The 144,179-nt window shown below is 36.9% G+C and overlaps 2 pseudogenes; both read left to right on the plus strand.

Moving 5' to 3' along the window:
- Nucleotides 1-34,491: 34,491 nt before the first annotated feature.
- On the plus strand, nt 34,492-35,002 carry LOC131825961 (large ribosomal subunit protein uL23-like; annotated as a pseudogene).
- A 7,362-nt stretch (nt 35,003-42,364) lies between these two features.
- LOC131825671 (ribose-phosphate pyrophosphokinase 2-like) lies at nt 42,365-102,071 on the plus strand (annotated as a pseudogene).
- The last annotated feature ends 42,108 nt before the right edge of the window (nt 102,072-144,179 follow it).

Raw genomic sequence — 144,179 nt, forward strand, 5'->3', positions numbered from 1 at the left:
GGGTGCCGTGGGAATCAAAATGGCTGGAGTGCTCTGACTGGGGTTTCAGCTAACAACGCTCTGTCCTTTAATTGTAGTTTACTGGTGAGATCATTGCAAAAAGCAAGCTCATAACTACCAACTAGGATTAGATGAACTGGGAATGATAGATAATTTTCCCTTAATCCACAAGAAAAATCCCTCCACTCACCACCCTGTTATAAAAATCCTCATCCACATGCACCCTAAACCAAGAAAATAAAGCAGGTTTGTGCAGTAGATAAATTAAATGAATATAAAGTTTGCTCTTAAACTCACCCCCCAAAAAGTGTTGACAAATTGTGAATAGACAGAATTCTGGTAAATCATTTATTTCCAGTTTACTTTCATTAACAGATCAGTGATTTTCTTTTCATTTCATATTATTTTTCAATTGGCCTCCTGGAGAGGATTCATTAGAGCAATCCTTCCATAACGCTAAGACTCACTTATATACACATCAAAGAGTGAGCTTTCTAGGAGTTAAACATATCTTTGTTTTTCTTGCCCTTATTTTATTATTAATTTTTTATCTTCTTTATGGTTGGGCTTCTATAGTATTGGTTCATACTTATTAAAAGCAGATGCTTACATATTTTTCAAATTCTTCAGTTTACTGACACATGAAGCAGCAAAGTTGATAAGCATGTTTATGGAGGAGAAAATACAAGCAAGGCCAAAATAAGCTTGGAAAATCGAATTGACTTTTTTACAGCCTAATAATTTTTGAGAATTGATGAAATTTCTATATCCAAGAAAAAATACTAACCCCATATTTTATGGTAATATGTATTCTTATAAAAAAAAAAAAGGAGACGATTATTTCAGAAAATTTATCTAGTGAAGTTAGAGCAAATCAGGAGAAGAGAGTCATTACTCAAGAAATTTTTTGACAGTGGATCTTGCTTAAAAAATGACCGCAAAGTAACAGTCCTAAGAAGTAAAATAGGATAGGAGATAGAAGGGAAACATGGAAGAGTAGAATAGTCAAGAAGAAGGCGTGAAGGAGAAGCACCTGGATGGCTCAGTCGGCTAAAAAGGCTCTGACTCTTGGTTTCAGCTTGGGTCATGATCTCAAGGTCTTGCAAGAGATCCCTGCTCTCAGGCTCCAGTGCTAATGGAGTCTGCTTCTCTCTTCCTCCCTCTCCCTTGGCCCTTCCCCTCATTTGGGCACACACGCTCTCTTTCTCTCCCCCAAATAAATAAATCTTAAAAAAAAAAAAAAAAAGCAATGAAATAACGAGAAGGTAACAATAAAAGTGTCAGATTAAGGTTCTGCTTTATAGGGCAGTTTTCTGGCCAGATGCTTATCACCTCCACCCCCAGACTAGTCTTCCTGCAAGTACCTTTGTCCCCAACTTTCCAGCATGTCAGTGCTACCATAGATTTCATGCCTCCTGCTCTAAAGATGCCACTCTCTTGCTCTGTGGTTTAGAGAGATCTTCAGTTATCGTTTACTGGGCAGAATTCATACTCCTCAGTGGATAATCCCCTGATCCCGTATGTTCTACATGCCCTTGTTTTTCATTCAGCGCTATATACAATTCTCTGTTCCGGTCAAGTCAGCCTTTCTGTATCCCTTCTTTTCTTTTCTCCTCCCTTTTCCCTTAATTTTTATACTCAATCCAAGCTCTACAACTCTCATTCCACCATTTCTCTTGTGAAGAACGATTCTGTTCTCCCCTAACTGAAATCTTACACTGGTTTCAAAGAAATATGGAATGTAACAGTCAAATTTTCTCTCTGCTTTTTGAATCAAATTCCTGAAAGAAAATGATCACCCCAGCTTGATGTGTACACATGCTCATATAAGAGGACTCTGGCTGGCTTAGGTCCATGTGTCTGCTTCAGATCCTGTCCACACTGGCTTGAGGAGAAGGGAAGGTAGTGTGCATGAACAAGTGTATGAGTAAGGAGTGTCCTGTCTCCACACGGGGTAGCTATCTAGCGGAAACTCTAACTGTGGGGCCCTCATTTAGATGCAACTGTGGGCTGCTAGTGCACTAGCTCATAAATCAAAATATTTGCTTTTTTAAGTTCCTATGATTTTGCACAGGGGGTCACCTGCCTCCTGGTGCCTCTTTTTGGTTAACGGAGAAGCTCTTTACTTCTTAATCAGTTTGCCACATCAAGGTAAATGATTAACAAATGAACTTGGCTCTTTCGATGAAATACCATATCCAGGATCTTGGTGAATTTCCATAATTGAAGAAGACATACATATTGTTTCTAGAGATAATGAATTTTGGCTGAATATAAAACAACCATCAACCTTAATCTTGAAAAATTCAGGTTTAGAGCCAAAGGCCTTATAATATTGTGCCTGGTTTAATCTAGCCAGGCAGTGAGACAGATAAACACAACCTCTCACTTGACTTTTTCCTTATTTTTCAGTGAAGGCCAAAGGCCTGCCAGTGAAAGTTGAGCATTACAAAATGATCAATATATATTATTATTTCCCCCCCAAAAATGTATTTATAAGTATCTTGTACATCTTTCCTTACAGAAGATATTCTCAACTTCATTTATGATTCTTCTATAGGCTGGAGTACTTGTCTGCTTTAGAAATAAATAGATGTTTGTTTAAACTTAAATGTCAAAGTAAGTCGTCCCAACAAATACTTTGAAAAACCCAATACCAAGAAACTCTTTCATGCTTTGCAACATCTTCATTTTCCTACCACAAGCAAGTACTATCTCTTGAGAATAACAGAAATTCTACTTAAACTTTCTGTTTTTACATTGCTTTAAATGTTTGAATCAATAATACGTTCCTTATAGCCACCCATCAAAGACTATTTTCCTTCATAGCTATTAAATTTATATCAAAGCCAATTTTTAAGATTTCAAAGTTAGCTTTTCATTTAAAATTGATACACCACACCCTATTTTTTTGTATTTTTTTTTAATTTTTTATTTTTTATAAACATATATTTTTATCCCCAGGGGTACAGGTCTGTGAATCACCAGGTTTACACACTTCACAGCACTCACCAAAGCACATACCCTCCCCAATGTCCATAACCCCACCCCCCTTTTCCCAACCCCCCTCCCTCGAGCAACCCTCAGTTTGTTTTGTGAGATTAAGAGTCACTTATGGTTTGTCTCCCTCCCAATCCCATCTTGTTTCATTTATTCTTCTCCTACCCACTTCACCACACCCTGTTTTTAAAGAAATATCTTTCTCCCTACAAGAGTGGCGGGCTATTTCTACAAACTCAGAGGGTCCTAGGGAATCTGAAGAGTCAAGATTTTCAAATGCAGCAAGCATTTGGATCGCAATCTTTGCCAATCACAGCTGGAGCATTGACATGGCAGACTTAACTGCCTGGGGAATTTAACTTTCTCTAGAGATTGCTATCCTTAAGTCCTGAGCCTGTACCTCAGCCTTTTCTGCCCTCATGCTGCAGGAGATGACTGTCTCTTCCTGTGTGTCCAAGGAGGCCCTCTGGCTTTCCCATTTAGCCTTTATCACTGGTTAATTTTCAGTCATTCATTCTCTCTTCCCAAAACATCAATCAATTGCCCCCAGGAAGCACTATTCAACACCAATGCCCTTGTAATCACTATTTCTCACACATATCTCAAAAGCTTACTAGAGTGTACCCACTGTTGAATCATCCTTCCCCAGTATAGCACCTCATTTTACCAATGGTGAATGCTTTGTAATTGGCGCCTTGTACCCAGGGCTTTTTGTGCTCCATCTTGCAAGCAAGCAATGGGTGATCTAGCTTCAAAATCCCATTTTATTTTTTTTTAAAGATTTTTTATGTATTTATTTTGACAGAGAGAAATCACAAGTAGATGGAGAGGCAGGCAGAGAGAGAGAGGGAAGCAGGCTCCCTGCTGAGCAGAGAGCCTGATGCGGGACTCGATCCCAGGACCCTGAGATCATGACCTGAGCTGAAGGCAGCGGCTTAACCCACTGAGCCACCCAGGCGCCCCCCAAAATCCCATTTTAAAATGTATTTGTTTTCTCAGGCCATTGTCAGATGAACTGTAATAGGTTGGTTGTACAGGTAACAGACTCTGAGAGGAAAATTAGCAAATTGGAAGTTCATTAAGGAATGCTCTTGAATCAGTAAATGTGGAAGAAAAGAACAAAAGCAAATTTGGGTAGAGAGAGAATCTGGTCTGTGTTGGATTCACATGAGCCCCAACCCAAATTCAAAGAGAGCTCTGAAGTTAATATGGCTCATCAGAATTGTCCTGAATTGAAGAGAAAGGGCAAAGGTTTTTTATACCTCCATTGACTTAGTTACTGGATACAGATTCCCAGCTTATACACACACACCCTTCTCCAGAAAAGGAGTGTGATCTTAAATAAGGCAGCTACAGTCAGTCAAGAACAATTCCCAGAGAGAGTGGACAGCTGAGTCAGCCCTCAATCTTTGGGATAAATGCTGATAAATCCATTAGTCCTAAACTGGGGATCTAAGTGATAGAGGCTAGCATCCATTATTGAAGAATTAAGTTCTGCTGGAGACATGTCAAAGGACACTGGGATCAGGTGATGAGATATTCCATTGGCTGATTTAGGGCTAAATTAAATTATCAGAAAGAATAATATTGATAATGTTTTAAGGTATTGAACAAAAAAGAATCCAAAACTCCATAGCCATACTAAAAAGGTAAGTAAGCAGAAGCTCTTCTTTGTAGAACAATGGCAGTTAATTAATGTAGAATGACAGAATTAAAAGATCATTTTCAAACATCAGTATAATGATTTAGTTATCAACAGTTGCTAAAACTATTGGCTAATAACTTGTTGACAATCAGGATATTCACACATTTTCAAAGTACCAATGTGTAGTATGTACATTAATTACCAAGGGGAAAAAAAAACCTTTACAACAGGGATATCCTGAAGATATGAACTTAACCAAGTGATCAACTTAATACCATCAATAAGAAGAAAAAACAGACATCAATAGCCTTTTAATTTTATGCAATGGAAAGTACAAAACATCATCTATATATTATTCTTGACAAAATGTGTAACTTGATCTAATTCTAAGGAAGAAACTGGACAAATCCAGACTGTGAGATAGTTTATGAGACCGCTAGCCTGAATTCTTCAAAACTATCACAGTCATGAAAAACAAAACTGTACAGGGTCTGCCCTCAATCAAAGGACTCTAAGGACACGTGGCAAACAAATACTCTGTAATATTGTTAATCAGGTCCTGAATTGAAAATTAAAAGGCTAAAAAGGACATTCTAGGTTAATTTGGGTAAATACAAATATGGTAAATATGAGTATATAATATGATGTATTATTATTATTATAATATCAAATTTCCTGAGTGTGATAATGCCATCAGGATTATGCTGGAGTTACCTGCTGAAATAGTTAAAGGTCACATGACATGTTGTGACATTACCAATGTACTTCCAAAAGTTCTTTTTTAGAAAGCACATGGAGAGGGAAGCCTGGCTGGCTCAGTCGGGTAAGCGTCTGCCTTCCACTCAGATCATGATCCCAGGGTCCTGGGATCAAGTCCAACATTGGGCTCCTTACTCAGCAGGAAGCCTGCTTCTTTGTCTGCCATGGCCCCTGCTTGTGTTCCTCTCTCACTGTCTTGCTCTGTCAAATAAATAGATAAAATCTTAAAAAAAAAAAAAAAAAAGGCATATAGAAAGAGATTTGGCAAAAAGTCAACAATTAGTGAATAAAGGAAGGGTTATATGGGTATTTGTAACATACTTTCAATTTCTCTATTCATTTCTTTTTTTTTTTTTTTCAAAATAATATAGAAAGAATCTAAAGTGTAACTCAAGTCCTGGTTCGATTTCTCCAAATCCCCTACTAATAAGGTCTATGTTCCTAAAATTTAACTGTTTTGAATTCTAATTACAACCTTCTTCACACTAACCTTTTCCTTCTAGTATTAAAAGCAAAATGATTTTTTAAAGAAAATACATACAATACCTAACTTACTTTAACTAATCTCCATGAATCCATTCCAGGTCTTTTTTTTTTTTAATAGTCATTTTCACTCTGATAAATTCCTATACTTTCAAAATAAAACCTCAATCCTAGTAATTTTCTTTAAATGTTTTCTTTTGACATATTTTGAGTTTAAAGAGACTACTTCCACTAGCCGAGGAGAAGGGGTGGTCTTTAACTACTTTGGCATTAAAAAAACAACTAAAGAAAATAAAACTGTTTTAACTTCCCTTTTCTGAGCCATATTTTCTCCTTATTCATTATCTCATTCCATCAGGATCACTTATCAACCCTGTTTCGAAAGAACAAGAAGTAAAATTAAAGTTCTGTATTAACCATCTTCAGAAGGATTAAAGGAACATGAAAAGTTGAGAATACAGACACGTCTCAAGTGTATCCAGTAGGACACAAAGAAATGTTTTAATGCCTGATTTACAAAGAAGTAGTAACCCTCTCTGCTCTCACTTTCTAAAGAGTTCCAGTACAGTGATTTAAGGAATACATCTCTCATTTTCTATATTTATAGGCTTAACTACAATTCTTACTAGCAAAATACATCAAAATAATATATATGTATTGATAAGGCTTCCACTGCCTGGATATGCATACTATCTTCAAAATACTGTCTCCCAATTTCAAGTTTTCAATTATTTCAAAAGTAAAGATCTGCATTATCTAGTGCATTTTCTGACACAATAAGAATTCAGTAGAACTCAATTAAATTTTAACAAGTATATATATCCTCCAAGATTTTTCTTTCTTTGCTATTTAAGGCTGTCTCTCATCTCACAAATGCCCTAGTAGCTACAGGCTTGCATGTATTAAAATATATGCACATATATACTTATAAACCCTTTTAATGTACTTATATAAAGGCACTCTAACACAATGCATAAAACAGGTGAGCTCTTTTTAATTTTATCATGGGAAATATGAAAAAGAAGATAAAACAGAATCCCAACTCACAGTTTTTTAGTGAAAAAATACTCTGGATGTTTTGTGAGAAGGGAAAAATCTCTATAGAATTGAATTGCAACAGAACTTTTATGTAAAGCAGTTTTATTTGAAATATGTTGTCCCAGACAGTGGTGAAAAAAACAGTTTTAATCCAAAATGCTCCCAGGCTAAGTCCCTTCTGGCCAATTAATTTGATTTCAGTAATGCTCTGGTTGTCTCTGCCTAGTAGTAGCTATTAAATACAGTGCTGTGCCTTTTAGAAAACTTTCACTTTATGTGAGAGCCAAAAGGTAAATATGTACAAAATTAGACTAGGAGTTCAGATACAATTTTGAAATGGAAAAATATATATGCTCAAATTCTGACAAATGGGAATCTTTTAGAAAAAATTAGGTGACAAAAAGTGTCAGTCAGTGTCTGTCAACCATCTGTCACCTATAGACAAAGACTGAGAAAAGACCATCCTTATCCTTGGGGCAATCTTGTGGATAAAATTAAGCAAGTCTTATAATACTATAGGAAATAAGATGATGGCATCAGTTATCTATCGAAACACAGTTCTTCAAACAACAACCAGTTAGTGAGTTCACATTTCTTTTTTCTTTTTTTTTTTTTTTTTTGTAAATGAAAAATAGAAATTTACTTCTCACAGTTGTGGAGGCTGAAGTCCAGGATCAGACTGCCAGCATGGTAGGGTTCTGGTCAGAACCTCTTCCAAGCTGTAGACTGGAACTTCTTGTTGTGTCCTTGAAGGAGCTCTGTGGGGTCTCTTTTCAAAGAGCACTATTCACACTCATGAGTACTCCACCTTTATGACCTAAGCATGCCCAAGGACCCCATCTCCTAATACCATCACACTGTGCTTTAGGATTTTAACAAATGAATAGTGGGGGGACGGGGGTTGTGGAGGAAAGCACAAACTCAGACCATGGGACTTTTTATTGCTGAATAGTATTCCATTGCACAGATCAGACTGGCTTTTGCACTTCCTTATAAAATTAGGACCAACTTGTCAAATTCTACCAAAAAAAAAAAAAAAAGTCTACTAGGATTTTGATAAGGACCATGTTTATGTCATAGATCAACCTGAGTTAGCCCAGATTTTTTTTCTTTTTTTTTTTTAAGATTTTATTTATTTATTTGACAGACAAAGATCACAGGTAGGCAGAGAGGCAGGCAGAGTGAGAGAGGAAGGGAAGCAGGCTCCCTGTTGAGCAGAGAGTCCGATGCAGGGCTCAATCCCAGGACGTTGGGATCATGACCTGAGCGGAAGGCAGAGGCTTTAACCCACTGAGCCACCCAGGTGCCCCAAGTTAGCCCAGATTTCTAGTGGGCCCTTGTTGGTCTGGGCCAGATCATCAGACTGAGCTTGACCATGTTTCTGTGGCATCTGCAAGGTCAGCTATGGGCCACATGTCCCAGAGGTCCTCATCCACAAGTTTTGCCATTTAGCAGAAAATAATAATCATTCCTGCCAAAACAAGGATGGTTGGGGAGGAAATGTTAGACATCTTAGAAACATCTTAGATGCTCTAAACATCTTAGAAAATGCCTTATTGATTTAAAACTTACACTATTATAGGGGCGCCTGAGTGACTCAGTCAGTTAAGTGTCTGCTTTCAGCTCGGGTCATGATCTCGGGGCCCTGGCATCAAGCCTGGCATTGGGCTCCCTGCTCAGAGTGGAGCTTGCTTCTCCCTATCACTCTACCTACTTGTCCTCTCTCTCTCTCTCTCTCTCTCTCTCTCTCTCTCTCTCTGTCATATAAATAAAATCTTTTAAATGTTTTTTTTTTAAAGCTTACACTGTTAAAGACTAGTTATTTTTAAATGAAATATTTCAACACATTTCTTCTCACTGTTGCTCAATAGCTTTCTTTTTTTTTATTATGCAAGATACATAAGGTCAGATGAATAGACACATTTACCCTCACAACACGTCCCGATTTTTCTCTATTTCTTCAAATAACATGGCTCCAAAACTTCCAAATATGATTTCCCTCTTTCTTTTTCTTCTTCATTCTCCACATCACACTAGTTGCCAATTTCTCCTGCCTTCAGCATCCTTGGCCCATTTCTCTTCCCACTAATTTTACTATATCTCAGACCAATCTGACTCTTGCCTGACCTGCTTTACTATGTCCTGCCTTAATCTCTTCACACCCATATTTGTTCTCCACATCCCACCACTGCCTCCAAATTAATCTTCTTATCTCACAGCTCTAATCAGATCATCTCTTTCTGCCCAAAGATTTCTATAGGTCACCATTCTCACCTGAATTCTCAGCCTAGCCTTAAAACTTTCCACACTTGGCCCCATTTATATTTCTAGACTGTTGTATCTCACTGTTCCATAGCACCAACACTTTTCAAAAGAAGACTCAACATTCTTTCAGACTCCAAGACGCATTTGGTCTTTTCTACCAACATGGAATATCTTCCCTGATCTCAAAAATCCTGAATATTCTTCTACATCCAGTTCATAAACCAACTTCTACATGGAAAGCTTTACACAATCATCTTAGCCAGAAATTCTCTCTCTAAATTATATGGCTTGTTCCACCAATGTGATACTCGTTTGTGTTATAGCTATTTAAATACATATTTTATCTTCCTTAAAAAATAATATTCCCCTGAACAAAGAGACATGTCTTATTCAACCTTATCTTCTTCATAATGTTTTAATACTGCACATGCACATGAGTCCATCAATTAAAAAGTGACTGGTCCAGGATGAAAGATAGCTGTATAAACAAATATCAAATGAACAAAATAATTGTTGTAATAGAAATATGTTCAATATAATCACACAGAGAGTAATCAATTCTAGTTGGGTAGACAGCAAGAGTGTCTAAGAGGAGAGGTCAGTGGGGCTGGGTCTTGAGGTATAATACTTCTCCAAGTAATCCAGGACAAAACCATGCCAGGTAGAAGAACTAAAGCATTCAAAGGCATGAAGGCATGAAATAGCTCTTTATGTTTAGAGGCTAGAATTTTTTATGTGTTCTACTCCATAGCAATCATTTGTGGGAGTAGTGAAAGATCAGTTACAAAATTCAATCTCGTTGGACATTATGAACCAAAATTTGTTTTCTTAAATTGTAGCTATCTTTCATATTGCTATGTAAGGCCACTGAAAACAGCAACAATAAAAACAATGACCAACTATTCTTCTATTCCTTAGAATACTAAAAATATATTCTGAAATTATATCTTTTTAATCAGCATGATCATTCATGCTGAATTTAGATTTTAGAATAAATCTCACCATAGTATCTCAAATCTTCTTGTTCCATTTGTTCCCAATATTTGGGAACTCTTATTACAAGTATTGAAAATGGGGGCAGTTATTAAAGAATTTTAAGGAGGGAAACAGCAAATCTACTTTACATCTTAGCTAAAAATCTTCAGAGTCCAAACTATTTTGGTAAGGAGTAAGATCAACAGGAAAGAGACCAACGCTGAAAAGGTCTACATGACACCTAGCAGGGGACAAGGGCCTGTAATACGGTATTAAGTGGTAGCAGCCATAATATGGATGTTAAATTGGCAAGATTTACTGGCTGCCCGTGGAAAGTGAGAAAATGGATGTTCCTGGATTTGGGACGTTAAAAAATCAAGAAAGACAGGTGTGCGATGTAGAAACAAGGAGTTCAGTTTCAGATACCTTACAGTTATCTACTGTTTCAATACAAATAAGTTCAAAATACAGTGACTTGGGGCAGTACATTTTTATCATCTCACGGTTTCTGGGAGGTCAGGAATTCAGGGGTGCTTGGCACAGTGATTCTGGCTCAGAAGCTGTCGTGAGACTGCATTCAGGATGTTGGCCAGGGCTGCAGGAATCTGAAGAACTGACTGGGACTGAAGGATTACTTCCGAACTCACTCATGTGGCTACGAGAAGGAGGCTCCAGCTCCTCATCTCTGGGCCCTCCCCATGGGTTTAAGTGTCCTGACAGTATGGTGGCTGGCTGACCCCAAAGCAAGTGATATGAGAGAGCAAAAAGGAAGTGGCTACACCTGTTATGACCTAATCTCAGAAGTCATCATGATCCTTTCTGCCACACTCTATTCATTAGAAGTGAATTACTAAGTCCAAACCACCTCATTGGGCATGGAATGAAGCTCCAGCTCCAAAAAGGAAGAATACCCGCGAAAGTATGGACACATTTTAAAACCATCCCAGACATGCTGAATGGACAAGGATGAAATTGTTCTGTGTGAAGGTGAAGAAGAAAAGAGGGGCAAATGTAGATGTTTGGAGGATATCTATATTAAAGGTAAAAACAGTGAAAGAGCCAGACAGTAGGGCTGAGAAGACAAAAAACAGAATATTTTTCATTTCCTGTCATAAAATCAAAGAAAAAATTTTTTATTTATTCAGGAAAGATCATATGTCTTTACACTGAACAACAATAAAAAATGCCAATAAAATACCAAATAAAGTAAGGATTTAGGGTTATACCTGATTTTTTTTTTTTCAAGCAAGAGCCTTTGCTGAACACATCTCATAAGGAAGCAGCACAGGAGAAGTCACATTGTACAACACATGCAGAACCTTCCTAAAATTCCTCTTATTTCATTCTCTCTAAAGTCCCACATCTCATGGCAACTGCTTACTATCACTCCTTTTCTTTCTCTCCCTCAAAATAAAAATGAAAAGCTCCTCCAAACTCTTCTTATAAGCTATTTTATCTTTAGTAAATCTCCATGCAGTTTCTCTTTTTTCTTTCCCCTTTACTGAGGTACACTTGTTACACACACACAAAAAAAAACTGCACATAATTAATGTACACAATTTGGTAAATTTGGACATATGTACACATTCATGCTATTATCACCATAACCTAGGTAATAAAAATATCCATCACCTCCAAAAGTTTCCTTGTGCCCTTCTGTTGCTCTTTGAAGTTGTTGTTTGCAGGAAGAACACCTAACACGAGATCTATCCTTGTCACAAATTTTCAAGTGCATGATACCTATTATTAATTGTAAAGCACTAGGTTGTACAGCAGATCTCTGGAACTTAACTCCCCTTGTATTCCTGTTACAATGGAGTTGATTAGTGATCCTTTTTGCAGTCTCCAAGATCTAGGGGCATTAGGAGACAGGCTGTAGATGTGTACACAGAAAGTGGAAAATTAGGAAGTCATACAGTTGTGCTCTCAAAAATTTAGCTGAGAAGTAAAGGATAGTGATAAATCCGTGACATGGACAAAGGTTCTGTTACCTTCGTATGTATTTTTTTCTTAACTCTCTAATATGACGTTCTCTATCATGCAGAAAGTAGAGACCAGTATAATGAACCTCATGTACCCACCACCCAGCTTCTTGTCTCTCTTACAACTTCATTTCCTATAAATTACAGGCACATCACGAGGCTTAAGTACACATTTGTTTTTAGGCATGATTAGATGAGGTGAAAGCCAAGAGAAACTGAGGCTAAAAACTCAGAAAAGAAAATAATGATTATGGGGTCATTTTTCATATAATTCTTTTTTTTTTTTCTGCTTGATGTTATTTTCACATTCTGTAGGTGATGAGATGAGGAAGAAGAAGAAGCAGGGGATTTTGAGTCTGAAAACCTATATTAAGATCCTGGCTATAATATTTATCAGCCCTCTAACTTTAGCAACATTCTGCTTGATATCACCCATCTTAACTTCCTTATCTATAAAACGCTGGTGACAGTGAAAGAAGATAGGGGGTGATATTTACATCAAATGAGCAGTTCTTTTTAAGAAATGAAATAATAGTCAAGCAGAGAAAGACAACTATCATATGATCTCCCTGATATGAGGAAGTGGTGATGCAACATGGGGGCTTAAGTGGGTAGGAGAAGAATAAATGAAACAAGATGGGATTGGGAGGGAGACAAACCATAAGTGACTCTTAATCTCACAAAACAGACTGAGGGTTGCTGGGGGGAGGGGGTTTGGGAGAAGGGGGTGGGATTATGGACATTGGGGAGGGTATGTGCTTTGGTGAGTGCTGTGAAGTGTGTAAACCTGGTGATTCACAGACCTGCACCCCTGGGGATAAAAATATATGTTTATAAAAAATTAAAAATTTAAAAAAAAATACCACCATAAAAAAAAAAAAAGAAAAAGAAATGAAATAATATGGGGTGCCTGGGTGGCTCAGTGGGTTAAGCCCCTGCCTTTGACTCAGGTCATGATCTCGGGGTCCTGGGATCGAGCCCCACATAGGGCTCTCTGCTCAGCGGGGAGTCAGCTTCCCCCCTCCTCTCTCTCTCTCTCTCTCTCTCTGCCTGCCTCTCTGCCTACTTGTGATCTCTGTCAAATAAATAAATAAAATCTTTTTAAAAAATGAAGTGAAATAATATGGACAAATAATTGAAAAAAAAAATAAAGAACTGCATTGAGTCTACCTACTATTCATAATGTACCAAGAGAATCTGGGGTTCAGAGTAAATATACTATCTAGTACCATTCATCTAGCAGTAAGTGAAAGGCTCTGAATGATGCTCATCCTACCCCTAATTCAGGGCTCTTTCTACTTTGCTATGTTGCCTGTCTTACTTAGAGTTGATACTTAACATATAATTGTTAAGTTAAAGCAAAGGATAAAGCATGCCTGAAGGAGTAAGGGCCAAGATCCAGAGGGCAGGGTTGTTTAATGATCTGGAAACTTCACAATCGACACTAACCCCTAGGAAATTTTAAGTATCTCTGTTTTAATATGTCTGATGGTTAAGGCAACTGTAGATACTGTAATAAATAAATGCAAAAGGTTAATGGCTTAACAAGTCAAAATTTAATGCAAGCTCTTTGGTGATAAGAGCGTATCTTCCACATGGTAATTTAGAGACTCAGGCTTCTCCTATCTTGTGGCTGCATTCGCTATAGCCTCACATTCTCTTGGCAAAACCCAGTTATTAGCTCTATGAGAAGGGAAGTGGGTGAACTGTAATGTAAACCTTGGCTTGGCAATTGCTTTGCATCAATAACTCAATACATAATTGGGAAGAAAAAAGGATCAGACCAAAAATTACACATTAGGAATTAATAGCTCTGGTTTTCCAAAAACCTTGTCACCAGCGCCCTTGTCATCAGAGCATTGACCCATGGTAGGGACGGCCAAGTAAACCATATCTTCACCGCTCACTCCCCCATGGTCTGGCCACCCTGAGTGTCATTCAGTTTCACCCACACACCAGTGCTGTCTTCCACCACAGGCTCATTCATATACTAATTTTTTTTTTCTTTTGAACAAATTCTTCTATAAAAGCTTCAAAAAGAGTTCAGTTCCATATATTCCTCACTTAGCTCCTCCTAATGTTAACATTCATAGACATTTTTCAAAGTGCAGAAGAAGGCTATAAGTTTTAGGAGGGCAGGGAATAGATATGCCTTATTCCCCGTTGTTTCCCTAAGGCTTCGCATAGTGCTTCATCCACAGCAGACACTAAGCAAATTGTTGTCGATGAATGAATGCATGCTGAATTCACCCCAGCTCTTCGTCATTACTTCTGTATTTGTTTATATCTGAAGAGGATTCTGGACTACTTACACAGAACGGGATTTAGTTCTAGTTATTTTTAGTTCCTGAAAGTGAAAAATAATGAATTATGTGACTCAAGTTGCAGACACCATGCAATTTGAGTGCAACTACTGTGTTCCTCAAAGGCCAACTATTTTGCCTTTTGGCTACGTGTATACTGCCCTTGAAATGACAACTTAGCACATTATTAGGGAAAGCTTCTTTACCCTCGGACTTACACACTATCATCACTTTTGAGCAGCACGCTCTTCTTTATTTCTTCATCTCATAATCCATTTCAACCTGGTATACTCCTTCACGTTCATTTTTCTCTCTTGGATGTCTAAAATTTTTGTAAAAGCTGGTCTTATTCAACTAGTCTCATTATCTTTGGGATTCCTGCGCTATCAATCTTTAGAAGCAATAAGTTGGAAAGGAATGGAGAGTACAAGAAGGTACACTACAACAGTAAGAATAACATCTAATGGTGATAACCAACAGTAAGGGGAAGGAGACCAAAAGAATGACAAAAGGCAGACTTGGGACAATAAGCTTAGGGTCCTGGCCATTTATATAAGTAAGATCAAGAAATCTTCCAGAAGCCTCAGAGCATCTCTGCATTAGAGCATGAATATAACTTGGGCTCATAGCAATAACTATAAGTCATCAAGAAGAAATTAAGTAATGCTCAATGTACTTCAACAGAGAATTTAGGGACTGCTATTCATTTCAAAAAATATTTTGTTCAAAGTACCATCCATCTTTTTCAAAGAAATGGAACAAATAATGCTAAAATTTATATGGAACCAGAAAAGACCTCGAATAGCCAAAGGGATATTGAAAAAGAAAGCCAACGTTGGTGGCATCACAATCCAGGACTTCAAGCTCTATTACAAAGCTGTCATCATCAAGACAGCATGGTACTGGCACAAAAACAGACACATAGATCAATGGAACAGAATAGAGAGCCCAGAAATAGACCCTCAAATCTATGGTCAACTAATCTTTGACAAAGCAGGAAAGAATGTCCAATGGAAAAAAGACAGCCTCTTCAATAAATGGTGCTGGGAAAATTGGACAGCCACATGCAGAAAAATGAAATTGGACCATTTCCTTACACCACAGACAAAAATAGACTCAAAATGGATGAAGGACCTCAATGTACGAAAGGAATCCATCAAAATCCTTGAGGAGAACACGGGCAGCAACCTCTTCGACCTCTGCCGCAGCAACATCTTCCTAGGAACAACGCCAAAGGCAAGGGAAGCAAGGGAAAAAATGAACTATTGGGATTTCATCAAGATCAAAAGCTTTTGCACAGCAAAGGAAACAGTTAACAAAATCAAAAGACAACTGACAGAATGGGAGAAGATATTTGCAAACGACATATCAGATAAAGGACTAGTGTCCAGAATCTATAAAGAACTTAGCAAACTCAACACCCAAAGAACAAATAATCCAATCAAGAAATGGGCAGAGGACATGAACAGACATTTCTGCAAAGAAGACATCCAGATGGCCAACAGACACATGAAAAAGTGCTCCATATCACTCGGCATCAGGGAAATACAAATCAAAACCACAATGAGATATCACCTCACACCAGTCAGAATGGCTAAAATCAACAAGTCAGGAAATGACAGATGCTGGCGAGGATGCGGAGAAAGGGGAACCCTCCTACACTGTTGGTGGGAATGCAAGCTGGTGCAGCCACTCTGGAAAACAGCATGGAGGTTCCTCAAAATGTTGAAGATAGAACTGCCCTATGACCCAGCAATTGCACTATTGGGTATTTACCCTAAAGATACAAATGTAGTGATCCAAAGGGGCACATGCACCCGAATGTTTATAGCAGCAATGTCCACAATAGCCAAACTATGGAAAGAACCTAGATGTCCATCAACAGATGAATGGATCAAGAAGATGTGGTATATATACACAATGGAATACTATGCACCCATCAAAAGAAATGAAATCTTGCCATTTGCAACAACATGGATGGAACTAGAGCGTATCATGCTTAGCGAAATAAGTCAAGCAGAGAAAGACAACTATCATATGATCTCCCTGATATGAGGAAGTGGTGATGCAACATGGAGGCTTAAGTGGGTAGAAGAAGAATAAATGAAACAAGATGGGATTGGGAGGGAGACAAACCATAAGTGACTCTTAATCTCACAAAACAAACTGAGGGTTGCCGGGGGGAGGGGGTTTGGGAGAAGGGGGTGGGATTATGGACATTGGGGAGGGTATGTGATTTGGTGAGTGCTGTGAAGTGTGTAAACCTGGTGATTCACAGACCTGTACCCCTGGGGATAAAAATATATGTTTATAAAAAATTAAAAATTAAAAAAATAAATAATAATAATTTTTAAAAAATAAAATAAAATAATTTAAGTGAGATGTACTTAAAAATTTAAAGACAATAGCTTCAATTATCTTAAAAAATAATATTGTTCACCAACGATGGATTAAAGATTTTATGTACTTTTAACCATCTCTTAAAATGTCATTATAAACATTTAACCTACTTTGTTTTGCAAGATTATCTGCTATTTTAAGCATTCCTCAGAAAACATTTTTAAATGTCATTTCAAGTATTTTCACTAGAAAATCTAATTTTTAAAATTAAAATACCAAAGGAATGGATTGGGGAAATATGTTTCATTATCATCTAGAATCATAACTGCCCTTGAGGGAAATCCTAAAATAACCCAATGAAGATATTAGGTTCTAGTAGACTTAAAGGCTATAATTTAATTCTTATTTATCCACCTTTATAATTTTTAGTGATTTCCATGACAATGAGTTAGTGATTCTCATCCCAAACTTCAACAGCACTGCAAGGACCATTTCATCGGGAGATTTCTAAGATATGTTATATAGGAGGAATTTGGATCTCAGATCTTATAAATGAGAAATTGGAGGGAATTAACAATTAAGCAGCCTGTCCAAAGGCACAGAGCAATTTATTTGTAAAGAATGGAACTCTAACTCATAATCTTTACATCTGCCATCCCAAGACATATTTTTTCCCTATAATTTGATTTCCGTAAGCAGATCTATAACAGAGATTGGCTGTACAACTGTGGAAGCCATTCTCTTCAAGTTCAACATCATAATCTATCACCCTAAGTAGCTGCCTCCTTATGTGGTGCACACTTTACTACCACAGATCCCATCTGAACCATAACTTCATAGATTTAAAGAATAGAATCTCAAACAAAGCCTTCCTGATTTCAAGGGAATTTTTGTTCCTCTTGAATACTGTGAAACATAACTGATATTACTGACACTAGATAGTATTTCTTAGGGTATATTTCTTGTATTTATGATGTTTCTTACATGGTAAATTCATTCCCACTAACCATGAAACTGATTTCCTCCCAGGTTGACCTCCTTCAAATTACTTTTTCTGCCTCCCCTCAGAGCCTGTGAATCCAATTAAATGAAAGAAATTTCCATCTGTTCAGTTCCTGTACTTTACTAGACTGTGGGCCTTTGTGTCCCTTTCCTGCTCTTGAGAGAGTAAATACTTTCCATGCAGGAACAGTTTCAGATCACTTGATGGTTATGAAGGACACAAACAGAACACACAAAAGACACAGCCTCTGTTTTTACTTTTACTATGACATGAAATATTAAAACATTCTGTGTTCTCTTTTCTCTACTTTTGGTAGCTGAATAGAGGTAACTTTCAATTTCACTTTGAACTTACTCCTTTTTTTTTCTCTCCTACTCACAGAAAATCCCCAGGGATTTTGGAAGAAGAGTGATTTTAACCACCTAGGGGAAATGAGAGACCAAAAGACATAGACCAGAGGAATCAGAAGCTAATGTATATATATTATTATAAATATTAGCAAGTAAAAAGGATGAACACACATCCAGTAAGGTAGGAAATGAGCCAACGATCAGCTGGATACATAACTCACCTTGCTACCCAATAAGATAATGATACCTATGGACTACAAAAAAAATTTAATGTCTAACAATTTCTTAAGATATTTTAAATGAATTGAGACATGTAGAGTTGCCTATCTCAATTGTTGTACAAAAAATTCCATGCTTTCCTTAAATTTTGAAACTGTTTCTGCTTTAGCATTACTAAGACTTAATGACAAAATGAACTCCATGACAAATTTAGGGACCATCCTGTCTCAACACACTATGTTCCAAAATGGTAGAAGCTCCAGAACTTATAGATAAGGACGACTAGGATGGGAAAGATTACTTGAGGGGAGAAAAATAGGGAGCTTATTTTGAAGTTGATTTTATATAACGGTATTTACACTGTATTAGATCAATGTATTTACATAAAAGTCATAGGCATTTAACATGGCTTTGCAGAAAAGGAAAACACTCTCTTCACCAAAGTCATCACTGATGCTACCCCTGTCTCATAAAATTTCTTTTGCAAAACGAAGTGCAAGGAAGAGGTATTATATACCTCTTTTATATGAGGCAATATATACCTCAATTATACTCCAGGGTGTATACTTTTAATCCTACTTCTCTACAGGTCAGAACCCAACAAGATGGAGTTCTCGAACTTTTGCTTGGACAAGGGTTTATATCTTGAACAAAACGAATTTCCCTCAACCTACTTCGGTGTGTGTGGGGGTGGTATATTTTTGCTCCAGATCTCCTTGCCTCTTAACTCCTTGGTCATTTCCTCTAACCTTATCACCCCAAATATGATATTTGGTATCTGTTTTCAGGTTCTAACTCTGGCTCTGCTGGACTCACCTCTTAATGTTATTTAACAAGACTTTACATAGCTTTTATTATTAGAAGAGTACCAGTCACTATTCTAAGCATATCACACATATTATCTTATTTAATCATTATAACAACCCATAAAAGCTAAATTAAATTATTGTCCCCATTCTCAAAATGGTTGATGAAATCTACAAAATATCGCCAACCAGAAAATTTGCCGAAGCCTTGTCCTCCAAGGCTATGACTAGATGACCTTAATCTCCATCTCCTCCAAAAATGAAAGTGATATATTCTGGTCTAGGGCCAAACAAAAGCAGATACCTACTATAAGTTGAGTTAGCATGAACTATCTGATAAGGCCCAAAACCCCAGGTATACACTCAGAAATTATATTCCAAAGATTTAAAGTTTATCTCCCAGAAGCTGATCAGGAGCTAGTCTTTTCTTTGACAAGGGAAACAAAAGCAAAAATAAATCATTGGGCCTTCATCAAAATAAAAAGCTTCTGCACAGCAAAGCAAATAATCAACAAAACTAAAAGGAAACCTACAGAATGAGAGAAGGTATTTGTAAATCACATATCTGATAAGGGGTTAATATTTAAAATATGTTTTAATAAAACATAAAACTCAATGCCCCAAAAATGAATAATCCAATTAAAATGCACTGAAGAGGGGCATCTGGATGGTTCAGCAGGTTAAAGCCTCTGCCTTCTGCTCAGGTCATGGTCCCAGGGTCCTGGGATGGAGCCCCGCATCAGGATCTCTGCTCAGCAGGGAGCCTGCTTCCCCCACTCTCTCTCTGCCTACCTTTCTGCCTACTTGTGATCTCTGTCAAATAAATAAATAAAATCTTTGGAAAAAAAAAGGGCAGAAGACATTAATAGACATTTTTCAAAAGAAGACATGCAGATGGCCAACAAACACATGAAAAGATACTCAACATCACTGATTCTCAGGGAAATACAAATCAAAACCACAATGAGATATCACCTCACACCAATTAGAATGCTAAAATAAACAACACAAGAAACAACAGGTATTGGTGAGAATGTGGAGAAAAAGAAACCTTCCTCAACTGTCAGTGGGAATGTGAACTGTGCAGCCATTCTGGAAAACAGTATGGAGGCTCTTCAAAAAGTTAAAAACAGAACTACCTATGATCCAGCAACTGCACTACTATGTATTTAACCAAAGAGTATAAAAAAATGAGTCAAAGAGATATAAGCACCCCAATGTTTACAGCAGCATTATCTATAATAGCCAAATTATGGAATTAGTTCAGGTGTCCACTGACTGATAAATGGATAAAGAAAATGGGGTGTGGGTGGAGGAGTGTAATGGAATATTATTAAGCCAAAAAAAAAAAAAAAAAGAATGAAATCTCACCATTTACAATGACATGGATGGAGCTAGAGACTATTGGGCTAAGTGAAGTCTCTCAGTCAGAGAAAGATAAATACCATATGATTTCACTCATATGTGAAATTTAAGAAACAAAACAAATGAATAAAGGAAAAAGAGAGGGGCCAACCAAGAAGCAGAGCCTTAACTCTAGAGAACAAACTGATGGTTACCAGAGGGGAAGTGGGTGGAGGGGATGGATGAATTAGGTGCTGGGGATGAAGGAGGGCACCTGTGATGAGCACCAGGTGTTGTTGGAAGTGATGAATCACTATACTGTATACCTGAAACTAACCTTACACTGTATGTTAACCAACTAGAATATAATTTTTTTAAAAAACTTAAAGAAGAGGGGAAAAAAAGAAACACATACCCTTTCAGTAATTATCTTTTTTTTTTAACATCAGAAATTATCTTCTTACTTTGCGACAAGATATGAACAGGGACCTTGTTTATTTGTTCACTGTTGTAATCCCTGTGTCCAAAATAGTGCCCCAAAAGAGGCGGTACTTAAATATTGGATAAATTGAATGGAATGTCTGTAAAACTACCAATAGTAATAATGAAATAATGCAACAAAATAATGTGAAGAACTGGCTTAGGTTAAACACTGTGTTAGCAGAGAAAGCTGTACTCCTGATAAAAGCCCAGCGTGGTAGCTGGAGTTACTCTTTTACCGAGTTAGCTCAGCCAGGCAGGACTGGGTATTTTAAGTAATGGAAAAACAAATGTGGTAAATTACCTTAGTCCTCATTCTTCATGCCCCCCACTTCACCTTTTGTCATGTGGCTTCTTAGTTTCCTTTATTAAAGGAGAAAAGTGTATTTTATGCCCTTTTGGCCTTGTATTTGAACACATGACTTGCTTTAGCCAATTAAGTGAGGTGAATGTGTCAGGACATCTGTTTTCTACTCCCTCTGGCTTCTGTCATTGCCATGAGAGGAAAATCCCTGGCTCTCCCAGTGGTATAAATGCGAACTATGTGGAACAGAGCTGACTCCATATGGACGTGGGAACATACCCAGAGGACACCAATGCTATGGCTCAGACTACCCAAACAAAGAAGGAAATCCCTATTGCTACATGGCACTATGATTTTGTCGTTTTTATGGTGTCTTCCTGTAACAAAAGCAAAGTAATACAATTCTGCTTGGTAAATCTCCATTGAAATCGGTAATGGTAGTGGGCATGTGGCATCTCCAGCAGTGCTCTTCTGAGTATCTAAGGCTGCAGTTCAGCTTCTGCAACAGGACAGAAATGCAGTCACTCAAAGGCAAACAGTAAGTTGAAACAGAACTCATCTTAATTAAAGATGAACTAAAAGATTTTTTAAAAAGGCACTTGGCTCAACAAGGGAGGTACTTCAGAATAAGAGAAAGGGAATAAAACCCTTTCTGTGTATTTTCTGAAAATAATTTAATTAAGGAGCTGAGAAATTTAAAAAAAAAAACTGTCATTCTGAAACAAATGAAAGTAAACATATTGTCTGAGAGCCAAAGTCAAGAGAAAAGACCAAGGAAAGATAGATATGAAATAGATGACGGGAAACCAAGATAGAGGATATATGGAAGACACATACAAATTTCACAAAAAGTGCCAAGAATGTAATCTTCTTTCACTGGATACTGTGTGAGCATAGCTGAGGCTGCTGAAAATAAAAATCTGTGAAGCTATTCCAAAAGTGAGAATATAAAATAAAGGGATAGAAATAAAAATGAGAAAATGATAGAATTGGAAAGCATAGAATGAATAACCAACATACAAACAACAGGTAAACTTAAAACACACACACACACACACACAAAATACTTTAAAACATTAAAAAAATTCCAGAGTTAAAAAGCAATCTGCAGAGCTCGCTTTGCTGGAATTATTTTTAACTACAAAAAGAAAGAAAGAAAGAAAGAAAGAAAGAAAGAAAGAAAGAAAGAAAGAAAGAAAGAAAGAAAGAAAGAAAGAAAAGAAAGAAGAGAAAATAGTTCAATGTGTTAGGTATTTAAGATGAGCCTTCTGAAGATAAATACATGCATAAGGCATAGAGAAAGGAAGGCAAAAAGATCCTGTATGTGAGCTTATGATGTGAAACAGAAAATTGAAATTGACATGCATTTAAAGAAAAAAATCAGAGGGAATTTCTTAAGGTTCTGAAGGTCAGACTGAAGATGTTAACGTAATTGACAAATTAAAGTTACTACAGATATTTATCAGGGATGTGACATGACTGAAATAATATGAGGCAGACTTTCTGGTAAATGTAAGTAGACTAGATCAACAAGGCAAAAGCCTTGAGACAGGGCAGGGAGAGGATCAGTTTCTGTATGACAGCATAGTTTTACAATACATGGTGGGGACTTCTGAGGAAAAGAATAATCAATACTTAGTAAAATATTAAACCACTAAGAGAGGAGAACAAATAAGGTTGTAAGTCTCAAAGTTTTGGGGGAAGGTTCCTCCCCCCTTTTTTAAAATATTTTATTTATTATTTTGACAGATAGAGATCACAAGTAGGCAGAGAGGCAGTCAGAGAGAGGAGGAAGCAGGCTCCCTGCTGAGCAGAGAGCCCAATGTGGGGCTCGATCCCAGGAACTTGGGATCATGACCTGAGCCGAAGGCAGAGGCTTTAACCCACTGAGCCACCCAGGTGCCCCTGGGGGAAGGTTTGCTAATCCATTGAATTTGTATCAGAACACTTACATTCTTGTACTTGTGCTCTAAGGAATACTTCGCTCTACTAAAATAATGACTATCTCTTTGCATGTATATGTGGTTAAAAATGCTTAATAATATGGTACCTTTCAAAAGATATACAGGACACTATCCTTTCAAGACTAAGGTGCCACTCATTCTAAGAAGCACCATACAGAGAGACAACTGTGAGGTTTTGAACAAGTTTGATCACATGGCTTAGTGCTAAAGAGCTGGACAGAATAAAAGAAACAGTCTAGAAACCAAATTAAAATGTATAGAAAAAGTGTAAGTTCTAAGTGTAGATCTATCTTGCAATATTCTATTGAAATCATTGTTATAAAAATAACAATATTAACGGAAAAAATATATTTAAATCCGTGGCTTGGGAATTTTAAAAAAAAAAAGCACTACTTAGTGATAATGTAGAAAGATAATGTAGAAAAGAGAAAGAAAGTCAAGGTTAGGAAAGATAATGTAGAAAAGAGAAAGAAAGTCAAAGTTAAAGCCATCAAAGGGAACTTTTTTAGTAGAAGGAAAGGCTATGAGCATGAATCAATTTAAAGTATTTCGTCTTTAGTTATATAATCTGTGTACCACACTATGAAGAGTTTTACCCAACATATATAGCACCTAAATGCTACTCTGAAGCATGTAAACGTCATGCCCACTGTTTCAGAGGCAATCAATGCAAAACTGGGTTCTAAGGCAAAATCTGCCACCAACAAATCTGATGATATTAAAAAAATAACTACCTCTCTAGGACTTGTCCATACCCCTCTACAATAATAAAGTTGAAGTGACATTGTCCATAGTTCTATTTTTAAAATAGACTCAATTTATAAGTAATTTCTTCACCTGAATGAATTCAGTTTTGTCACAGGAATTAGCTATAGCACAGAGAACAAGAATAAATCGCTGTGTTTCCTCTGAATTTCAGTCAAATCACTAGTTTCAATGTGCAGGAAGGTCAAAAATAAGAGAAGACTAGAAGAAGCTGAGTATTAAGATATTAATACACATGAAGCAGAGGGAGAGACAGAAACAGGCTTCCCACTGATCAGGGAGCCCAATATGGGTCTCAATCCCAGGACCCTAAGATCATGACCTAAGCCAAAGGCAGACACCCAGGTGCCTGAGCCACTCAGATGCCCTTTAAGAACTTTTAAGATCTATACTCTTAGCAACTTTCAAATATATAAAACAGTATTGTTAACTATAGTCACCATAATGTATATCCCTGTGACTTATTTTAAAACCGCACCTTTTGAGGACCTTCACTCATTTCACCCTCTCCCTACCCTCTGCCTCTGACAACCACGAATCGAGGAACCAACGTTTTAGTTGAAGAGGTGAGAATTAAAAAAAAGAAAAAATTAAGTATAAAGAGATATTATTAAGTCTAAATTTTAGAGCATGGACTCAAACTCTTTTCAGAAATTTAGAGAAGAGGGCATCTGGTTAGTTCAGTTGGTTAAGTGACTGCCTTCAGCTCAGATCCTGATTCTGGAATCCCAGAATAGAGTCCCATTTCAGGCTCCCTGCTTAGCAGGGAGTCTCCTTCTCCCTCTGACCCTCCCCCCGCCCCGTTTCTCATGCTCTCTTTCTTTCTCTCTCTCTCAAATAAATAAATAAAATCTTGAAAGAAAAGAAAGAAATGAATTTAGAGAAGAGAGAGACTAAATTATCCAGGAATTAGCAGGAAAAGTCTAAGGATTAGGTAAAACAGATTAGAAAGTTGGTAGGACTGAAGTAAATAGGAAGAAATATCTTCCAAACATGTTAAAGAAGAAAGAAACACAAGCAAGGATTTAGAGGCAAGCCTAGGCCAGTATAATGAGGACAACAAGCAATCATAAAATTTCAGATTTCTATCAGAACCAAATGTTTTTCCCTCTTCTTTTGCTGTTATTTTGGTGCCAAGGCAATTCCAGTTGGAAAGTAAGAACATGTGCCCAAAAACGCAGTGCATATAAACTATGGTGTATACTCGATACTACCCCTAAACCTGGAGGAAACTGGGAAGTCAGGTATTTTTATCCAAGCAAGGGCATCTTGCCAAGGAACTCTCAATACCCAGAACTTTGGCTTTATCTAAGTAAAATCTTTACTCACATCTTTCCAATTTTAATATATGTGCTGCCGAAGACAGCACAATCTTCACTCAAATCTAATAGTGCATCTGACCATTTGACAGAATCCATGAACCTAGTCCTGAAGTTTCTGTTAGCTCATGCCACCAAAAGTAGCTAGAAAGGCATGGTCCTCTCATGTAGTGGACAGAGATATCTTGCCTGAAGGACCTCTGAAGAGAGATGGTATGAAAAGTAAAATGAAAGTCTCCTTTGAAAGTCAACGAAAGGGTGCCTGAGTGGTACATTTGGTTAAGTCTCCAACTCTTGGTTTCAGCTCGTGTCGTGATCTCTGGGTTGTGAGATCAAGCTCCATGTTGGACTCCACGCTCAAGGAGGACTTTCTCTCTCCCTCTCCCTCTGCCCCTCCCCACTGCACTCTTTCTCTCTCTCTTTCTCAAATAAATAAATCTTTTTAAAAAAGTTAATAGATATAGTTAGCCCTATATCTGAGTAGATGTTCTTGGAAGGGGTTGCTAAGCAGTGTATGGAGAAGAGGGAACGAACTATGGTCATCAGAGAGTTTGACCTGGACTCTCTTCTTTAGCAGAGATAATTGTCCACTGAAGTGCTGTTGTCAATAAAGATACTCAAAAACCAGTTTGGCTATACAACAATAGATTACTGACATCCATTAAAGATCGTTGTCTTACAATTCTGGTTAAGCTCCATGTGGACAATAATCATTGTACACATCACAAATATATGTCATATTATGCTACATTTTATAAAAGCATTAACTGCTATTTAACATTTTTTATAATTGCATGGAGTTACCTAATGTTCCACGGTTTCTTGTTTATTGCTTTCAGAACTTAACAGGAACTCAAAATCTGGGTCTAAACATGACCTTGATCTAGCTCCACAGCAGAAAAATTCACCTTAGTACCTGCAGGAATTAAGAAAATGTGTCTGATAACAGTCCCTCCCCACAATAATGCAAATAAATAAACAAACCTTTTGAGCAAATTATGAAATGAAGCAGAACTCCAGAATCTCCCTGTCTAGCACTTGAGGAAATAAGCCAAAAATAATAACATGTAGTAAAATGTTTATAAAATGAAATACTGAAAGGGAAATGCCTCAAAGAATGATCACAAAGGGAAAAAAGTCCTTAAACCTGACATGATTAGCTCAGCAGTTAACCCCAACTGCACCTTCAACATCAGAGATGCTTAGAGGGCGAATGAGGTCTAGTGGAACCCAGTTTACTAGCTGGAGCCTCTCTGCCCTGAACAAGACCCCAAACAATTTAAAATTACCTGCAAGAGAACAAGCTATGACTTGGTTATACGCCGCCTCTCCCTCAACAACGAGACATGCTTTTCTAGTGAATGTGATAGACGGTACAAGGAAAACACGGGGGGAAGAATGATAAAAGATATCTGAGGAGTACAAGTATGAAGCAAGAGAAACAATAAACAATTAAAAGCAAAATAAATGCAGGTGCTTGGGTGGTTCAGTCAGTGCCTTCAGCTCAGGTCCTGATCCCAGGGTCCTGAGATTTAGTCCTACATGGGACTCCCTGCTTAGCAAAGAGTCTGCTCCCTCCTCTCCCTCTGCCCCTCCCTGGCTTGTCTCTTCCTCACTCTTTCTCTCAAATAAATAAAATCTTTGAAAAATAAATGAATAAATACACAAATAAATAGCAAACTAAATGGGTAAGATAGATAACACTCATTAAATACATTTTTTCAAGAAAGTAGGAAAATAAATTTGCCAACTAATTTATGAAGTTGGCATAATCTTGATACTTCAATTAAATATGAAATAGAATCCAAGATAAACGTTAATCCAAATCCATAAAATTCAATATACACGTATATAGATATACATAAAGAGATACAAGTGATACATGATAGTTATGTAACAATTTCTTCAATAATGCAAGGAAGATTTATTCTCATTCATGCAATGTAATTTACCACCACAAGAATGAAATAAAGGAGAAAAAATACAAATTCTTCTGAATAAATGGGGAAAAAATTACATAATAACATTTAATGCCTACTATGACTATGAGAAAAAGAAGAAGAAAACTTCCAGAAAACTAAAAGCAGACAATCTTCATGCTTTGCTAAAGATTATCATAAACTGTAGCAAATACACTCAATGGAGAAACTCCAGACAATTCCCTATAGAGTCTGCAATTAGACAAGGTAATGTTCAATACTAACTAGTTAAGACACTAAATTAAGAAAAAAATTATATAGTTAAAGAAATTATATAATATAATTGTATATTATATTATATAGAATATAGAATATATTATATTACATATATTCTATATTATATTCTATATTATATATAATTTTATGTATTATAATATATATTATTAATATTATTAATATTTATATATTATTATAATATAAATAATATATTATATATAATTTTATATAATTTATATTTTATTGTATTATATTATAATTATATAATTTAACTATATAAATGAATTTTATATAGTTAAAGCAATTATATAAGAAAAAATAATATTGGAAAGGAAGAGACAAAAGTATTTTTATATATGCATTTGATAAATAATTATTACATATAACAACCAAGAGGATCCTCAAACCATCAGAACTATTAAGACCATTCATGACCCTTGTTAAATATAAGATTAACATGCAAATAAAGAAAAATCATTTCTCAACACCGGTCATTCTCAAATGGGGGGCTTTTGCCTGCCAGCAGACATTCTGCAGTACATGGAGACATTCTGGTTGTCATGACTGGGGGGTGTGAAGACAAGGTGCAACTAGCATCTAGTGGGGAGAGGCCAGAGATGCTGTTCACCACCCCACAGTGCACAGAAGAGCCCCCACAGCAAAGAATGATCCAGCCCAGAATGTCAATAGTCAGGCTGTTTAAGAAACACTGCCCCACACCACCACAACAACCAGTAAGAAAATGTCATAAAAAATAAGATACCATTTACAACACCAAAACAAATGGCAAAGTATCCAGAGATTAATCTAACAAGACATTTATAGAGATTTAATTTAAGAGAAAATGTTAAATGATCTAAAAGAAAAGTTAAATTAATGAAAAGATATTTTCTATCTGTGGATACATTTACTTCATATCGTAAAATTTACTCATTCTTTCTCAAAGTTACCGATAAATTTTAAATAATCCAACTTTAAAAATCGTCAGTATTTGAGGAGCTTGTTCATCAGACTCTCAAGTTTTTAGTGAAGTCCAAGTTAGGGAATCTTGCCCTACACTTGAGTAGCTGGTATCTTCTTCCAAAAAGTGCTATAAGAGGCAGATGTTGAAATAAATTGAAGTTCGGTATTTGCAGGCTGTGGTTTCTTATAGTAATCCTCAATATATAGAGTTCAACCTATTTAGAAGATAACCAAAGTTTCTTATCTTGAAGGATAAAATTGCATGTCTTCACTCATTAGAAAATTAGTTTTTAAGGCAGTGTTAATGACCTTTTAAGCATCATCATTGTTAAAATTATGCGTACCTATAGCTGCACGCTACATGAAGACTAGATGATCAGATAGAAAGTTTTAAATGTCATTTTTCCTTTGTTCTTCCTTGACATGGCATTCTACTACTTTTGGTACATGTTTAATATCAAAACTCTCTAACTCTAATCTCTCAGAAACTCATTAATCTGCATTAATAGCCTTTCTGGGAAGCTGTAAGTTTAATCAATTCTTATTTGATAAGGGTCTCTAATGCTTTCAGTGATGAGAGACATACTGAGCAACAAATTGTCAGAGCCATCGGCATCATCCAAAGTCATGTCAGATGTTGATAAAGAGAAATTCCTTGTACAATACAGGAATGTAATTCTCCATTCTTTATCCACTGAGAAGGTTAATAAAACAGAAGCCCTTAAAATGTTATCTAAATACTTGAAGGAAGATAACTTATTAAAACAGAGTATTTCTTCATAATCTGGACACTTTCATATTTGGATAGCGCAGGCTGTTTTCTCAATGACCTGATGGAGTTATACAAGTCACTGCTAAGCTTAGTTGTTAAATGTCTGTCCACCACAGGGAAGGCAGAAACTGCAGTTAACTGCCACTTTTTGCAGCAAATACCCTACCTCTGAGCTGTACGCTAATTCATTATAACTTTATAGTTTGGTGTAGATTTTTTGTTTTGGGGTTTGTGGTTTTGTTTGTTGTTGTTGTTGTTGTTGTTGTTGTCGTATGCAATTTATATGATCCTTCATATCAATCATCTTATTTTATCTTCAAAAGTCTAAGTCAGGAGAAAATGAGGATGTTGCTGTTACCAATGGGGAAATGGAACTCAGTGACCTTACGTGTAGACATCTGGAAAGCAACAGAATCAGAATCAGGCTCTGGGCCCTTGACCCCAGGTACAGTACCCTTCTATCACACTGTGCTGGACAAGAACCACAATATCCAACAGAAGATGTTCCAAGGGGGCGGGGGAATAAAACACACAGACTCAGGTCAAGCTTAAAGGAATTTCTTTACAGTTATTTCATAAACTAGTTACTTAGCTCTACTGAACTGCTAGTCATATAAAAAGATGATGCTGCTGGCCAGCCGTCAGAATATGATATTTGCTATTTGATTTCTCCAGAGTCGGGATGGTTTTGTACCACTCCTGTTGCTTTTCTTCTCTGAATGCTCTTTTCCAATCTGTCAGGAAATACTGAAGGACTTAATGTGTAGCGGAGGTAGCATGTGGCTAGGGGACAGCTTCTTGGAGGTCATGCTCTCTTATTTTTCTCTGTGTCCCCAGTGCCCAGTATAATGTCAATACATACAGAAATCTCTCTCTCTCTCTCTCTCTCTCTCTCTCACACACACACACACACACACACACACATACACACACACACTTAAATTCTGAATTACAGTAGACTGCTACTCTGCTTTGACCCACTGACTTTATAACCCTGCACAAGTCTACACACCATATGGACTCACAACTTGTACCTAGAGGTCATGCAATTACTTATTTGGCAGTGAAAGACCCCAAACACTCTGCTTTGTCCCACATAGACATCTTTATGCTTTATTTGTTTCCCTCTTTATCCTCCTGCAGAGCTAAGTTCTACTCTTCCTTCAAAACATAGACCAAATATCACCCTTCTGCAAAGCTTCTCTGACTCCAGCCACAGGCCAGATCACAGGAGTAAATGCCTCCTTGCTTTAGACCGCTATCACGCCTTTCACTGCCCTTAGTCACTGTAGAGTGAGACAAGTATCTGTGCTGTAAGTGGCTGGTCATAGGAGGGATTATAACACCAAAGTGCCTGAGGAAAAAGAACACTAGTCTGGTTTGGAATTCAGTAAGCTATTTCAGTGAAGCAACTCTCCCCTGTGTTCAAACAGGAAACCTTAGTGCCCAGCAATACTTTTGTTTAAGAAGTGAAATTAAGAGGTTAACTCCAGCGTGAGAAGCAAGAAGAGGGTTCCAAAGTTGCAGAACCACTTTTTAGTATCCTGCTTCTTCCATGTGTAATGCAACTGTAAGCCAAACATGAAAATAACTGTGGCAGGGAAGAGCAATTAGCAAATTTGGTCTCGCCAAAGACCAAAATCAGCAATAACTAAAATTAGCAATAACTGCTATTTCTTTTTAAAATGTAAACTATTCTGCTTAAACAATTATTTGGGTGAACTAATAATGTTTTACCTTCAATATTAACAATAATACTTAAAGTAAGAGTTTATTTTTATTTATCAAGTATAATTTCACCTGGATGAGATTCAGTAATTTTTGATTAAGCTTTGTTTTTTTAATGCAAAAAAAAAAAAAAAAAGATATGACTAAAATCAATTTCAAAAGAAGTTATTTTATTTTTAAGATATTGGATTGTTTTTATTAGTCATGTATAATTAAGGCTCTGGCTCTGATCAGATACTAGTACATATAAATATTTGAGAACTCTTATAGTGCAAAGTCAAGATTTATAAATATAAAATAGTATTTTTTGGCCTCCACTTTCAAATGGCTAAATCACTTACTGAATTAGCTTTGGGAATACAAGCATTAAAACAAATGCAATTGCTAATATTCTTCCCTGGAAATTTTTCTGATTTCTTTAAACACAGAAATCTCTCTATAATATATCCATGTAGAAACAAAGCAGTCTATATATTCCTTAACCATGGACTGGCCTCTCATGATTGAGCTCTCCAAATAATAAATCAAAACTAATCAAATGAAAAAACATATATGAAACCACTTGAAAATTAAAAAGTGCTATAAGCATGTAAGACATTATTACTATTCAGCTGCATTAAACTAAACCATCTGAAGATTAACTCTGTCATCCAGGTTTTTCTTTTCCTGATTCCAAGCTGACCAGTGGCTTAGTACATTTTCTTTGTTAGAATCTATACATAGTCAACTGTAGGAAGAAAAGCAAACCTAAAATACATTTTTCTCTGAGTCTTAAAAGTAAATCCTGGTGGGGGCCATTTTATAACTCCTCCCCAGGAGTTTTTAACTCTCAGAGTGGTTTGTGTTGAGCCTCTAGGAACTCAGCAACTACACTTCGGGTTTTCCTACCCTAGTTCCCCTTCAGTGGTGATTTCTGCTACAGTCTTTACTGAGATGAGGAAATTGGGTAACAATGATGTTAAATACCCTGAATGTGAAGCAGCCAGCAGGTGCTAAGAGCCAGTGTTGAACCAGGTTGTGTGGTACCAGAGAGGTGGTTACAGGTGGTGACTTCCAATTGCTCCAAAGCATTCCAGGGTGCACCTTGCCTGGATTGTGGTAGATATATTCAGCTATAAACCCCAGCAACCACCTATCACTAAAATGACTAGGAGGAGGAACATTCAAAGAGGAAAAATTCAGAGGCTGTGCTCTCTTCATCAGAACTATTAGATATGGACATAAACAGTATGTTGGAAAGATAATTCAGGTTAACAATTATCCAGGCAATGGCTAGGTTGGAGAAAACCATTAGTGACAACATAGAATCTCTAAGGGCAGAAGTGAGCCACCAGGGCAGAAGTTAAAAATGCTATCAATGAGATCCAGTCTAATCTAAGTAATCTAACAGCTAGGGTAACAGAGGCAGAAGGTAGAATTAATGATCTGGAGGACAAAATTATAGAGAAAAAGGATCAGGAGGAGGCATAGAACAAACAGCTTTAGAAGCCATGAAAATGGAATTAGGGAAATAAATGACACCATGAAACGTTCCAACCTCAGAATTATTGGGATCCCTGAAGGGGTGGAAAAAGACAGAAGACTGGAAGATATAGTTGAACAAATTCTGGATGAAAGTTTTCCCAGTCTAGGGAATGGAACAATATTCATATCCTAGAGACAGAAAGAATACCCCCAAAGATCAATGAATCTAGAAAGACCTCCAGGCACTTAATTATGAAACTGACAAATAATAATTTTAGACAAGAGCTTCTGAGGGCAGCTAGAGGGAAGAGTTTCCTTACATACAGAAGAAGCTCCATCAGAATAATGTCAGACCTGTCCACAGAAACCTGGCAAGACAGAAAGGGCTGGAAAGACATATTCAGGGCACTAAATGAGAATAATATGCAGCCAAGAATACTTTATCCAGCAAGGTTGACATTCAAAATGAATGGAAAGATAAAGAGCTTCCAAGACCAGCAAGGTGTAAAAGAGTATGTGACCACCAAGCCGGCACTACCAGAAATATTAAGGGCTGTTCTATAAAAGAACAAAGAACCCAAGAGTGACAAAGAATGGAAATTTACAGAGAAAAGCTGTAGAAACAAGGACTTCACAGACAACATGATGTCAATAAAAATGTATCTTTCAATAATCAAGTTCAATGTGAACAGCCTAAAATCTCCCATAAAATGGCACAGGGCAGCAGATTAAATAAAATGACAGGACCCATCCATATGCTGTCTACAAGAGACCCATTTGAAACCTCAAGATACATCCAAACTGAAAGTGAAGGGATGGAGAAGAATTTTTCATGCCAACAGGCTTCAAAAGAAAGCTGGGGTAGTGATTCTCATATCAAATAAATAAGATTTTAAACTAAAGACTGTAGTCAGAGATACAGAAGGACATTACATCATTCTTAAAGAGTGTATCCACCAAGAAGATCTAACAATTGTAAATATTTATGCCCCCAATACAGGAGCAGCCAACTACATAAGCCAACTGTTAAGCAAAATAGAGTCCTATTGAAATGAAAACAGTAATAGTAGGGGATCTTAACATGCTACTCTCAGTAATAGACAGATCATCCATGCATAAAATCAATAAAGAAACAAGAGCTTTGAATGACACATTGGACCAGATGGACCTCATAGATATATACAGAACATTCCACCCTAAAACAACAGAATACTCATTCATACCATCGGTTGGTATTGGCTCAACCGATACCAAAAGATTGAGATAATTCCTTGCATATTCTCAGACTACAATGTTTTGAAAGTGGAACTCAACTACAAGAAAAAGTTTGGAAGGAATTCAAACACTTGGAAGCTAAAGACCACCTTGCTTAAGAATGTTTGGATCAACCAAGAAATCAAAGAAGAACTTAAACAATTCATGGAAACCAATGAGAATGAAGACACTTCAGTCCAAAACCTATGGGATACAGGAAAAGTGGTCCTAAGGAGGAAATACATAGCCATCCAAGCCTCACTCAAAAAAGTTAAAAAATCCAGAATGCACCAGCTCTCTTTACACCTTAAAGAAATGAAAAGTCAAAACAAATTAAGCCAACCCCATGCACAAGAAGGAAAATAATCAAGATTAGAGCAGAGATCAATGAGACAGAAACTAGAGAGATACAGTAGAACACATCAATGAAACTAGAAGCTAGTTTTTTGAAAGAATCAATAATATTGATAAATCAGTGGCCAAACTAATCCAAAAGAAAAGAGAGGACCCAAATTAATAAAATTATGAATGAAAGGGGAGAGATCACAACCAACACCAAGGAAACAGAAATAATCATCAGAAATTATTATCAACAGTTATATGCCAGTAAGTTAAGCAACCTAGAAGTAACAGATGTATTCCTGGAAACCTATAACCTCCCAAAACTGAATCAGGAAGAAATAGACAACCTGGATAGAGCAATATCTAGTAATGAAATTGAAACAGTGATCAAAAACCTCCCAAAAAACAAGAGCCCAGCCTTTTACGAAGATGGCGCCAAAAGCTAAGAAGGAAGACCCTGCCCCTCCTCCCAAAGCCGAAGCCAAAGCAAAGGCTTTGAAGGCCAAGAAAGCAGTGTTAAAAGGTGTCCACAGTCACAAAAAAAAAAAAAAAAAAGAAGAAGATCTGCACATCACCTGCATTCCAACGACCCAAGAATCTGCGTCCCGGAAGGCAGCCCAAATACCCTCGAAAGAGCGCCCCCAGGAGAAATAAGCTTGATCACTATGTCATCATCAAGTTCCCCCTGACTACTGAGTCAGCCATGAAGAAAATAGAAGACAACAACACACTTGTGTTCATTGTGGATGTCAAGGCTAACAAGCACCAGATCAAACAGGCTGTGAAGAAGCTCTATGACATTGATATAGCCAAGGTCAACACCTTAATCAGGCCTGATGGAGAGAAGAAGGCATACGTTCAGCTGGCCCCTGACTATGATGCTTTGGATGTTGCCAACAAAATTGGGATCATCTAAACTGAGTCCAGCTGGCTAAATCTAAATATAGTTTTTTCATGAAAAAAAGAAAGAAAATAAAAAGAAAAAACAAGAGCCCAGGACTTGACAGATTCCCTGGAGAATTCTATCAAACTTTCAAAGAATAAATAATACCTATTCTCATGAAGCTGTTTTAAAAAATAGAAACAGAGGAAAATTTCCAGACTTTTCCTATGAAGCCAACATTACCCTGACCCCCAAACCAGGTGAAAACTCCATCAAAGAGGAGAATTTGAGACCAATATCCCTGATGAATATGGATAACAAGATTCTCAACAAGATCCTAGCTAATAGGATCCGACAGTACATTGAAATGATTACCTACCATGACCAGGCGGGATTTATCCATGGGATGCAAGGTGGTTCAACACTTGCAAATCAATCAACGTGACAGAACAAATCAATAAGAGAAGAGAGTAGAACCACATGGTCCTCTCAATTGATGCAGAAAAGGCATTTGACAAGATATAGCATCCATTTCTGATTTAAACAATTCGTATAGAGGGGACATTCCTCAACTTCATAAAATCTATGAAAAACACACAGCAAATATCATTAACAATGGGAAAAGCTAACAGCCTTCCCTTTGAGATCAGAAACACAACAAGGATGTCCACTCTTGCCACTCTTATTCAACATAGTACTAGAAGTCCTAGCAACAGCAATCAGACAACAAAAAGAAATAAAATGTATTTGAATTGTCAAAGAAGAAGTCAAACTCTCTCTCAGCAGATGACATGATACTTTATATGGAAAACCCAAAAGACTCCACCATTAAACTACTAGAACTCATACAGCCATTTGGTAATGTGGCAGGATACAATGTCAATGTACAGCAATCAAGTACTTTCTTATACAGTAACAATGAAAATATAGAGAATTATAGGAAATTAAAGAATTGATTCCATTTATTATAGGACCAAGAACCATAAGATACCTGGGAATGAACCTAACCAAAGAGGTAAAGGATCCATACTCAAGGAATTACAGAATACTCATGAAAAAAACTGAAGAAGAAATAAAAAGATCCATTCCATGATCATGGACTGAAAGAATAAATATTGTTAAAATGTCTATACTGCCCAGACCAATCTATGCTTTCAATGCCATTACGATCAAAATTCCACCAGCATTTTTCAAAGAGCTAGAACAAACAATCCTAAAATTTGTATGGAACCAGAAGAGACCCCGAATTGTTAAGGAAATGTTGAAAAAGAAAAACAAAACTGGGGGCATCACACTGCCTCCTTTCAAGCTTTACTACAAAGCTGTGATCACCAAAACAGCATGATACTGGCACAAAAACAGACAAATAGACCAGTGGAACAGAGTAGAGAGACCAGATATGAACCTGCAACTGTATGGTCAACTAATCTTTGACAAAGCAGGAAAAAATATACAGTGAAAAAAAGACAGTCTTCAATAAATGGTGCTGGGAAAATTGGACAGCTATGTGTAGAAGAATGGAACTTGTCCATTCTCTTACACAATACACAAAGATGAACTCGAAATGGATAAAAGACCTCAACATGAGGCAGGAATCTATTAAAACCCTAGAGGAGAACATAAGCAGTAACCTCTTCAACATCAGCCATAGCAACTTCTTTCAAGACATGTCTCCAAAGGCAAAGCAAACAAAAGTGAAAATGAACTTTTGAGACTTCATCAAGATCAAAAGCTTCTGCACAGCAAAGAAACAGTCAACAAAACAAACGGGCAACCCACATAATGAGAAGATATTTGCAAATGACACTACAGACAAAGAGCTGATATCCAAAATCTATAAAGAACTCCTCAAACTCAACACACACAAAACAGATAATCATGTCAAAAAATGGGCAAAAGACATGAGTAGACACTTCTCCAAAGAAGATATACAAATGGCTCACAGACACAGGAAAAAATGTTCACCATCATTAGCCATCAGGGAGATTCAAATCAAAACCACATTAAGATACCACCTTATACCAGTTAGAATGGCCAAAATCAACAAGACAGTAAACAAGTGTTAGAGAGGATGTGGAGAAAGGCGAACCCTCTTACACTGTTGATGGGAATGCAAGTTGGTGCAGTCATTTTGGAAAACAGTGTGGAGATTCCTTAAGAAATGAAAAATAGATCTTCCCTATGACCCTGCAATTGCACTACTGGGTATTTACCCCAAAAATACAGATGTAGTGAAAAAAAGGGCCATCTGTACCCCAATGTTCATAGCAGCAATGGCCAAGGTCGCCAAACTGTGGAAAGAACCAAGATGCCCTTCAACAGATGAATGGATAAGAAAGAGGTGGTCCATATATACAATGAAGTATTAAGCCTCCATCAGAAAGAATGAATACCCAACTTTTGTATCAACATGGAAGGGACTGGAAGAGATTATGCTGAGTGAAAGAAGTGAAGCAGAGAGTCAATTATCATATGGTTTCACTTACTTGTGGAGCATAAGGAATAACATGGAGGACACTGGGAGTTGGAGAGAAGTGAGTTGTGGAAAATCAGAGGGGGAGATGAACCATGAGAGACTGTGGATTCTGAGAAACAAACTGAGGGGTTTGGAGGGGATGAGGGTGGGGGGTTGGGTGAGCCTGGTGGTGAGTATTAAGGAGGGCACATACTGCATGGAGGATTGGGTTTGGTGCAAAAACACCATGAATAAACATGAATCTTGGAACACTGAAAAAATTTTAAATTTAATTTAAAAAATTAATTTAAAAAATACAAAGCTGAAATTTTTAAAAAACATAAATCCTTATGGATACATCCGGAGAAGTAATCAAATTACCTTAAAATATTATTATAGCAGGTAATGCGTACTCTATTTCATTTTCAGTTCTGGTCTGCTCTTTGCTTTTTATTTAGCTTTTTCACCTGATACATTACATGCTGGAAATATGTTGCCATTGCTCTCATTTTCTAGAAACCATATATATTGACTTGGAACTCTGGTTTTGCTTACTGAATTTTCTTATGTGACATGGAAAGTTAGCTTTACTTTCTGTAATAATATAAAAGAATAGTAAGTATCCAAGAAGAAAGCTTGGCCTCTCCCATTATACACATTGCAAACTTTGACAGGCTGGGCCAGACAAAGACAGGCCAACATGTCCTATCTCTGTGAAGGCAGGCCAGGATGCCAGCTGGCCCAGAGGGATGAGATCTGCAACAACATTCTAGAACAAAGGATTGTGATCTGCCTTTCTTATGGTCTATGAGATTAGAGTTACTACACGTCTATTAACCATGTCTATTCCTCCCATACACTAAACATTTGACTCTTGCAGATATAATCAATATCACAAAAGTCTGAAATTCCTACTGATGAACTCTTTCCTCTCTAACATAGGAGACAGAAAGAAGACTGAGTTTATATTTGGCATATTGAGAACTGCTGTGGTTCATCTTCCAAATGGAACAGGCCAGTAATATTTTACATTATCGTATGCACTGAAGTGTCAAAATGCTTTCACCAGCAAGGCTTCACCCACTGTTCTTGGGAAGCTGCCACAATTACATTGTTCTCTTTCTGAAGAAGTATCTCTTTTTCACTTTCCTGATATTTAGTCAAAATGTTTTCTTTCTAGATTTGGGCTTATTAATTATAGTTTTATTCCTTTGTACCATGTTAAATAATTCTCCTTGCTACTTGAATCTTTCAAAGATGAGTAGGTGGTTATTGTGTTCCCTCCCCATTTTATCCTTTTGGAGGCAATGCACATTTTATACGTTTTGTTTTCCCTCTTAAGAGTAATTCTCTTATTTTGTAAATTATTTCAACTGCTCTTCTCCAAACCCTTCTCCTCCAAGATTGTTTCCAAATCTAAAAAAATTAGATGTCCTAATATTAAGTCACTATTCTGAACTCTTTCCATTGATTTACCCACTCAATCCTCACAAGAGCTCTATGAGGCCAAGTCTAGCATTTTAGCAATTCTCATGATGAACATGGAAAGGTTAAGTAATTTTCCTGATATTATTCATCCAGTAAGTAGCAGAACTAGGAGTGGAATTGTGGAATCCAGGCCTTCTGGTTCTAGAGAACAATTACACCTCACTGTCTCTCAGTAATAGCTGGTCTCCTAGGTTAAATTTGAGCTATCATTTCCTATATTCACAATATGAGCATATTTATGCAACACAAATCAGTCAGAAGAGAGCATTTTTAAATGCTGTGACAATGCAGTTCAGTACACACTCCATCTTTTCCTAACTACTTAATCCCATCTCAAAATATAAGTCAAAGAGCCTGCCTTTGTCCCACTGTCATTTCATGGGACCTTGGATATATCTAGACTCCAAAAAAGGCCTTTTACAATACAAATATGCTCAGGGAGAGTTATGTCTTAGTTATTGTCAGCTATTATTATATGTATATCTTATTACTATAAAAAGTATAAGTGAAAATGTGAATAGTTTGTTGGTAGCAACACAAACTGGGCACTTAAATATATTTTGCTTGTCCTAAAGTAGACACATACACTTTCAGAATTAACATTTATGAGTTTGTCATCAAAAAATATTTATTATTTAAAAAGACTACTCTGAATTGCCCTGGGTTATACAGTATCTGCAATCTTTTTTCACATTGAACATAGATTAAAAAATATATATATTCACTCACTCACTCACCAAATATTTATGGGGTACCTATGATATTGTTGGCATTAATATAGGTGTAATATATATAAGGGGGTGGGACTATCAAATAGATATTCTGCCTGGGAGTAAAGAGTAATGGAGATAAAACAAGAATTGGCAAAAAAAAAAATGAGTTGAAAACACGAAACACTGATAAAACCATTCAAGATAGAACATACTCCCTAACAGAGATGGCAAATTGTACTTTTAATCTTAAATTAAACCTGAGTAAATGTATATACTCACAACAGAGCAGTAAAAAGGGCAGCCAGAGTATATACTAAAAAAATGAACAATATAAAAATGTCTTAGTTAACATGACTAGACCAGAGCCTTAGTTATAGCAAATATTAACACGTATCTGTAGAAGGAGCAATAATACACACAATACAGCTCTACTTGTGCAAGTTTGTTGCTTCTTTGATTTATATAACGGATTTAAACCTATCATCCGTGAGCCCACCTTTCAGAGGGTTTCAGGGGAAATTCCATTAATAAGAGAAACAGTAAGAGGGCCAATAATTATCTTACTCTCTTCCCTTATGAAATATTCTCTTTCAGATAAAGCCAGACTCTAAATTCTAGACTCCTAGTAATTTCCCCAACCTTATTCTAAAAACGTCAAATAAAAACAAAACAAAGAAATAGTATGTTTAGATGGAGGACGAACCCATTCATTGCCCCAGGCCTTTATTGTTGTCTGACACTGGGTGCTGCTCTGGTCAGGACCCTAGAGAGCTGGCTACCTCCCCATCTGGGGCAGTAGCTAGTAGAATCCCTGGTCTCCTCTCTCCTGAATCTAACTACAGGTCTGCTCATATCTAATATCAAATGTTGCCTCTTGATGAATTCAGCTGATGGCTTTATCCAAGTAACACATCCAGGGGCATCTGGATGGCTAGATGGGTACCCTCTGTAACCTTTTAGAGGAGGTTACCCTAAAACCACTTTCTCCTCCCACCATCCTGTTTCTCTTACCTGAGTCCTAGTCACACATATCAAAAGAATTGAGTTGAAATTTTACCAACATAAACACTGAAAACAAAGCAGAAGTAATGGCCCAGTGTCTTCTTTGGAAAAACCACACTCAGTTGCCCCCCATTGCCTTCTCAATTTATGAGCTCTGCTCCACTTTGCTAGTAGTTTGAACATCTGGGAATCAGTTTGCTTTAACTTTTGGTCTCTGTTATATTTCTTAATATTTACTGTATTGATGTAGGGTCCATTCAACTCCTTAACCAAACTTTTTGAATAAAGAGATAAACATTTTGTCTCTTCTTTATGAAGTATAGAATGGCTGGCTGGACTGAAATATTAGCTTTATTTTCTCCCTAGTCAGATTTATGTTACAGGGTATAAATTAAAAGGAAGAGAAGAGAAACATACTGAGACAGAGCTCTCTTTACAACCACTGAAGGATTGCCCTTTCCCTCATCCCCAATTTCAAAAAAGATGATATAAAGCATGGTGCTGGCATGTTAACCACAGTCAGGAAGAGAATGAGCTCAACTGTGTATGTAAAAACTTAGTTGTTTTTCTTTGATTCATCCGATAGCATCACACTGGGTCAGTTTCTTGTTTATGTTATCTTTATTGTTTCTGGTCGTAGAACAATAAACAGCCCTAAGTGGTTTCAATTACAGCAGCAAAACTGTGCAAATGAACTTTGGCTTTGTTTCATGTTGAATAGGGGGTTTTTATGATTTTATAAATGGTGATGTTTAGGAATCTTGCCAACACTGTTCCATAAACAGTGAAGAATCACATTTGCCAGCTCTAGGCCTTTAATCTCCCAAATATTCTTCCCCTGATATGGATACAGTATTTTTAACCTCGCACCATGGAGATGAATAGGAATGATCAAATTATCTGTGGATTCAATAATTTGCATAAATAAGGTATTGGAATGTTTTTGCTGGTCATGTATCCACAAACTGATACTTAAATTTTTTTGTATGTCCTCTTTAATTGCAGGAAAGTATTAGTTAGCCATCACTTATTTTTAACAAATATAACACACAAATCTATCACAAAGGATAAAGGATGAATGTGTGGTAACAATGACCCCACCCTTCTCAGTAACTTCACAGAACAAACGTTTATACAAACTGAAATCAGTCAGAGAGCAATCTTCCCTCATGTTTCCACAATCACCTGGGCAGAGGGAATTCTGGAGATTCTCACACCAACAATTAAATCCTCCAGAACTAGTAACACAGGCCCTCCAACCACAAGGGGGCCAGGAAATTCAACTTTCCATTTGCCTCAGAACAGTGACAATAAAGCACCGATTCATTTACAGAACCCAAAGTTTCAATCTTGCACAACAATCTGGAAAAAGGTCATCTGTTAGTGAATATAGTAGTCTGCTAGGGCTGGCGTAACAAAATTCCATGGATCAGGTGATTTAAATAACCATAAATTTACTTCTCAGTATTTTGAAGGCTGCAAGTCCAATATCAAGGTGTCAGTAGGTCTGGTTTCTCTTGAAGCCTCTCTCCTCTCCCAGTGTCTTCATGTGGTCTTTTCTCTGTGTGTATGCATACCTAGGGCCTCTTTCTCTTCTTACAAGGACACCAATCATATTGGATAATGGCCCCACCCTACTGGCCTTATTTTAAGTTAATCACCTCTTTAAAGGCCCAATATCCAAACATAGTCACATAGATTAGGGTCTACCCCTCTGACCTCACTGAACTTTAAGTACCTCTAGAAAGGTCCTACATCTAAATGCAGTTACAGTCTCAGGTGCTGGGAATTGGGACTTCAGCATATGAGTTTGGGGACGACAAAATTCAGTCCATAACAGCGAATATTACTGCAGTCCTGCCGGGTATCTTAGCAGTTCAGATTTACAGGTTGAAAATTACTTGCAAGCAAAAGCAAGAGGGAGTAATATGGTGAAACCTACATGTGGTGTAGGCACCAAGGGCTGGCTGCCCCAAGATGGGGCACTTTGGCATGAAGATTATCATGAGTAAAAGAGCATCAAAATCCAGCAGAATCATGGAAAGCTCTTCACCTCCCAACAACTACCTAAAAAAAAATTTTAGAAGACATGCTCAGGGAGAGAGCTAACACCACAGATAACTATATCATACTGTGAACTAGTAGAGTAGACAGGGAGGACCCTAGTTTGATCAAAGTCTTCTCGTTGCCCCATTATTTCTGAGTGGCCCAGCAAACATGTACCATTTTTCATCTTCCTATGAATTGCATTCCTTCCCTTTGAAGTCCCCTTGATGCCCACTCCTCCTATCCACCTCATTTTGCCTTACTGTCTTTGGAATTTGCATGTCTATTTTGATTCCCCATGTGCATGAAATTAAATTTTATTTTCATATGTCAATTTTATTCTTAGCCTCGCTAAAAGGACCTTGAAGGAGACAGGTACTCTTGCTCCCCAACAATGGCATTTAAAGAGTCTTAAGTATGAGAAGATTTTGTTAACTATAGAAAAAAATCTTCTTTGATTGATGCTTATTTTAAAGTTTTAATATAAAGCTTTGAATAGAAAAATTAGGACATTGTCTATGTTGTATCAATTAAATGTTTCAAGTTTTTGCAGAATATGCTGTCTTGATTATCACTAAATTTAAAAGACAAGGAAATTCCATGAAAGATATGATATTAAGAATTAGAATTTACTCCTCGTCAAACTGAAGAAATTACATCAATAAAATTATCTGCCTTTAGAGTCGTGGCTTATTCTTCACTTGACCTTTCATTATGCATTTTGACTCAACAGAATTAGGAAAGACTACATTTACATTTATGCTTGAAGCATTTACAAAATGTGGTTCTATGGAATGAACCCATGTTACACTTTTAGCTCTAAGCACATAACTATTTATAATTTTTTGTGTATTCGTGTTCTAATCAGTGAACCTCACCGAGCTTCAATTTCATTATGTACATAAAAGAAGATAATAGACTGACTTTTCGCCTTTAACAGGGGATAATATTTGAAAGTGGGTAGTAAATAGGCAATCATATAAAATGTGATAAAAGGCAACTTCAGAAGATAAAGATCCCTAAGATATAAAAATTGAGTTTTATGAGGGGTTGGTAAGAATGGTGAACCATCAACAGAAAAAGGTTATTAATTTTTGCAAGATTCATTTACACTCTTCTCTCCTGTAGATGTATAAACAAATTCAATCATTCAATTCAGATTTCTTTCAGTGGATCCTTTATTAAATCATACACTGTATTTCAACTAATATAAATAATAGAGGTCACCTAATACAAGGGATAGTGCTGATCACATTAAAATTAATCAATTTAAAATACACCATACATGTGTCAAGACTGCATAACTTAATTTTTTTATGAACTGCACAGATGTTTCTGCAAAGAAAGCAATACTGGCAAAGGAGTCAGAAGTAATGTTAAATGCAGCCTAAGAAATAGGAAATGAGAAGACAGTATAGTACAATGAAAGATTAAAGGACAGTTTACAGATTGTACAAGTTGTTTAAATTCAGAGTTTTTGCAATGGTTTAAACTGTATTAATGCCATTGTCTTTTTAAAATAATAGATCATTGATATTAACAAATAATATATAAAACATGGTTTCCAATTCTTTATACTTTTAGAAGTGACTTTCATTTTTTTTTCTTCAGAGAATCCTTCCTTTCTTATAAAAATATTGGGTAACAATTACCCCCACGCAACTCAAATGAGATTCATTCGCAACCTATTTCAACATTTTACAAGAAATATTTGTTCCTTGAGCCTGACCATCACTCTGAATTTTTTCATTTCAGAAATCCACAGCTCAGAATCTATCTCGGGACCTATCCTGCCCTCAGGTTCATCCCAATGACTCTCTGGTGCTTTGTCCTCACAGGCTCTACTTCCTCCACTCCATGTGTCCCCCTCGTCTGTCTGTGTCTGCACCGCTTTCTCTCCTACTCGGTCACTATACACAATTCCTCACCAGCATCTTAAAAGCCCATATACCTACTAACTTTATTCATCCCCTGATACTGGAATATCTCACCGCTTATTCTCCCATTTTAACACACAGACTGCCAAAACAGTACTAGATAATGACTCATTTCACCTCCCATTCTTGCATTCCAAACACCTCCAAATAATGAGCACCTTTTAATTTACCTTCTATAAAAATCAAACAGGAGTTTACTAATAAAAATTCCTTTTTTGGAGAAAATATAGAAAAACATACAAATGTGAGTAAATATGACCCCAAATCCCACTAGTCAGAGAAAATCGTTCTTAACATTTTGATTGATGCCCTTCCATCTCTCTCACCCTCCAGTGTTTTCTTTTTTACTGAAGTATAGTTGATATACAGTGTTACACTAGCTTTAGATATACAATACAGGGATTTGATGATTCTATACATTGAATTGTGCTCACCATGATAAATGCAGTTTATCATCTGTCACCATACAACATTATTACAATACTATTGAGTATATTCCCCATGCTGTACTTTTCACCCCTGTGACTGACTGACTTTATTACTGGAAGTTTCTACTTCTTAATCTCCTTCAGCATTCTGTTGCCTATCTCTCCACTCCCCTCCCTTCTGGCAAACATGAGTTTATTTTCTGTATTTATGATTCTCACTCTCCACCTTTTAAAAACAATTTCAAAAGAGAATCAGATCTATCAATCTTTGCATTAAATTTTGAATTTGTTTTCATGCTTTTAAGAACCACCTATCCTCAAGAGTCTTTCAAATATTGATTTTTATTTTCTTCATTTTTATAACTTTGTTTTTACACTTTAATCTTTGGTCATTTAAAATTTGGGGCATGTAGAGTAAGGAAAATTTAGACTTCATTATTTTTACAAGGCTATCCTGGTTTTTAACAATTGTAAAATGTTAACTATTTGATAAGATTGAACATTATACATTGAAAAATCCATCCCTCCTTCTGCTGATTCTTAATATCTTCCTTATATAAGCTAACTTGTTATAATTACTCAAATATACTTCTAGACTGTGCATTTTGACCCATGTATCAGTGAATCTGGTTATGTTGCAAATACATGAGGCTTCAATTATTGCAAACTTGTTATGTGTTTTAATATTTAATAAAATATATTTTATCTCATTCTTTTCTTTTAATTTTTTTATTTTTTATAAACATATATATTTTTTATTACTTTTTTTAATATAATTTTTTATATTTTATAAACATATATTTTTATCCCCAGGGGTACAGGTCTGTGAATCACCAGGTTTACACACTTCACAGCACTCACCAAAACACATACCCTCCCCAATGTCCATAATACCACCCCCTTCTCCCAAAACCCCTCCCCCCAGCAACCCTCAGTTTGTTTTGTGAGATTAAGAGTCACTTATGGTTTGTCTCCCTCCCAATCCCATCCATCAAAATCCTTGAGGAGAACACAGGCAGCAACCTCTTCGACCTCAGCCGCAGCAACATCTTCCTAGGAACAACGCAAAAGGCAAGGGAAGCAAGGGCAAAAATGAACTATTGGGATTTCATCAAGATCAAAAGCTTTTGCACAGCAAAGGAAACAGTTAACAAAATCAAAAGACAACTGACAGAATGGGAGAAGATATTTGCAAACGACATATCAGATAAAGGACTAGTGTCCAGAATCTATAAAGAACTTAGCAAACTCAACACCCAAAGAACAAATAATCCAATCAAGAAATGGGCAGAGGACATGAACAGACATTTCTGCAAAGAAGACATCCAGATGGCCAACAGACACATGAAAAAGTGTTCCATATCACTCGGCATCAGGGAAATACAAATCAAAACCACAATGCGATATCACTTCACACCAGTCAGAATGACTAAAATCAACAAGTCAGGAAATGACAGATGCTGGCGAGGATGCGGAGAAAGGGGAACCCTCCTACACTGTTGGTGGGAATGCAAGCTGGTGCAACCTCTCTGGAAAACAGCATGGAGGTTCCTCAAAATGTTGAAAATAGAAGTTCCCTATGACCCAGCAATTGCACTACTGGGTATTTACCCTAAAGATACAAACGTAGTGATCCAAAGGGGCACGTGTACTCGAATGTTTATAGCAGCAATGTCCACAATAGCCAAACTATGGAAAGAACCTAGATGTCCATCAACAGATGAATGGATCAAGAAGATGTGGTATATATACACAATGGAATACTATGCACCCATCAAAAGAAATGAAATCTTGCCATTTGCGACAACATGGATGGAACTAGAGCGTATCATGCTTAGCGAAATAAGTCAAGCGGAGAAAGACAACTATCATATGATCTCCCTGATATGAGGAAGTGGTGATGCAACATGGGGGCTTAAGTGGGTACGAGAAGTATAAACATATATTTTTATCCCCAGGGGTACAGGTCTGTGAATCACCAGGTTTACACACTTCACAGCACTCACCAAAGCACATACCCTCCCCAATGTCCATAATCCCACCCCCTTCTCCCAAACCCCCTCCCCCCAGCAACCCTCAGTTTGTTTTGTGAGATTAAGAGTCACTTCTGGTTTGTCTCCCTCCCAATCCCATCTTGTTTCATTTATTCTTCTCCTACCCCTTTAACCCCCCATGTTGTATCTCCACTTCCTCATATCAGGGTATCTCATTTTTCTTTGAAAGTCACTTTTAAAAGTGCTATTGTTTATAATTTAAATATACTATTTTAATCTCAATTAAAAATAATTTTAATTATATCAACTCCTTGGACTTAGAGCAGTGATGGTTCGCTTCCCCTCTTCCTTCAAACCCTCTATCATTCAACAACTTTTTCACTCTCAGCATATTCAATCACCTCAGCATTATTAACAACATGGAAGCTGGTCATCCTGAAACTCTTCACTTTCCCAGGCTCCCTCCAAAGATGTCTCTAAATCCTTACCTCTCTTCCTTCTCCTCTTCCATAAGAAGGAAGCATACCTCCTTCTTTCTATCTCTAATGTCACCACAGCATCCTTGGTTTTATTTCTTCAATTTCTTTGGAAAATCCTGCCCCAGCTGAAATCTTCTGCAATCCATTTTTTAATTTAAATTTTACCTTTCTTTCAACTCATAAACAAGCTATAATGTCCAACCTCTTGTCTTTTTTGGCATCCTCCTCTCTGCTGGGTTCCTTGACCCTAAATTCTCTTCTTGCTTCCCTGACAGCTCATTTGTAACCTTCTCTGGTTCTATTTCTTATACTTCCCATATATCTATACATTCCATGATGTTCTATCCTTGGAGCTCTTCCTTTTAGTTTCTACACCTACTCCCTTTACAGTCATAATTACTCCCATAATTTGAACTATGTCATCTCTGCATGACCCCAAAATTAATCTCAGCATCAAAGAGCCACAGACTATAAAACCTGTAAGTAATCTCATCCACAATCCATTTCAAAACAAGAGCTTTACAAATGATCAAACCAAGAAAACATTTATCCAAGACTGACTACTCCATAATTTGAAATAAAATTTAGGTTTTTGACTCTCTCTTATATCCTCGTTTTCAGGCACACACATTTAATCCTCACTGAAAAATCTCTGCTATGATGCCCTTTGGCTCTACAAACACATCAAACTGCTTTGCCCTTAGTACCCAAGTCCAAAACTTCTAAACACTGTGTTCAGTGTTTTCTGAACTTACTACTATTCACCTTCCCACAGCAGCTCCTGTCAGGCCCTTCTATGTATGTATGTGTATACAGTGAGGCTTTAACCCACTGAGCCACCCAGGAGCACCCCCCTTATCTGAATCTTACAGAAGGAGAAGTTTCTATGGCCATTACTGATGGCCAGCTTCCTGAAAAGACCACTGAAATAGTAAGCAAAGTTAAGTTAAGCAAAATGAAATTTATTACTTTGTAGTAAGATAGATAGATAGATAGATAACATTCCAAACAAACTCACCTATTTCTAATCTGGAATAGTCTATTCTTACTCTGTTCCTAAATTAAGGCCTGTTTTATTTTACTTCCATCTTTTAGTTCATATCACTCTTCTCCCCCGAAACATCGTTTTCTCTCACTACTCCTTCCATCTCCATATAATAAATCCTTACTCATTACCTAAAATTTCAATGCAAGTAACAACTATATGGTAATATCCAGTCTGATAACATTCCCATTCTGTCATCCAGAACATATCACTTTCTTCCATTAAGTTCTAATATCATATTATATATCTCTCATAGGCATTTATATTTTGATTTATATTGTAGTTATTTGTGTATTATTTTATTATACTAGTAGATTATAAACTCCATGAGGTCAAGTATTTATCTTTATATCATATATATCTTCTTGATCATAGTTTATAATCAAATATTTTAATATTAGGTAACAGACTAAAATGAATTCCTTATTTTCATCAACTGTGCTCTGCGATTTTTTTAAGTATTTAGTGAAACTGACCTCATTTCATATAATTCCATTAGACAAGGAGAGTAAAGAAGAATCTTCAGACCCTTCTAAAGATACTCAACCTATACTAAGATCAAAATTTTCCTGTGAGTATCATAACATAAGAATTTATTAAGTAAAAATAATCTATCTGTTGAAGGAAAATATTTTAATTACAAAATTTGTCAAGAAAAAAGGTGTTTTAGTTTCCAAATTTAGTGGCTTAAAAAACACACACAAATATACTGTCTTATAGTTGTAGGGGTCAGAAGTCCAATATCAGTTTCATTGGCTGTTTCCTTCTGGAGACTCTAGGAGAGAACCTTTCTCATTGTCTCTTCCAGCTTCTAATACAACTATATTCTTTGGCTCATGTGTCCTTCCTTCATTTTCAAAGTCAGCATGGTAGTGTTTTCCTGCTCCATCAACCTGTCTCCATCTGTTTTTTTTCTCATTTTCTCACTCTGATACTGACCTCCCTTTCCTATGGTCCCACCCAGATTACAGATTCTTGGTGGTCCCACCCAGGTAATCCAGGATAATCTCCCCACTGTCAAGAATCTTAATTTGAATATTTCAAAGTCTTTTTCACCATGAAAAGTGATCCATTCACCGGTTCCAGGGATCAGAGCACGGGAATCTTTGAAAGGACTATTATTCAGCCTACTGTAAGAGGTTAATCCAAAGAATATTAAAATCTAAAATCCTCAAAAAAGAAAAAGCTTAATCACAACTAATAGTTCTCTAGGTCATGGAAAAACTCTAAACAGGATGGAAAGACCTAACTATGCCAATAGGCAAGATTCACAAGAAGAAAACTAAGAGGAGGAGGAGAAGTATTTCTAATGAACTGCATCTACCATTTTCCATTGACTCTGCTTTCTTCTTTGACCAATAAATCAGCCAGGATGAGAAACACTGGACATGGTAACTAAATAGATAGTGTCAAGCATAAAAGAAACAGAAAGCATGGATAGGTCCATCATGAAAAATGTTTGAGGACATAGCTAATCTGAAGTGGTGAAGTCTATCACTGCTGTGGTCTGAATGTTCATGTCCCCCAACAACTCACTTTGGGAGCTGAAATCCTAATATCCAAGATGATGGTATTGGAAGGTGGGGCCTTTGTGAGATGAGCAGGTCATGAGGGTAGAGCCCTCAAGGACAGAATTAGCACCCTTATTAAAGAGGCCAGAGAAAGCTCCTTTACCCCTTCCACCCCATGAGGACACAGTGAGAAATGGCCATCTATGAGTCAGGAAGCAGGCTATCACGAGACACTGAATCTGCCAGCAACGTGATCTTGGACTTCTGAGCCTCCAGAATTATAAGAAATAAATGTTTGCTGTTTGGGGGTGCCTGGCTGGCTCTGTCAGTAGAATATGCAACTCTTAATCTCAAGGTCATGAGTTCAAGTCCTACATTGGGCATAAAGATTACTTACTTCAAAGTTTTTAATGTTTGCTGATTATAAGCCACCCAGTCTATGGCATTTTGTTATGATAACCCAAACAAATGACAACAATTATAATAGTAATAGCAATAATAATTATGTAGATAGTGTACAAGATATCCCTGAGCAGAGAATTCTGGTGGACCCGAAATGTGTGGGAGATCAACAAAATTCAATGAGAATCCAAGATAGCATGTTACCTTTATTGACTAAGTGGAAATGTCAACAGTCCTGGGAAGCCATGCTATCCATTTGAACCCAAACTTGTGCCAAATGAAGAAGACAATAGTGTTCTCAGAAACAGAAATGACCAAAGAACCCCATCATATCCTTCCTTATTCATATTAACTCCCTGTGCTCACCAACACTTAAGTTGACAATGATCACATAGAAGGAAAAGATTGGGTAATCCACAGGACTTTTCCCTTCAGTCCCTTCTTATCAATAGACTGAAGATAGAAGGTATTGGTAGAATACGTGAGCATCGAAAGTGATAAACAATTGAGTTAATTTTGGGTAGGGTTTTCACTGTACTGGTAGGAATAAAACATGTAGCATGTATAAGCTACAAAATATAAATTGCATAATTTTGGTGATTCTGCATAAGAGTCAAATGCTCTTAAATTTGCATCAAAAGTTGTATTGCAGAAGATACAGATGAACAGTAAAACTCAGGGGCGCCTGGGTAGTTCAGTCGATTAAGCATCCAACTCTTGATTTAGGCTCAGGTCGTGATCTCAGGGTCTTGATACTGAGCCCCACATTCAGCTCCTTGCTGGTGCTTAAGATTCTCCCTCTCCCTCTGCCTCTGGCCCCGCCTCTGCTCACATTCACAGGGTGTGCAGGGCATGGCGTGTGCAAACACACACACATGCACTCATGTGTTCATGCATTCTCTCAAAAAAAAGATGAACAGTAAAATTCATACTATGATTTTTAAAGTTAATTTTTCTCTACTTAGAATGACATTATAAATAGCATATAAAACTCATCACAATAAATCAGAGAGAACCCATGAAGAAAGAAAAAAAGTTTCTATCTTAGTATCTTTAGGAGGACTTTTTCTGCTTTTTGAACACAGGGCCTCATATTTTGCACTGATTTTATGTATGGCCCTGCATACCTCTGAGTGGGGGGTTGAGTATAAAATAATTGATCCAGAATTGGGTTTCCTGAAGATCAAAACCTTGAAGGAATTCAATCACAATTCTGCTGTCTTTTCCTGAACAGAGCTTAATTCTACACATTGACTGCTTCCTGTAATAACTGCATTCCACAAGTCTCAAAGCTTTCTTTGTTCTGCCTTAAAACTCTAGGTAATCTGCCTCACTTCATACATAAAATATTATGTCCTCTATTCCTCGTGTTACCTGGACTCTGTAACCTTTGGTTCCATATTACCAAGCTGCAGATTATCCTCTCACATTAAAACAAGAGGCTGGTGTGTGTTGCATGCTGGACCCTGGTGCAAGTGTCTGAATAAATCTTTTGTGGCCTTAATTACAGGTAAGACCATGTTAAATTTAATTCCAACAGATGTTCCCTATGAAAATGTGACAGCTCAATCATTTTAATGGAAATGTTGAAATTCAAACATTTCCTTGGTAGAAATGGTAAACTCCAGAAAGCCGACCACCAGTTTATAAGTTTGCAGTGTTTTAATAGAGCTATTTTTAAAGTGTTGATGGTGAGAGGGACAATATACGGATTTACTTCTGTGAGCAAAGCTGTGCTGCTTTATATTTGAAATTAATGGTGAAAACTGGCTTCTCCTGGAGCCCAGGGCTCCCCAGGCCTACAAAAGCACTAGCTAACAGATACCAATTGAACAGGACTCCAAACTCTTTCCTACACCACTGCTCAGGCACAGCAACTCCATGTAATGAACTAGACTCCTGTGTAAGCTTTTGTTTGAAAAAAAAAAAACACTCTGAGGCTTAAAGGAAAACACAACAAATCACAAAACTGTCCCCATCACTTAACAGAATAATCTGACCTTTGTAAGACAAAAGACATCAAAAATAAAGAAAACATGAAGAATTTCCTAAAATTTAAAAATAAAAATAAATTTTGAAAAAATAAAAAATGTCTTCTCTTAGCAATTATTTCTTATCACCACTGATAGGGCAATTAAAATAACTCATTTTATACTCCTTTGTTCTTTCACAGAGAATATTTATCTTTATATTAGAATCTCTGGAATGAATACAACATACTGATGTCCCAGGAAGCATTGTATATTGCAGGCCATCTGCCCCCTTCACTAAAGGGACCCACAATAGCATAACCTGCAATATTAAGGTAGTGTCTGTATTCTGCCTTTTCCACCTGTCAGTTTAGTGGAACAGCATCATAACTACCTTTAATTTATTATAAATTTACTATATATATTTAGTTAACTAATCTAAAACTACATTGCTTTAGCATTTAAGATAGAGAAATAATTTGCAAAGCCCTGAAATTCCAATGCAAACATTCCATGTAATTACGCTATGCCTCAGGTATTAGATACTGTCAAATCACGTAGGTTATATGGAATAAATGTGGGAATTAAGTTTAAGAAATCCTTAACTATTGACAAAGCAGTTGGAAAATTAAATTTATTGGTCTAACACACGTGCTTTTTAAGGCATTTAAGTATCTCTTACTAGAGCCTTGGAGAACTCCCGCTGTCACTCACAGGCAAACATACTTCAGGGATGCAGATCCATTCAAGATTTCTGACACAGTATATTCAAGATTAAAGCTCCCACTTTCCAACTGCTGACACCCCCAAGGGTAGTTTTCTAATAATCCGGATATTATAAATCCAACTGATGTCAAAGAACCAAAAGTGCTTTACATTTTTTTTCTTCTACTGCTTTTTTCTTCTACTTCTTTAAAAAATCTAGACCCTAGAATGGCCATACATTTCTTCCCAAATCACAGGATACTAACAGTCTAAACTCTGACTTGGAGATATTCCCATAGCATGCTTTGGGATATTTTGATTAGTGTTATCCAAGTCAGTGCCAACTGAGTAAAAAAAGATCACTAATCCATTAATAACATTTTTAAAAGAACATAATCTGGGGGCCAAATACAACCTGTTCAAACACTGGATACTTCATACTTTATTATCTATCATCCCCTTGTGTTTTTAAGTAAAAAATTGCATTTCCATATTTCTTTACATCAAAGATCAAATTTTCACCACTTCTCATTTTTTATACTTTCATACTGCAAAAGCCACATGTTCTTTTCAGATTTCAGTTAAATTGGAGCTAAAGAAGAAAAGATGAGAGGCAGTGGATGGGCTGGCCTCAGCTAGGAGCACAGACATCCACATAACAGGAAAAAAGTTAGAGTATGTAGGCACTATGACAGGAAGTAGATGGACCTGTGACAGTCCTCTTTGAATTGCTGGACTTTTTCAATGAACTTGACAGCAAGTTTATCAACTGGAATTAAAGGGAAGAAAGAAGTTCCAGAAGTTAAAGAAGAGAAGAAATGAAATAAATGTTCAGCATGGCAAAAAGTGACTTGATAAGAAAATATACAATTACTAGCTAAATTTGCCAGGCAGCAAGACCACTGCAGGTTAGGATCATGACTTGGGATGATGCCAGTACATTGGATAGAGGTTCTAAGTGTGCTGCACCATATCCCCTTGGCTTACTTCTAATTCAGCTGCAGTTGTGGTGAGCAATTCACACTTTCATAGAATTCCACCTCAAACCCCAGTTGAGTCACTTGGATATTCTTCAACTGGTCTTTCACTAATTCATGGAAATTTGCTCAATCCTAGCATAAGGTATCCTAAAAGGATGGAAAGGTTAACACCACTGGTTATGGGCTGAACTGTGTCCACTCAAAACCCCTAACCCCCAGTACCTCTGAATGTGACCATGTTTGGAAATAGGATATTTACAGAGATAATTAAGTTAAAATAAGTGCATTAGGATGGGCCCTAATCCAGTGTGACTGGTCCCCTTATAAGAAGAGGTAATACAGATACAGACATCTGCAAAAGTAAGATTGAAGTAAGGACAGAGAGAGAAGATGGCCATCAACAAGCCAAGGAGACAGGCCTGAAACAGATCCTTCCCTCACAATCCTCAGAAGAAACAAATGCTTCCAGCACTTTGATCTCAGCCTTCTAGCTTCCAAAACAGTTTAAAAAAAAAAAAAAGAAAAAGAAAAAGAAATACATTTCTGTTGGTTAAGCCATCCAGTCTGTGGTATTTTGTTATGATCAGCCCTCTTAAACTAATAAACCATCTGGTAGCAATTCTTACCTAACCAGGGCAATATTGCATATAGCCTCGATTTCTTTGGAGGAAATATTCTAAAGAATCTTTTATATGGAGCCCTGGAGGAAGAACCAGTTCAATAATGGACATTTTATTGATTTTTACTCTTTGCCTGACTTTTTCCTCATCCATTAACCCAAATTCCCAGGATCACCTCCTAAAAATAACCTAACTGCACCCAAGTTCTTGTTTGGGCTCTTCTTTCAGGAGAATCAAAGCCAACACACCACATTGTATATAATTCTTCACTCCCATTTTTTCAGCAGTGACTTCTCTTGAATTTTCTGACACTACACTTCTGGTTTTCCTCTTAACCTCATGTGCCATGCCTTCCCAGGCTTCTTCTTCTTCTACTCAACCTCTTAATGTGGAAGTCACCACTTGGATTCACTTGACCAGTCTTGGACCTCTCTGTATATTCTCCTCAGGTCATCAAAAAGCCAATTCTCAGTCTCCATCATGTTTTTTGACCAGCAGGATTTGATGCAAACAGTCTCTTCCTCCTTGACATATTTCTTCACAAAGCTTCCAGGATATCCTACTCTCCTGATTTCACTGCTAGACCACTCCCACTTAACATGTTTCTCAGCAGCTATTCTCACACTTCCTCTTCTCCTCGATCTTCTAAAATTGGAGAACACTAGACCTAAGTCCTTCTCTTCCCTTCTCTTCCTACTCTCATTCTCTTCCTGGTACATTCAGTCTCAACCCTTTAAAAACCATGTATATACTCGCAACTTTCACATTTATTCTTCCCAAACTCCAGACTCAGATATCCAACTCCCTATTGAAAATTTCTATTTGGGTGTTGTGGTGGTTTTGTCATGTATCAGTTTGGCTAGACTAAACTCTATTTCCCAGAATTCCTCTTATATATCTTTCTCATTAGGCTGGGTATCAAGACAAATTCCTATGAAAGATTTGGAGGGCCAATGTGAAGGAGCAACCATTTTCTAATTCCACTTGTTTCCATTTATCTGCTGGTTATCCACATTGGTGTGAGGCAGAGGTCACACTTGGAATTACTCCACTTTCTCCTGAAATATCTTCTAGCTTTTTAGATCCCAGGGCCAAAAGCCTCTATGTTTACCTCTCTGACTTTCTTCAGGAGGCCATACCACCAAGGTCAAAGGTACCCTAAACTGACTTTGCTTATATATTCCAGTATATGCTATTCTTTGTACTCTCTGACTTCAAATCCTTCTTTACTGCTTTACTTCAAACTGCCTGAACTGTAGGCTTCAAGGTTCAGTATGGGAAACAGAGACAACAGCCATACAGAATCTGTTTAAATAGTGCCTAAAATTGTGTAATGGCAAATCTAACAAGTCCCTTCATGTATTTCTGTCTATCTTTCTATATACTAGATATATATCCAGCATAATGAGATATATGAAAGGATCTGTATAGCTCTATCTTGTATATCTCTGGCTTATGTGTGTCTACCTTTGATACATATCCAGAAATGAAGTAGAATATATCTCATTTACTGAATATGTATCCAGTTGGTATATACAGATACACAAATCCCTTCAAGCATCTCATTATTGGACATATTACTAGTATATACAGAGATAGATTAGATTACATAAAGGGACATGTTAGATTTCTATCTTCATGAAAGAAGATATTAGTTAAAAGATGCTTTCTAAGTGGAACACTCTTGCACTGTTGGTGGGAATGCAAATGGTGCAGCCACTGTGGTGAACAGTTTTGATGTTCCTCCAAAACCTAAAAGTAGAACTACCCTATGATCTAGCAATTGCACTACTAGGTATTTACCCAAAGGATACCAACATACAGGTTTGAAGGGTTCTTTACACCCCATTGTTTAGAGCAACATAATCAACAATAGTGAAACTATGGAGAAAGCCCAGATGTCCATCAAATGATGAATGGATAAAGAAGATGTGTAGGAATGTCTGGGTGGCTCAGTCAGTTAAGCGTCTGCCCTCAGTTCAAGGCATGATCCCAGAATCCTGGAATCAAGTCCTGTGCCAGGCTCCCTGCTCAGTGGGGAGTCTGCTCTCCCTCTGCCTGTCATCCTCTCTGCTTGTGCTCTGTATCTCTCTCTCTGACAAACAAATACCGTCTAAAAAGAAAAAAAAAAGGATGTGGCATACATATATACAATAGGATATTATTCAGTCATCAAGAAGAATGAAATCTTGTCATTTGCAATGACATAGATAGAGCTAGAGTGTATTATGCTAAGTGAAACAAGTCAGTCAGAGAAAGACATATACCATAGTATCTCACCCACATAGAAGTAGGAAAACAGATAAACATATGGAAAAGGGTAAAAGAAAAAAAAAGGAGAGAGGGAAATAATGATAGAAAACAAACTGAGGACTGATGGAAGGAGATGGGCTGGGGATGGCTACTGAAGAGGGCACTTACTGTGATGAGCACGACGCTGGGTGTTATATGTAAGTAATGAGTCACTGAATTCTACTCCAGATACCAACACTGAACTGTATGCATGTACTGTATGTTACATTAAAAAAAATTTAAAAAATGGATTTGTTAGATAGATTTGAATATAATTTATGTATATAAGTATATGAATACATATATATACACTCACACGCAAATGGTTTCTGCTTCCCTGCTTGAACCCTGAATGACACCGATGTCATCTCCAAGCCAACAAAACTAAAACTAAAGTCCAGTCTCCACCCTTATTCTCCACAAACTTGCTCAACCTGCAACCTTTCCTATCTTGGTTGATGGCAACCCTGTCTCTCGAGTTCCTCAGGCCCAATCCTTGAAGTCATCATTAATTCCTATTTTTTCTCAGGCCTCACACACCCAAACCAATTGGAAATGTTGCCATGTCTATCTTCAGTACTTATCCAAAAACTTAGAGGAACTGATATAATTAGAAGATTACCTAACTATAATGAGTCTAAGAAATGAATACATGGCTGCTAATAATGCAAAGGCAGACCAATAGAATTGCATGCCTCCTATATATGATATAATTAAACTATATCAACTTTGAAGGTGATATAGTGATTCAGAATTATGGGAGACAGAGGAGACCCAACAGGAATACAATTAACATTATCTAAAGAAAGTGGCAAACTCCAAAGAACAAAGCAATTCAGTATCTTCAAAAAATAAACTCTAAGGGAAAAAGAAAATTACAGAGCAAGAAAACCTCAAGATGAAAAGATTTAAGGGACATAGCAATGTGTGTCTCCACAATGTGTAGGTCTTGTATGAATACTGATTTAAACACCAATTTTAAAATTATAAGACAAGGGGGGAAGTGTACACACTGAATGGTTATTTAATATTTAAAATTAATATTTAAGGTGTGATAATTATATTGTGGTTAGATTTTTAGATAGGCTGTATCTTCTATGAATACATACACTGAAAAAAACACAGAGTAAATAATGTTATTCCTGGTGATTATTTCAAAATAATCCAATAGAGGTAGAAGGGCTGAATTCAAATGAAAACAGGTTGACCACAAATGGAGAACTTGGAAAGTAGGTGATGCAGATTCATTCTACTGCCCTCCTTATTTTTATGTTTAACATTTTGCATAATAAAAATCATTTTAAAAACTATTGGGATTTAGTATCATGATAACTAAAAAAGGGCAGTGAAAACAAATTGTTACTGAAATAAGTCAAGGAAATAAGTCAAGCAGAGAGCATCAATTATCATATGGTTTTACTTACTTGTGGAGCATAAGGAATAACATGGAGGACACTGGGAGTTGGAGAGAAGTGAGTTGTGGGAAACAGAGGGGGAGATGAACCATGAGAGACTGCGGATTCTGAGAAACAAACTGAGGGGTTTGGAGGGGATGAGGGTGGGGGGTCGGGTGAGCCTGGTGGTGGGTATTAAGGAGGGCACGTACTGCATGTACTGGGTGCAGTACTGGGTGTGGTGCATAAACAATGAATTTTGGAACACACACACACACACAAAAATCAAATTAAATTTAAAAAAAAAGAAAGAAAGAAATGGCAGGAAAAGTGCTGCCTGGGTGGCTCAGTCATTAAGCGTCTTCCTTCAGCTCAGGTCACGATCCTAGGGTCCTGGGGATCACGCTCCACATCAGGCTCTCTGCTCTGTGGGAAGCCTGCGTCTCCCTCTCCCACTCTCTCTGCTGTGTTCCCTCTCTCGCTGTGTCTCTCTCTGTCAAATAAATAAATAAAATCTTAAAAAAAAAAAAAAAGGAAAGAAAAGAAAAGAAAAAAGAAATGGCAGGAAAAGACTAACAAAGTACTAGAAGTATTTTTGTTGACACTATTCTAATAGAAAAACAATACATTCTGAGAAATAGAACAATAAACTAGAATAAGTGCTTCTTGAAAAAAATTTATTTGAATTTCTTTTAGGGATAGTTTGAGTGGGGTTTTTTTTTTGTTTGTTTGTTTTGGTTTTGTTTTGTTTTGTTTTGTGAGAGGCCCTTGTGCACACACATGTGGATGGGGGAAGGGAGAGACTCCTTAAGCAGATCTCCCCTCCCACCACGAACCAGGTGTTGAGCACACGGCCCATCATGGGACTCAGTCCCACAACCCATGAGATCAAGACCCCAGCCAAAACCAAGAGCTGGAGGCCCAAATGACTGAGCCACCCAGGCGCCTGGATAATTCTTTCCTTTAAAAAAAATTGTTAGGACAAACAATTATAATGCCTTTTCATTAGTAAAAAACAACTATTTTCAGATTCAGCATACAGGCAAAATTCAATTCATAACTTTCTGAAAGCATGCTACAATACTTTCCTCCTTCTTTTCTAATTTTATACAACATGATTCCATGCTATTTTTAAAGAAACACAATTTGCCAAGTGGAAAATGCTTTTATATGCTATAAAAGATAAAGAGGGTTTTTTTTCCCTTCTAGGAGCTTTTTTACACATCAACCTGTTTTGCTTTCTGAGTTTTAATCACATGTGCCTTGCTGATATCTTTTGACTTGTTTTGCTCTGATGAAGGAAAAAGCACGTTTGTGGGGAACTTCAAAGTCATTGAAATCCTCCAAAGATGTGACTTCTATAATTGGCCAATGCTAGTTGTTTCCAGAGCAGTCCTTAGTCATCAGAGTTCTTGACAAGCTTCTGCAAAGCAGACAATTGGCTTGTCTCTATAGCAGCTGCCAACTGTCATCCCCTTGGTTTGAAACTCAAGGTCCTGCTTGGTATGAAGGCAGAGCTTTTCTTGGCAGGTGAAAAACTGCTAAGTACAGGACGTAGTGTCAAATGTAATATGTCAGATGCCATGTGAGAACAAGGTCACCCTGACCCTAAATGGATACCACAAAAACCCACTAGAGATCTGGACTTCAAACCAAAAGGAAAGAGGACCACAATTACCAAAACTTTTCTCGTTCTACAGGTTTGGGCCGAAAAAAACAGAATCAAAACTCTCCTCATTTTCTCCTCACTATCCTCCTTACCCAGCCAGCGGTTTTCAAGGTAGTCATAAGGCAACAGTAAAATAGACTAAAATGGGTGAACCCAAATGAGGATGCTTTCCATTCACGGAAAACCAGTGCTACATCCAGTTCACCAAAGATTGCATCTGTTCTTTCTGCTCAACCCATATCATAGTCATGTAAATTAGTGATAATAACAAACCACATTTCACATGTCATCTCAAGGACCTGCCTCTGAGGAAGTCACACACTGAGCAAAGAGGAAAATACTTCCTCGGGCTGGGCTCTTTCAAGGCTTCATGCCCAGCAACTTTCAAATACAGTGAAGACCTATTCATCTGTCTTTCCGAAATTCTCTCACCCTCACCTACGCTAATGCTACTTAAATCCAAAAAGTGTAGAACTTCACACTCTTCTCTTACTGCTAGCTCTGCTAACTGACGCCTCAGTTAGGAAAGCTCCTACCTCTCAAGGGCACCCCATGACCACGCAGTAATTTGGCAGCATCCTGAGGATCGCCATTTTGAGGTCAGATTGCAATTACTCTCATGAATGTACTGTCCACCACATGAACCAGCACACTATAAAACTGCTATTTTCCTATTTCCCCAATAAAATCCAGACAATAAATCTCACTCCTTTTATATTTTTAACAGTGGAAATGTGTTAGTGGTAAAAATATATATATATATAGATATTTTTTGTCAAAAGGAAGTATAATACATAGTATTCAACAGCTTCAGGATCCCTTGTCAAAAGAAATAATTGTAGATCTTGAAGATAATAATATGGTGCCATAAAGAAAAAATAGCTCATAAAATGTAACATGGCCCTTAGCTTATAAGAATGATATTTGAAAACATTAAAGATGTATTTGTAACCAAATGACCAGGCAGTTCAAACAGTCATGGCATCAATGCTGTTAGAAGGGATGAAAAACTGCCTTTTTTTTTTTTTTTTAGTTCCCAGGTTCACAGAGTTGTGGGGCTTTGGAACTGCTCCCCAGTTGTCCCTAATAATAGGGACAATTCACATTTTCCTCTCTTCAGGATTAAGAGTGAGAGTTTACATAATGAACAGTTTGTAAAGATAACACAAAGGAACTTTGTGAAAGTGTGGTTAAAAACTAAGTTGGATAGGCCTATTTTAAGAAGATTAAAATATTATTTAGAAGAGAAAAAGACACTACTTATTACCCCTAATTCACCTGCTGTCTCTCATCTTTACACTTTCTCCGAAAGCTGGTACTCATCAAATTTTGACTTAAAATGCTGACAACCTCTCAAGGTTCTGCTGAAACTCAGCTTCTTCCCAGATCACTCTACTAGAAGACACTCCCTTTAACATAATTCTCATACCTAGAAATTGGACCAGCACTTACTGTATAGTCTAATCACTATCACTGATTAATAAATAAAGTTCATTAAAAGAACTGACATGTTTTATGCACCCTAAAAAAAAAGAGTCAATGTTATTTTAATTCTTGTAATAAGTACTGAAGAAACAATTCAAATTATCTGATTTACCTAATAAAGGAAAACACATATAAGTGAATACATATTCTGGACTATGATATAGAAAATAATAAAGAGGTTATTACTGAAGACTAAAAGACTTCCTTAAGGATTAAAACAATTCTAAATGCATGGTAGTAAATAATTTTTCTAGTGCTCAAATGCACTTGCAACTGTGTTTGAAGTAGACCATGAATTGGGCATTTTATTCTGGAGAAGGTTTTACCTTTGCGAAAGCAGGCAAGTTAGAATACCAGCTAGAACACTATCTTGAGTTTCTGGTGATGTAAGACTTTCCTATTCAATTTCACACTCTAATACTATTTGTTACATATTATAATGTCATTCTATTGAAGAATTTTTGCCAAACTACTACATTTACATTTACATTCTATTATTATAAAATATATAAAGATTACTGAGCAAAGCTGCATGGGGCTTTCATCACATAAGAGTTTTAAGAGGTGGATAGACAGAAAGGTATAACTATAGTCAGAACTCAAGGAAACAATAGTATGAGTTTCCCTTTAACTCTTTGTTTCTCAAAATGGAGAATCTGCTGAGCCCCAGACATACAGATATTTATTCCACCTGTGTTACATAGAGTAGTTTGTATGCTAACAATTTCTTCATGATTATAATTAACATTATGAAAATCTTACATAAATCGGCAAAAAAAATTTTGTAAAAAAACAAAGCTCAGTGCACTAGAGTGTATGTTCCACCAAAATCTGCTGGATGAACTTAAAGTCATTTATCTCCACTTTTCAATTCTTTCAAGTGAAAAATTTAGATAATGATTCCTGGCTACTTCACAGAATTGGTAGAAACATCAAATGAAACAATGAATATTCATGTTCTTCATAAAGTATAAAATGCTTACTCAATATGAAGCCTTATTTTTAAATTGTGTGTGCTGAATGAGAAAGGAAAGCCTGAAGTCTCCAGCTAATTGTCTTTAAAATCTGAAGCACATGTTGTAATAATTATCCTTTTGTGTCTCTCACTCTTTTTTTTTTTTTTTAATTCATGAGTGATGGATGCTACAGATCTGAAAATCATTATGCTGGAATATTTCCAGCCCTCCCAGCCACAAAAATGTGTCTATCAAGCAGGCTGTACATTGCCGCAACTCCCTAATGGTATTAATAGAAGCAAAGGTTCTAAAATAGTGTTCTGAACATTTGAAAGTTTCTGCCATTTGTACTTGGTTTGTGGAACATAAGGAATAGCACAGAGGACCATAGGGGAAGGGAGGGAAAACTGAAGGGGAAGAAATCAGAGAGGGAGACAAACCATGACAGACTCTAGATTCCAGGAAACAAACTGAGGGCTTCAGAGGGGAAGGGGGTGGAGGGATGGGGTGACCAGGTAATGGGTATTAAGGAGGGCACGTGTTATGATGAGCACTGGGTGTTACATGCGACTAATGAATCACTGAACACTACCTCAGAAACTAATGATGTACTATATGCTGGCTAACTGGACATAGGAAAGGGAAGAGAATGGAAGGGAACGGAACGGAACAGAATGGAATGGAAGGGAAGAGAAAGAAAACAAAAGAAAAAAATCTTGAGTTTATTTTGAAGCAACTCAGAATGATGAGATTTTACACAAACCCTCTATGTAATTTCACCTCAATGCTAGAATCATCTGATAAGTTGTATCCATTATTTTAATAGGCAATAAAGAAGTGAAAAAAGATTACATAGGAATCTCATTATTCTAGACATATTATTCTCAGAAGAAAAATTAACAACTGTTAGCAGTGTAAGTACACCATCTTATAATTCAGACTTGTTCTCCCACCAGTGGGCTCTAAGTAGGGCACACACACCTCAGAGGATATGCAAGAGAGGCCAGAGGGGTATGTGAAGAATATATTGGAACTTCTAATATTTATCCAAATGTAAGTGATCAAGTTTTATTAACATTTAATATGTAGACTTACTAGGTACCTGTTGTTAACATATATTTGGGGGGGGGGGCAGGATCCAAAAGTTTTGGCAAATAGATTTAAACAATATGGGAAACTTTACATTAGGTTACCTCTCTCTAGAAGACACGCAGCTTCTTAGGATAACAAGAGTCCACAGAACAAAGTCTTCTAACAAAAACTCTAATAACAATTTAAAAACTAGAAACTGACCCATGGATCTAGTTTAGTGTTACTTAAAATAGGCAAACCTACCTATGATGAAAATGGGGAAGGAATGAAGGGGGGGAGAGAGAATGTCTGAAGAGGAAGTAGAAACAGTGAGGGAGTAAAAGCTGGTGCTCTACCCTTGACTAATAACACCAAAAGAAAAGATTTTAGTAGTTAATATAGTGTTTTGAAATTCTCCTAAGTTTGGGAAACCACCTTTTTCTTGTTCCTTTGGCTAGAGACACTCCAGGAAATTCAGGTGCAAAACAGTATTAAAACAAATTTTCTCTAATATGAAATGAAAAGAATAAAGTTGCTATCCTCATATTTTCTGCCACATGTTCTTCCTCTCACTCTATGCTATCTCTGATCTGAAAAAGGAGGCAACAAGCTATTGTGGTCTTACTTGTCCTGGTAACTATAAATTATACCACCTGATATAAATCATAGTTTAAAACCATTAAACTAGAAACCAGAAAACTTAAGCTGTAGAACTATTTCTATCAAATATAACCTTAACATGCATTAATTTTATAGAATTACAAATCTGTAGGACCCTAATATTGTCCTCACTGATTTCCAAAACCTTAACTCTAATTGTCTATATCTATATTATTTTATATTAATTTGAAATGTGACTACTAGGAAAACTTTTATGGCATGTCTCTGTAATTTATTATATTTTTTATCTATGAACTGCAGTGTACCAAATGTGATCACAAGATTCATTCATACACTTATTTAGGAAGTATTTATTGATTCCCTAAGATTTGTTAGGTACTATCTTAAGTTCTTCACCTGCAGCAGTGATTCGCAGAGCTTAGGGAATGATGGAAGACAGAAGGGCAAACATTTATACAAACAATATTGTAAGGACTATGATGGGGACATTTGGGGTGTGTAGAAACACATAACAAAATATTTAATCCAGCTTTTAAGTGTTCAAAATTTCCTGGAAGATCCTTCTTTATAAGTCACCCTAAAATATAAATAAGAATTGGCTGGGCAAAGAAGCGTCACAAATTCCAGATGAAGAGAAATCACTAACACCATATGGAGCAAAAAGAGACAGGTTTATAAATCTAAAGTCGGGATTTCCATATTGCCTCTTTGGGGAGAACCTCTGACTTTACAGCCCATGTGGCCCTCCCTTGAGTTGTGCACTTTACAGCATGTATAGGATAAGACATATCTCTTCTAGACTTAGTTCAATATAGTTGGGGTGAGGGGCGCCTGGGTGGCTCAGTGAGTTAAGCCACTGCCTTCGGCTCAGGTCATGATCTCAGGATCCTGGGATCAAGTCCTGCTTCGGGCTCTCTGCTCAGCAGAGAGCCTGCTTCCTCCTCTCTCTCTCTCTGCCTACTTGTGATCTCTCTCTGTCAAATAAATAATAAAAATCTTTTTAAAAAAAATATAGTTGGGGTGAGAAGTGTGAATATGAGCACAGAGAACTAAGAAGGGGTGGAATATAAAAGGACATTATAATCTAAGCATTAGAAGTTTAGGTTGAAGCATTTTAAGCAGAGGAAAAAACACATAATCATATCACCATTTTGTAGGATTTATTCCTGTATCTGGGGGTCCCAAAGCCTGGGGCACTTCCAAATTCCAAGCCACAATGCTAGCCCATGTGCAGCTAATAAAAACCTAGCTAGATTTTTCTTCTCCCAGCAAAGTTTTCCTGCCTATGTCAAGTATATTCCTCTGACTGCCTGGGTACCCAGCTGTAATAAATACGCTAAGGGTGAAAGTATCTTCCGTTCTCTGCTCACTTAAGAAGGGGTCAGCCTTCTCTGTACTTTATCACATTTAGATGTTTTTGCTTCCACAACTCTCTGACAGTTTTAAGGGGAAAAAAAAACGACCTTTTAGAGTAGTCGATGTTGTCAAGACCAATGGTCTTTCCCAGTGGACGCAATCTAAGTAAGAGTGGAACTCTCTACTTCTGTTTTCTTCAGTCTGGGAGAGTTCCTTATATTGCATTCTCCCTTTAGTAAAACTCCAAGCAATTATATCCTTGATTACTGACAAGAATTTCATATTATGGGGGCTCCTGGGTGGCTTAGTGGGTTAAGCCGCTGACTTCAGCTCAGGTCATGATCTCAGGGTCCTGGGATCGAGCCCCGCATGGGGCTCTCTGCTCTGCGGGGAGCCTGCTAACTCCTCTCTCTCTCACTCTGCCTGCCTCTCTGTCTACCTGTGATCTCTGTCTGTCAAATAAATAAATAAAATCTTAAAAAAAAAAAGAATTTCATATTATGTTATAAATGTACATATATTTACAAATCCATTACTATAGACAAATGATGTAGTTAATGTTTTTCTCTTTAAGGATCCATCAACAAGTTACAGTAAAGTAAGGGCTTTCCAAGTATTAGTGACAATGGTCAATCTGTTTACTTTTTTGTTGTTACGAAGATCACGATCATGGCTGAAGCCTGTGCAGTGGAGACCACCCGAAGGTGTCTTACATTCTCACAACCCATCGTTTTACTCCAGCCATTCCCACACAATCAGCTACAAGCATTTGTAACTGACAGCCAATGATTCAGCTACCCCTTTTTTATCTCATTTCCGTCTCTGGCACATTACTGCTACCACCTCATGGGACTCCTTTAGGAACCCTCTAAGCCATCTGACTCATGCACAAACCTGAGGTGTGAGGGAGCTAACACTACAAGGGTAATCCCTTTACCGATGAGGAAAGAAGGGAACCAGTGGACTCACCTGGTGAGACATGACTCACCTCAGTCATATCTCAGCTGAGGTTCATCTGACACCGCTCCTGAAGGTCTCCAGTAGGACTGAGCTCCAGTTGACCACAGAAGTGATTAGATCAATGAATCACACTTGCTTGGATAGACTTTCTCCCTTCCCCCATTACACTCTTTCCAGTCCTTAGGACAGTTTCAAAATAAACTGCCTATATAAAAGCTCTCGTGTGCAGCTCTGCTTTGGGAGCACCATAGCTAAAACAGCCTGGATGGGTTGACCAAAAATTACAGGATGAGCAGATGGAAGAAAATAGAGATGGAAGCCCATCACAATTTCAGAGATGTGAGATGTATGAGGCAATAATATATCTTAATGGAAAAATACCTCTAACATTTACTACATCCATATTCTATAATGCATGTCTCATGCTAATAGTATGTGAATGAATATTTTTTGATTGTCAAAAATTTTTAGAAAAGGTGGGACATCCTTTTAAATATTTCCACTCAAGATAAAGATGTGGTATGTGTAGACGCACACACACACACACACACAGGAGTATTGCTCAGTGATACAAAAGGAATGAGATCATTTGTAACAACATGGATGGACCTAGGTGATATTATGCTAAGTGAAATAAGTCAGAAGAAAATACAAATACCATATGGTTTCACTTATGTTTGGAATCTAAAAGGCACAACAAATGAATAAACAAACAAACAAAAAGCAGAAACCTGTAAATACAGAGAACAAACTGATGGTTGCCAGAGGGAAAGGAGATGGGGAGATGGACAAAATGGGTGAAGAGGAGTGGGAGTTACAGGCTTCCAGTTATGGAATGAATCTGAGTCATGGGGATAAAAGGAACAGCAAAGAGAATATAGTCAATGGCTTTATAATAGCTCTGAATGGTGACAGATGGTAGATGCTCTTGTGGTGAGCACAGCATAAGGTATAGAGCTGTCAAATCACTATGTTGTACATCTGAAACTAATGTAACTTTGTGTGTCAACTACATGTCAATAAAATAAATAAATAAATAAATAAATACACTCCATTAGAAATATCAACACTTTAGCACACATACAGAAAGATCAACTGCATAAAACAGTGCTATTCAGAGTGTATTTTAAAACCCATAAAAATTCACAGAGCACCACAGGTCACTGCATCTGGTAATAAGACACAGACATAAAGTTGTGTGATGACCATCTACTTTCATGTTTGTGTGTGTGTGTGTGTGTGTACATGTTTGTGTCTCCTGGGTAAATGGACTTTTTACTCCAATCTCCCCTAAACCCTCCACAGGCCTAGAACTGAGAAATGAAGAGTAAATGACGAGGGTAAATGTGGACATTCAAATGGTAGTTGGGAGGCAGCCATGGTAACACCAAGGAGTAGCTGATTCCATCAACCATTTGTTTCCACTAACCACCTCAAATAAACCTACTTCAACTATTATCTAGTTATCATGTAGATATTACAACTATTATCTATTATTACTAGTATTACAAATACTAATAATAATCTTTTATACAGATAATTGATATATCAATTGATAATTGATATTTTCCTATTAAATTTTTAGTAAAAACTTCTTTGAAAAAATCTCAATTTCTTTTATCTCTAACTTAAAATATAAATAAAAGTTTAAGAAAATACAGCTTTAAGATGAGCCCCTCAGATACCTTTTCTTCCTGACAGATCATATCTGATTATTGTTCCCATATAGAAGTACCGGAGCCAAAAAGGCGGGCAACAATCTCAGTGAGACAAGATGGTGGACTGAAATAGAGCAATTTGATAAGAATAGAGTTAAGTTAAAAGATTTGAAAGATATTTAGGAAATAAAATTGTTAGAACTTAGTGACTGATTAGATGTGAGAGATGACAAATAATCTAACACACACTATTAGATGTTGGTTTTATACTCCCAAACTAATTCTAACAACAGCTGCTAGGGAATAGCTTAGTATAGGTGATAGGCAGTTTTAATTAGGATGAAATGCCTTGATGAAGAAAACTTAGATGATCAATGGAGGAAGAGAACCTGGGAAAGAATAGAAATGACAACCATTTGATTTTGTATAGAAGATTAAAGACAGAAAAGGCACTGCATTCTGATAAAATCTTACTAAGAAGAAGTCAATTTCTAAATGAAATAAACACTGCTTCTTTTAGAACAAACTCTCATTATGCTGAATTTCACTAATTTTTCATGTAATCAACTGGTTATCAATGAGGGGTGAATCCCCCTAAGAGCATTTGTCAATGTCTGGAAATATTTTGGCTGCCATAAACTGGGGGGATTCCCCTGGATCTCATACTCAAGAGGCCAGGGCTATTGCTAAGCATCCAATAATGCACAGAACAGTCCTCTATAATAAAAAATTGTCCAACACAAAATATCAATCGTGTCAAGACTGAGAAACTCTGAAACCCACTAACATCAGAAATACTAAATTTGGAGGTCCCTCGGTGACTCAGTGGGGTAAGCCCCTGCCTTCGGCTGAGGTCATGATCTCAGGGTCCTGGGATCAAGCCCTGCATGAAGCTCCCTGCTCAGCAAGGAGCATACTTCCCCCTCTCTCTCTACCTGCCTTTCTGCCTACTTGTGATTTCTGTCTGTCAAATAAGTAAATAAAATCTTCAAAAAAAAATACTAAATTTTACAGACAGGCACTGTGTTATGTTGTGGGAGTCACTAAGAAAAGTAAGTCACAGGCCCTGTCCATGAAGAACACAAGACTAATCGATTACCTTTCAATATAAGAATACCTATTAAAATAATAGCCCAATAGAAATAGAAGGTATGCCATAAATCAATATATCTGAAATTGCTAAATAAATGATCCCAATGATAAATGCTGTAGGCAGTTTATAGATTTTTATAGATTAAAGAGCAAAAGTTGGCCTAGGAAAAAAAATAGATATTTTGTGAACAAGGCAAGATCCAAAGTGATTTCAGAAGAGATAGGTTAGAGCTTAGCTCCTCACAGAACTATAAATCATGGGACAGATGGAACAGCATACACCAAGCCTTTATACTGGGAAAATACAAAAGTTTTCCAGAGAACAAAGGGTATACTCCATTGCTTACCTGGAAAAACTAATAAGGCTGGTAAGCAGTTTAAGGCCAGGTTGTTGATAGTCTCAACTGATCCTTGAACAACATTGGCCTAAACAGCATCAGTCCACTTATAAGTGGGTTTTTTATATTATATTACAGTACTATAAATGTATTTTCTTTTCCTTATGACCTTCTTAAGACTGACTTATTTATTTTAGAGAGAGACAGCATGGGCAGGGGGACTGGCAGAGGGAGGGGGAAAGGTGGGGAGAGTGACAGAGAGAGAAGCAGAACCACTGAGCGTGGAGGCCCCCACAGAGCTCGATTTCACAACCTTGAGATCACGACCTGAGCTGAAATCAAGAATCGGAGGTTTAATCAAATGAGCCACCAGACACTCCTTCCTCATGCTTTTCTTAATAACATTTCCTGTTCTTTAGCTTACTTTATCGTAAGAATACAGTATATAACACATATAGAATACAGTATATAACACATATAGAAAATATGTGTTTACTGTTTTATCAGTAAACCTTCTAGTCAACAGTAACTAAGTTTTGGGGGAGTCAAAAGTTATATGTGGATTTTCAAGTGCATGGGGTCGTGCTCCCAACCTCTATGGTGTTCAAGGGTCAATTAAATTTTGCTTAATTGGAGGTGGAATTTGCAGCAATGAACTAACAGGATGAAATCTGTATTTTAGGAAACACATGGACTGACAGTATATATAGAATTAACTACCAGAAGCACCATGGGCAGAGAGAACTCAGGGGGGATAAAAATGCCTGATGTATAGCATAATAGATTCTGGCACTAAAATGGTGGCTTTGAGAAAGAGAACAGATAAGGAAGGAAGGTAACTTAAGAAGCAAGAATAGACAGGACTCTTCAGGTGTTTTAGGGGCAAAGAAGAGTATGTTATCAAAAGAAATTTGTTTTGTTAAAAATGAGAATTAAAAGCTGACCTAACCCAATTTGGTCTTTTATCCAATGTGATTCTTTCTTGTAAATAATGGTAAATTCTGATAATTAGAAGTAGGGGATGGCTATATTTGATGATGATGATGATGATGATGATGATGATGATGATAATTTTATAACTATTTTCAGAGGCATCACAGAGAATTCTCTTGGCCTTGCCTGGCTCTTATTCCAGTCCCTGGGCAGTGACAGTCCTGCATAAGCTCTGTTCAGCTTCCTGTAGGTGCCTCCTGAGAGGGCCTTGTCTCAGGTCTACACTGTACAATTCTTCCCTCCTTACCCAAGGGCTTTGCTTGGTGGGATCCTACTGAAATCTGCCTGTTGCCCAATTCATACAATGTGGAAGTATATGGAGGTCAACAGTCTATCAGGGCACACATTAACCATTCAGGTATGTTTATGTATACACACACACACACACGCCTACAGAAAATCCCAAGGCATGGTCTCCACTACTTCCCAAGTTGTCCTGTAGGATCAAGAAACTGATCACCTATAGCAGTGGTGATCTTGATGAGATATCCTCACACCCTCTTCTTCTTTCTGCTTTGTTTCCCTGTCATTCTCACCTGTATCTCTGGGGTCACACACCCCCAGTTAAGTGCTTGCTCTTACCCCTTTGTTTCAAGTCTGCTTTATGAAGAACTCAGATAAAAGCCATGATGATGATGATGATGATGATGATGAAGACAGTAACTAATATTATTGATATCTGTTAAGTGTCTATCAACATTACAAGCACTTTCATCCTTATTATGATCCTATAAGGTTGGTGTTAAACTATTCTCATTTTACAAATGAAGAAACTAAGGCAAAGAAAGTTTCCTGCATTTCCTCTTCAGTAAGTTCTGGTGACAGTAACTTGTTAATGAGGCTATAGATGCTTATTCATTGACATTTTCCCTCTCCAAATGAAACAAGAGAAAAACAGGGGGAAAATAGGTGGTAATATTAAGCAGATATTTCTAGCCCATTTTGGTAACAGATGTAATACCGATTCAGTGAGTACAAAGTAGACTTTGAAATTACCTAGTATTCATTATCATATAATTAATTTTAGTAGGGGAATATTTTATTTGTGACTATCTGTATTTTTGAGAAGTAATCACCAATACCAAATTGACTTCTAAAATTTTAGAGATAATGGCAATTCTAGAGACAAGAGCAGCAAGCACCTTGCTAGGTGACGAAATCAGATCTTCAGGGTATACACTAGCTCTTTCTGACAGTCTTCAGCACTTTACAGATGTCTGAATGATGCATCTCCAAATCATATTATGTACTTGTGCCACATTCAGCACACCCTGGCAGAAATATACTTCAATCACCTTCCTAGAATTGGTGCTTCTTACTGATTTCACAAACTCTGGGCACCAAAATCCAGGTTCTAATAACAGGTAAGGTCCTCCTAGATACTTATAATGTAAGAGTAGTAAGGGGCATCCTTTAAGACAGGCTAAACTGAGATAATATAATTTGTTAAGAATCATTGGACACTTGGACTAAAATATTGGACACTGGATATCTTAGACTAAAAATGACATCATTTATGGACTAGCAAATATAAAAATTATTGTAAATACAGTATATATATAATGTGCTGTAAGCCTGTTCCTAATTTTTACCCAGGTTCCATTCAGGGAACAGGTGAAACACTTAGCAAGAACAGTTAAGGATGATGCTTCTATCCTGCTCTTGTTCAGACCTATTTTCTTCATCTGATGCTCTTCCTTGCTGTACCACACTGCCTGCCATTTCCATTGTAATGATCACTTTCTGGTATCGGAGCTTCTCATTCAAATGACATAACATTTTGAGTTTCTCTAATTATGATTGCTTAGAGTTTACCCTTAAGGTTATAGTTATCACCAACTGACTAATGTTCAACTTCTAAGATTTCCTATTGCGGAAATGTGTTCATGCAATTACAAAGAAATGACACCTTTCCCTCACACACTTGCTCATCTGTAGCTCGTCTTAGTACCTCTGAGGGGCACCACCTTTCTGAATACCTACACTTTCAAGTTGCAGACTCTGTACCATGGTTCAGATTGCATTTTGGAATGAAGAAGATAAAGCTGAGTTTCAAAATACAGTTGGAAATAATGTAATTTGAAGATAACTGGGAAGAGCTAGTAGTCTTGAGTATGGGAGCATTTTAAATACTGATGGCAGAAAACAATAGAAACAAAAATTAAAAACAAACAGCAAGCTGAAAAGGCAATTACAATATTACAAAAGACAAGGGGGAAGTAAAGATCTCTTGCAAACTAATAAGAGAAATAATTAACACTACAGTAGAAAAATAAAGGACACTAAAAGGAAATTCACAAAAGAAATAGAAATAATCAATATATTTTTTAAAACTATAATCTAATCAAATGAATAATAATTAAAGCAACAGTGAGATGTCAGACCTATAAAACTGTCCAAAGCTTCAAATAATCACCATTATTAGTAAGGCTATTAAGAAATGGAGACTCACATTCTATTGTTAGCAGTACACGCTGGGACATGCTTTTTCAGAAACACTTTTCCATTACAAATATTTTGAAAACCCATCTTGTGACTTGGAAATTCATTTTTTTAAATATTTTCTAAGGAAATAATTACTTAATTACATAACAATTTAGCTGCACTGACGCCCTTACAATCTACTTATGATTGCAAAGCCAATGGATCAACCAAAATAATGGTACTTTCATGCAAGAAAATATCACATAGTCACTAAAATAAATATATAGATATATTTAATTGCTATGAAAAAATCTGATACCATAAAATTTTTTTAAATAATCTACAAAACAGTATTTACTATAATTCAACCTTATTTTAGAATAAATGACATATGCATACTTTTTAAATATTAAGGTATATGTGACAAAATACCAAAATGTTAATGGTACTTGTACCTACATATTGAGATTTTGATTGGATTTTCTTTTTTATCTGCATTTTTAAATTTCCTACTGTAATCCTGAATTCATGGAATATATTAATATAAAAATTTATCTGAAGTATTGAAAGACATTCTTGTAGAAGAAAAATATTCTGGAAGCCAACTCAATTATTTGGAGAAGTAAATATTACTTCTTTTGACTAACTCCTACTCTAACTACTAGAGCTTACAAATTATAAATACCCTCTTACTGCTTTTAAAATACACGTGTGATTTCGATAGAAGATATTTTCTAACATAAAATCTATATTTGGAAGGCTTCCAGCTTAAAACAGCATCCAGTTAACACATCTTGATGCAACATTTATAAATTTCCCACATACGTAGCTGTGAGTACCCTGAAAAATGCAAAAACATAATGCTACAAAAATCTGGTCTGTAAGAATTTATTTACTTAGGGAGCTAGATTGACAAATGAAATAGTAGCCCTCCATATCTGCGGGAAAATATGCCATTAGTTCCACTAAAGTTCAAGTATCATGGAATGCAGCACAGTGCAATGGCTGAATAAGTATTGACGAGTGAGGCACTGCTTGTTAGACCAAGTATATCTGAAGTGGACATCCTGGATTAGGGCAATTTGCTGAAAACACCAGTCATACTATTTTGCAGAGAAGGATGGAAATGAGAGAAAAAAAAATTCATAAGACCTTGAATATTTTCTACAAGCAGAAACAAAGAACAATTGTTTTCTTGCTAATCAAAAGTTAAAAACCAAATATACATCTTTAAGGATTAAAGGGGGGAAAAAGCACAGATACGAGTAGCCTTAGGAATTTAAAATTGAAGGAACAATGAGGATAATTATGAGGTGGCTTCCTTTTTGGCAGTTAATTTGGATACATTAATCATAATCAACTCTCTTTAATCAGAAATTGGGATTTCCTGAGGACTTTTCATTAATTGCGAACCAGAGCAGTAGGCAAATTATTCTTCACTGTAGATCAGAGTACTCCTTTGTGGGTTATGTTCGTATCCCACAGAATTAAGTTCAAATAGAATTTTTACTGAATTTTGCTATCATATTACCACACATTCCCCATTATTTCATTATTGCTAATAGGAAACATATGTATCCTTAAAATGGTATACCATGAAGTGACTGAGCTAATGAGTAAAAGTGAGTCTCAACAGGTACTGCTGAGAGCGTGTAGGTGAATGGTTTCAGGGCTGATGTTTTATTCAGCATGGAAGCAGTTAAGCCAGCTCCACATTCTCCTCTATTTTACACTGGCTTCTAATGACAATGAATCAAATTATATTTCTTTATAAGATTTAACGTTTAGCTTTTCTAATTTTACTTTTATAACGAAATTGAAGTAGGGCTGTGTGCAGTCGTTTGGATAAAATTGAAAGTGCCATCAGCTACGTTCTTTAAACTAAATAGCAGCCTTTTTTGTTTAACTTTAGCAAGGGGTCCAATAGTCTTATGTGAAAATGCTCTACCTCTTTTGTTGGAATTTGACCACGAGCTTTGAAACTGCAAGTGAAATTGCTTATTATAAATGGAGAGTTCCCAGAAAGAAAAGTTTAATTATAATGCAATTATTTGAATTAGTGTGTTTGTGTTTGATTACATATATACATTTGGGGACAATTACCAATCCTTTTGATATCTACATTTAGTCATTCATGTCTTTTCAGTTTAGAGGCAGTTTCACCAGAGTGGTGGTTTTCCAAATCATTTTTCACCTTTGCTATGAACTTCTCGAAAACTTGGTGTGAGGGGCTGCCTCCTTCAGGGAAAAGCACTGCATGGGAGTCAGTAACCAAAATCTCTTTCAGGTGCAGAAGCTGCTAAGTATACATCTTTGTCCAAGTCCTGTAAGATCTCCAGGCCTCTTGTTTCTTCAGCCATAAGATTAACTAACAACAGTAATTATTAATTATGTTATTACTGTGATTATGAAAATAACAGTTGTTAACATTTACTGGGTGCCCGTCATATGTCACAGAGCACGTTGTAAGATCTCATTTGTTACCACAAGGGCTCTACATCCAGCCATTTTACTGATGAGGACACTCAAGTACGAAGAGGGTTAGAAATTTGCCTAAGATCTCATAGCTAGTAAACAGCAGGGCCAGAAAATTGGGGTCTATATTAGCAACAGAAGATAAAAGGCCCTTTCAGTTCTAAAATTAAAATTAAAATAGGGATCATTTGCTAAATTATAGCAAACATGTTATCCATAGGTCTAAAAACTGTTCCTTATTGGTATAATTTATAATGGCATGTAATATAATCATTCATAAGCTTTTTTTTTAAGCTACCATTTGAAAGGAAGACTACCTATAATTTTTATATAAAATACCAGCAGTAATGTTGCATTTTGTTAATCTTCAATTGACCATTTTCCTCTTTTAAGTCATGTCCACTGTTACCATCTGTGCTTCTTTTGACCGTGCATTTGAAAGGTTTGACTGAAATGTAACTTCATTATCTGTAAAGTAAAGGCAGAAACAATGAAACCGTACTCACATTATTTTAGTAGAGCATGTACTCTAAAATGTTTAGCCAGAATAACAAAGTTCATGTCAATCCTAGTTATTAAGCAGCTTATAAACCTCTTAGAATCCACTGCAAAGCCAGCCTGAGGGTTTGAGTCTCTTGGTAAATAGGGTTGTCCCACTTAGTAAACTCATAGTTACAATGCCTGCTTTTATAGTTTTCTTCTCACCATGTTGGAGCTTACCCCATCCCTCTTCTCACACTGAGCCTATTGGTCTGCAATATTTTCTCCTCCTTGGTGAACTCTTACATATCCCTTCTTTTATTCTTGGACACTCAGCTTTGTGTCACCTCCTCCTAGGACATGGTCCTCAGGCCCCACTAAGGTGCACACATTCCAGAGAAAATGGAGGCGGGGCCCTTCTATAGAGACCTCTACTTGCCTATACTGCACTGTAGTACAATTCTCTGTTTACATGTCTTTCTTCCCTACAAGATGGCATATTATTTGTTTCAAGCAGCTTTTGTACATAGAAAAACCACCACAAAAATCTCAAAGGCATATGACAATAACCATGTTTCTCTCAGCTCTGTGGGTCAGCTGGTAGCCAGCTGATGGAAACTGGCTCTACTGGCTGACCAGTTCTGTCTCAAGCCTTGAATTGCTTAGGTCTATATGTATATTACTTCTAAGGCCCAGTTTCTACTCACAGTAGTGGAAGAGAAATAAGTTAAGGCAAGCCCCACTAGACAAGCACATTTATGCTACTACTTTCTTCCTGTTACCAAAACCAAGCCACAGACAAACTCAAATTCAGTGTCAGGGAAATATATTCCACCCCTATTACACCTGGACAAGGCTTTGAATGCACAGAATCAATTCAAGAGTGTGGAAAGTTGTGACCAAAAAGTCAAATACCATGGAATAGACACTTTTACTTATACATACATTGTCTGGAATTGTACTTAACCCACAAAGAGTACTCAGGATATACCTGGTGAATGACTGTCCCTGATACTGTTAATCATGTCCCTGCATTCATCCATTTTATAAAGCATACTCCAAATCGCATCAAACTGACAAAGATTTGAAAGAGAGGATGATGAAGTGTTCACTTCAATTTACTGAGACATGAGACATTCAATAGTTCCCAAACAGAAATACACAGATACAGGCTTTCACACAGTGAACTGCTGGTTATAATTTGGGCAAAGGCTACAGTAGTAGCCTTAAAAATGTAGCTCATTCATTTGTGTAGCCAAATGGCTATACATTCATTTGTAGCCAAAATGGCTACAACAACTACTCCTTTCCCATGTGCCCCTTTACAATGTGATTGTGCCACTCGTCCCATAAAAGAGTGGAGTCTATTTCTATTCTCCTTGAATTTAGAGTATCTTCGTTACTTGTTTCACCAGTAGAATATGATGCAAGGAGGAGCTTAAGTCTTAAAAGATCTTGAAACTTTTGCTATTTTTCCTTCAGAATTCACCTTTCATGGAAAGAAACTCGGGCAAAACAACCAAAGATGAGAAACCACACAAAAAGAGGCAAGACACCTGGAAGATTGAGATGCCCTGCCAACATTCAGAACCAAAGTCCCAGATACGTGAGTGAGGCCATCTTGGATTCTTTAGCCCAAGCTAAACCACCCCAGCCAACATCAGGTGAAACAGAAACAAGACATCCCCACTGGGCTCTGCCTGAATTCCTGACCCACAAAATCATAGACAATAAAATGCTTGTTGTTTGAAGCCACTAGGTTTTAGGGTGGTTTATAGCAAAGTAATAGATAACTAAAAAAGTGCTCAAAACTGATCTTGAAAGAAAGAGAAAACTGATGCTGTGTACTCTGAAATAGACCAACTGGAATCATTTTACAAAACAAACAACCAAACAAACAATATTACAGAATTGCTTCATCCATAGTAAAATACATTTTGTATTAACAGATTAAAAAAATAAGCACAGAAATTTTCAGACAAAAAGAAAGCAGACCTCCCACTACTTCTTGTCTAAACTTGAATGTATGGATGTAAATATTATTCAGTTTAACTTTGTTAGAAAAATCAGCAAGATGTCAGAGCATTTTAAACATGAATAAGTGTGATACAAATGATATGCTTGAGTATATTACAATTTTAAATGTCTCTACTTTTATCTAAATAATCTTTGTACTGTTAAAAAATCTCATTTTTATAAACACTTAAAAATTAAACACTTAAATTCATGTAAAAATAGTAATCAGTAAGTAAACTTAAAAGACTTAATTCTTAGCAAATTCAACTGGCGATTTTTTAAAAAGATTCACTGATAATGTGGATTTAAACTGAACTTCTGCAAGGTGTGATTTCAAATCAAGCAGAGGAGATAACATTTTTTTAGAAATTCTTTTTCTCTCATCTAGTGAGATGAAAATGCACTCGTATGGATGCCAAACTTCTTCAAAGCTTGTATAATGAGTATAAAAGTAAACACATTTCAAGTTTGAATTCAATTCCACCTGAATATATTACAGGGCAAGTATGTCACATCCAATATTGAGGAAAACATACGGCTTCTTAGGAAATGTAAACATTTCTACTTTAGCAAGTCTAATCTGATTCATCATCATCAGTGAGTACCCTCCCAAAAAAAAAAAAAAAAATAGTTTGGAAAGATTCCAAAGATCATTAAAACTGACAGGGAAAAAATGCTATTAATTTTGCATCTTAACTGTAGAATTAATGACAGGAAAGATGTTAATCAAAGTTACACTCATTTTACATTATATTTTCTAATGCTTTATTGTTATGAGGAATGTGTGCTCCCAGCAACATGTTAAAGACAGTCTCTCTAAATTGTGATCCTTCTTCCTCAGGGAAAATGCCACTGTTCCTGATTACTATGGAGTGACCAGTGGGGCCACGGAAAAAAGAGGCATAACAAAGAGTCACTCCATATTTAGTACTCATAGAAGAATGATTCTGTGATAGTCCACTGCATCTGATTTTTTTAATTTATTTTTATTTTTTTATTAACATACAATGTATTATTAGCCCCAGGGGTACAGGTCTGTAAATCACCAGGTTTACACACTTCACATCATTCACCATAGCACATACCTTCTCCAATGTCCATAACCCAACCACCCTCCCCCTACCTGCCTCCCCCCAGCAACCCTCAGTTGGTTTTGTGAGATTAAGAGTCACTTATGGTTTATCTCCCTCCCAATCCCATCTTGTTTCATTTATTCCTTTCCTACCCCCCAAACCCTATGTTGCCTCTCAACTTCCTCATATCAGGGAGGATATATGATAATTGTCTTTCTCTGATTGACTTATTTTGCTAAGCATAATACCCTCTAGTCCCATCCATGTCATTGCAAATGACAAGATTTCATTTCTTTTGATGGCTGCATAGTATTCCATTGTGTATATATACCACATCTTCTTTATCCATTCATCCGCTGATGGACATCTAGGTTCTTTCCATAGTTTGGCTATTGTGGACATTGCTGCTATAAATATTCAAGTTGTATGTGCCCCTTCAGTCACTACATTTGTATCTCTAGGGTAAATACCCAGTAGTGCGATTGCTGGGTCATAGAGTAGCTCTATTTTCAACTTTTTGAGGAACCTCCATGCTGTTTTTCAGAGTGGCTGCACCAGCTTGCATTCCCCCGCCCAGTGTAGGAGGGTTCCCCTTTCTCCACATCCTCACCAGCATCTGTCATTTCCTGTCTGGATAACTTTAGCCATTCTGACTGGTGTGAGGTGGTATCTCATTGTGCTTTTGATTTGTATTTCCCTGTGCATCTGATTTTCGTATCACATATTCTGTTTCGGCTACTCCCTGCACTACCAACAGTCCAAAGTTTCACTCAGAAATATCTACTCGTCTTTGGATACCATGTACAAACGAGCTTACCTGCTGCTTGTTTCCAGCAAGCCACATTTACAGCATGTTATTTGGCTATGTTACTGAACATCACTGCATACTTGAACTATTTGTTTGGGTTGCTGCTGTTCTCCTTCAGCTCACCACTTATGAAGCATGTGACTATTTGGCCTTAATCCTCTATCAGACCCATTTCAGTCAAAAAGTACCTGAGTTGTGCACCATGATAAATTTTCATTTGAGATCCTGTCTTGTCACTGTTGCTGAGATAATTAATACAGTTGGATGATCTTGAATATGTTGATTACCCTCACTAGGCTTTAGATCTCTTATCTGCTATTAAAGTTATAATTTTTACTGGGCCTGGTTCTCTCCATTTCTGAACACCTAGTGCACCCTACCTTTCTTGCCCCTTTGTATGAAGTGTGGCCAGGTGACTGGTTTGGGCCAGAAAAATATGAATAGAAGTGGTATGCAGCAATACTTTGAAGCAGAAATTTTAACTGTCAGCATACAATCTACTACATTTCCTTCTGAACTTGGCAATCATGAAAGCATATATTGAAACAGTGCCCCTGTCAGCCTATAACTCTAGTAATTAGAATGAGCAGAGCCCTTGGGCAAAAAGAACGGATGTACAGCATTTATTATTTTAAGCCACTGAGATCTGTTTGCAATGCAGTATAACCTAGCCTATGGTGGTTTACTCATAGTGAGTACAACTTTCACAATACTAATTAGGAAAAAATTTTCACAGAGGCATCCTCTCATCTGCTATATTTGGAATATAAGATGTGTAATGGCATTGACAAAAGAAATAATTCTGAGGAAAAGAAGTGAGGGCTTTGGCAGCTTGGACCCCAATCAGGAAGCTATTTTCCCAATCAAATATTCAAAACACCTCCCCCAAGTGTAGTACAGCAAAGAACACAGCACATTAAAAACCCCACATTGGTCAGGGCAGAGAAAGAGAGGGTGCTGTGTGAGCAAAGAGAAGAAATTCACTTTGAAAATATATACATTAGAAGCAAGAATTCTAGCAAACTTAGAGAAGAAAGAATATCTCTAACAACTGACAAAAGTGATAAAGGGTGCACTTTGAGTACATCCACTGTAGAGACTGAAAATTAGAGCCCAGGTAAAAAAAACTGTGACATCACAATAGAGAAGGGAGTACGGGTTAAAAAAAAAAAAAACAGTTCAGAGGCTGAATGAAATCAAGAGAATAAAAAAGCATTCAAACAAGACCAGAATTAGATTTTTAGAAAATGGCTTTTATGTCTCTTAAAATAAATTAGAAATTACATCAGATGGAGCACTGGGTATGTTACATAAACAATTAATCTTGGAACACTTAAAAAATAAAATAATTTAAAATTAAATAAAATAAAAAAGAAATTATATCAGAACCCTAAGATAGGCTAATTATAGTTGTTGTTTACAATCAGGCTTCATTTCATCACATAATACAGGATTTTTTTTTTTTTTTTTTGCCATCTTCAAGAAGTCACAAATTAAGGAAACGTGTAGCTACTATAAGTACTAGCAGATAACTTGCCTTGAATGGGATCTATTTACCTTCTAATGGTTAATTTAAGGTTAAATACCTCATTTTCTTAAACTGTTTTATGTATTTATTTGAGAGAGAGAGAGAGCATGAGAGGGAAGGTCAGAGGGAGAACCAGACTCCCTGTGGAGCTGGTTGCCCAAAGTAGGACTCGATCCTGGGATTCCAGAATCGTGACCTGAGCCAAAGGTAGTCACCCAACCAACTGAGCCACCCAAGCACCCAGTTAATTCAAGGTTATAGTGCCCAAAGTAAGCAAACCATGAAAAACAGCACCAGGTACACAGTACTGCTCTGCCCAGTTTTATTTCTGTCTATAGAGTACATGTCATGAAATCAATGTCCTCTAAAGCACTTGTCAAATACAGAGTGAGATCAATCTAGTTCTCACTATGAACTATGCCTGCAACAAAATATATTAGGAGTCTTACCTCACAGATTACATATTTGCAATTGTTTCAGCTTGGTCTATTGTGTAATGCCATGTTGGTTACTACATTCTGTCTGCTAGCCACAAAGCTCTGTATTCACTTGAAATACTAGCGTTGTCATTATTTAAAAAAAAAAAAAAAAAAGTGATATATTATGACATAGAACTTCAGTGAACTCCACTTAAGAAATAAAGGTGTAACTCTTATGTAGAATTTTAAAAATTAAGGACTACCAGTACTTGTCTAGAAAATGGTCATTATTCCTTTTTATTCAGAATAATTGTTCCTCCTTACTGAGTGTGTTTCAATGTCCATGTTCAAATGACTAGAAAATGGCCAGGCCGAAATTTTTTAACAAAAAAGACTGTATTCTTCATTCCATACTGCTTCTATTTAATTAAGCAAGGATCATTACAAGCTTATCTTGCAATCTTCTAATCTTATAAACATTGTCTCTTATATGCCTTCCCTTATTCTCAGTCAATTCTATTGCAATAGATTCTGGTTTTGTGTCTTTGATTTTAGGTTTTTTACTCACAGTCTTTCATTCTTGGTTTTGTCAACAATAATTTTTTAAATACATTTTTTAGGCCAGACATTTGTCTAACCTCTGGAGCCTCAAAGATGGTCCCTAGTCTCAATGATTTTAGAATCTGGTGAAAATATTCACTATCTAGTAAAGATAAAATACAGACTTCCTTCACTATTTTTCTGAGTGTGTGCAATTATTAGAACCATCTACTTTCATTTTCATAAAGCCATGATACCACTGGAGTCACTGAGAGTGGGGGGACCAAGTGGGGAAATTCACCAATATTGGTTGAATCTACAGGATTCCAGGGTTCCCATAAACCATGGAGAATGTGGTAGAGAAAGTATAAGTGGAGGGTAAAATGTGAAATTCCACTTCTAGGTAAAGTTCTATGAATTTTGACTTCTAATATATAACTTAATATAAATACCTTTTCCATTTGTAAAGGGGAGAGTATTAGGTACTTCTTGGTGTAGCTTTCCAAGGCTAAAAAGAAAATTATAGACATATATTGTGTGTATAAAAAAATTATGAGAGAGAAGTCATAACTTTCAAATAGGATAAATATGAGTTATATCTGTGAGGGGAATGACTAATAAATTTTATGCCTCAATGAATGGATGTCTAGTATATGAGTTTCTCTCAAGGTTCTCAGAACACATTTTCAATAATCTCTGAGGTCTTTGGGTCTTTTTTTTTTTTTTTTTTAACTGAAAGCATAAAATGAAGACAGAGAAAGAACAAGTACATGGAGTTTCAAGGGTTACAGAATGATATGTGCTCTATCAAGTATCTAGTCTTACAGTTGTCAGTGGGACTGGGAGCAGGAAACCTCATAAAAACCTTCTGAGGCTTCCACCTGTTTAAACAATTTAATGACAGAATTAGTTTTAAGCTTCATATATATAGGTGAAACTGACAATTTTTACTATAGAAGAAAATAATCAGGAAAGGGAGCAGTCTAAGGACTATGTCCATTGTGGAAGAGTTGATGAACTGAATACTTTCAGTTTATAGAAGACAAACAAAGCATTGCCAGGTAGCAGGGACAGAAAAACTTCTATATTATTCCAGGAGATTAGTCAAAAATTAACATGGAGAAAATACAAGTATCTGAATAAGAATCTGAAAACAAGGCACTGGGGAAAAAAAAACTCTCTCTTGGGTGTGGAAACACATTGACTGAGAATATTTTTAAAAGTGTACAACCAGTGGCGCTTCGCTTAGAGAATTTTAACCAGTGGTACATACCTCACCAAATTTAGAAAACATTTTTGTTGAGTATGGACCAGGAACTGTACTAGTTAGCATCATCTGAAGTGTCACTTAGTACTAACAATAACACCTAAGATCAAAATTACTGTTACATCTATTTTTCCAGGTAAGGAAATCAAGTTTAAAAAATATTTTTATAATGTTTTTGACAATATTAATACAAAGAAGGAGTGAAGGAATGGAAGGAACTACAATGGTGCAACATTTCTGTATAATACTGAAATCAAATTTGTATTAATCTAGACTAGAATTTTTGAGGTTGTTAAGTATAATATCTGAGGCAACTAATAACAAGATAACTCAAAAATATAATAAAAGAAATAATAAGGAAATCAAAATGATATACTAGGTAATGTCTATTTTTTAAAAGGAATGTAGTAATAGAGGAATAAAATAAAACATAAGATATAAAGAAAACAAATACCAACAAGGTGGACATAAATTCAACTTTACCATTAATGACATTAAATACAAATGCAATACATACTCCATTCAAAAGACACATATTGGCAAAATAAAAAGAAAAATGACTCAACTATATATTTCTACAAGAGCCATACTTTAAATTCAAAGACACAAATAAATCAAAAGAAAGAATCAAAAAATATATAGCATGCAAAGAGTAAATAAGAGAGCTGAAATGACCATATTAATAAGAGACAAAATGTTTAAGAGAAAAAATGAAACTAAAGACCAGGAAAGACATATTATAATGATAAAGAAAGCAACTCATTAGGACAACATACAATTATAAACTTACATTCCCTTAACAAATGAGCTCCAAAATGCATGAAGCAAAAAAATGACAATATCAAAGGGAGAAATGGACACTTCAACAAGACCATCTCCAATACCCCACTTTTCAATAATGAATAGAACAATTGGGCAGAATATTAGCAAGAAAACAGAAATCTGAGCAACACTACAAAAGAATTAGATCTGAGTAATCTACAAAATAACACTAAACAATAGAATATGCATTCCACGCAAGTATACATGGAACATTCTCCACAACAGAACATATGTTAGACCATAATCAAGTCTCAATAAATTTAAAAGAATTTAAATCATACAAAGTATGCTTCTCAACTATGATAGATAAAATTAGAAATCAGTAACAGGAGGAAATTTGGGAAACTTGCAAATAAATAGAACTAAACACTCTCCTAAAAAAAAACAATGGGATAAAAATGAAATCACAAGGCAAATTAGAAAATACTTTGAAGTAAATGAAAAAATTCACAAATCATTATTAATATTTCCAGATGCCACTAACAAAGTGCCTAAAGGGAAAGTTAGAGATATAAATGCCTATATTTTTTAAAAAATTTTTTTCAAATAAATAGTAACAGGCTTCCACCTTAAGAAGCTAAAAAAAGAAGAGCAAACTAGGGGTGCCTGGGTGGCTCAGGTTAAAGCCTCGGCTTTCCGGTCAGGTCATGATCCAGAGTCTTGGGATCGAGCCCAGCATCAGGTTCTCTGCTCTGCAGGGAGCCTGCTTCCTCCTCTCTCTGCCTGCCTCTCTGCCTACTTGTAATCTTTGTCTGTCGAATAAATAAATAACCCTCCCCCCAAAAAAGAGAGAGAGAGTGAGAGCAAACTAAAACCGAAGCAAGTGGAAGGAACAAAATAAGAAATGACAAAGCAGAAATAAATGAAATAGAAAATAGAAAAAAAGCGATAGAAAAGAATCAGTAAAACCAAATTTACTTGAAAAATCAAGCCTTTAGCTAAACTGACCAAATAAAAAGTGAAATTAAAATTACTGAGATATGTAATAAAAGGGACATCATTTCCAAATTTACAGAAATTTTTTTAAAGAGGATTAAAAGGGAATGCTACAAAAAGTAGTATACTTAGAAACCTGATAACCTAGAGGAAATGAACAAATTCCTGGGATGATACAAAGTATGAAAACTGACTCCAGAAGAAATAGAAAACCATGACAGATCTATAACAAGCAAAAAAGACTTACATAGTCCCACACAGAAAAGTCCACACTCAGCTGGCTTTACATGTTAAACTGTTTAAAGGAGAATTAATATCAATCCTTCACAAACTCTTCCAAATAATAGGTGATGAAACACTTCCCAATACATGCTATTTGACCACATTACCATGATACCAAAATCAAAGAAAGTGTGACAAAACTACAGACCAATGACCTTTATGAATATAAATGGAAAGTCTTCAATAAAATAGCAGCAAACCAAATCGAGTAACATTTTTTTAAAAAAGAAGAAAAAGATTACATACCATAATTAAATAGTATTTATCACAGAAGCAAAAAGTTGGTTCCACAAATGAAAAATCAATCAATATGATATATTACATGAACATAATAAAGAACAAAAAGCATGCAATCGACTCGATAGATGAAGAAAAATTACATAACACAATTCAATACACTTTCATGATAAAAACATAACAAACTTGAAACAGAAGGGAGGTTCCTTAACTGGATAAAGGCCCTCTACAAAATGTTAACAGTTTATATCAAACTTAATCATGAAAGACTAAATGTTTTCCTTTTAAGAACAGGAACAAGATAAATATGTCCATTCACACTTCTATACTGTGGTAGAGGTTCTAGCTACAGTAATTAGGCAAGAAAAAGAAATAAAAGGCATTCAGATTAAAATGAAAGAAATTAAATTATCTCCATTCACAGATAACAATTTTATATTTAGAAAATCCTAAAAAAAAATCCACACACACAAAAAATAGTATAGCAAGGTTATAGAATACAAGTTCAATATACAAAATCAGTTATATTCCTATACAGTAGCAATGCACAATCTGAAAAAAGTTAAGCAAACAACTCTATTACAACAGCAACAAAAAATAAAATACTTAGGAATAGATTTAACAAGAATGTATAAGACTTACACACTGAAAACTAGAAAACATTATTGAAAAAATTAAAGAAAAAATAAATGGAAAGACAACATATGTTGTTCATAGATTGAAAGACTTATTATTAATATAGTAATACTTCCCAAATTAATCTAGATTCAGTACAATCCTTACCTCAATGTCAGCTGCCCTTTTTGCAAAAATTGGCAAGATGATTTTAAAATTCATATTTTAATGGGTTCAAGGGACTCAGAATAGCCAAAGCAATCTCTAAAAGGAAAGATAAAGGTGGAAGACTCACACTTATAATTTCAAGTTTACTACAAAACAAAAAACAAAAGTTGATTAACATTTTTTCATGTGTCTGATAGCCATTTGTATGTCTTTATTGGAGAAGTGTCTGTTAATGTCTTCTGCCCATTTTTTGACATGATTGTCTGTTTTGTGTGTGTTGAGTTTGAGAAGTTCTTTATAGATCCTGGATATCAGCCTTTTGTCTTTACTGTCATTTGCAAATATTTTCTCCATTCCGTGGGTTGCCTCTTTGTTTTGTTGACTGTTTCCTTTGCTGTGCAGAAGCTTTTGATCTTGATGAAGTCCCAAAAGTTCATTTTTGCTTTTGTTTCCTTTGCCTTTGGAGACATATCTTGAAAGAAGTTGCTGTGGCTGATATCAAAGAGGTTATTGCCTGTGTTCTCCTCTATGATTCTGATGGATTCCTGTCTCATGGTGAGGTCTTTTATTCATTTCGAGTTGATCTTTGTGTATGGTGTAAGAGAATGGTCAAGTTTCATTCTCCTACATATAGCTGTCCAATTTTCCCAGCACCATTTATTGAAGAGATTGTCTTTTTTCCACTGTATATTTTTTCCTGCTTTGTTGAAGATTAGTTGACCATATGTTCATCATCACTAGCCATCAGGGAGATTCAAATCAAAACCACATTGAGATACCACCTTATACCAGCTAGAATGGCCAAAATTAACAACACAGGAAACAACATGTGTTGGAGAGGATGTGGAGAAAGGGAAACCTTCTTACACTGTTGGTGGGAATGCAAGTTGGTGCAGCCACTTTGGAAAACAGTGTGGAGATTCCTTAAGAAGTTAAAAACAGAGCTACCCTATGACCCTGCAATTGCACTACTGTGTATTTACCCCAAAGATACAGATGTAGTGAAAAGCAAGGGCCATCTGTACCCCAATGTTCATAGCAGCAATGGCCATGGTTGCCAAACTGTGGAAAGAACCAAGACGCCCTTCAATGGATGAATGGATAAGGAAGATGTGGTCCATATACACTATGGAGTATTATGCCTCCATCAGAAAGGATGAATACCCAACTTTGTAGCAACATGGATGGGACTGGAAGAGATTATGCTGAGTGAAATAAGTCAAGCAGAGAGAGTCAATTATCATATGGTTTCACTTATTTGTGGAGCATAAGAAATAACAGAGGACATGGGGAGATGGAGAGGAGAAAGGAGTTGAGGGAAATTGGAAGGGGAGATGAACCATGAGAGACTTTGGACTCTGAAAAACAACCTGAGGGTTTTGAAGGGGCAGGGGTGAGAAGTTGGGTGAGGCTGATGGTAGGTACTATGGAGGGCACGTATTTCATGGAGCACTCGGTGTGGTGCATAAACAATGAATTCTGGTACACTGAAAAGAAATTTTTAAATAAATAAATAATACAAAGTTGACTACAAAGTTTCAGTAATTAATCAGTGTGGTATAGCATTAGAACAGACATACAGATCAATTGAATGAAATTGTAAATCCAAACTTACACTTTCCATTTATAGTCATTTGACTTTCACAAGGGTGTTAAAGCATTTCAATTGACAAAAAAAAATTTAAAAAGTGTCTTTTTTAAAAAGATTTTATTTATTTATTTATTTGAGAGACACAGAGAGAGCATGATCAGGGGAAGGAATGGAGGAGAGGGACAAGGAGATTCTGTGAGGACAGAGCCAGACACAGGGCTAGATCCCATGACCCAGAGATCACCACCCAAGCCAAAATCAAGAGTGGAATGCCCAATGGATTAAGCCACCCAGGTGCCCCAAAAATAGTCTTTCTAAAAAGAATTCTAAGCCAACTGATATCTACATGCATAATGATGCAGTTGGACCCTATCTCATATATATATATATAAACATTAACTCAAAATGGATCACAGAATTAAATGTAAAATCTAAAACAATAAGACTCTTAGAAATAAACGTAGAAGTAAAACTTAGTGACCTTAGGTTAGACAATGATTTTCTAGATGTGACATCAAAAGCACAAGCAACAAAAAAATAGATAAATTATACTTAATCAAAATGAAAATGTTTTGTGCTTCAAAGTCCAAGAAAAAAAAAAAAACACTGAATGAGAGAAATAATTGCAAATCATGCACGTCATAGGAACTTGTACTCAGAATATTTTAAAAAATCCTTATAAGTCAATAACAAAAATATAATTAACCCAATTTAAAAATAAAATATTTTGAAGATATTTCTGAATTTATACAAATAGCTAAATAAGTATAGGAAAAGGTATATAACATCATTACTCATTAGAGAAATGCAAATCAAAACCACAACAAAGTTATTAGTTCACACACACAGAAGGATGGCTATAATAAAAAAGACAGACAACAACAAGTAAGTGTGGGGCACCTGGGTAGCTCAGTAGCTAAGTGTCTGCCTTTGGCTCAGGTCAGGGTCCCAGGGACCTGGGATTGAGCCCTGCATCTTGGGCTCCCTGCTCAGCAGGAAGCCTGCTTCTCCCTCTCCCACTCCCTCTGCTTGTGTTCCCTCTTTCGCTTTGTCTCTCTGTCAAATAAATAACTAAAATCTTTAGGGAAAAAAAAAATGTAAGTGTTAGTGAGGCTGTGGAATAGACAACACTGGTAGAAATTTAAAACTACACAGTCACTTTGGAAAATGGTTAAGAAATTCCTCAAAACTAAATACAAAATTATCATTTGTTCCAGCAATTACACTCCTAAACATATCACCAACTCAACTGAAAACATGTTCACACAAAAACTTGAACAGGAATGTCATAACAGCATTACAGGAATGCACAGGAATGTTACAGTAGCTACTCAGGATAACCAGGAAGCTGAAACAGTCCAAAATGCCCATCAGCTGATGAATGGATAAAATGGGCCATGTTCACATAATGGAATATTATTCAGTAAGAAAAAGGAGTGAAATACTGACACATGCTACAACATGGATGACCTTGAAAACTTGATGCTACATGAAAGAAAGTCTACAGGGTAAGGGAAAATGGAGAGAACTGCCAGTAGGCATGGGCTTTCTCTTTGCTATGATGAAATTAAATGGTAATGATGCTTGCCCAGCTCTGAGAATATACAATTTAAAGCATGGGTTTTACATGTGAATTCTGCCTTAACAAAGTATTATTTTTAAAGTTTTTAATAAATAAAAGCTGGGGGGGGGGGGGAAATGCCCAAAGTCATCAGCCAAAAGGCAAAGAAGCTGGGAAATATAATATTTTTATTCTAAGCCCTCTCTAATAACCACTTTACTATGCTGTAGTCATCTCTAAGTAGTAAATTGGAAAAGATCATCAATAAGATGTACTCCATCGTGTAAGTTTATACCCTACTGATTCAGAACAAAGTGGGTACTAGGAAGAACAGATCCCAGTGACTTTAACATAAAATCAGAATTAAGGGCTAACTCTGAACTCACAGTATGAGGATCATGCCTCCAGAACACACTGTTGAGTAGTTCTTGGTGTAAAAGAAAAGAATTTTTTCCCTGGGAAAAAAATTCCCTCCAATATGTAAGACTGGCCACTATTGATCTAACTCCACTAACCCTACCTTAATCACCCATACCGTAGTTTTCAACACTCTGCATGTTATCAGCCTTTGCAAACAAAATTCCCTAGCCATCAAACACTTACACAGTTCCTTATAAAAATATCTCCATGATTCCAGAAAAACTGATTGTTCAATAATCAAGTCAATCAACAGGTCAAGTAGTATAAACCGAGTTGTCCAATTAATGATTTCCAAATGTAAAATCTGTAAGGCACAGATTTCTACAATTCTACAGAATGGAGAACAGATATATGAAAAGCTGTTAAGAGGGGAAGGGCATTCAAATATTCGCAGGCCTCTGCCAGATATTTATTACATATTTATTAATATTCTGTATACTCAGACAGCACAGATGTTTCAGTTCTTAGGATAAAGCAAACATAGAAACAACGATTTTCAGAGTCTGAAGAGACTTTAGAAATTATCCACACCAACCTCCCTATTTTACAGGCTAGAAAAGTACAGTGCTAAGAAGAAAACAGATATGATTAGCTCACACAGTTCACTGCAGATGTGGGACCTGAATGCATGTTTCTTGATTCGTGGACCAGTTGTCCTCTTGCAGTTTTAGTTTCCATGTCTTCAGAGAAACTGCAAATTGATTAAGAAATTTGTCCCTTTTTAAAAACACAAAGTATGCAAACCGTAAGTACAGTCCAGATGAGAAAGTTTTAATCACTCCTCTTGACCCTCTAAATTGCTCCAATATAACCACACCACCACAAAGCATGTTTTCCATTAGTCTCAGACCATTCTCTAAATGTGATACTATGAAGGTAGGTTAACTGTCTCAAAGACATGATACACTGGAAGATGAACACTGAGTAATGTCCCCTACCTGGAAACCAAGAACTCAATGTTGTAGATGAATCAAGAGAATAAGAGTTTCTTCACCATTATTCCCTCATACATTTCTCTTCGGTTCCTCTTTGCTGGGTGTTTGTTTGTTTGTTTGTTTATATTTTTTTAAAGATTTTTTATTTATTTGACAGACAGATCACAAATGGGCAGAGAGGCAGGCAGAGACAGAGAGAGGGGGAAGCAGTCTCCCCGCTGAGCAGAAAGCCCGATGCTGGGCTGGATCCCAGGACCCTGGGATCATGACCCAAGCTGAAGGCAGAGGCTTTAGCCCTCTGAGTCACCCAGGTGCCCCCTCTTTGCTGTTTTTAAACTCCTTTCCATTTCCCCTTGCCTTATTTCCATCTCTATGTTCAAAAAAGTCCAAATATATAGCACAGAGAGTAGGACCAAATCAGAGTGAATATTCTATTCCCTTTGCTCCCCTCAGAATCTCCCTATTCTCCCCACCCAAAGTATATGAACAAGTTTTTCACTCACTGCCTGCTTTTCATTAATTTAATCATTTAAGGTCTTAGAACGTTGTATATAAATACAGTCCTCTCAGGATTTTTCGTAAAACAAAATCTAGGAATGGAGGTAAAAAGCATTGACATTCTGATCATCTATTGTAACAGTAATATTTTGTTGTTTTTTTTTTAATTTTAAACAAGCTGCAGTTTGGAAAAGCAATGTGTTTTGTTTATCATGTCAAGTTCTTATGAAAGTATTTGAGTTGGATTTCATCCAAAATCTATAATTCACCATGTAATGCATAATTTTGCTGTCATATGGCTGCAAATTTTGACACTTATTTTGCCAGAAAACACAGGTATGAATATGAAAAAGGCCCCCTCAGAGATTTATTGCTTAATATCCCACTAGTTCCCCAGTCTTTCACTGTCAAAGCTCAGCCATCCATTATTTACCAAGCAGATTTTTTTTTTGCCCTTTGTTTCTGCTCAGATTCATTTAAAAATCACCCTTTGAAAGATCCATAGGCTATTTTTAATTGTTGTTAACTGTTTCAAGTCCTTCAATAATAAATCCCATAAACTGTTCTGGATAGAGATTTTCGTAGCATAAAATAAATACAGATGATTTTATAATCCCCTTAAAATGGTCATAGTTGTAAATATTAACAGGAAAATTTTTATTATTTCAACTGTATTACAATGTCAATAAAAACCATTCCTTCTCTTCCTGCTTATCTGCCTCAAAATTCTTTGTCTCACGTATACAAGAGTCATTATTGAAAGAAAAATGGGTACTTTACCGACCTAAGAACTATTAAAATTTAAATAAATCCAAATTTCAGCATTTTCTGGGTTAAATTAGTACACTACTTCAGTATCTGCAATTCAAATAAGTCCTCTGAGAAATTGGCCTCCACAACCAGTGACGTGCTGCTGAACTGAACAGATCTCCAAAATATCCTAACAGATTTCTTTCTTTCATTGTAGAATTGTTTCCATCTGGTGCTTAGATATTAAACCTGGAATATGTAAAGGCTCTCCCCTCTCACCCTGTTTGACTTCCAAATTCTGGCAAATAATTTGCATTGTCAATGAACTGAGGATTAAAATTTTGAACTTACTGTGTAGTTGTAAGATGTACAATTTAAAGTAATAGATCTTTGAAGCAGTGGATTTTTTTTTCTTTTCATTTTGAGAAATGGAGATTGGAAGTGTTTGTTGTTTGTATTTCTGACTCAAACCAACTTTGCTTGAAAAAAAAAAAAGAATAAAACTTTTCTTGATTTTCTTCCCAAGTCCAGAACGTTGAATTATGAATTTATGAACAGCACTACAGGCCAGTCTTTGTAGGTATATATTCATAACAGAATAGAAGCATCTAAAAACTTCTGTATTTATTTATTTAGATAGCTAGATATTTAGACGTATATATGCAGAAGTTTCTAAGATCCTGGGTCCATGGACACTAATTTCTTCAAGAGAATTTTAAGGATCCTCTCAGTAATAAAAAAATGTCTGACTTTTAAGACTGGCAACATTTTTTCATAGCATCTTAACTGGAAAGCACAGAGTTACTTCTAAGAAATCTAATTGCTTCCAGAAATGTTTAAACCACTAGGGGAATGTTTATATGAAATGAGCAACAGTCACAGGAGTGAATAAGCCAGTTCTCTGCACTGCATGTTGCAGGGTAAAAGCCTAGGAGCACACACGGAGAGTTATAAGAGAACCATGTGCCACACAATCATTTTGTTCAATCTTTCTTCTTGTCATTAGTCTTGCAACTTCTACCTGTCCCTCTTCGACTAACAGTGGATCTCACAAGTCTCCCAGAGCACAGTTATCCAGCTCTCTCGTCCAAATCCTCACCCTTCATGCCCGTCCTCCCTTCACTGTTCTTTTCTTTTGGATGCCTCATCATACTGTCTTCACATTGTCTCTCACTTAACTGCTTCCTTTTTAAAAGATTTTATTTATTTGATAGAGAGCGAGAGAGAGAGAGAGAGAGAGCACAAGCCAGGGGGAAAGGCAGCGAGAAAAGCAGACTCCACTGAGCAGGGGGCCTAATGCAGCACCTGATCCCAGGACTCTAGGATCATGACCTGAGCCAAAGGTAGCTTCTTAACAGACTGAGCCACCCAGGTGCCCTGCTAACTGCTTCCTTTAATCTCTTTCTCCTAAATTGTATCTGCCTTGATCTCCTGGAACGTTTTCTGATGCATTTCTCCATTTCACATCCATTTCATGGCTAGTTAAAAAAAATAATTGAGTTCCTGCACAGCACATGAAACTACTTACCATTTTCTGTTCAGTATGCTGCTCACATTTAACTTTAAAAAATTTTTTTTGAAGAGACATTCAGGAAAGGAACTGATACAACTGTGGGAAGGACAGTTAGTGTTTTGCTGATAAGTATATAACCACTTGCCTGATTCTAACAAACATTTGTGGGAATCTTTCAAAAGCAATTTGCTTCAGCTGGATCTCCGTTGGATCCAGTGTCTTGACCCAAAAATCTCTAAACAAAAAGATTCATTAAAATGAGCGAGGATTTTCCATAAAACTTCAAGATGTCATGCAATGAATTTCTATAGTTGCCTGCCATGCAAACTATTGTAGCATAAATTTAGAGCTAATAGAACTAATCTTCTAGGACATTCTAAAAATATTGTATATGCCTTAAAACAAAATCTGAGCAATACCAAAAATACTCAATGCAGTTGGCAACATCTGAGCATTACAGAAAATCACAATGTGTTCTTCCGGCTACGCACAACAACAAAAAATATCGGTCCTAATAAGGAATTGATTTAATGGCTTTGTGTCTCCACCTATTTAGAAAGAAGGAGGAAGGAATTTAATTTTATTTGATGAAAAACTGCATTTTCTTTTGCCTCCCTTTTCCCTGCCTCTGCATCTGCCCTCCACTTCACCCTCCACCCCTTTAAGATTTCTCCTTCGTATTACAGTGGCACAGATTCAGAGGAGGGGTGGGATCTGATACTTCGGGTGGTCTTATTAAAGCCTTCGTCTTTGGCTAACCTCTCCTTAGACTGGAAAGTAGCCAAGAATTTCCAATATTAGGAAGAGTCACTTCGAAAAAACTCTGTATGTACATCAAAGTGCATGTCAATATACTAGCTCTCATTTAAGAAGCTAAACAGAATGGGGCCTCGTCAGCCAAAGCAACAGCTATTTCTCCCAAACTTAAAACACATCCTTGCGTAAGTTATGGTTCTTATTTGGTTTTTGTGTTCATTTATTTCAGTTTATTGTTTGACATCTCCCACCAGTTGAGCCAGGAAACTCATGGCCGTGCTTCAAAAAACAACTCCACCCCACATTTATTTTTTTTTTTTTTATTTTTTATAAACATATATTTTTTATATACATATATTTTTATCCCCAGGTCTGTGAATCAGTACCAAGGAGAGCAGCAGAATTCCAGAGGAGGAGAAAGCCAAGCACGGAACTCATGGCTTTTTTCCACCCCACATTTATTTTTTAATTTGTTCTGATTATTTACTCTTTTACAGTCACAAAGCTTCATGGAATAAGTGCCCAAAGAAGATAGTATTTGCTTTTTATTTTTGAGTACAGTATTAGAAACTGTATGTAAAATCTCCCCTGCAGCTCCTCCTTTTGATTAGAAAATTATATTAGATTCTTATTTGTTTTGAAAAGTCCGTTGTATATTTTAATTAAAGGAAGAAATAAAAAGTCTTTTTCCCTACAGCAGGCTTACAAAGAACGGAGAAGTTATTTCTCTCAGTAATGACTTAACAAATGAGGTTTTAGTCTGCTAAATTAAGGTAAAGATTAGAAGGAAAAAAATTACCTGTACAGTGAGCATATATTATTATGGACTTTGAAAGTGCCTATCTTTTTGGTACTTGGAAACACACAGTAAAACTATCCATATAGGTTAAAAAACAACAACAACAACAACATTATTTCAACAAAAATAGCCAAACTGTTGCCAGACAACAATGTGACAAATTCATCTTGGCTCACTGGTGCATGTCTTGACTTTCCAAATGAAACTTTGCATCAAAGGAAAAGTTTGAGCACCTTCCTATAAGATCAATTAAAACTCAACTACAATTGGTACATTTTTTTTTAAGATTTTAATTATTTTTTTACACACAGAGAGAGAGAGAGAGAGAGAACACAAGCAGGGGAGTGGGAGAGAGAGAAGCAGGCTCCCCTTCAAGCAGGGAGCCTTATGTAGGGCTAGATTCCAGGACCCTGGGATCATGACCTGAGCCGAAGGCAGATGCTTAATGACTGAGCCACCCAGGCACCCAACTAATAGAACTTTTAAGAGTTACAAATTCCCACCATTCTAATCTCTCCAACTCTTAAGAGCAATCTTATTTTGTTTGATTGCAGCTGAATCAGAAGAAAGGAGATATTTAATAAAATGTAGAGTTTGTAATACAACACTGGTTTCCTTTATTAAGGAATTTCTCTAAAAAGAATGTCAAAACTTTGTAAACTTGATCAGACTGGTACTGGAAAATGTAAACAACCCTACAAAATAATGATGAGAACATTTTATCCAGGTTAGCACAAACAGATAAGCCTTGCTTTTAAGAGAAAAATTCCATGGAAACTGATGTACTAAAGAAGGGAGTATTGCAAACTCACACTAGAAAGGTCATTGGCAGAGATCAACTTCCTAGTATTCAGTGTATCTACCCTGGAATGAAATAGGGCTAAGCTGATTGAGCAGGGATTTGAGTCTACAAAGGAGTAAGTCCAGGTATTACAGATTAATGTTTAAAGAACTACATTATTTATTTTCAACATTTTTCTTTTATTTTTTGAGTTCTCAAATAACTTATAGAAGAAATCCATAACCCAAACTATCTTCAAAATGATAATGCACAAGAAATCCCCCAAATAATCAATCCTCTTTGAATGTGCCTTCGTTCCATAAGAATGTGAGAATTAGATTTCTCCAGAAAGTGAGAAACCTATTTTCAATGATGATGACTTTTCTTTGTTTTCTTTTTTTAAAGTACTGTATTTATTTATTTGACCTAGAGCATGAGCAGGGCGGGAGGAGTAAGAGGAGAGAAAAAAGCAGGCTCCCCACTGGGCAGAGAGCCTGTTGCAGGACTTAATCCCAGGACCTCAGGATAATAACCTAAGCCAAAGGCAGATGCTTAACAGACTGAGCCACCCAGGCACCCCAACTTTTCTTTATTTCCAATTGAGAAAGGAACAAAGAGCTAACTTTGAATTTTAAGTTTTACAAGTGTACATTTGAAGATACCGCTTTATCCTGAAAATATTTAGAAGAATGCTAATAGTTAACAGTGACTAACACTGACTCTGTTTCAATATGGTAGATAGAGCACATGTATCTAATTACAATATTTTCTGAAGCCCTACTAAAACTACAGTAAATATTTTTAATATTTTTTTAAAAACACTTTATTGAGCAATGACTGACATACAAAAAGCTGCACATATTTAGTGAATACTACTTTATGATTTTGAAAACAAGCATAAATAACCTTGAAGACATCACCTTAGTTAATCTCATAAGCATATCACCTCCAAAAGTTTCTCCCCACCCTACTTATTTGTGTGTGTATATGTGTGATAAGAAGACTTAATATCAGGAACATGCAAATCAAAACCATAATGAGGTATCACCTCATACCCAGTAGTATGACTTCTATCAAAATAATAAAAGATAACAAGTGTTGGTAAGGATGTGGTGAAAGGGAACTCTTGTACACTACTGATGGTTATAAAAATTGGTATAGCCTTTATGGAAAACAGTATGAATGTTTCCTCAGAAAAATAAAAAAATGAACTACTATATGATCCATCACTCCTATTTCTTTGAGTGTAATCAAAGGAAATAAAATCATTATCTCAAGATATCTACACTACCGTGTTCCTTAAAGCATTACTCACAGTAGACCTATGGAAGCAACCTATGTAGCCATCAATGGATGACTGGCTAAAGAAAATGTGATATGTTTACACAGTGTAATAGTCTGCCTTAAAAATAGAAGAAAATCCTGACATTTGTGACAAATGGATAAAACTTAAGGATATTATGCTAAGTGAAATAATCCAGAGAGAGAAAGACAAATAGTGCATGATCTCACTTATATGTGAAATCAAAAATAATCAAACTCATAGAAGCAGAGAGTAAAATGGTAGTTATCAAGGGTTAGGGATGTGGGGGAGATGGAGAGATGTTGGTCGAAGTGTACAAACTCTTAGCTATAAGACAAATAAGTTCTGGAAATCCAATGTACAGCGTGGAGACTATAGTTATATGATAATGTATATTTGAAATTTGTTAAGATTTCTTATCTAAAAAAGGGAAGTAACTGTGTGAGGTGATGGATATGTTAATTAGTTTGATTATAGTAATCACTTTACAGTATATACCTATATCAAATTACATTGTATATCTTAAATATTATAGCATAAGTTAATAATATCTTTATAAAACTGGAAAAATATATATCACACATTCAAAAAATAGGAAAATATGACTCAAAATGAGAAAACAAATCAATCAATATAAATTAAACCAGAGCTGCTACAGGTGTTAGAATTAGCAGACAAGTACATTAGAAATGTTACTATAGATATATTCCAAGATTTTTTTTTTAGCCCAAATCAAACTTCAAAAATAAAAACTACATTGTCCAAGGTGAAAAAATCTCTGAATCAGATTAATGGTAATTAGACACTGAAGGAGAAAAAGAGTAGAGAAAATAACAGAAACTATCCAAAATAAAACATAGATAGAAAAACAAAATAACCTCCCTCCCTCCAAAAAAAAAATACATATATATAGCATCACTGTAAACTGTGAAACAAAATATATGTACTTAGAGTCTTGTATGGAGAAAAGAACCAGGAGGGAAAGCAAAAAATATTTGAAGACATAACCTCTAAAATGTTCCAAATATGATGAGAACTATAAATCTCCAGTCCAAAGAACTCAGTGAACAGGAAACAAAGAGGGACGTCCTTGTGGCTCAGTAGGTTAAGTGGTCTGCCTCAGCTCAGGTCAGCGTCTCAGGATCCTGAGATGGAGCCCAAGTAGGGCCCAGGGCTGAGCAGGGAATCTGTTTCTCCCTCTCCTGTTGCCCCTCCCCCCAGCACACTTGTACACACGCTCTCTCTCAGATAAATAAATAAAATTTTTAAAAGAAAGAAAGAAAGAGAGGGTGCCTGGGTGGCTCAGTTGGTTAAGCAACTGCCTTCAGCTCAGGTCATGGTCCCAGAGTCCTGGGACGGAGTCCCACATCGGGCTCCCAGCTCCATGGGGAGTCTGCTTCTCCCTCTGACCTCCCCTCTCATGCTCTCTCTCTCTCTCACTCTGTCTCTCTCTCTCTCTCAAAATAAATAAATAAAAATCTTTAAAAAAGAAAAAGAAAGAAAGAAAGAAACAAAGAAAAAAAAGAAACAAAGAAAACCACACCAAGGTATATCATAATAAAATTGTTTAAAATCAGTGATAAAGACAAAGACTTAAAAGCAGCCCCCTAAAATTAAACATGTAATATTCAGACAAAAAGATCTGAAAATGACAGCAGATTTCTAGGTGGATGCAATGCAAGAAGCAACACAATGGGGCAAATATATTTAAAGTACTAAGAGGGGAAAAAAAGATGTCAAAGGAAAAAAAATACCATAGAGGCTCCTGGGTGGCTCAATCTGTTAAGCATCTGCATCAGCTCAGGTCATGATCCCAGGGTCCTGAGATTGAGTCCCCTGCTCAGCAGGGAGTCTGCTTCTCCCTCTGCCTCTCCCCACCCTTGCTTGTGTCTCTTTCTCCTTTCAAATAATTAATTTTTTAAACTGTAGAATTTTATGCCTAAAGAAAAAAATCTTTGAAAAATGAAGTCAACATATTTTCTCAGACCTATAAAAGCAACAAGAATTTATCATCAACATACAAAAATAAAAAGTTTACATTGAAAAACTCTTTAATATTTAAAAACTTCAACACTTCTAAATAATTCATGGCTCTAAAAAAAGGGTAGAAAGAAAACTAGAATGTATTTTGAACAGAATAAAAATACAAACACAATTATTATGGGTTACATTGTACTCCCCCCTCCAAAATTATGTTCAAGTTCTAAACCCTGAGAATCTCAGAATGTACATGAACTTACTTGAAAAGAAAGTCATTACAGGTATAATTAGTTAATTCAAGATGTGGTAATACTGGATAAAGTGAGCCCTAATCTAATCTAACATGACTGGTACTCTTACAAGAAGGGAAGAGACACACACAGTAAGAACATGAGATGATGACAGACGTAGAGATCAGTAAAATGCATACAAGCCAAGGTATACCAAGGATGACTGCTATAATGAAAAGCCAGGAAGGGTCAAGGAAGATCATACCAAGAGTCCCAGAGGAAGCATGGCCCTGCTGACACCTTGATTCAGGGCTTCTGGCCTCCAAAACTGAGAGAGAATGAAATTTCTATTGTTTAAAGTCATCCAGTTTATAACACTTTGGAATGACATTAATTTTTTTAAGCTGTAGATCAAGGTAACATATCAAAATGAATGCCACTGAAAAAACTACTTAGGTAGAAATTTAAAGCACTTAATATGTACACTGGAAAATAAGAATCAACTCAAGTCAATGACATCAGCTTTCAAAGTAGAAAGAAGAAATAAAATATCAAAGCATAAATTATCTAGAAATCAGAAAATTTTAAAAAAACAATAAAACCAAAAAGTGGTTCTTTAATAACATCAATAAAATTGACATACATTGTAGTCAGACTACTAGGAAAGAAATAAAATAAAAGAGAGGTGACACTAATTACCAAACTCAGTAATGAGAACAGTAACAGAACTAGAGATTCTAGGGGCGCCTGGGTGGCTCAGTGGCTCAGCCGCTGCCTTTGGCTCAGGTCATGATCTCAGGGTCCTGGGATCGAGTCCCGCATCGGGCTCTCTGCTCAGCAGGGAGCCTGCTTCCTTCTCTCTCTCTCTGCCTGCCTCTCAGTGTACTTGTAATTTCTCTCTGTCAAATAAATAAATAAAATCTTAAAAAAAAAAAAAAAGAACTAGAGATTCTATCAATATTAAAAGATATGAAGGGAACATTGTGAACACATTTAAGACAATAAATTCAACAACTTAGATGAAATGGGCAAATTCCTTGAAAGATACAACTACTAACACCTACACAAAAAATAAAAATTTTATCTATGAAAAATATTTAATTGTAGTTAACTTTTCCCCATACACAAAAAATCCAGATACAAATAGCTTGACAGACCATTTCTCTCAAAATTAAAGAAATAAATAATACCAATTCTGCAAAAATGCTTCCAAAAAATTAAAGTTAACTAAATAATTCACAAATGATTCTCTAATGCCAGAAGCACCGTGACATCAAACCCAGACAGGGTTTCCCACTCACATGGCAGCCTTTGGTGCCACCTCTGCCATGCCTGATATTGTGCTCTTCAGCAGGCAGCTTGCACCAGCAGCTGTCTCAGCACGTGGCTGACTGTCTGGGCCTGGAGCTGGGCTAAGTCGTCACCAAGAAGTTCGGCAACCAGGAGACCAACGGTGAAATCAGTAGAAGCGGGAAGGGCAAAGATGTCTAGAACACCCAGAATGGCTGTGGAGAAATCGACATGATGGAACTCCTCGTCCCGATCAACGCCTGCAAGACTGCATCATCATCCAGGGTGACTGCTGTGATTCCGTGTTCCATACTCTTGACAAGATAAAAAGGGTAAGAGTCACCCTCTGATTTCTGTGAAATTCGTGGCCACTATGCTTTGCTGGGGCAGATCACATTATCACCATGGACCTGCATGCCTCTCAGATCCAGGGATTCTTTGAGATTCCAGTGGATTATCTGCCCACGGAGCCTGCAGTCCTGCAGTGGATTCAGGAGAACATTGCGGAGAAGAGATACTGTATTATTGTCAGGGGAGCTAAAAGGGTCACATCAATTGCAGTGAATGTGGGTGAATGTGGAATTTGCCTTGATTCACAAAGAGAGTTAGAAGGCAAATGAAGTGGACCAGATGGTTCTGGTGGGCCACATGAAGGACCGCATAGCTGCCCTTGTGGAGGACATGGCTGACACGTGTAGCACCATCTGCCATGCTGCTGACAAGCGACTCTCGGTAGCCACCAAAGTTTATGCTATTCTTACCCATGGGATCTTCTCTAGGCCAGCTATTCCCAGCATATATAATGCTGCTTTTGAGGCTATTGTCACAAACACCATTCCACAAGGGGCCGAAATGAGACACTGTTCCAAGATTCAGGTTACTGATACCTCTATGATCATGGCAGAGGCAATCCCAAGGACACACAACGGTGAATCTGTGTTCTACCTATTTGGCTACACCCTCCTATAGATCCCATATGTGAAATGTGGAGCAAGCCTTCTCTGGCTTCTGAATTGCATGGGTTTGTCTGACTTTTTAGTTTAGGACTGAGCTACTGGAGGATAAGGCAATTGGAGGATAAGGCATCTGATTTTTGTATACTCCAGGATTTTGTATACTCCAGGATCCATTTTTACCCCCTTCTCAAGCTCAAGATCATTTATTTCCAGTTTGCTGAGAGGGTAATGGTTATTTGATCTTTCATTAGTGAGAATGATTCATCATTCTGACTTGTTCTGATAGGTAACCTTTTTCTTTGGTTTTGAAACCACAACTTGCAAGTATATAATTCCACTGCAGAAGTTCATAGTTTAGATATTTTGAGGGTGCCAAGGTGATTTCAGATTAAAGCCTTCTATGTAAATAATGATAATGTCAATGGACATTTGGGTAAAACTCTTTAGCCTTTACTTCTGAGAGAACTTTAGAAAATTAATAATACCCTGAATTTTGAATTTTTTTTTTTTTTAGGAAGCAGGTTTCAAATAAATGATTGTGTTATTGGGCTTAATTTGACCAAATTTTATGTAGCTTAAGATAGCCACTGTCACGTTTACTTTCTGATAAAATTAGGCACTTCAGAGGCAAGGTGGTTCAGTATTTTTTTTCATTGCCACTTCTGAAAAATATGTTATAACTATTACTTACCTGAACTGACTTGCTCTAACATTCCAAAATTATGTTCAGCAATGTATCTGACTGATTTCTGCAGTTTGGAGACAAACTGCAGGCCCACTGGTTGCCCTCACACTGTGCTCTGCAATCCCAGGCAAAAGCTTTTTGAGCAGCTCCTCCTGTCCTGCCATCTTGTTTTACTGCCTATTTTTAGCTCTAGCTTTTACTTTGCCTTTTTTCCAATAATTTCATGTTGTGAATTTCCACCCAAAGACTTTCACAAGTCCTCTCAAGTTTACTAGTCTGATCATCATTTTGTTTCTGACATGATAAAAAGGTAAGTTTTTGTGAGTACCCCTAATTTCACACTTAAACACTATTTCCTTATTTTTTATTTAGTATTCTTTTGCATTTTGTAATCAGAAGTAGCAAGTCTCCTAGGCAACTGATTATTTTAACATTTTAAAACTGTTAGATGAAAAATATGGGTAAGAAAGGCCTATGAAAAGAGTACAATTTAGTAAGCACTAATTTTTCCTCCATTAAGGTAATGTTCAAATGATGGCCAAGAGTAATCATGGAGGCGAAGACTACTTTATTAACAAGAGGGCCCTTGACAACTTCCTCCTCAGTGAGGTGCCTACTGCCTGTAGCAGAAGGCAAGCGCTGACTCCCTGTGAGTTCTGTCATATCCACATTGGCTCTGAATTCTTCAGCCCCCAAAGAAAAATATTTGCCTGCACAGACAAAGCCTTGGAATATTAATAATCTCTAGCTTCTGCTGAATCGTGAAACTTGAACAGAGGAAAATCTCTAACCTAAATTCAATGGGCAGAAAAATCACATCTTCAAGCCACTAACAAACTTGAACAGCCATCTTTAAGGTTTCAAACTTCACTATAGCAGAGATTGAAGTTAAGAAGTACCACTTTGGTCACTGTAAAAATGAGCACTTTGCTGTACTTTATAATTACTTTTGGGAAAAAAAATATGGTATTATAGCCTGGTAGAGTCAGCTATGCAAATATAGATTAACTACATCTAGCAAGAGTTGACATGAGTATGCAAAGAGTTTATTTAGATTATGTAATTTTTAGTTTTGATGAATGAGTGTTATCTACTTCTTGGGATTTCTATGCATAGGTAACTGAAAGTGTAGTTATAAACGTGCATAGGTAGATAGCCTTCGCACACATGTTCATATGACTGAAAAAAATTATTTAGAGGTAAATATTTCATGTTAAGATTGAACCTAAGATACAGAGCTAGTTTTAAAATAATCTTCAGAGAGGGGCACCTGGTGGCTCAGCCGTTAAGCGTCTGCCGTTGACTCACTCGGGTCATAATCCCTGCTCAATAGCAAGTCTGCTTCTCCCTCTGCCACTCCCCCTGCTTGTGTTCCCTCTCTCATTGTGTCTCTCTCTGTCAAATAAATAAATAATATCTTTAAAAATAATTTTTAAAAAATTTTCCGATAAAAAAAATGAAAAATGTACATCATCATTGTCTGTTTCTATCACTTAACCTCACTTTTTACCTTCAAGTATTTCTGATATATTAACTAATTAGACTAGACTTAGCCTCACAGAGTGGCAAATGCAGACCTTCACTATTTGATGGTTTCAGTTTTAAAAAAGATGATGAAGGCAGTCTCAGGAGCAGCCCAATCCTAGAACTTGTGTATCCTCTGTGGATTGTGTGGCAATATTTAAGTGAAACACCAAATATATCAGTCCCATCCAACTCTGCTGAATGGAGATGGACTCAAATACCCACAAAAAAGGGGAGCCAGAGAAATACAAATATACCAAAGCTGGTCATCCTCCAATGTAAATATTAATCAATTTACAGATATTGGTATTACAACTTTCCTTTTTAGATGTCAACTAGATTAGGAATATATTATTTGCAGTGTTCGTATTAGTTTAGAGTATAGGGCTTTAAGAATGTCCAACATTAAAAAAAAAAAAAAAAACCATGTTACTTCTTTCTTAAAAAAGAAAATAAAAACAAAGACATTGCAAGAAAATAAAACCACCCGATATCCCCCATTAATATGGATTTTTAAAATTCTAATTAAATTTCTGGAAAAAATATCTTGTATAAAAAGGTTAACACACTATGATTAAGAAAGATTCATCCAAAAAATGAAGGATTAGCTTAACATCTGAAAACCAATCAGTGTAATGCATCATATTAAACTAAAAAAGACCATATGTTCAACTCAGTACATGCAGAAAAAATCATTTGACTAGATCACTTTCTACTACAAATAAAAACTTGCAGAAAACAAATAATAAAAAGAAACTTCCTTAACCTGATAAAGAGAATCTATGAAAAATTTAAGCTAACATCATACTTAATTATGGCAAACTGAATGTTATACCTCCAAATTAGGGAGAAGACAAGGATATCCACTCCCACCTCTTATGTTTAATATTGTACTAAAATTTCTAGTCATGGCAATTAAGGAAGAGAATAAAAGCCATTAGATTAGAAAGGAGGAAGGAAAACTGTCTTTATTCACAGACAATGTAACTGTTTGGAAAATCCTTTGAAATAGAAGATGATGCGGGCACCTGGGTGGCTCAGTAGGTTAAGCCTCTGCCTTCGGCTCAGATCATGGTCTTGGGGTCCTGGGATCGAGCCCCACATCCGGCTCTCTGTGTGGTGGGGAGCCTGCTTACCCGCCCTCTCTCTGCCTGCCTCTCTGCCTGCTTGTGATCTCTGTCAAATAAATAAATTCTTTTTAAAAATAGAAAAAAAAAAAAAAAAGAAATAGAACATGATGATTTAGAAAGACCCTGAGCTCTTCTCATAGACACACTGAAACCTTCCCATGGACACAATGAATCCATAATTACATGTAGAACAATTGTCTCTGAAAAAGACCTGAGAACTAGCCGAGCAGTTGCTTCACATCAAATGAGAAAAGGGCCGTATCAAGGTAGAAATAAGGGCCATATCAAGATAGGAAAGGCTAAGACATGGTCTTGCCAAAAATCTACTCTCCCTGGCATATGAACCCATAATTTGGAGGGATCTCACAAATTGAGCTTCTCCCAGGGGAATGAAGGTTTGTAACATACATAAAGCATGTCAACTCTTATGACCTGTATCTGAGAGACAAGCCCTCAAAATATCTGCCTTTGAAAACCAACAAGGTTTGCATTCACAAGACCTTGGGTTCTGTAGCAAACTGAGAGACTGCTCTTGAAGGACCCATCTAGACCCAGGGCCTAGTGCAAAGACAGTAGTTTGGAAAGTACCCAGGCTATATGTGAAGAAGATTCATTTGCTATTTGTAAAGCATCAGCTGGAAGGGAAGAGACCTGCTGGTCTCCAAGGATGGAGACACTGGTGGGCACCATTTTTGCACTCTCCCTCTACCTTGCCATACCCAGTAGACACATGTCATCCCTGTGCACTCCCCTGCCTCACTAAAAGTGACACAGTGCCAGTGTCTCCTAGTGGGGAACTTCTACATATATCTAGTGCCCTAATATTTTTACATCTTGTACCCCAGTTTTTATAGTGGCATTCCAGGAGAGAACTCTTGAACACTTGGCTCTGGAGGATACACAGACTTGCATTCTTGAGTCCCAAGGGACTGTAACAATCAGAGACAGTTCTTGGCATACTACCACCCTGGGACACTGTATAGATTAATAACTGAAACACCCCATCTTTCTGAGGAGGAGACCTACTTGCCTCCCCAGGAGCACTGGCCTGATGAGCAGACTCCTGGTGTAGCATACTCCTAGAGGCCACAGAGATACTTTCAGAGAATGGAGGCCAATGGATGCAGCCTTTTCATTCTCCCTCTGTCTCACTCAGGCTTGTCAGTATCCCAGGAAGGAGCTTATACTCCTGTCTGGCACTTTGATTTTGCTGCGAGAGAACACCTCTTCGTCAGCTGGCTCTGAAGGCAAGCAGGCTTTATGTTTGTGCATCCCACAAGACTACAGCCAACAGAGTAAGAATCTGAAAAGAGCTATTGCCCTCAGACCACAGCAAGAGGCAATAGGCTAGGAGCTGAGTCTCTCTGTGAAATAATACATATAAGCTTATCAAAACAGCTGCAGCCTAAAAAGTGGGCTTCAAATTAAATACGTATATCTAAGAGTTGATTATAAACCTTTCAAGAGACCCAGAGAGGCAGGTACTTACTTTACGTTCTCCCTCTACCACATTTCCGAGCACCAATATCTCTTCGAAGGGAGCACTTACTTGTGTCTGGTGTCCTAAGTTTTACATCTGACACCTTAGTATTTGAGGTTGCCATACAAGAGATGCTCCTTGGTCACCTGATTCTAGTGGCCAAGAGAGCTTGGTGTCCTTCATCCCATGGGACTATAACAATCAAAGAGATGTTCTCGGCAGGCTACCACCCCCAGAGTGCTGCACAGCCAACAGACTAAAACACACTCCCAGACTTTCTCTGAAAGAGGTCTATTTGCTTGTCCTGGAGCTTCAGCCTGAGAGCTATGCTTCAAGTTTGCCTTGAGGCTAGAGAGGTACTCTCACAGAATGCAGACCAGGGGACATCACCTTTACACTCTCCCTCTGCCTTACTACAGTTCACCTGTACCTCCCAGAAAGGGGCTTATATACTCCTCTGGAGCCCAAAATTTGGAACGGTTGCAAAGGGGACAGTACCTGATCTCCTAATCTCGAAGCCAGCAGGATCTGCAATGGCAGTCTCACAGGATTTGTATATTACGTACTTTTAAAAGCTGCTGCTAAGTAAGGGTCTCACTTCCAATCAACCTGAAACTAGATGCTGGCACATCCTCAACAACTAAGCTATTAAAAATAAGTCAGGCTGCTTAGACAATGACAAAGGTTCAAGAAACAACCAAAAGTTAGGGCAAGGTTCTGTAGGAATAAACTCCCAAAGGACTCGGAAAAATAGTGGTTTCACCTAATACATAGAAGAAAAAAACATAAAAAAAATAGTCAAGTAAAATGAAGAAACAGAGAAATATGCTCTAAACAAAAGAACAATATAAAACCTCAGAAAAAACCTTAATGAACTATGGATATGTAATTCGCCTAATAAAGAGTTCAAAGCAACAGTCATAAAAATGCTCACCAAACTTGAAAGAAGAATGGATAAACACAGTGAGAACTTCAACAAAAACAGAAAATTTAAGAACGTATCAAACAGAATTCACAGAGCTGAAGAATAACTGAATTGAAAAAAATGCAAGAGAAATTCAACAGGATATTAGATGAAGCAGAAGAAAGGGTCAGTAATCTCAAAAACAGGACAGTGGAATTCATCAAAGTAGAGAAAAAATTATTTTTAAAAAGTCATGACAGCTTAAAGGACTTAGGGATCAACATTAAGCAGAATAGCATTCACATTATCAGGGTCCCAGAAGGAAAAGAGAAAGAGACAGAAAATTTATTTGAAGAAATAATGACTGAAAATTTCTCCAACCCCACAGGAGGAAACAAACACTCCAGGAGGTCCAGGAAGTTCCAAATAAGGTGAACCCAAAGAAATCTACACCATGATGCATTACAATTAAAATGTCAAAAGTTAAAGATAAAGAATCTTAAAAGCAGCGAGAGAAAAACAATGTGTTAGTTACAAGGTAGCTCCCAAAAGACTATCAGATTTTTCAGCAGAAATTCTACATGCCAGAAGAAAGTGGCATGATATATTCAAAGCACTGAAATGAAAAAGCTCTAACCAAGAATATTCATTAAGCAAAATTATCATTTAGAATTGAAGGGGTGGTAAAATTTTCTAGAAAAGCAAGCATTGAAGAAGTTCATCACCATTAAATCAGTCTTATAAGAAATTTTAGAGGAACTTTTTTTCATTTTATTTTATTTCTTTTCAGTGTTCCAAAATGACTTCCAAAAGTCATCAAACCACAAAGGAAGAGAGCAAGAGAAGAAGGTACAGAGAAGAATGACAAGACACCTGAAAAAAAGATTAATAAAATAACAATAATTATGTCTATCAATGTCACTTTTCTAAAGATTTATTTATTTATTTGAGAGAAAGTGAGAACACATGCACATGAGTGGAGAGGGTGGGGGACAAGGAGAGGGAGAGAATCTCAAGCAGACTCCCTGTTAAACACAGAACCCAATGCAGGGATCAATCTCACAACCCTGAGATCATGACCTGAGCCATAATGAAAAGTCAGACACTTAACTAACTGAGTCATCCAGGCACACCTCAATATTACTTTAAATGTAAATGAACTAAATAACCCAACAAAAAGACACAGGGTGGCTATGTGTTTTAAAAAAAGAAGACCCTTCTATCTGCTATCTACAAAAGACTTGTTTCAGATGCAAGGACTCAAACAATAAAAATGAAGGAATGCAAAAAACATACTCCATGAAAATGGAAACAAAAAGAAAGTGCATATAATTAAACATATATCAGATAAAATAGACTTTAAAACAAAATCTGTAATAAAAGACCAAAAGAGCAATACATAATTAAAGGGGTCAATCCAATAAGAGGATAAAAAACTTATGAATATTTATACACCAAAAATAGTATCAGCAAAATATATAAGGCAAACATTAACAGACTTAAAGGGAGAGATAGATGGTGGTATAACAATAGTTGGAACCTTTACACCCCAATTACTTCAATGGGTAGATCATTCAGACAGAAAATCAGTAAGGAAACATCAGCCTTAAACATCACATTAGACCAGATGTACATCATAGATATATACAGAACATTCCATCTAAAAGCAGAATACACATTATTCTCAAGTACAAATGGAAGAGTCCCAAAAGAGATCATACATTAGGCCACAAAACAAGACTTAGTAACTTTATGAAAACTGAAATCATATCAACAACTTTTCCCAAAATGATGGGATAAAACTAGAAGCCAACTTTAAGAAAAACACTGGAAAAATCACAAATATGTGAAGATTTGATCAACATGCTATAAAGAGTGAATAAATAAAAGGAAAAATTAAAAAAAATATCTTGAGAAAAGCAAAAATGGAAACAAACACAATATACCAAAATTTATGGGATATAGGAAAAACAGTTCCAAGAGAGAAGTTCAGAGAAATACAGGTCTACCTCAAGAAAAAAGAAAAAAAAAATCTCAAATACTCTAATTGTACTCCCCAAGGAAATAAGTACAAAGGCCAAAGTTATTAGAAGGAAGGAAATAACAAAGATCAAGGGAGAAGTAAATTAAATACAGACGAAAAAGACAAGAGAAAGGATAAATGAGACCAATGGCTGTTCCCTGAAAGATAAACACAATTGGCAGAACTTTAGATAGACCTATGAAGAATGGATAAAAGGGGTGTGGGCACGGGGGGTAAAGGGATACCTGGGTGGCTCAGTTGGTTGAGCATCTGTCTCTTGGTTTATGGTTCAGGTCATTAGGGCCTTGAGATTGAGCCCTGCCTCAGGCTCCATGCTCAGCAAAGAATCTGCTTATCCCTCTCCCTCTGCTCCTCCCCACACACACTCTATCTCTTTTTCCCTCTCTACTAAATAAAATCTTAAAAAAAAGAAAAAGAGGACTCAGATACATAAAATTAGAAATGAAAAAGGAAATGTTACAACTGATATGAACAATTATACTCACCATATTTGGACAACCTAGAAGAAATAAATTCCTAGAAACATACAACCTTCCAAGAGTGAGCCATTAAAAAAAAAATAGAAAATTTGAATATACCAATTATGTGTAAGGAGGTACACATTGAATTGGTAATCAAAAACTTCCCAAAAAATAAAAGTCCACAACCAGACAACTTCACTGGTGAATTCTCCTAATCACTCAAAAAGAATTAACAGAAATCCCTCTTAAAATCTTCTAAAAAACTAACGATAAGGAAAAGTTTTCAAACTCATTTTACAAGGCTAGCAATAATTATCCTGATACCAGAATCAACAAGGAAACCACAAGAAAAGAAAATTACAGGCCAATATTCATGATGAGCACAAGTGCAAAAATGTTCAATAAAATACTAGCAAACTGAATTCAAAAATAAATTAAAAGGATCATACACCACAATTAAGTGGGATTATTCCAGAGATGTAAGGTTGGTTCAACATATACATATCAAACCACATGATATATCACATTAACAAAATAAAGGATAAAAACCATATGATTATCTTAACAGATACAGAAAAAGCATTTGGTAAAATTCAACATCCATTTATGATAAACACTCTCAACATAATAAAAACCAATATGACAAGCCCACGACTAACATCATACTCAATGGTGGAAAAGCTATAAGCTTACCCTCTAAAATAGAAACAAGAGAGAAATGACCACTTTTGCTACTTTTATTCAACAAAGGACTGGAAGTCCTAATCACAGCAAGTAGGCAAGAAAAAAAAACACAGGCATCCAAATTGGAGAGGAAGAAGTAAAGTTATCACTATTTGTTGATGACGTGATTTTATATATAGAAATTTCTAAAGACTCTACCAAGAAACAGAATAAATAAATGCAATGATGTTTAGGATATAAAATCAATACACAAACTATGTTGCTTTTCTATACACAGAAAAGAAACTATCAGAAAAAAAAGAAAGAAGACAATCCCATTCACAATTACATGTAAAAGAATGAAATACCTAGCAAGCAATAATTAATCAACGAGATAAAGACCTGCACACTGAAAAGTATAAGATACTAACAAACGAAATTGGGGAAAAAGCACAAATAAATGGGATGATATCCCATACTCATGGATTCAAAGAATTAAAAAGATCATTCACCATTATCAGGTGGAATTTATTCCCAGGATACAAGGATGGTTCAATATTCACAAATCAATCAATATCATATACCACTTCAACAAAACAAAGCATAAAAATCATTTGATCATTTCACTAGATACAGAAAATGCACTCGACAAGAATGAACATCCATTTATTGTAGAAACTTTCAAAGTGGAATTAGAAGGAACATACCCCAATATAATAAAGGCCTTATCTCAAAAACGCACAGCTAACATCATACACTTTTTCTTAGTGAAAAACTAAGATCTTTCCCTCTAGGGTCAAGAACAAGATAAGGACATTCACTCTTGCCATTTTTATTCAACATAACAGTGGAAGTCCTAGCCACAGCAATCAGAAAAGAAAAAGAAAGAAAGAGGCACCCACATTGGTAAAGAAGAAGTTAAATTGTCACTATCTGTAAACGCCATAGTACTATACATAGAAAAATCCTAAAGACTTCACCAAAGTTACTAGAATTATATCTAGTAATTACAAAATTACTAGAATTGTGTACAAAATTAATACCCAGAAATCAGTAGCATTTGTATACACTAACAACAAAGTCACAGAAAGATAAATTTAGAAAATAATACAATTTATAATTGCACCAAAAAACCAAGTGTCAAGGAATGAATAAACTTAACCAAAGAGGTTATATATATATATATATAACTATATATATATATATATATATACTATATATTAATATATAAAGAACTATATATATATATATACTATATATATATATAGTTCTTTATATATTAACCCCTTATTGTATATATATAATTATATATAATATATAATATATAAAGAACTATATATACCAAAATATATAAAAAACTTACACAACTCAACACCAAAAAGCAAATAATCTGATTTAAAATGGGCAGAGGACTTGAATAGGGGAAAAAGGAACTGTCATGCACTTTTGGTGGAAATGTAAACTGGTTCAGCCATGGTAGAAAACAGTATGGAGGACAATATGGAGTTTCCTCAAAAAAATTAAGAATAGAACTACCATATGATCCAGTAATTCCACTACTGTGTATTTACCTAAAGAAAATGAAAACACAAAAAAGAAAAGAAAAGAAAATGATACTTATTCAAAAAGATATATGCACCTCTATGTTTATAGCAGCATTATTTACAATAGTAAAATTATGGAAGCAACTCAGGTGTCCATCTATAGATGACATCAATATATAATAATTATAATATATAAACTATAATAATAACATAATTAATATATAATATAAATATATATTAATATATATTATTCAGCCTTTAAAAAAGAATAAAATCTTGCCATATGCAAAAACAGAGCTAGAAATTATAATGCTAAGGGAAATAAGTCAGTCAGAGAAAGACAAATACCATATGATTTCATTCACATGTGGAATTTAAGAAACAAAACAAAGGAAAAAAAGACCAAAAAAATGTCTTAAATATAGAGAACAAACTGGTGGTTACCAGAGGCAAAGTGGGTGGGGACTTGGGTGAGCTGGGTGAAAGGTATTAAGAATACACTTACCATGATGAGCACTGAGTAATGTGTAAAATTCTTGAATCACTATGTTGTAGAACTGAAACTAATGTAACACTGCACATTAACCATAGTGGAATTTAAGAATAAAAAAACTTTTTTAAAGAATTCAAAGTAGAATTTAAAAAGAATGGCCACAGGACTCGAATAGACATTTTTCTAAAGAAGACACAGAAGGGGCAAACAGGCACATGAAAGAATCAACGTCATGAATCATTAGGGAAATGCAAATAAAAACCCAAAAAGACATCACTTCATACCTGTCAGATTGGCTATTATCAAAAAGACAAAATAATAATAATAATAATAATAATAATAAGTGTTGGTGAGTATGTGGAATAAAGCAAACATCGTTGGTAGAAATGTAAATCGGTACAGCCACTATAAAAACAGTATGGGGATTCCTCAAAAAATTAAAAATACAACTAGTGTACAATACAGAAATTCCACTTCTGGATAAATACCTGAAGAAAATTAAAGCACTGATTTTTTTTTTTAAGATTTCTTATTTATTTATTTGACAGAGATCACAAGTAGGCAGAGAAGCAGGTAGAGAGAGAGGAGGAAGCAGGCTTCCCATCAAGCAGAAAGCCCAATGTGGGGCTAGATTCCAGGACCCCGGGATCATGACCCGAGCTGAAGACAGAGGCTTTAACCCACTGAGCCACCCAGGTGCCCCTAAAACACTAATTTTTGAAGTGAAGTGAAGTGAAGTGAAGTGAAGACACATATGCACCTTTAACGATCACTGCAGCATTATTTGCAGTAGCCAAGATATAGAAGCCTAAGGCATATTACTCAGCCATAAAAAGAATGAAATCTTGCCATTTCCAACAACATGGATAGACCTAGAGGGTATTATGGTAATTGAATTAAGTCAGAGAAAGACGACTACCACATGACTTCACTTATATGTAAAATCTAAAAAACAAATGAACAAACAAGACAAAAACACACTAACAGATATAAGAAACTACTGGTCACAGAGGTGGAAGGGGTTGGAGAAATGGGAAAAATAGGTGAAGGGGATTAAGAGGTACAACCTTCCAATTATAAAATAAGTAAGTCATGGGAAGGTAATGTATAGCGTAGGGAATATAGCCAATAATACTGTAATAATTCTGTATGGTAACAGATGGTAACCAGAATTATCGTGAGGATCCTCTCATAATGTATAATGATACTGAATCACTATAATGTACACCTAAAATAGGATACTGTATGTCAATAATATTCAATTTTAATAGTACAATGTACTATATGTCAATTATATCTCAATAATGATATTAGCAGAACTGAGACACAAACTGGTGAAAATTTGAGCACCACAAAATGAGAGTAATATATTACAATACGTCAAATTTTTTTAAATATGTGAATTCACCCAAAAAAGGCAAAGAGAAAACTTAAAGAGAAGTCTCTCGTTTGGAGAAGAATGCTGAATAAAAATATAAAATAAATTTGATAATCAGAAAAATGATCATTTATAAAACTAACATTATAATTTAATCAGGTGTAAAGCAGCAACTTATTCTAAAACATGATTTATACTCTCTTATACATTTTTCATATTTCATGTTATATTAAAGCTACTAGCATCCTTAGTCTAATAATTTTAAGTTTGCTGGTATTTCTCACCCAGGTTCTTTGCAAAACTCAACCTAGTGAACTTCTCTTGTAATGGGCAGCAGTTTTCATAAATATATAGTGAACTACAAAGTCATGGTAGCATTGTCTAGAGAAGACTTTGATACAAATGAAAAATTCCAGCAATAGAATAGAGGTTATTTACAAGTGCTGATCTAGTCTGAAAAATAACTTAGATCTGTTTCAAGTCATTTTCACAAACAATAGAGATACATATTCCCAAGAATCAAGAAAGATTTTTTACAGTGTTCTTTTAAGATTTTTGTAATAATGACAAGAATGCATATAAAATGTTCTTCAATTTCCACACATTTTATGAGGTGAGACTGAAGCAGAGACTGGATTTTATGTTAATCTCCCATTCTTCTTGCTATCTGTGATAGCTGACATTCTCTTTACCATAGAAATAAAAATAAAGTAGAAAAAAAAAACTCAAATGTTACTGATATGTTTTAAGCAGCAAAGCATGCAATCTGAACATTTCACTTCTGGCAATTTCGGTATTATTTTATTTCAATTAGCTAGGGAACTACTGCTTTATATAGCTGTAGGTGTAAAAAGAAGTGAAATGCCTCCAGTGATTGAGGCTGCTGCCAGTATCCCAATAGGAATTTTGAATATACATCTTCTGCATTTTTCCTTTCCTCCTTCCTTTTAAGCATCAAAATACCTGGGGAAATCAAGTTAATTATGAACTGTTCTGTTAATTTTAGAACACATCCTTAATTTTAAAAAAATTTTTAAATTAAAAAAAATTTTAAAAAGCTTTACACTACTAGAAAGTTGTATTACTCATCATTAAAAGGCTGAAACAATCAGAGAAGCAAAACCCCAAAAATAAAGGTCATATTACATATTTCTGAATTTGAAAGTAATGTGATAACTTAAGGAAATGAAGTAGACTTTAATGATTTTTTTAAAAGAAACCATAAAAAAGAAAGAAGATTTATACTTCTCTTTTCTTTATTTTTCCTACTTTTACCAAGAATCTATTTCTCAGTTCCAGCTACCTATACCCAAGGAGGCTGAAACTTCCCACCCACTTTAACCAAAGGAAATTATTTGGTGGTACTCTATTCTGTTTCCACCTCAAATGGTCTTAACACCAATCGCTGTACTGCAATGCATTTATGACACCACATTAGCCTCAGACTTCACAGTTTAAGGACTCAGTTTTCCACAAGACTGCTCTCACTTCAGAGGCCAGCCACAAGTCTCAGAAGGTCCCCCAGGCCCCTGCACTTCTGATCAACTAGCTACCTATTCAGGAGGTCTCCATTATCCCCTTCCTCTTTAATAAATCGCTAGAACAACTCACAGAATTTAGGAAAGTGCTAGACTTATGATTACCATTTTATTATAAAGGATACACTTATGAGGACCAGACAAATGAGATTCATGGAGCAAGGTCTAGAAGGACATGCAGAGCTGCCTTGCTATCCCTCATGGAGTCCAGGCATAGCATCCTCCCGGCACATGTACAGTGTTCACCAAACAAGAAACTCCACTGGGGTTCAGTATCTAGTTTTTATTGGGGTTTCTTTACACAAGCATGACTGATTAAATACTGGCGACATGACTGAACACAATCTCCAGCTAATCTCTCCTCCCTGAGCTCAGGTTGACCCAAAGTTACAACCTTCTAATCACATGGTTGGTTCTTCTGGTGACCAGCCTGCATCCTGAAGCTATTTAGGGGCCCAGCATGAGTCACGTCATTAGCATAATAAAGACAGTCCTATCACTCAGGAGATTCCAAGCGGTTTTAGGAGCTCCGTGCCAGGAACACAGGACAACAGACAATTCTTTTTACTAATACCACACATGCCTACCTGGTTCTGGTGCCTTTGAGTAGCCACAGGAGCTACTCTCCCATTTCCTATCTTGGAGGTTCAATGTCTTGAACCATCCTATCCTGCTGTGATTTTGAGGTTCATTCCATTTGCTTACACCTTATGATTCACTAACCAGACTGGTCATTCCACCATCACACCCTTACCTCCAGCTCTCAGTTTGGGCTATAGCTCCTCTTTTTCCAAATTACATCTTCAACTCTCCTGCCCATCAATTTTCTTCTATTTAATCAATTAGACGATCTCCTTGGACTAATGAATTAATGCCTTGACAGAAAACACTGCCTACAACTAACTTAATAGGATCAAGGACTAAGATTGTTCATATGAACATGACTTTACTATAACAGGAAATTCTTCTTTAGTAAGGTACAAGTGTAGAAATCCTGAAAATCCATTTACCCAAATAGGCAACTATTCAACTAGTCCCCTATCAAAACAATAGACTGCTCATCAGATTAACTAGCTCCTCCTACAAACATACACATAATTTAAAAGGTTATTAAATGACTCTTTATGGAGCACCTAGGTGGCTCAGTTAGTTAAGCAACTGCCTTCCGCTGGGGTCATGGTCCCGGAGTCCTGGGATCAAGTCCCACATGGGGCTCCCAGCTCCAAGGGGAGTCTGCTTTTCCCTCTGACCTTCTCCCTCTCATGCTCTCTCTCACTGTCTCTCTCTCTCAAATAAATAAATAAAATCTTTTTTAAAAATGACTCTCTATGTATCAAAACTTACTTCAAAACCCTCACCTTGCCGTGCTCATTAATCTTAAATAATTATGTCATAGGACTGTTCAATTCCAATTAGCCCCATCATTGATAAACCTCCTAAAACCAAATCCCAAAATTTTTTTAAGTATTTTTTTAAAGATTTTTTTAAATTATTCATTTGACAGAGCACAAGCAAGGGGAGCAGCAGGCAGAGGGAGAGTGAGTAGCCATCTCCCCCAGAGTGGGGAGCCCCATGATGGGCTCAATCCCAGGGCCCTGGGATCATGACCTGAGCCAAAGGCAGACGCTTAATCCACTTAGCCACCCAGGTACCCCCTAAGCCCCAAATTCTTACAAATATCTGCCCCTAATCTCTCCTTCTCTAAGATACTCTTAAGATTCTGTCAAGAGGGTGGCCTCTCTTACTGGAGAGTAATAAATTTCATTTTGCTTAACTTAACTTTGCTTACTATTTCAGTGGTCTTTTCAGGAAGCTGGCCATCAGTAATGGCCATGGAAACTTCTCCTTCTGTAAGATTCAGATAAGTGGGGGGTGCGCCTGGGTGGCTCAGTGGGTTAAAGTCTCCGCCTTCGGCTCAGGTCATGATCTCAGCGTCCTGAGATCAAGCCCCTCATCAGGCTCTCTGCTTGGTGGGGAGTCTGCTTCCCCTCCTCTCTTTCTGCCTGCCTCTCTGCCTACTTGTGATCTCTGTCTGTCAAATATATCCTTTTTTAAAAGATTTAAAAAGATTTAAAAAATAAAATCTTTTTTAAAAAATTTAAAAAAAAAAAAAAAAGATTCAGATAAGGGGAGACCTTCCCATCTAACCAGTTTAACTTACTCTCACAGAAATGATTCTGACATAGGATGTTGATGATCCTCCTACTGCTATCTCTGCTACCTCTGAAATAAACGTTGACTCAGGAGTCTTGCATCTTCTGACAATGTCCATGAAACTATGGTCGTTAACTTCTTATCTTACAAGCAGGGTAAAATCTTAGAATTGTCACAGTTCTTGACAACCTATTATATTAGAGAGTAGAAATAAAGGATTTCTAGATAACAACATGTGAATGATACTCTGAGGTGGCTCTCTTATATGAAAGAACAAAATAGAAAATGGAATTGACAAAAATCCATTAAACTTAACTTTTAATGGAATTGGATATTTGATTTTAAGCAGTCCACACAATGTCAAATAGTGCCATAATTCAAAGTTTTTAAAATGAATTTAAACCATTTTCATGTATAGATATGATATTAAAAAATGAACACAAATGATTTTGCTTTTCTAAAAAGCTTCTAGTATTATTCAAAATAATATGTATTTGTTGTCTAGGTAGAAATGTTAGGAATTTTCTCTTGACTTAATTCTATTTTTTTTTTTATTCCAAGAAAAGCTATTGATAAGAAATGTTACCATTCAGGGGCTCCTGGATGGCTCAGTCGTTGAGTGTCTGCCTTCGGCTCAGATCACGATCCCAGGGTCCTGGAATCGAGTCCCACATCAGGCTCTCAGCTCAGCAGGAGGCCTGCTTCTCCCTCTCCCACTCCCCTTGCTTGTGTTCTCTCTCTCTCTCTGTTAAATAAATAAATAAAATCTTCAAAAATAGAAAAGAAAAGAAAATATGAAAAAATGAAGAGATTATGAAAATGGAACATAAAATAAAAATAAGCTTATGAAGAAGAATAAGGTGATAAAAAAAAAAAGAAGAAAACCATGAAGAAGGGAAAAGTTGGGAAGGAAAATAAAAGAATTATTTTTGTATCAAACAACAGTAACATGGCTAGGAACTTTCAAGGCTTAGAAAAGTTTTGGCAGAAGCTACAGAGATTACAGAATTTGTGCTTAAAAGTTTAATAAAAAGAAGCAAGTCACACAAAGGGCAAAAGTCCCTTTCTTTCATTTTTCTCATCCATGGGTATTGTCCTACAAGTGTTTTCCGAGGGCTACAGGACCACTGCCAAGAGGTGCTGAAGGCAGTTCACAGGCTACTGCACGATCCACAGCTAAGACAGGGATCTGTATGCCTAATAACAAGTGCATAGTGGGGAAGACTCCTCCCGGGTCCCTTGGCACAAGATACTGGATGCCACAGCTCCCACAAAGGCACTTTTGTCCAGGGATGGATACCAAATTATTTTTGTTCAGGGGAGAACATTGATTAGAAACATCTTCTTAGGCATGTTGCTGGGGTCCCTCTCAGAAACACACCACTTCTAAGTTGATGGTATATCGATATTGGATGTGTGTTAAATGTCTGTTACGTGAATAAATTTAGGGTATAATTCTGGCAAAGCATACTTATGTACTTGAGACTTCAGTTTTCATGACTTTGATAATTTGGCTTTGTTTTTGTACTCAAGTTAGTTTGATCAAAATTTTTACATACTTCAATACTTAAAGTCTCACTGTCTGTCACTAAAGGAAAATGATTTTGAGTGGAATCCCAGCTTTGTTATGTAAATTCACCAAATCATTATTATTTTACACATAGAATATAGTTCTGTTCCTCCAAAGTATACCTTTATTATGGAGATTATGTTTTCCCATTATTGGTCATCTAAATGGGCAATAACGGCATTGTCTTTTGTCTTGAATTTATTGCCCTTCAAGTGGTAAACTGAGCCTAAACCTAGAACTCAAAAAAAGAGAGAGAGGTATAAACATTTGATCTGGGAATAAAATAGAGAAGAGAATCAACAAACTAACACATCCCCTTCCTCCTTTTCTTGAATGATGTGGCTCAGCAGAAATCAAGAGAGTAACAAACAGAGTTATTTAATGAATCAAAGTAGTTCTCTTGTTTTAACCTAGAATCATAGTGTGTTAAATTTAACAAACCATTCATTTTCCATATAGCTATAAATTCTCAAAGTATTCACAAAATTAATTGTGTACAGTATGGGATTTAGAAATAAAGGTTCCAACCTCTACTAAGTTCATTTTGGCTAAAGAGGCACTAGATTTGAGCCATTTAAAAACTTAGAAAATTTCATTCTATTTTATATATGACACATAAATTTTCCAATGCTCAAAATCTACCTTGCTGAATTCTTGCAACTTGACATTAGAGATGAACAATAAGACCAGTACACAGGATATTCCCATTGTTTTTATGTTGTGGAGAAAGTCTAGGGCTAAGTCAGAATTAGTCTGAATACTGCTTTAGACTGGGAAGTAAACTAAGTCCCCAAAGAAAAAGCTCACTCTAGCGGGGCCAGGGCTGGTGTATTACCAGCCAATAGGAAAGCAGGTTGTCATGAGACTGGCACGATACTGAAAGCATGAGAGTAGCCCATCTCCTGTCCCTTTCGTACTCTACTGACGCACCCATTCATCAAGGTGAGGGGGACCTAGTAGCAGGATATCCAGTAGTACAGAGATAGATGTTGACAATGACTGGACGTCAGGTAAACAATCATTGCCAGAAACTGTTCTGTGTGAAGCAGGACCAGCCAGCATCCTATAAGGAGAGGTAGGAATGATTGGCCTAGGGCAAAGACCCAAAAGATCTAAACAAGTTCATAACGAAAACATCCAACAGCAATTTAGATAGGGCTCTCACTGTAGAGAAGGCCATGGGAATTACTTAATTATCTCGAATAGGATGTTTATATTAAAAGAGTATTTTTTTTTTAAGTATTATAAAAAAAGTGAGCCTAGGCTCACTTATGTCAAAAGACTTTTCCATTCTGGTGCATAATATTGTATGCTGACCAAGTCTGACTCCAAGCACCCACTCACTCCCTTAGCTCCTGGGAGTGTGGACTGTAGACAGCTTGTCCATGAGTCCCTCTCTAGAAACTGTCCTTAGCCAAAGGCCCTATGTCAGGCCACTTCCTCGGGGCAGCCTACTATCAATGAATGATGCAGTGGTAGAAATACACAGCCCTTTGACTCAATTAGAAATCTTTACATTTCCAGATCTCCCCCTAGGAGAGCTAAAGATCTCTACTGCAAGTGCCTCCCAGTTCAACTTCTTCCTCTCCTAATCCTGTTTTCTTCACACTGCCACTGGGTTTTTGAAAGCACTCCTATGGACTATCAAAGCCTTCTGTAAGGAGGTTTACTAGAGCATATTCATGAATATTTCCATTCCTTCCTACCTTCCTTTCTTCCTTCTAATTAGACAAATCCACAAAGGATTTGAAGCAGCTGCAATATGCCATATAGAAAAACTCAATAGTCACATGTTTTTTTTCCTTCCTTACAATAATGTTTACTTTAATTACTTATAATTTTATTTGGAAGAAAAAAAGACATAAATTGTATTTAGTTTGGATCATTCACAACATTTTTTACACTGTTGGTGGGAATGCAAGTTGGTGTAGCCACTTTGGAGAACAGTGTGGAGATTCCTCAAGAAATTAAAAATAGAGCTTCCCTAGGACCCTGCAATTGCACTACTGGGTATTTACCCCAAAAATACAGATGTAGTGAAAAGAAGGGCCATCTGTACCCCAATATTTATAGCAGCAATGGCCACGGTCGCCAAACTGTGGAAAGAACCAAGATGCCCTTCAACGGATGAATGGATAAGGAAGATGTGGTCCATATACACTATGGAGTATTATGCCTCCATCAGAAAGGATGAATACCCAACTTTTGTAGCAACATGGACGGGACTGGAAGAGATTATGCTGAGTGAAATAAGTCAAGCAGAGAGAGTCAATCATCATATGGTTTCACTTATTTGTGGAGCATAACAAATAGCATGGAAGACAAGGGGAGTTAGAGAGGAGAAGGGAGTTGAGGGAAATTGGAAGGGGAGGTGAACCATGAGAGACTATGGACTCTGAAAAACAGTCTGAGGGGTTTAAAGGGGAAGGGGGTGGGAGGTTGGGGAAACCAGGTGGTGGGTATTAGAGAGGGCACGTATTGCATGGAGCACTGGGTGTGGTACAAAAACAATGAATACTGTTACGATGAAAATAAATTTAAAAAAATTTTTTTAAAAATGAATGAACACATAAAAAAACATTTTAATATGTAACTGACATGGTCTATCATAGCTGGACTCATAATTTTGCTTTAAAAGTTTCTGTTATTTCAAAAGTATCAACCTAAGCCCTAAGGAAAATCTGAATTTTCTATTAGAATGTAACTTCTTCTCTATTTTATATGGAGATATACCAAAGTTTCTTATGATTTCAAATTCACTAAACTTTCTGAAGTGAATTCTAAAGAGTAAAACTTGGATTGTTTCAACAAATCAACTACTATTTACAGATATGTTTATAGAAAAGATGGATGGATGGGTAAATAAATGATAGATGTAGTACATTCATAAAAAATAAATTATAGATTTAGATGATAAAAACAACTAAGCAAATTCAGACTCCTAGGCGAAAAGTGAATCCTTCATAAAATAATATTTTTTAATTGGATGGTAATAGCACAAAAGAAAGTTCATAAATGAAATAAGCACAATTAAAGCTATTCTAATATCTCTGACCATAATTCTTGTTATTGTAAAAATGATGTAATTGAACATAACTTTTAAACTAGAAATGTCATAGCTTGCCATTGAAAATATAATGGCAGTTTATATGGAGATATGACAGAAAAAATCTATTATCACTGTACTTATAATTCACATTTATTTTATGGCCATATAGACAAAATAATGTGTATGACTGAGTAACTGATTGACCATACCAATGTAGGTAAGGTATTAGTTTTTTAAGATTTCACTTAAACATCATACCATTTACTAAAGCCAATTTTACCTAAATTACCTCAAAAATCAGCTTTTTAATGATTAAATTAAGGTGAATACAACAAAGTGCCAAAATAACAATTAACTTCAACTAGTATTAAAGAAAAAAAATTGTCAACTAAGTGTATTTGGAGAAATGATCAATCATTTTCAGTGATTTTGTTAACACTGCTGACCCTTTTGATCAGTCTAAGTATTTTTTTTTCAACAGCTACCAAACACAGGGGAATGCAACTTTGATCTGAAAATAATCAGCAAAATACGTAACAAATTTTGGAGACAAATATAAGTCTATGTGAGTAGAAATATATCCTGATAATATCAGACTAGTGCACAGATTTGCCTTTTTATAACTTTTATTTAATTTGAGAGAAAATTTAATGTAGTTTATAGCATAAAACTGAAGTTAAGAGGCATGGGTTCTATTTTTAAGCACAGCAGCGTAATAGGAGATTTAGACTTGTGTTAAATCCCTGCTGGGTGACTTATCTGCTGTATGTTATTAAACAAGCTGTTAAACTGTCTGAGAATCTATTATCTCCTCTGTACAGTGAAAAAATTAACATCTACCTTGAAGAGTTGTGAAAAGTGAGGAGAATGTGTAGAAAATGTCTAGGACAACACCAGGTGCATGGTATGCACTCTATAGTGACTTACTTTCCCCCTACCCACCCCCACCCCCAGTCCTATTATTAGTGCACCATGAGGTCCTAAGTTACTCTTTAGTTCTCAGTTTTAATCTCTGAAAAAAGACAGAGCTGAACTAGTGCAATAATTCACAACCCCAACATCATGACACTATTGTATCATGAGCAACTGGGCCATGAGTCACAAGTAGTTCAAACTAATAATAATTAAATTACCAAGATTTATGGATAATTTTGTTTTAAAACTGTATAGCTGTTCCAAGTATATCCCCATTATAACATTGAATCCAGTGCATGGCATTTTTTTTAATGGCAAATTTTAAGTTTATTTATTTATTTATTTATTTGAAAGAGGGAGAGTGAGAGGGAAAACAGACTCCCCGCTGAGTAGAGTGCCCCTTGAGGGCCTCGATCCCAGGACCCTGGAATCATGACCTGAGCTGAAGGCAGACACTTAATCAACTGAGCCACCCAGGTGCCCCAGTCACTGGCACTTTTAAGGTGGAATAAATGAAGTAGTTTCAAACAACAAAGATGAAATTGCTCATAGCACACAGTGTACTTTGTATCATATAATAGACTTTATTGACCCTTAAGAGTTGGGTGATTATGAATTATTGTAATTCTCATAAATTATACTTGACTAATTGAAAATTTCTTAATGACTTTATGTACATGTTTTTAAAAGGAAAAAGATAAAACTAGTTGAGTTTGAAAAAAAAGTCTATAGCTCTATATGCTTTATTTTCCTGCAAAATTCACTGGCATTTCTCAAATCAGAGTATGTTTATGACAGTGTTCTGCATCTGAACATAATCATCCTTGATGCTTGTCCCAGTAGAGAAAATGTTGGTGATCACTGGATTACATCATCTCTGTCCACATTCACAACTCCTTAGTACTCTATATTTCTTCTAATATGGAAAGTATAGCACTCCTGGTCAAATAAAGCAGTATTTTAATTCCATTCTCAACCTACTTGACATGTAAACTCAAAAATATAACAGTATAGAAAACATATAGATGGCAAACAGACACATGAAAGAACAATCAGCATCACCCACCATCAGGGAAATACAAATCAAACTACAATGAGGGGCACTTATGTGGCACAGTCGGTTAAGCATCTGACTTGGTTTGGCTCAGGTCATGGTCTTGGAATCATGGGATCAAGCCCTGTGTTTGGGCTCTGTGCTTGGAAGGGCTTCTGCTTGAGATTTCCCCCCTGCTCTCTGCCCCTCCCCTGTTCTCTCCCTCTCTAAAATGAATAAATAAAAATTTTTTTTAAAAAGAGAAAAGAAAAGAAACTACAATAAGATAGCACCTCACAGGCACCTGGGTGGCTCAGTGGGTTAAGCCGCTGCCTTCGGCTCAGGTCATGATCTCAGGGTCCTGGGATCGAGTCCCACATCGGGCTCTCTGCTCAGCAGGGAGCCTGCTTCCTCCTCTCTCTCTCTCTGCCTGCCTCTCTGCCTACTCGTGATCTCTCTGTGTCAAATAAATAAATAAAATCTTAAAAAAAAAAAAAAAACAAGATAGCACCTCACACCTGCCAGAATGGCTAAAATCAGCAATACAAGAAACAAGTGTTCGTGAGGATGTGGAGAAAAAGGAACCCTCATGCACTGTTGGTAGGAATGCACACTGATACAGCCAGTATAGTACAGAGGTTCCTCAAAAAATTAAAAATAGAACTACTCTATGATCCAGTAATCATACTATTGGGCATTTACCCAAAGAATATAAAACCACTAATTTGAAGGGACATATGCACCCCTCTGTTTATTGCAGCATCATTTACCATAGTCAAATTATGAAAGCAGCCCAAATATCCATCAACAAATGACTTTAAAAAATGAAGTACACACACACCACATTCTTTTTGATGGCTGAATATTATTCAGCCATCAAAAAGAATGAAATCTTTCCATTTGCATTGACATGGATGGAGCTACACAGTATTACGCTAAGTAAAATAAGTCTGTTAGAAAAAGACAAATACCATATGATTTCACTCATATGTGGAATTGAAGAAACAAAACAAATGAACAAGGAGAAAAAAGAAACAAACCTAAATACAGACTCTTAACGATAGAGAACAAACTGATGGTTACCAGAGGGGAGGTGGGTGGGGGATGGTTGGAATAGGTGATGGGAACCAAGAGTACCCTTATCGTGCTGAGCACTAAGTATTGGACAGAATTGCTGACTCACTATATTGTACCCCTGAAACTAATGTAATACTGTATGTTAACTATACTGGAATTAAAATGAAAAGCTTTTTAAAAATTAACAGTATATACCTTGGGAGCAAAATGTAAGTATTTTATCTTTTTGGACTATACACTGTATACTTTTCCAGGGTTGCATAACAAATACCACAAACTGACTTAAAAGAACAGAAATTTATGCTCACACAATTTTGGAGGCCAGAGGTCAGATATCAAGGTATCAGCTGGTTAGTTCTTCTAGAGGCTCAGAGAAACAATCTATTTCATGCCTCTCTTATAGCTTCTGGTGAATGTCATTGTCCTTGACATTCCTTGGCTTGTACAAACATTACTTCAGTTTTTTTCCTCCAGCTTCAAATGGTCTTGCTTTTTGTGTGCTCTCCTCTGTGTCTTTCTGTGTCTCAAATCTTCCTCTCTTTTCTGTTTATAAGGGCACTAGTCATTGGATTTAGGGTCTACTCTAAATCCAGAGTAATCTCATCCTAAAGTCCTTAACTTAATTGTATCTGCAAAGACCGTATTTCCAAATAAGCTTATACATTTCCATCAACAGTCTCTTCAAGGAAATTTGGACTTTTTCTATCATGCATCTCAAAATGCTTTCAACTTCTACCCATTATCCATTTCCAAAGCCACTTCAACATTTTTAGGTTATTTGTTACAGCAGACTCTACTCTCGGCATCAAAATTATCTATATGAGTCAAATTTGTATCAGAAAAGTAGAACCAATAAATACACACACACACACACACACACACACACACACACACACACAGATTTTTTTCAAGGAATTAGCTTCTGCAATTGCAGGATTTGGCTAAACAAGACTTCTTGGAGTCTGGGGTCTACAGACATGGGCCATGACAGTGGCTAGAAACTCTCAGGCAGGAGCTGAGGCTGCATTCACAGACAAAATTTCTTTTTTCTCAGAGAAACTCTAGTTTTGCTCTTAAGGTCTTTCAACTGATTGGATGAGACCCACCTATATTATACAGGATAACCTCCTTTACTTAAGGTCAACTGATTGTAGATATTAACCACATCTACAAGATATCTTCACAGCAACATCTAGATTAGTGTTTGATTGAATAACTGGATATTGTAGCCTAGACAAGTTGACACATGAAACAAACCATCACATGAATCCTATATTATAAGATCTTAGTACAATAGCTAATGAGATAAACCCATTTTTCAGGATGTAAGATAGAGGCACATATAGGAAAAAAAAAATAGAGGAAGAGAGAGAAAGAAATGTATGGGTGTATTTTTAGAAAATGATTTCCCAAGCTCTTGGGGATGGTTTTTCTATAATATAAAAATTAATAAAAATGTATCTCAGGAATAGATGATTTTCACATAGTTTCTCAGGGCAGAAATCTCAAATGAAAACAGATTTCCAGGTAGCATTTCTGCCAAAGCAGAGGATAGAAAGGTATAAAAGGAAGGAAGAGAGAAAAGAGGTAAAGAAGGAAAGATTTGTCCAAGGACTCAAAATTTTGGATGGCTACCTATTAAAAGATATTCTTGGGCAAAGAGACATAATCCAGGGACAAAGTATAACAAAGACAATAGCTTTATTCTTCACTTGGAGAAAAAAATCTAGAGAAATATTATGTTAAGAGTTTACCAGATAGGTGCTGGGCAGATTGGACAGCCACACACAGAAGAATGAAACTGGATCATTTCCTTACATGACATACAAAAATAGACTCAAAATCGATAAAGACCTCAATGTGAGACAGGAATCCATCAAAATCCTTGAGGAAACACAGGCAGCAACCTCTTTGACCTCAACCACAACAACTTCTTCCTAGGAACATCACCAAAGGCAAGGGAAGCAAGGGCAAAAATGAACTGCTGTACTTCATCAAGATCAAAAGCTTTTGCACAGCAAAGGAAACAGTCAACAAAACCAAAAGACTGACAGAATGGGAGAAGATATCCACAAGTGACATACCAGATAAAGGGCTAGTATCCACAATCTATAAAGAACTTACCAAACGCACCACCCAAAGAACAAATAATCCAGTCAAGAAATGGGCAGAAGACATGAACAGACATTTATGCAAAGAAGACATCCAAATGGCCAAGAGACACATGAAAAAGTGCTCAACATCACTCAACATCAGGGAAAGAGAAATCAAAATCACAGTGAGATACCACCTCACACCAGTCAGAATGGCTAAAATAAACCAGTCAGGAAATGACAGGTGTTGGCAAGGATGCAGAGGAAGGGAAACCCTTCTCCACTGCTGGTCAGAATGCAAGCTGCTGCACCCACTCTGGAAAACAGTATGGATATTCCTCAGTAAGTTGAAAATAGAGCTACCCTACAACCCAGCAATTGCACTACTGGGTATTTACCCCAAAAATACAAATGTAGTGATCCAAAGGCGCACGTGCATCTGAATGTTTATGGCAGCAATGTCCACAATAGCCAAACTATGGAAAGAGCCTAGATGTCCATCAACAGTTGAAAGGATAAATAAAATGTGATATATATATATATATATATATAGGAATACTATGCAGGCACCCAAAGAAATGAAATCTTGTCACTTGCAATGACATGGATGGAACTAGAGGGTATTATGCTGAGCGAAATAAGTCAATCAGAGAAAGACAATTATCATATGATCTCTCTGATATGAGGAATTTGAAAGGCAGGGCAGGTGGGTTGTGGGCCGGGGGCGGGGGGAAGGGAAGGAAAAATGAAACAAGATGGGACCGGGGAGGGAGACAAACCATGAGAAATTCTTAATCTCAGGAAACAAACTGAGGGTTGTTGAAAGGAGTGAGGAGGGATAGAGTGGTTGGGTCATGGACATTGGGGAGGGTATGTGCTATGGTGAGTGCTGTGAATTGTGTAAGACTCATGAATCTCAGACTTGCACCCCTGAAATAAATAATACATTATATGTTTTTAAAAAAGAGTTTACCAGATAGGGGCAGGCACCTGAGTGGCTCAGTTGGTTGAGGGTCTGCCTTCGGCTGAGATCATGATCTCGGGGACCTGGGACTGAACATTGCATTGGGCTTCCTGCTCAGCAGGGGGCCTGCTTCTCCCTCTCCCTTTGTCCCTCCCCACTGCTTGTGCGCTCGCTCTCTCTCTCTCTCTCTCTCTCTCAAATAGATAAATAAAATCTTTAAAAAAGAAAAAGAAGTTTACCAGATACTATATACTACTCTGTTCCAGATATCCAGAAAAGAAAAATTGGCATATTGCATGAGAGCAATTTAATAAAATTTAAAATAGTTAAAAGGAAGATGGTAATCCACTACATAGAAACCATAATAGCAAGCATTGTTCTTACACTTTCTTCATAATACCACACAAGGCAAGAATTGTTATTTCCATTTTACAGATGAGGAAGTCAAGGTTCAACCATGTTGTTGATTACTGCTTATAAAAGTTAAGATTCAGGGCACTTGGGTGGCTCAGTGGGTTAGACCTCTGCCTTCCACTCAGGTCATGATCTCAGGGTTCTGGGATCGAGCCCCGCATCAGGCTCTCTGCTCAGCAGGGAGCCTGCTTCCTCCTCTCTCTCTGCCTGTCTGTCTGCCTACTTGTGATCTCTATCTGTCAAATAAATAAATAAAAACTTTAAAAAAAAAAAATTTAAGATTCCAACCTGTTCTACTTGGAATCTACCTGATTTCACAATCCATTCATTCAATCTCTGTGACTCCCAATGGCCTCTCCTAGGAATGCTCTCGATGTTTATGGGAATGGACATCCAGTGTACACAGCTGAAAACCTCTTCCTGATGCCTAGCTCAACACTACCACCAAATTCACTTATTCATGGTTCACCTGGCTTTTATTTTTTTACAAAATAGTAAATCCACAGAATGTGTACACACACACACACACACACACAAAGATTTATACATTTAAAAGCAAGTTTTATTCTCAATTCAGACACACATCTCACTCTTTGTGGATAACCATCATCAACATTTCAATGCATATTTTCAGAAATATCCCAGGCCCACGTATTCTTCTACATCTTATTGAAGGCAAAATGAAGAACATATTTGACACTTTGTTCTGTACCTGTTTTCTTTTTTTTTCCTAATAAATTGAACATTTTTCCTCAGTATGTGAAGATTTACCTCATTCATTTTAATGCTCAATTGTTTATTTCTTGTGTATGCATTAATATATCTAACCAGTGCTCTATTCAATGCGCTTTCAAGTGTTTTTTACTTTTTGACATTCAAACCAAGCTGAATGCAGCATTTTCAAGTGACTTTTGGTTTCTTTTGCTCTGACTCTTGTCTTGCCTGGGTGCTCATACCTGAGTGTTACACAGACCTTGCTGTTTGCTGTGTACTACTCCTACACAGATTGGCAGGTCTTTTGAAAAAAAAAAAAAATCTCTAGGGAGACTCCTGCTTTCTTTCTCGGCAAAGCTTTAAGAACAATAGGAGTAAACAAGTGTCCCATGGCTTAGATATTGCTCTTACTGAGAACAGGTTAACTTTCAGCCCCAATTATCTAAACAGTGTTGTAAAAAATAAAAAGGCAAAGAAACTGAACAGTGCTTACCAAAGCTAAAAGAAAGCAGGCACTTTTCATTATACTTCTTAAAATGTCATTTAGCTCTGTTTTGAAACCACTACTAGCCTGAAGATTCACACTATTTTCTTAGTGATTCTATAGCCCTTATGCACATTTTCACATTGGGAGGCAGAGACCCGATTTTCATTTTATTAAATGGGTACTCTACGATACTCAACAATCTCTCTCTTCTTTATTTATACTTTTTGCAACAGCAATCATCGAGTAAGAAATCACCTAAATCTGCCTCTGGTAACACTGGGGCACAATTAATCATTATTATAAAACTATTATATGATCATCGCAATTACCTTTCATTTGGCTTTATCAGAGATGGGACTATGTCATTTTGAAAATAACTACTCAAACTTCTTCAATAAAAAGTTAATTTAGGGGAAGAATAAACTGGTAAAGAGCTCAATAAGTTTTTGCTACTAGCAGAAGAATTAAAGGTTGACTTTTGTTGGGGAGCAGGGTAGCTCAGATATCCCTGGATGACAATAACTTTTCATTTTTCAATAATTATATTGTTATAAGGCAGCTCAACGCATTATAAATTGCTGTTCCACAGAATACTGTTCACAAAATGCTATAGTTCTAGAACAAAAAAAGAGGCAAAAGGGCATTTAGTGTGTACATTATAAAATTCCAAAAAGCTAACAGTACACAGGATGCATCGCTGGACTTTTTTTTCCCTTAGCCCACTAGTTAGTAGTTCCTGATATTCCAGAAATGCTAGTATTTAACCTTAATTATGAATAGTTATAGAACAAAAATTCTTTAAAAAAAAAAAAAAAAAAAAAAAAAAACCTTAGGGGGCACCTGGGTGGCTCAGTCAGTTAAGCATCTGCCTTCGGTTCAGGTCATTATCTCCTCCTGGTCCTGAGATGAAGCCCCAAGGTGGGCTTCCTACTCAGCAGGGAGTCTGCTTCTCTCTCTCTCTCTCTTCCTCTGCCCTACCCACTGCTCATTCTCTCTCTCTCCCTCTCAAATAGATAAAATCTTTAAAAAGATGAGCAATTAAAAAAAAAAAAAAAACCTAAGATAATGTGACCCAGAATGAACTATCCCCAACATTATGAGAAATACTTTTTAAAATTTTACCAACCTTAACAGATATAACAAACGTGACTAAACATGTAAAACTCTTAAAAAACATTACTGTTAGACCTACTGATTTTCAAAATCTGTTTCCTGTCTACCTTTCTCAAACTTCTCTTTTCCCACATTCCCAAGTCCAAAAATGTATTTTTTGAGACTTAAGCAAGATATTAGCTCTTCTGTCAAGCACTGAGTCCTCAAGTGTCACCCACCCCCCATTTTTAGGTTCCAAGATCTCTGGAAACCCCTACATAGTTCTAAAATTAGACAATCACTTTCTACCTGTTTTACTAGAGCCAGAAAACCTGAGACTCAAGGACACATTCTTAGTATCAGTATTAATGCTAGCATTTCTATTGAGACGTGCAATACCTAAATGGATGCCTGGAACTCTGCAGCATTCAATAAATGTTCGTTAAATGAATAAATGAGCAAGAAGGTCAGCAAGCCTCCATGTTATTAATGTTTCTGTCAGTGATTTAAAACAGGGACTGAGTCAGGCCTATAGAGAATTTTTAAATTGATTTTTCTCAGAAAAGCATTCTTGTTTTTAAGTTATATTTTAATAGTTCCAGGTAAAAAAATAAATACTCCTCATTCCAGTGTCCCAACATCACTCTATCTTCTCCAATCTGGCAGCTTCGCACACTATTGCTACCTGACTGACCCTTGCAGTAAGTGAGCTTGCGGCTTCTGGACCACATTTTATATGAGAAATAATACTATGTTTACAGGTCTAAAATAAATGTTGCACACAGATTGAAGTAAAACATATTTTAATAGAAATCTTTAAAGATCTGTACACTTAGATAAGGAAAGAAATGAGAAAATATGTCAGAAATAATATCCCATGATAGATTTTAAGAACAAGCTCTATAATACGATAGCTATGTAATAGGCAGTAGAGCATATAATCATCCCCCATCCTTAATACCCTTCTAGACCAGGAACAGACTGACATGGAAAATGTGAAGAAGGTTCCCAGGATGGCCGCCAAGATCAGCAGAGGTTAAAAGAAAAAGCCTGATCATGGAGATGATCTTCAAGGAACACTTGAGCATCACATCATGTGGCTGTTTCTAAAGACAGAAAAAAATGAGCAGATGCAGCATCACTGTTCATTTAAGTTAGCTGAGCAGAGTGCTGGAAACCGGGGGAGGGAGGATTTTAAAACAAACAAACAAACAAACAAAAATGTTTTTGTTTGTAAGGGAAAAAAAGAGTTGTAAATAGACAAATCCTGCTAAAGAAAGAACAAAGAAAAGGCTCAATTTGGACAACATTCTGAGGACACTCCTCATTGACTAAATAAGCAATCAGGTTACTTGAGCAAGGACAGTCACTGCCAAAAGAGGAGTTCCAATAGCCATCAGCCCAGTTTAGAGAACACTCAACTAACCAAACTGTGCATTGGACTTCTCCACAGAAATAGTACCAATAGGACACAAAGATATACACAGGAGGAGATTTATTATAGCAATTAACTGGGACAGTTATGAAAGTCTAGATGTCCCATGATCTGCCATCCATAAGCCGGAGAAGCAAGAAAGTCAATATAATAAAGTCCAAGGCCAAAGGCCTGGGGGGCAGGAGGAGAGATGCTGGTCTAAGTCCCAGAGTCAGAAGGCCTGAGAACCGGAAGATCCCATGTCAGTGGAGAGGAGAAGGCAGAAGTTTCAGCTCAAGAAGAGAGACATTTCACCCTTATGCCTTTCTCTGCCCTCAACAGAATGGGTCTGCACAATTAGTTCATGATAGCAGATCTTTACTCAGTCTGATTCAAATGCTCTCTTCGAATGATTCAAAAATCTCTTCCAAAAACACCCTCGCAGACACAGCTAGAAATGTTTCTCCAGGTATTTGGACATCCTTTAGCCAATCAGGCTGACACATAAAATTAACTAACCATCACACTGTGTGAACACATCTTGACTTCAGATTTGTTTCCCTAGTACAAAAAGAATTAATAAATACGTACTGAGTACTTTGTCTGTGCTAGCTACCAGGGCTGGTGCTGAGAAAAAGAACTCCAAAGGACAAGCTATAGTCCCCACACCTCTGTATGATCCTGTGTAATGGCCTCAGACTTTCTTTCTTACAATGTATAACTTACATGTAAAACAACTGTTCCATCAATAACATTTCTTTACAGTCAGTAATTTCCGTGAGTATTCCTCTACCTCTCTCTCTCTCTCTCTCTCTCACACACACACACACACACAATTTTCTCTGCACCTCCAGGAAACTGAGTTAGCTGGGGATATTCCACGTGCCCTTTCAAATCCATTCTCCACCTGCTTCATGGCCCAGGAGACTGGCTGGATTCTAGCAAGGGATGGGCTGCATTTACAGGTTACCCCCCTCTGGCTTCTTACTGAATTCAGCCAATGAGGAGCACCTAGAAAAGATCAGAGGGGAAAAAGGGGGTTAGGATACTTACTATCTCCTTCCTTGTGGGATTGTCACAGGCTGTCTGCATCCGCCAACGCACCCCGACTTCTGCCTGGCCATCCTGCTGTTTCTAGTCTGAGTCCTGCACTGTCCCCTGTGGTTTCCTCACCCCTTAGTAAATAGCCCCTTTATTAAAATCTTCTGAAATTGCCCAACTTCAGTAAGCCATCTCTAGATCTTCCAATACCCTGACTGACATACTGAGACTTAAGTGTCCCTTAAGAGGTCCTAAGACCTCTAGAGGGAGCAATCGTGATAGAACGCACTTGGGTGCATTGGAGGGAGAGAAAGGGTAGATCTAAAGATCTTGAAGCTGACTCTTCCCTGGACCTAGTCTGGGGAATCATCAGTCAGTTAAAGAAACGCGGGAGAGAGCCGGGCAATAGCCAGCATGGCCTGAGTATTGCAAAACAGCAATTAGTGAGGGAGACGCGTAAGCAGGAAGCTGAGAGCACTCACAGCAGGTGAGTATGCCTGGGCATGACAGGTGCAGAATGGGTGGGCTACAGAAGAGGCCAGGAGTTTTGCCAAGAGCAACTGCACAGTTAGAGGCAGTGGTAAGGAAAGATATCACCAGGAGAACACACCTCAAAACCACAGTGGGGCAATTCACACCTCGGTGGAGACCAGCTCAGGTAGGTAGGTAGATCAAGTGAGCCGGTCTACCTGCAAAGACGGACACGGGTGGGGCACCGGGGTGGCCCCGCTGGTTAAGCGTCCAACTTCGGCTCAGGTCATGATCTCCAAGGCCGATGGAGCACCACCTCAGACTCTCAGCTCAGCGGAGAGTCTGCTTCTCCCTCTCCCTCTGCTACTCCCCCTCCTCCTGCTTGTGTTCTTTAAATAAAAAAATGAATAAATAAAATCTTTAAAAAATGAATAAATAAATAAATGAATAAATAAAATCTTTAAAAAAAAAAAAAAAAAAGACAGAGACTGGTACCACAGACCCTGTGAAGTGGGCTGGACACCAGTGAGAGTGAGTGGAGAAGAGCTCCGGTCCGGATGCCCCTCCCCCACTGCCCCTAAAGCTAAAACGCTCCTTTTCTGCACCCAAGTGCCCTCCTGGCAAGGAGCAGAGGGAGAAGAGAATCCTTAAGAGTTGTAGGAAAATTTGACACATTGAGAAATTACAAGGGAAAAAAAAAAAGAAAAAAGACGAAAACTTAAAACAGACTGATATGTTTTTTTTTTTTTAAAAAGCATGAGAACATAACATCCACCCTCAAAGCTGAGAACAAGGGGAGATATTATAGAACCCCTCCCTCCCTCCAGGAACCAGGCCTGAGCGCCGAGGCCACCGGGGAGTGGTTCCCAGAAGGCCGAGCGCCGCGACAGTACTCGCCCCTCGAGCACCACGCAAGACGTCCCAAGGTAGTCTGTCCTTTCCAGGTAGCCGTAGGCGTAGGTGTCACGTGACCTTGCCTGGCTCAATCCCCCCAGACTTCAGGAGCAACTGGTAAGAACCCTGGCAGCCTTTGCGCATGTGCCGGGAGTTGGGGAGGAGTACGGCATCTGCGGGCAAGAACTACGTGAACCACCCGCGTTGGATTTGCAGAGAGGAGTTCCGAGCAGGGTGGGTGCCCTTCCTGAAGCTGTCCTCCACCTACATCCTCCCAGCCCCCGCCGAGGGCTTTGCCGTCCTCCCGCCCGCCTGCAGCCACAGCCTGCACTTCCATCTCAAGCTGCTGTGGTGGTGGGCAGGCGTCGCTGCGTCGTCCCAGAGGCCACAGCCACCGACTCCGGGGCCAGCGGTGCCCTGAATATGACCACCAGCGACTGGCAGGATGAGTGCAAGGAGGGACTGACCTGGCTCTGGCCACGAGCTCCCCGATTTTCAGTCCCATCAGCACGCTTGTGCCCAAAGAGAAGATCCCTGGCCCTCAAAACCTGAAGGTCTGGCCTAAGGTCATTGGCAAACTCGGGCAAGAGGTGTGACATCCCCCATGATTTTTCCCATCCTCCACATCATCAGCAGTGTTTGCAAGATAATGACCGTGCAAGGAGGCATTATCTGGACCAGGACGCCCAAGAAATAGGACCTGTGGAAAAAAGAAAGAAGGAAATTCAGGCTGACATACATGGGGTTGGTAATGGGGGTTAAAGGAAGAAAGGCCAAAATATTGAGTTCATACAAAGCACTCTAACTTCTTAAGTTTTAGGAGAGAAAGGAGAAGACAGAATGAAGCATAGGTTACCTGAGGTGACAGTCCTTTCATAAGAAACCAATTTTTAACAGTGATTTAATTGGATTGATACATCTCAACTCAAGGAAGATAGAGCTCCAAGGAAAATGCGATCTAAAAGACATTGGGCTAGAAGTGGAAATGAGGAACAGTATCTTATAGGAAACAACCAGAATAAAGTATTTGTGATGCTTCCAAAGAGAATTTATCAAACCAACTGTGTTCAGAAAACTTGCTTTCCTTTCCTATAAGTGGACTGGTTAAGACTTTTCCATGGGTCATTCAGGGATCAGTAGTTCAAGACTTAAAATCTAAAGAAGCTGAAAAGCATGGCTCAAGGCAGTATTTTCATTTCCTTCGATCATGATAATCATCTGGAGATACTTGCAAAATATAAAAACTTCCAAGTTACTAGCCCATACCAGGCCCTGTTTTAATTAGTGGAGTTAATTAACCTCCAGCTCTCTAAATGAATCTTATCACAAAAATGTGAGAAAACATTATATAATCAGTTAACTTAAAGTTTGTTTACTAAATGAACAATTAATGAAGCTCTTACTCATTTACATAAGGTGTGTACCATGGCCCATAGATCCTGAGTTTGGGAGATAATTTTGAAAGTACTGTCTTCCAAATAAATATGCTATCTCTTGAGGGGACATGAGATACTGTGGAACATAGAGTTACATTTCTGCTTCCCAGTTTGTGACTGTTCAAACCGACATTCACCAGATGCATGGTCATTCAATCTGGGGTAGAATACGAGAAACCTATAGGGCATCTTTGTGAAGATGGCCCTCTATGTCTAAAGAGAGATACAGAAGTCATTGGCATATAGGTCATGCTAGAGTGATGGACATAGATGAAGCAGAAAAGACAGAAAGTAAATAATCTAGAAGGAAAAGGCAGAACTGTGGGTAACATCAATATTTAAAGGATAGAGAGGGAGAAATTACTAAAAGAAGAAGAAACAAACAGATTAGAGGCCAGGAAAACTAAGAGGAGGAAATCATTTTCTGAAGAGACAACAATCAGTACTGCCACATTCTTCAGAGGAAAACAGGATAAAGACCGAAAAGAAGCCATTAGCGTATGTTTCCTAAAAGGGAAGGAGGGGAGGGAGGAAAACAGTCCTAAATCAACAAGTCTGTTGTGCTGTCAATGACTTGTACCTTGCCTAATACTGGCTAAGGAGATAATTGTGACTAAACATCCTAGGAACTTAATATAGAGATCATTTCTTCTATGTTATGCATATTTGAATAACATCAAATGTATTTATTCAACTATTAAAAAATGGGACAGCTATATAGTATGTTAACATTAGCATTTTATGAACAGAACTATCTCTGAGTGTTTTGTTTTTTATTAATATATAATGTATTATTTGTCTCAGGGGTGCAGGTCTATGATTCATCTATCTTACACAATTCACAGTATTCACCATAGCACGTATCCTCCCTAGTGTCCATCGCCCAGCCACCCCATCTCTCCCACCCCGCTTCTTGTTTTGTTTTTTGAGAGAAAGAGCCATGCAAGCAGGGGGAGGGGCAGAGGGAGAGAGAAAACCCGGAAGCAGGCTCCACACTCAATGGAGAGCCGGATGCAGGGCTTGATCTTGAGATCATGACCCTGAAATCATGACCTTCATGGTAATCAAGTATCAGACACCTAACCAACTGACCGACCCAGGCACCCCTCTATCTGGGTGTAAATGCATGATTCTTCTGTGTTCATTTCTTCACTTTTATCAGAAAGTTACAAATAGGACACTGCCTATTTGTGTTACAGTTGGTTGTACACAAGTCCATGCTCTCTAATATCTATTTGCCCTCAATAAATGAGACAGCAAAAAAGGAGAAAAGAAACTGATGTGGGGGAAAGTAATGAAACCATTTGGTACTGAGATTTTTTATCAAATAATTACTTGATTCTAATATTGAAATTTCTTACTGTCAGCAAAACTTCATCAGAAATTTCAGAACTTTATGGTTAATATGGCCTCATGCCCAAAAGAAATTGTGCTTAAGTTATATAAATGACTAAAATCTATGAGAGATGATAACAGCTAAGTATATCACAAATTGAGATAGCAATATTAATTATACAATAAATGCAATCATTTGGCCTCATATATGACTTAGCCCATGATCTATATTTTCTTTGAACTTAAGGAGTTAATCATTTGTACAGAGAGATAGTGTGCTTGCAAGGATAATCTAATGGGCATCCAAGGTATCTGTACATTTCTGTAAATTCACTACATGTTTGATCAAGTCCTTTATACACAACTGTTACTGAACGGCATGCCTTGTCTGTAAGGCTTCTATTTTCTGGGTGATGACCCCACTGTAAATTTTGCACATATGTTTGAATACTTAGTCTCCACTGATATATTTGCAACATGTATTTATAGAAATTTGTTAGTGACTGCCCACATGTTCAGCATGAACTAACTATGCCAGCCTTCAAGTACAGTAATGGGAAGAAAAGACCTTCAGGTCATGAAAGTGCTAATTTGCAGAAACATAACTTCCCCTGTGATTAAAAGAGAATTTTATTAATTGTTAGGGGATTTCACTCTTATTAACATCCAGGTTGAGAAAAAAGGTTGCAAGATGCAAAGTCTGGATCTTAACTTTATAGGTGTTTCCTCCAATAGGAGTTTCCTGTCCCCTACCTTGAGAACAAGGGCTGAGAGTGTTGTGCTGGGCACTCTAATGTTTTATGTATAAGTGTTTTACATAGAAGCTGATCACTGTAAGCCTAGGATCTAATGGAGTAGGTCTGGGATGTGCCACCCACAAGCAGCCTTCTGGACCAAGGCACTCACGCCCCAGCTTCCAGAAGTATAGGCTAGTAATAGATCATACCTGAAATCCTCTCCTGGAATCTGGGAGCCACATGCCCCAAGGTTGCACCTCTCCCCACGGGCAGTGTAGTCGACATTCAATAACTGGTTACCTGGGATAGGGGAGGGGGAGGGAATAAAAGGGCCAATCCCTCAAGCCTTAATTAGGGACAAGTCTAAAGAGCCATATAAACTCCAGAGCTTGGGGCACCTGGGTGGCTCAGTGGGTTAAGCCTCTGCCTTCGGCTCATGTCATGATCTCAGGGTCCTGGGACGGAGCCCAGCATTGGCCTCTCTGTTCAGCAGGGAGCCTGCTTCCTCCTTTCTCTCTGCCTGCCTCTCTGCCTACTTGTGATCTCTGTCAAATAAATAAATAAAATATTTAAAAAATAAAAATAAACTCCAGAGCTTCCGTATTGCAACTGCAAGACAGTGTCAATCTCTCCTTCTACCTAATCCTACTTCTTTCAATGCCTTCAAATTGACTTCAGCAGAATTGGATTTGAGAGCATTCACCAGTAAAAAAAAAAAAAAAAAAACCTCTCACATGCAAATCTACATCTCAAAGCCTGTTCTGGGAATATTGACCTAAAGCAGACATTAGGAGTGGGCCTAGAAGGAAATTCTAAAATGGACTTTGATGCTGAATCACCGTTGGTGGTTAGCAGCGAGGACTCCATCGCTGGTGGTAGGTGGCATGCTAACAGCTCCAGGCATACTGTAGCAATGCAATTGTTAAGACTTTCACCTGGGGTGACCCAAACTGGAAGAGAAAGCACTGGCTGCAGGCAATATCTCAAGCATTTGAGAGATTTGGGGGAAGTAGTAATTATAGGGACTGTGGAAGGAGTGGCTATTGCTGAGGGCTATCAATTCACCTGAGAAAAACAATGAAAAACTAGAGATAATTAATCACCAATTTAAGGTAAAATGTGAAAGCCAGAGGGATTCCTTGGCAGCACATAAAGAACCTCTGCTCTACTGTACCTGAAAAGCAAAGAAAGCTGAGGGTGTGTTTTTTTTAACCCAGAACTGAATTATAAAGTTAGCAGAACTCCAGAGAAGGTTAAATTCTAAAATAGGCAATTCGACAATACCAAGATCAGGACCTGGATTAGTAAACCTGGAATGGGAATATTTAGATCTTTGCACTCAAAAATCTTAAATACTCAGATTCTCTTGACCCTTTGAAGCCCATCAGAAGTGACCCATTCCTCCTTGATAAAAAGAAGCATTCTGCCCATACCCCTTACTTGAAGACAATGCAGAGACTTCTGCCTTTCAAGACAATACATACCCCCCTCAAGATGTACCGCAAATCCCCTTTGCACCTCCAGTAACTGAAGAAGAGGTCAAGAATCTATGAGAAATCAGGGGCGCCTGGGTGGCTCAGTGGGTTAAAGCCTCTGCCTTCAGCTCAGGTCATGATCTCAGGGTCCTGGGATTGAGCCCTACGGCAGGCTCTCTGCTCAGCAGGGAGCCTGCTTCCATTTCTCTCTCTCTCTGCCTGCCTCTCTGCCTACTTGTGATCTCTCCCTCTCTCTCTGTCAAATAAAATAAATAAGATCTTAAAAAAAAAAAAAAGAATCTATGAGAAATTAACATGCAATACGTTGGCAACATTATATGTAATAATTCAACCAGTTCTTCACAGAAATCTATGCCCATTTTCTCAGGTAATTATACACTGGAGAAAGAGAATTCCTGGAAATGTCAAGGTCATATTTATTATTCAGGAATGCAAATTCATCCAAGACTCCATGTCAGAGTGAGTGCACCTGATAATAAATAAATTCACTAGGTGCAGTTTACAGTGGGTACAACAGGCCCCTCAAACAACCCAGCAATCATTTCCTCTATCCCTCATTTCATATTGGAATAGACCTACTTAGTATTTAGCAAATACCCCTACCCCTACCCCAGGTTGGTGGTAAGTCAGTGGGAAAGACCCAAGTGGATGTCTCTGTCCAATTTCACAGTAGGGAGTTAGGTTGCTACATGTCTATGAAGGATATAGTCAGGATGACCCATTAATCTAGACTAGCAAAAAGTGTTTCACCAAGGGTGAAGAGACTCTAGAATGGGTAGAAGAGTAGAACAGTAAGTATTATTTGTAGTCTCAAGACCATCTGCTACATTGGGGGTGTTTTGGGTTACATATTTAAAGGACAATACTTTGGGGCACCTAGCTGGCTCAGTCGGTAGAGCATGTGACTCTTGATTTCTGGGTCATGAGTTTGAGCCCCATGTTGAAAACAATGACAATACTTCGGATATATTTCATTAATTTTAAATATTTTTATGTGAGATTTTACTTGAAAATTTAAGATAACATGTGACTCTTTGGCTTGCATTGTATTTCTGTTTGACAGGTTTGCTTTATCAATCATATCTGTAGGTAACAAAAATTGCATCTAAAATATCTTACATTAGGAAGCCATCAGTTACTAAATACACATAATTTAACCAATAGACTAGGATTGGTTAGGTAGCCATGGTGTTCAAGGGGAAGAGCACAGTCTAATTTGAAACTGAACGAGGGAAATAGTCTTCCAGTTGACTCCTTTCTCCCTCTTTATAGGTATGGCATAAATACCATCCATGAAGCTAGGACAGAATACTGCAGAGATCTGACTATTTCATCATTTTAAGACGTCATGGAAATCTTCCTTAAATGCTTTGTCTGAACTCAAAATCTATATCCAAATCATTTCAACAAACAAATGTCTCTGCAGCAGTTTGACCTGTCTAAATTGTAGAGGATCCTACAGATCTGCATGTACGGAGGAAACGCATCTTAGAAATGAAAGCTCAGAATAAGATATAGTCACTGCATTTTAGAAACAAAGTTTAAAATAAGACGGTAACCACAGTATTCATCATCCACCATAAAATTATCTGCTGTAATCTCCACTTCTGGATATGGATAGCTAAATAGCAATATATAAACAAACAACATCAAAGTGCCTTTTTGGCTAACTGCCACCCTGCCACTTCTGAACCAAAGCCAATTATAATGACATCACTCTAGCTTTGTGTCCTTTACTGACCTTCCTACTTATGTTGCCAAAATGTATTAAATTTCTCCTCTACAATCTGTCTTTTTCCCTTTGCCTTTGTTTCTTTAAATAATGACTTGACATCACTTGACCTCAACCTACAATTTTGGCTGATAATATCACTGAGCAATTCACTTACATAAATGGCCTTGCATAATCATCTGTTGTGGCACAGAAAAATTTGTGCAAGAAAAGATTGAATTTGTATGACATAAACTGAAGAAAATTCTTTTAAATATTCTAAAAAATCATATCTCCATTAGGCAGTTAAAATGAGATCTTCTATCAAACTGTAGAAATCCAGTTTCCATAGTACTATAGTCATAAAAATATGTTTAGTAAACCCACCTGCACATGTTTATTTTCTTTAGCATTCTTTAATAAAAGTCATTCAGACCACTAAATTGAAAATAAAAGTGGTATGGCATTAGCTGAGGTCTTTAAACATGACTGAAGTCTTGAATGTATTTGAAAATCCACAAATACTGAGAAAACAAAAACAGTTGTTTATCTATTTGAAATAAGATTAGCCTCTGTGGAATGTTAAGACAAAGTTATTTTCTGGGAAAAAAAGAGATGGTCCAGTTAATAAAAGATATTTACTAGTGGGATGATTATGTTAAAAAGTGTGTGCTAGTCTATATTATTTTGACTCATTATCTATTAATTTACACATATAACTAAGTAAAGGACCATTATTATTGTTCAAACAGGAGGGTTTTTTATTTTATTTTGAAGAAAAACAATTATTCACTTGGACAGATATTTAAACAGCTATGACTGACCCTGCATTTTCCTTATTGTACCCTCTGTGTTTAGCACAATGCCTGGCATATATTTTGTATCAATACATGTACTTTTGATATTTTAATAATGTCAACCTCACAGAGTACTCACAGAGCATAGTGGTTAAAAGCAGGGACTATATGGTCAAATTATCTGGGTTTAAGTCCTGGCTCTGTCATTTAGTGAGTGTGCAACCTTGAACAAGTTATTCAATCTCTTCTCCATTTTTTTATCCGAAGAAATACCCTGGCCTCACAAGAGTGTCACGAGGAATAAGTCGATCCAGGGGCAACTTTAACAGTATCTAAAACAGAGTTAATAGCTCAATCAACTATAGTTTTTATTAAATAGTAGCACTTAAGTGTACTTTAGAATTCGCAGGTTCTTTTCACATATAACATAAAGAATTTCATGAAGTTTTGTGATGGAGGTAAGACCAGTACCAATTAATATTCTGGTTTAAACTAATTAGTCTTGGGCCACACTAGTGTGGTGTGTGAGAGTTTATTATTATAATGTAAAGCTGGACGTTGTTTAGAGAGCCACAGTTCAGTGGTGTGTGGTCACACTGCGAGAAAGGAAAAAGCCAAAACTTGAATCCAAGGTCTCTGAATCTGAATTCCAAATCTTTTCCATGACGTATAGATGGAAAGTATTCTTTGGATTCTCTCCCTAACTGTATCTGAGAAGTGAGTATAGATATTGAATGATCACAGTAGGACTGTTAGGATTCATGACTTTCAGTGACGACAAATTATAGTAGAAAAATAAACATAATGGGTGGTTGATTTCTTTTTTTCCAGTGATTTGATCATGTGGTTGTGGGTAATCCGTAAGCTCCAGTCTTGGTGAGCACTGTAGCATAAGTTGACAGGTTCCACCTGCCCTCAGAGTTCATCATCTAAAAGAAGAAATAGAATGCATAACACGCATACATAACATGGAGAGGTGCAGCAGGGAAGTGTCAGACAAATGAACATACAGCGCAGAGAAGAGAAATGCTGAGAAACATGGTGGCCTATCATAGCTTACCAGAACCTGGCAGATACCCAGGGTTCTTCCCTAGGAAAGTAACATGTCATTTTGAATAATTTCATGTAATAATAATTGAATAATAATTCAATTGAATTATTCAATATTCAATTATTAAATATTCAGTAACTGAAGAATGGAATAAATTCATGTAAGATGAGTGGGTCTTGTTTTCATCTTATGTGACACTGAACTGTGGCTCTCTAAACAACGTCCAGCTTTACATTATTATAATAAACTTTCACACACCATGTGAGGAGTGTAAATTAGTAAAATTCTTTTGGGGGGACTTGCAAAATGGGAACAACCACATACACATTGAC

The sequence above is a fragment of the Mustela lutreola genome, chromosome 2 (assembly GCF_030435805.1).
Source record: "Mustela lutreola isolate mMusLut2 chromosome 2, mMusLut2.pri, whole genome shotgun sequence".
Lineage (NCBI taxonomy): Eukaryota > Metazoa > Chordata > Mammalia > Carnivora > Mustelidae > Mustela > Mustela lutreola.